At 35.9% G+C, this 144179-nt stretch overlaps 7 protein-coding genes and 1 long non-coding RNA gene across 18 annotated transcripts in view; 5 read left to right on the top strand and 3 right to left on the bottom strand.

Moving 5' to 3' along the window:
• The first annotated feature begins 11657 nt into the window (after positions 1 to 11657).
• LOC114279246 (putative E3 ubiquitin-protein ligase ZFP1) lies at positions 11658 to 37574 on the top strand. 7 transcript variants are annotated; one of them, XM_082884799.1, is made up of 9 exons: positions 11660 to 11813; positions 12016 to 12083; positions 12558 to 12599; positions 12929 to 12954; positions 23444 to 24329; positions 24774 to 25174; positions 25303 to 25401; positions 36417 to 36581; positions 37081 to 37574. In XM_082884799.1, exons 4-9 carry the CDS (start codon positions 12940 to 12942, stop codon positions 37210 to 37212), a joined length of 1698 nt encoding a protein of 565 aa, XP_082740925.1. In that variant the 5' UTR covers positions 11660 to 11813; positions 12016 to 12083; positions 12558 to 12599; positions 12929 to 12939; the 3' UTR covers positions 37213 to 37574. The 7 variants fall into 7 exon arrangements, with proteins under 7 accessions (XP_082740926.1, XP_082740925.1, XP_082740928.1 ...); XM_082884802.1 differs by having other exon boundaries at positions 12929 to 13143; XM_082884798.1 differs by lacking the exon at positions 12558 to 12599.
• A 30868-nt stretch (positions 37575 to 68442) lies between these two features.
• LOC114279247 (ras-related protein RABA1f-like) lies at positions 68443 to 76381 on the bottom strand. Its single transcript, XM_082884797.1, has 2 exons — positions 75889 to 76381; positions 68443 to 69406 (listed from the first exon to the last, which is right to left on the bottom strand). The coding sequence occupies exons 1-2, from the start codon at positions 76107 to 76109 to the stop codon at positions 68974 to 68976; spliced, it is 654 nt and encodes a 217-aa protein (XP_082740923.1). The 5' UTR covers positions 76110 to 76381; the 3' UTR covers positions 68443 to 68973.
• Positions 76382 to 85080: 8699 nt separating this feature from the next.
• LOC114284823 (beta-galactosidase) lies at positions 85081 to 87911 on the top strand. Its single transcript, XM_082885834.1, has 6 exons — positions 85081 to 85154; positions 85317 to 85422; positions 85506 to 85593; positions 85737 to 85977; positions 86078 to 86388; positions 87506 to 87911. Exons 1-4 carry the CDS (start codon positions 85081 to 85083, stop codon positions 85862 to 85864), a joined length of 396 nt encoding a protein of 131 aa, XP_082741960.1. The 3' UTR covers positions 85865 to 85977; positions 86078 to 86388; positions 87506 to 87911.
• On the top strand, positions 85883 to 87575 carry LOC114284812 (beta-galactosidase-like). Its single transcript, XM_082885833.1, has 5 exons — positions 85883 to 85895; positions 86078 to 86187; positions 86299 to 86388; positions 86644 to 86765; positions 87506 to 87575. The coding sequence occupies exons 1-5, from the start codon at positions 85883 to 85885 to the stop codon at positions 87573 to 87575; spliced, it is 405 nt and encodes a 134-aa protein (XP_082741959.1).
• A 20444-nt stretch (positions 87912 to 108355) lies between the features above and the next one.
• On the top strand, positions 108356 to 113462 carry LOC114279248 (basic leucine zipper 34-like). The gene is made up of 4 exons (XM_082884203.1): positions 108356 to 109083; positions 110912 to 111002; positions 111130 to 111256; positions 113156 to 113462. Exons 1-4 carry the CDS (start codon positions 108500 to 108502, stop codon positions 113320 to 113322), a joined length of 969 nt encoding a protein of 322 aa, XP_082740329.1. The 5' UTR covers positions 108356 to 108499; the 3' UTR covers positions 113323 to 113462.
• A 1328-nt stretch (positions 113463 to 114790) lies between these two features.
• LOC114279227 (glutamate receptor 2.2) lies at positions 114791 to 129008 on the bottom strand. 2 transcript variants are annotated; one of them, XM_082884201.1, is made up of 5 exons: positions 128639 to 129008; positions 126206 to 127443; positions 124152 to 124464; positions 123025 to 123422; positions 114791 to 115292 (listed from the first exon to the last, which is right to left on the bottom strand). In XM_082884201.1, exons 1-5 carry the CDS (start codon positions 128919 to 128921, stop codon positions 114891 to 114893), a joined length of 2634 nt encoding a protein of 877 aa, XP_082740327.1. In that variant the 5' UTR covers positions 128922 to 129008; the 3' UTR covers positions 114791 to 114890. The 2 variants fall into 2 exon arrangements, with proteins under 2 accessions (XP_082740327.1, XP_082740328.1); XM_082884202.1 differs by lacking the exon at positions 114791 to 115292 and adding an exon at positions 117717 to 118006 and having other exon boundaries at positions 128639 to 128953.
• Positions 129009 to 131978: 2970 nt separating this feature from the next.
• On the top strand, positions 131979 to 135729 carry LOC114306321 (inositol oxygenase 2). Of its 4 annotated transcripts, none has more exons than XM_082884200.1 (5): positions 131979 to 132244; positions 132408 to 132489; positions 133769 to 133844; positions 134011 to 134092; positions 135252 to 135729. In XM_082884200.1, the coding sequence occupies exons 1-4, from the start codon at positions 132069 to 132071 to the stop codon at positions 134064 to 134066; spliced, it is 390 nt and encodes a 129-aa protein (XP_082740326.1). In that variant the 5' UTR covers positions 131979 to 132068; the 3' UTR covers positions 134067 to 134092; positions 135252 to 135729. The 4 variants fall into 4 exon arrangements, 3 of the variants coding, with proteins under 3 accessions (XP_082740326.1, XP_082740325.1, XP_082740323.1); XM_082884199.1 differs by having other exon boundaries at positions 132087 to 132244; positions 132408 to 132459; positions 133709 to 133844; positions 135252 to 135619; XM_082884197.1 differs by having other exon boundaries at positions 132087 to 132244; positions 133709 to 133844; positions 135252 to 135618.
• A 5829-nt stretch (positions 135730 to 141558) lies between these two features.
• Positions 141559 to 144179, bottom strand: part of LOC114279250 (uncharacterized) — a 3711-nt gene continuing 1090 nt past the window's right edge. The window contains exon 2 of the long non-coding RNA XR_014337270.1: positions 141559 to 142076. This is a non-coding gene — a long non-coding RNA (uncharacterized LOC114279250). The remainder of the gene's footprint in view (positions 142077 to 144179) is intronic.

Genomic DNA, 144179 nt, shown 5'->3' with positions numbered 1-144179 from the left:
ATATTATATACAAAAATAAAAAATTATGCATATATTTTAGTTGTTGTGTACACACCATGTGTGCGCTATGAAATCTACCATCAAAGTAGTTGAAATATATTTTTTTAAAGGTAAATATTGATGACTTATTTTATAATTTACAAATAATATAATAAATTTTACCATTTTTACATGATGACATTGCCTTTTCTTTTAAAAAAGTAATATGAATGATAAATAATGTAGTTAGTATGAAAACACAAGAATAAACAAAATATACATTTCAGTATAAAATATAAGAAAATATCATTTCTTTTTTATCCATTTGACTAATGAATTATTGATAAAAATGAAATTAAGTGTTACATAATTTAAACATTAGGGGAGCTCAATATTTTCTTAAAATCTCAAGAAATGTCAATTCAATTTACTCAAAAAAATAGTTGAAACAATTATGTATGCCATAACTACCCTTGTGTAATTGCTCTGAGGCATTTTTATTAAAAAAATATTTTACAAAATTTCACCAATTTAATTGTAGGTTTTATATATGATATAAAAATAGTAGACACATATAGAATCTAGAAGAAGATGGGTGAAGGTGGTGTGTTAGTGGTGTGGGTAGGCTTAAAAATTGACCAAGAACAGCTCATTCTTTTTTTGAGTGTGAGAGAAAGAATCTGCTACTTAAACTATTCATGTAAGCAAGTTCCAAGCTGGACAAATAGGAGGATAACTTGGTCATTAGATTTGGTCCATTTTCTTGTATGGTGGGGCGGCTTATATGTACGCGTGACCATTCTTTATTATTATTATTTTGTTATTGTGCAATGCCTTTTGCATGAATTGTGTGTTCTTTTAATTAACCTCGTGGAGATTTTTTTGACTTAGGTACAAGTGACCCAAATGGGGGCCAAAAAAAAAAAAAAAGACAAAGTTAAAATGGTTAGGTGTCATATTCAACTAATTTATATCTACAACCGAGTTAGATCATATTTTTAGGTAGAACTAAATAATAATAATTATATTTTGACCATGAAATTGTGCTATGTTGTACGGAGAATAGCTCATGATTTTGATAAGTTTATACACTCCTTAGACTTGTGTAAAAATCAAAGGGCTTTATGATGGTTAGGTGAAAAAAATTTAGAAATTCTAATTAAACACTCCTAATACATTCATTAATGAAGTGGAATAGACTATACTTTCCACTCCTCACTATTCCTCTCTATATTTCTGTATTCTCTCCTTCTTTCACTTTATTGAAGGTCAAAATATGAGTGTTATATTAAGAGATGTAACAACATTCTTTTTAGTATTGGAAGATAAATCACATAGTATTACAAATTTAACAATAAAAATTAGGAGGTGAAATATTTATAAAGCATTTGTATCCATGTCTCTCTATTTATTCTCAATTTATAACTTTTTTATAAAAAGGGAAAGGGGAAATTACACTAACAGTCCCTATAGTTTGAGACTCGTGTCATTTTAATTCCTAACTTTTCAATTGTAACATATTTGATCTTGAATTTTGAATATTGTTTCAAATAAGGACAATTGAAGATAGCATTGTTTAATTTCAAGGGCAAAATCGTCAATTTAATAAAATATAAACTAATTTGACAAAAATAATAAATGTCAAAAAAATATTTTTAATTTTTTAAAAATTATTTTTATCCGCCAATGATAAAATTATGTAAAATTGATAAAAATTAATAAAAACTATATGATTAATTATTAAAATTAATTTTACATGATCATCATCTAAACATATAATAAAAATTAATTAGGTAAAAAAAATAAATGTCTAAAAGATTTATCAATTTTACATAATTTTATTTTTAGTGGATAGAAATAATTTTTAAAAATTCAAAAATATTTGTTTGGCATTTATTTTTGTCAAATTAGTTTATATTTTATCAAATTGACGATTTTACCCTTAGAAAATCTAATGATATCTTCAATTTTCCTTATTTAGAATAAGATTCAAAATTCAGGATCAAATGTGTCACAATTAAAAAATCATGGATCAAAGTGATACAAACCCTAAAGTATAGGGACTATTAATGTAATTCATCCAAGGGGAAATTACTCTTAAGTGGCAATTTATAAAAATTATTACACATTAATACCAAAATTGTAATTTTAATTAATAATATTTATAATGTTTATTATTTTTTTATAATTAATTTTTATGAACTTCACTGACAAATTATTTCTCCTTTATAAAATCCTTCACATCTCCCACAAATTCATTATTTACACAACCAAAAAAAAATCAACAAAGCCAAACAGTAGAATGCAATCGTTTCAATTTTTCAACTAATAAAGCCTCCATTTAGAAAGTGGATTGACTTTTTAATTTTTTTTATTATTTTAATTTGGGTTAAAAAGTTTGATTTGGAAAAGATTTTTTGGCTTTTTATTTTTATTTTTATAAGAGAAGAGTGTAATGATTATGGATTAGATGTGATGTTTTATTTGTTGTGGCTAAAATAACTTAATTTGTCTTTTATAATTATTTTAACCACAAACTAACTTGCCAAACAATGCTAATCGGAAGGTTTGATTGGATGTTAAATTTACCTCAATCTCAACGGAAGTAAATTGCTTATAGGGGTGGGCGCGGGTCGGTTGCGGCTACAGAACCTCCAATCCGCCATCCGTCTGCCAGATTGGCGGATTGGAGAAAATCAATCCGTATTCGTCCGCCAATCCGGTGGATGTAGATTGAGCGGATTGGCGGTTTGGCGGATGGATGCAAATCGGTTTGGCGGTTTAAAATTTTATAAATTTTCAACATAATTCAACTTGTGTACTTTTTCAAAAAAAGAAGAAAAAAGTATTACAGTTAATGACTTAAAAAAATATTACAATCACTGCATGCCTCATCCAAAATAAGAAGGTTTGAAACTTTAGAATATCACAATCACTACATGCCTCATCCACATACTACAATCACAGCATATCTTATTCACATAAAGTATTACAATCAGTGGTTTTTAAAATATAAAAACAATTCAAATCGCTAAAACTATGAATAGAGCAGTAGTAGAGATTGTATGTATTTGTATTGTTACATCTATATCTGTTTTTGAAAACAAAAACCAACCAGCATATATCATATTTTCTATTTATTATTTTTAAAGATAGATTTAAAAACCAAAAAATATAGATAAATAATACGTTTATTTTTTTCAATTCAAAAAAGATATTTAAGTTGAAAACTTTTTTTCAACAGAATATTTAAACTCTTTTTTAATTGAAAATACAAACAGAATATTTAAACAAATTGAAAACACAAAATCTTATAAATTACTAGGGGTGTCGCGGTTTGGCGGTTCGGTTGCGGCCAAAGAAATTTCAAATCCGCCATTCGTCCGCCAGATTGGCGGATTGGAGAAATCAATCCGCAACCGTCCGCTCGTCATCACGCATCCGTCCAAAATGCGGCGGATCGGTTCGGTTTGGTCGGTTTTAGCGGATCGGTATATCCGCTGCTCACCCCTAATTGGTTATACCACTAAATAGATTCATAGATTCACCGTATGATTTTTTTATTTTTTTTTTGGTATTTTTGGTCTCAATCAAGTCGTGAAAATTTCGAAAAACTACCATGCAGCTAAAAGTACATTAAATCCAAAATTCGAATATAAGTTTGAATCTCAAATCATTTGCTAATGAAAATTAAATGTTTAATAATTTTAACTATGCTCAATTTCTGTCTCATTTGGGCAGTTCAAATAAATATTTTTTTAAAGTCAATTTAACTCAAAATTTAAAATTCATTTGGCTTTTTTTATTTATATAAAAAAAAAAAAACTTAAGTCATCTAAAAAAATCATTAAAAATTAAAATAAAAAAAATGTCAAATAAATATATTTTTTAATCACTAATTTATATATAAAATTATGTTTAAGGTTCTTATGGGATTGGGGTGTGTGCCTTCCACATACTTTTATTAGGTATTATCAACTCTTTGAAATAATATTAACAAACTGTGTCCAATATTTACCTAATGCACACAAAGGGAGTGTTTTGCGTAAATTTCAAAATTATTCAAAATATATGTCAACTGACCCAGACACCTTAACCATTAAAAAAATAAATAAATAATAAATAAAAAAAAAGAAGAATAAGACGATGGAGGGATAAAATTTTGTTGGAGTCGTGGAGAGATGATACCCAGCATCAAGCTAATGAACCGAAGAATATGCTGGGTTGGTTCATGCGGAGGGGAAGAGGATAACCGTTGGCCATAAAATGCGCTTAGGGGAGTGGGACCCGCATTGTAAATTATATTGATACTCCCGGCTTATGTTTATTAGAGTTCTCTTCTTACTTTTTAAAATTTACATTTTCTTTTTTATGATTTAAAATTTTATTACAAATTACTCCTTCAGTTAGTTGACTGTTAAATTAATTAATAGATTTTACTGATATCAGTAATTTAATTTTTGTAAGTATCAATTTTGCACTCACTGGATAAATTACATTGACACCTCTCACGTTTTATAAATTACAATTCCTTCCCAAGGTTTAAAGTAACATTACCAATTGTTCCTTCAGTTCGTATTAGTTAAAAAAAAAAATCACTGAAAAAAAAAATTAATCGAAAAAAAAATTATTGAAAAAAAAAATTGTTAATCAAAATTTTAAATTTCTATTTAAAAACTAACGTAAATTCATTTTTTGAATTTACGTGTTTTTCCTCAAATTTACAAATTGAGACAGCCATTTATAAACCAAAAATTTTTATGATAGTTTTTAAATTTTTGTAAATATAAATTGAGAACTGAAAACGAAATAGTTACCAAACAGGCCTCAGATGGTAAAAATATCGTAAAATTAACAAATAATTAAATAAGCTACCAACGTAAGAAATGACTTATCAAAAGATTCTTAGGCTATGTATGCTTTGATTTTTAGAAATTGTTTTTAAAAATTAAAAATTAATTTGGTTAAGAAATAAAAAATAAAAAATAATTATCATTTTTATATAATTTTTATCTTTCAAGTGGCTATAAATAATTTTTTACAAATTAAATAAATTTCTTCATATTTATTTTTATTAAATTAGTTCTTTTTTTTAAATGTCAGAGGAGATCCGTGTTAAATTGAAACCTTAGGTAGTGTCAATGTAATTTGCACTTTAAAGAATATGTAAAGGGTAAGGGTAAATATGTCATCTTAATTTAAAAGTTAATACCGTCAAATAATTACACTGACAAGGGGGTCAGTGTAATTTTTCAAATGTGAGAAGGAACTGTAATAAACATAAATCTCAGAGGGTGTCAGTGTAATTTACCCTAGTAACTATTAGAACTCGTTTGGAAGTAATTTTTAAATTTTTTATTAAAATATAAGTTTAAAAAATTAATATATTTGGAATAATTTTTTAATTTTTTACAAAAAAAGATATGTAAAAATAGACAGAAAATAAAATTTTTAATTTTTTAATATAAGTTGCTAACTTTTAATTTTTTAATGACTTTTTAACTTTTAAACTAAAATATTTAATTGCTAAACAATGTTTTAGGCCTTGTTTGGAAACAGACTTTTTTAGTAACTTTTAAATTTTTTGACTAAAATATGATGTAAAAAAATTAGTAAATTTTGGATGACTTTTTAATTTTTTATAAAAAAATGTATAAAAAGTATAAAGAAAATAAAATTTTTAATTTTTTAATATAAATTATTGACTTTTTAAATTTTTTAATAATTTTTTAACTAAAAAATAATATTATCAAACAAGGTGTTGATGATAGTCAAAACTGTACATAATTATTTTCCTGGTTGAGTGTGTCACAACAGATCATGACACTAGTATTTTATAATTGGGCATGGCTTCTGTCCGGTCTTTAATTGGATTGGATCGTGTTGTTGAGTTTATGGGAGCTCACTACGGATCCCGTTTTGATAATCTGAACCGTTCAATATGTAAAACTCGCCAAATACTATATGCCTGTAAAAAATCACGTTAATCGGATATCGATAGCTATGTGATCAAATCAGTTTTGTATAAAAAAAATGGAAGGTGAATAAGTTAACGGGTTGACAAAAATCTGTTTTGATCACATAGCTATCGATATCCGATCAACATATTTTTATAAATACATAATACGCGACGAGTTCTACACATTGAACGGTTTAAATTATCAAAACGGGACCCGTGATGGACTTCTACGGACCCAACAGGATGGTCCAGTTCGATTAAGAACTGGATAGAAGCCATTCCCTTTATAATTTTTTGCCATTTCAACATTAAAAAGTCATAGTATTAAATGAGTCAAATCAATCCCGGACAAGTCAAATCGAGCCCGGAGCTCTAATTTAAATGGTCGTGTTACCAAACGGCACCTTAGATATCAAGATAAAGTGAGAAATCAAATTCAAGTATATGAAAAAAACTAATTTGTATTATAACCTAACTATTAACATAATAATGTTATATTATGGATTTTTTTTAGTAAAATCAAATAGTAATAATTTGAAAATTTAACCAATTTCAAAATTTTGTTCAAATTTAACTTGTTTAATTACCTTTTAAAATAAATTTTAGAAAAATTTTGTGAGAATCCAATTTAGAGAGTATCTAATACATTCAATTTAGTGGATATTTTGTTTTAGATCTAGTGAATATTTTTTGTTGGAGATAGATTCACACTTTGTGAAATAGTTTAATGAGAAATCATACGGGACATTTTGTTTCCAAATTTACTCATTGACTTTTTTTTTTTATTTGTTTTGACTTTTCATTGACTATTTGTCCAATTTGGTTTATTTGTTTAAATTTTTTGTCTATCTGTTCACTTTTTGTTAACTATCTATTCAATTTTTTCCCTTATCTGTCAAAAGTTTAATCTCTTTGTTATTTATTTATTGAAAATCTGTGTCAACTTTTTTGTTTATCTGTTGCAATCAATAACAACAACAACAATTGAAAATCTTTTATTTATCTGTTGCAATCATCAACATCAACAACAACAACAGCAACAACGATTGAAAATATGTGTCATATCTTTTTTGTTTATTTATTGCAATCATCAACATCAACAACAACAACAAACCACAACAAAAGTATGATCTTTTGAAATAAAATAACATAATCCAAACCAAAATGATCTAATTCCAAAATGATCTGTTGCAATCAACTATAAACATTAACAACATAACTGAACAGATAAATACACACAACCAGAAACATCAACTCCAAACTCGACTCAATTGAACCAAATACTTGTGTTAGGCATCTCCAACATACTCCAGATTTTACTTAAATTTGAGTAAAAATGTGAATAAAAAGCTTTATTTGATACAAACAATTTCAATGTACAAACTCAAATCTAAACAAAAATTTCAATAATTGTAGAGTGATTTATTTAAAAACTACAAAATATATATATATATTTTTTTCTAGGGTTCACTTTCAGATGGTGAACTAGAACGGGAGAAGGATGAGAGAGAGAGAGAGAGAAAGAAAGTAGAGAGAAAGAGAGTTTTTACCAACATTCGGGGTGTTTATCTTCGTTCCGATCTGTTATCACTGGTGCCTTACGTGCCAAGATCATATCAAACTCCGAGTGAGCGATGAATCTGGAGCTTACTGCCGACGACTTCATGGTTTAATGATGATGAGAGAAAGATAGAGAGAGATGACAAGGATGCAAGTGAACAGATTGTTGGCGGGAGATAAGGAGACAGTGGGAAGCGACAGCACTAGTGGGAAGGGTTTGGCCATTGAAGTCATTGCCTTGTCGCGGAGAAAGAGAACGCGAGATAAAGATGGAGATGGCGAAAACAACAACAAATCTGAAGAAGAGAGTGGAAGAGAGAGAGAGAGACAGAGACAGAGACAACAAGATGGTGCTAGCAGTGGCGACGTCTATTGTCGCAACCTGGACGTCTTCTAGTGATAGTCTCCGGCAACGGTGATAGCGTGGCGGAGCTCTATTCAATGGTTTAGAAAGAGAGAGATGATTTGTAAATTGTATTGAACCATGTAAATTATATATATAAGGGTATTTCGGACATTTAATCTAAACTGAGCCTTAAGAAAAGTCTAAAGCGTAGATTTTTGGCCATAAGAAAATCAAATTTGGATTTTTCTCTCGAGCGCCCAAAATTTTAATCAAGTCAAGCCAAGTGCAATTGCAATTATTTTGAATTTTGAATTTTGAATTTTGAATTTTTTTTTAGTGTTTGTAAACTTATCCAATTAAGTGGCAAGTTACTTAAATTTTGTTTGAAAATTTAACTAGTATTAAAAGTGTTAAATGTTTTTAGATTTTCATAACAAATTAATTTTGAATAACTTTTTAACCAGTCGAACGCAAATTGATGTCTAATAACTTAATATTGCTCTTTCCCCACTCTCTCATTTTTTATGTAGCTGAGAATTTTTTTACCCTAAAAATAAATAGCTAAATTAAAGTTTAGCATTTTTATATCACATTCAAAGGTTGCTACTTTCAAAATTGTACCACACATTAACCACAAATGGCTTTGTTTAATACCAAGGGAGAAATTGTGATGCACCAATGACTTTGTTTAATCATCCATGTGGTATCTCTTGGGAATAAAGTTTGTGGGGGGCGAATTACACTAATAGTCCATATAGTTTAGGTTTCGTGTCACTTTGGTCCATGAATTTTTAATTGTGACACATTTAACCTTAAATTTTGAATCTTGTTCCAAATCAGGACAATTAGAAATACTATTACTTAATTTCAAGGGCAAAATAGTCAATTTGATAAAATATAAATTAATTTGATAAAAATAAATGTCAAAAAAATATTTTTAAAATTTTAAAAATTATTTCAACCCACAACAGATAAAATTATGTAAAATTGATAAATCTTTTAAACATTTATTTTTTTATTTATTTTACCAAATTAATCTTTATTATGTGTTTGAATAATGATTATGCAATGGGTGGTTATTAGAATTTTAATGTGTAATCAATATATTTAATATATGAAATGTTTTTAATTTTAAATTTTTTGATTTAATGGATTGGTTTAATAATGATACCAAAGCTGTCACCGTATTTGACTTTTGGAAAAATGAAAACTAATTTAATAAAAATAAAAATAAACACCCATTACGTGATCATCATCCAAACACATAATAAAAATTATTTTGGTAAAATAAAAAAAATGTCAAAAATATATATTAATTTTACATAATTTTATCTTTAGTGTATAGATACAATTTTTAAAAATTAAAAAATATTTTTTTGACATTTGTTTTGTCAAATTAGTTTATATTTTATCAAATTGACAATTTTATCCTTGAAATTAAGCATTGGTATCTTCAATTGTCCTTATTTGGAATAAGATTCAAAATTCAGGATTAAATGTGTCACAATTGAAAAGTCAGGGACCAAAATGACACAAATCTCAAACTATAGGGACTGTTAATGTAATTTGTCCAAATTTGTATTTAGGATTAATTGAAGCAAAATCACAAACATTCTTATAAGAAAAAAAAAAAAGAAAAGGTTATACATAACCAAACCTCTTGTAATTGAACAGATAAAATGTATAAAACATAAACTTGATTAGCGACTGTAATTATTTAGAGGTGTTCTTTAGACATTCGCATGGCAATATGGATAACATAAGGGCTTCAATTTTGATTCGACGTTTGTAAAGAAAGAAAAAAAAATTCTTTTTATTTTAAGAAAAAATAGCTATTTGAAAATCCTTCACTTTTGTTTGTTTTTTATTTAAATGCTTATGACTATACAAGTAGTAAAATGAGATTTATATAAATATATTTGTTGGATAAAATTCTCTCAAATATTTAGTTCATAATATTTCTAGAGGTGCTCCAGGGAATCTGACTAAAAATTAACAATAGTTTTAGCAAATTTCACTAAAATTCATAAATTCTCATGGTCAAATACTTAAACTCAAAACGAATTTTAGTCTAATTAATAATATTTATTAGGATTTTTGATAGCTATTAGAGATAAAATTATCAATTAAAAAAGAAATTAATTATTTTAAATTGAATATTAATCCTACAATCACTTTAAAGTCACTGGATGAACTATTTTACTTATTGATTTTAGTTAACCTCCTAAAAGGACTTTGTCAAGCAAATTAAATTGATAACAAATTCAAAAGGTACCATGACTGTCAGTGTAAATTTTCGAATACAAATAAAAGAAAATACTATTTTTTGGTTCATAGAATTTGGTAAAATTTGATAATCTTATTAAAAAAAAATAAGTTGAATTTTGTTTTTATAGTTTTTATTTACATTGACATCTATTTTTGTACATTGTAGTTTGGGAGAATGAAATCTTGCTTGTGACAAAACTTGAAGATTTGCGACAATAATGATTTTGAGAATAGAGTTGTATTTTGAGTTTATGAGTTTTAGAATTATGAAGTGTGAAAAATTTGTTTGGTGAATGAGTTTTGAAAAAGATTTTGAAAAGAGTTTTAAATTGAACGGGGAATTTTGGATGTAACGTATGATATTTGATATAAAAACTTACAACTTATAACCAAACACAAGTGCCAATTACAAAAAATAAAAAAAAAAAATTTGCCATGTTCCAATTGATAGGCCAGACGACCGGTTAAGTCAATTTTTTTTTTTAAAAAATCTCGCCTGACACAGAGTTTGCTGCAAAATTTTCTTTTTACTGTGAAAATATAATTTAAAAAATATATCTAAACATGACATTAAATGTGAGGGTAAAATTATAGTTTAAAAATCTATTCAAACACCGCCTGCTTCTCTTGAACTTTATTTCAAATTTAAAACTGATTACAATAAAGTAAGAATTAAAATTTAATTATTATAATTAAAAAAATGAGGAATCAAATGAAATTTATAATAGAGGAAAGAATATTATAAAAATAAACGTGACTAAAATAATGAGAAGAGAGAGTTGGAGAAAGTTGTATCTGTACCAAATTCGCATACCGGGCCATCCATGCATCCATCTAACAAAGGCTATATGCGAAATTAGAAACAATTTGCTGGTCGTTAATTACAAACCCATACAACCACGTTGCACTTAGGCCACGTTTGTTTGGGTGGACATGAGGTTGGGATTGGACTAATAGTCCAATAAAATTATTAATCCGATGTTTGATTAAACAATTGAAATAGGCACTAATTATTTTAAACTTGACTTTTAGTTAAGATAGGATACATAATCCAACGGATTTGTAGTCCTAGGACTATTAATCATGGGAATGCTAATCCAGTCCGCTCAAACAAACATGGCCTTAAGGAATTGGGGTGGCTGCAGCAGCCACTGCTGTGGAGCCAATTGGGCTCTTTTCGGAGTTCATTTTAAGAATTCGAACCGTTCATATTTTAAAATACATAAAGTAGAATATACTTGTAAAAAATCAAGTTAATCGAATATTATTTACTTATTCATCCACATATATTTGTATTCAAATAAAAATTATAATTTAAAGTATTAAAATGAACACAAATATGTGTGGATGAATAAGCAAAAGATATTCGATTAATTTGATTTCTTACAGATATATTTTACTTGATATATTCTAAAATATGAATAATTTAAATTCTCAAAATAAGCTCCAAAAAAAGATTCAATTGGGTCCACAGCAACTGTAGACCCCACACAGCAGTCACCCCAATTCCTGCACTTAATCGCTTAAATATAAAATAAAAAAAATACATCACAATACATCACAATTACATACATACATACATACAAAGAACACCAGTTGATTTTCCCATTGAAAAACTCTCTCTCTCTCTCTCTCTCTCTGTTTTCTCAAAGATTTGCCAGATCTCTCGATCTCGCTCGCTCTGATCAAACTCACAATCTGGTTAGCCCTTCAATTACTTCCCCAATTTTTTCCCTAGCCGATTCTTTTTTCCTCAATTTCATTTTTTTTTATTCTTCCTTTTTGTAATTTATACATGCATTAGCTATTGGAAGAAAATTTGTTGTGCGTTTTACATGGATTGTGATTTCCGATGATCCCATTTAATTTTTTTTTTCAATTTTCAATTTTATTTTTTTAACAGGGTTGCACGACATACAGTTATATTTGTTGTCGGTAATAGCCAAAGCTGAGGACTTTGATGCTAAAAAGGTACGATTTTGTTGAGTTTTTGTTCATCGCATGTTGTAATAGTTTTTATTTTTTGTCACCATAAAAAAAATGTGTTTTTTCGTTAGGTATACGGGCGACCCATCTTGTAATTCTAGCAGAATCATGTTGAAATTTTATTTGCATGGGTTTCGTTTACTCTGTTTGGCTGGTGAGAAAATTGTTTAAGAGGAAAGAAATTTTTTTTTTTGAACAAGAATGTTCTCTCCAGTTTATTTAATTATTTTTTTTTTAAAATTTTTTGTTTAAAATAAAAATTTGACCCAACAACCTACATACCAAGTTCTATTATGAAAATTTATAGGGCCAGATTTTTTTTCCCCTTGATATGAACTTTTAGAATTGAAAGTTTCCCCTTTCTGTTGCTGCATTTTTTCTTAGAAAACAAACACAGCCTTTGTTGTTACTCATTGTTTTTCTGAGAGTTGCAAATTTAATGGTTGCTTTATGATATAGGGGATTTTTTATTCTTGATTTGGTTGGAGCTATTTCCATGAGGTAACAATTTTATAGGGCTGTTTATACCTCCTAGATTCTGCTTAAAGTTCGGCAATAACTGGATTTTTCAAATTATTATAGGGATTTTTCAACAATGTTTTTCTGGGGTTGTTTTCAATTATACTCTCTTGGGCTATGTAGGTCCAAAATTTTATGACACCAGAAATTTTTGTAAGACTCATAGAAATTTATAGTTGAAATTTCAGTAATTTAGTGGGAATTATCTTGATAACGAACTATAATTTTAATCCAGTTTTGCTTCTAGATGTTTTTAGGCCACGGAGTTTTTGAATGTTTCCTCATAAATATAATTCTACTTTCCTTGGCAGGTCTTCTTTTAATGTCCCTTTTCAGGGTGAAGATCCTGTGAACTTTGACCTCTTCTGTTCTTATTGGCATTTTTTAGCGGACTTTGAGCTCAAGTTTTTCAGCTTTTTTGGACTCTGTTTTATTTACCTGGGACAAAAGATTATACAATCTGTTGAAAAGTTTATTAAATGCAAATTAAAAACAAAGTTCCACTAGAGTTTCCAAGGGCTGAAAGGTTACAAAAGCTAAACTTTCCAAATCTTCAATTTGTTGAAGGGGTAGTTTAGAAAGACCACCTTATTTTAGCACTGTAATAGGATTGAGTTAGCTTGTTCTAAAACTAGAGCTACAAACAAGCCGAGCCGAGCTCGGTTGAGTTCAAGCTCGTTTATTGAGCTTGAGCTCGGCTCGATAAGTAACTGGGCCCGGGCCGGGTTCGAGTTCTGCTCATCTCAGCTCATTCATACCTTAGAAGTACGGACACTTCTAAGAAGGTGATGTATCCGTGTCGTGTCCGTGTCGGACACAGACACTCTTTGGAGACTTTTTCGACATGTGTTCGACACTCTTCAAAACGTGTCTTATTTTTTAATATTTTTGAAACACCCAGATACTCTTTGGACACTTCGAGAATACACGTGTGTATCTCTTAAACACACGTGTCTATCGATCAGACACATGTGCAACTAATTATAAGTTTGAACAAAACAATTTAAGATACAATAATAAAACAAAAAACATATAAATTTATAGGAATTAGTGTCATATTGCATTTTTTATTATCTTTGAATGATATATTCATATATATATAACATATAATAAATATATAAAATTATACATTTCATGCGTGTCCCCTACGTGTCGTGTTTTGCATTTTTTGAAAATTAACGTATCGGCGTATCCGTGTCGTATCCATGTCGTGTCGCGTGTCTGTACCTATGCTTTTTAGGTTAATACTAATGAAACTCGAATTCGAACTTGGCTCAGTTCGGCTCGATAAGATTTTTTTAATATTATTTAATATATAAATAATGTGTTTATAAATAAAACATAAATAATAAAACTTGCAATTGTTTACTGGAATGAAACAAACAGTTCTTCAAAATACATAACTTGAAAACGAACTTGAATAAAATTACAGAGATAGCTACTTTTTGAGGAAGGAATACTCTCAAATTGTTTTCTAACTCTGCTTATCAATTTACTAGGTTCACCAATTTATAAGTCAAAAAGTAACTATGCAGCTTGTGACTAGTGGCTGGAAGAGCATGATGGAGCACATGGATGCTGTCTGAATCTTTCGGCCAAATGACTAAAGTTGATTGAAGCTTTTGGCTTTGATGACTTTGTCTGATTGGTGAATAGAATGACTTTGGCTTTTACTATTCATAACTTTCGGTGGCATGTGATTGGAATCAATATATAGACAAAATAACAGCTTTTCTCAAAAGATGAGTAGAGAGTGAAGCTATAATGCATATATATCGAAACCAATGTTGACTGTTTGAGCAATTGGCTAGGCATATGGATCCTGAGCATCTTGAAATTCGGGTCCATATGGATTTTGAGTAGTTGATCCTTCAGAAGAGTTTGACCTGTCTGAACCATCTTCTGAACTGTTATTATGCGAGTCTGACTTGGCTTGGGCCATGAGGAGACGAGCCATTTGGAGGAGCTCCTCTTTAGATGACTTGGATTTGGGCTTAGCCTTGGATTTAGGCTTATCCTTTGACTTGGGCTGATCAGTATTGGGCTTTGCTGACTTGGATTTAATATTTGATTTAGATGACTTGAGCTTGGAAGAACTGGATGTTGGGCTTCCAAGATTGACTGGAGAAAGTTGGCTTCCCTGAGATAGTGAAGCAGTTGGGATCTGCTGAGCTTTAACCATTATAGGAGTTGGAGCATGTATGTTGATTAGGAATTCAGTTTGAACAATCTCAATAATGCGTGAAATTTTGAAATTATCCAACCATTTAACCATGTGTTGGCGGTAAATAACATCATCAGAAATATCATATTGCCATTTGAATATCCAAGGGATTTTGTATTTGGATGTAAAAATAAGCAGTGGAGGAAATTTCCTTTGCTGTGGAGTGAATGAGAAAATAGTGAAGAAATAGTTGACTTGTTCAATAATTACAGATGGGAAGATTTCTGAAATGGCGCCATACTGAGTCCACCACCGCAAAAACCAAGTAGGTAATTCAGATTTGAACTTTTGATCAAACTAGAGAAACCAAGAGTGGCTATTTGACTCATTTTGATACAAGAGAACTTTGAACCAAGCATCAATGTAATCATAGTAACTGTATTGAATTGAATGACCAGGCAAATCTTTTAGTTGGTAAGGAGGACCCCAGTCAACTAGAGAAACGAAGTTGTGAATATAGAGTGAATGATACACAATTTTACTTGTGTAAGTACGATCATAAATGGGTTTAATCACAATAGACTGATGGTTAAACAGGATATCTTTATAGAAGGTAATTGTCTTTTCTGGATGGAGAGGAATAAAATGCCATCCAGGAGGGAAATAAGATTTTGCCAGATCATGAACAGTATGACTCTTTGGGTGACTGGGTTTTTTGAAAAAGAGATTAGTAGTAGTAGATTTAACATAATCAGACCGAGCAGATTTAATAGGGTTAGGAGGATAAGGAGTAACTGCTTGACTGGATGAAGCAAAGGGATCAGTAGCCAAAGCAGATCTATAACTAGGCTTAGGAATGTTACCAAGAATTTGGTAACAATTAACCAATTCAGCAAGGTGATATTTGGTGACTAATTTCAAGGGAGGAGGAACAAAAGGTTGACTAGATGGGACCAATGCTTTAGAAGGGGGCCTGGGACGAGACATCTGTGAAATAGATAAATAAAATTAGCATCCATAGAGGATATCTAATTGATCAGTATGTGAATGTAAACAGTTAATATAAAATGAGAAAGTTGCTGGTGTTGAGCTTTAATCCGATGGAACTGAATATATTGAGCACGTTTAGTGGATAAATGGGTAGTTTTGAGAAAAGCAAGGCGAGCAGCAGTACGCTTAATCAGGGATTTGTAGTGTTTAATTCTATGTTTGTGGTATGAAAAAGAGGGAATAGGCATTATCCACCCTGTAAAAATTCTCTGGTAAGAAAATCAGAAATAGGATTTTGACAACCAGGAATATATTCAATATCAAAATAAAAAATACTTAATATAGATTGTCAACGGGCAAAAATTTGTTTACTAGTAAGATTTTGAACATCTTTTTCTAAAACACACTTAGCAGATTTACAATCAACACGAAGTAAAAATTTTTGATTTAAAATATCATCTTGAAGTTTACTAATACATAAAACAGTAGATAAAATTTCTTGTTTAATAGTACTCTAATTTTTTTGTGCTTTATTCCAGACACCAGAATGAAATCGAACAATTTGTTCAGATGACTGATGAGTGATTTTTTGGAGAAGGATGCCACCATAACCAATATCAGAGGCATCGGCTTGAATAATTTTAAAAGAATTGTCAGTGGGAATACCAAGACAAGGAAGAGACTGGACATATTGTTTGACTTGTTTAACAATAGTAGTATGAGTAGGAGACCAAGGGGGAGGATTGTCCTTTAATCGATCAAATAAGGGTTGATAAGTTTTCTTGAGATCTTTATAAAATTCAGCAATATAATTAAGTGATCCTAGAAAACGTTGTAACTGGGTTTTCTCTAGAATTTCATCAGGAAATTTAGAAGCAAATTCAATAGAGCGACTAATTGGTAGAATTGTATTCTAGTAAATATCATATCTTAAAAATCTGACTTTAGTTTGGAACAATTTAATCTTAGGAGCAGATATGACTAGACCATGACTTTTAATAGTATAAAAGAATGCGGTAAGATATTTCCAACGTTCACTAATTGATTTTGAAAAAATGAGAATATCTATATAAACTATGGAAAAATGACTAAATGGATTAAAAATATCATTCATTATATTTTGAAATTCACTAGGTGCATTTTTTAGTCCAAAAGACATGACATTCCATTCATAGTGACCAAAGGGTGTAGTAAAAGCAGTTTTATAACTATCTTTAGGATGAATTTGGATTTGTCAAAAATCACTTTTTATATCAGATTTACTAAAAATGATAGCTTGACTAAGTCTTTTGATTAAGTCTTTTTTATGAGGAATTGGATATCTAATCCATTCTAAAACTTCATTTAATGGTTTATAATTAATAATTAGGCGAGGGACACCTCGTTCTAATTCAGCATTTTTACTAACATAAAAGGCAAGGCAAGACCAAGGTGATTTACTATGACTAATAATCTTATTTTTTAATAATTCGTTGATTTCTTTTTTACACATTTATACTAATTCATAATTCATTTGAATAGGTCTAGATTTAGTAGGAATTTGTTGTTTATTAAAATTTTTAATATATGGAAGTGTAACTACATGTTTTTTCCTATGCCAAAAGGCCGTGGGTAGAGTTGAATAAACAGTTGTTTCTAATTTTAATTTAAATTCTTCAATTTGAGAGATAAGAATTGGGTCAGTTAATTGTTGTTCAATTCTTTTGTAATTAACTTCTTCTTTAAGAAATCTTAACTGACGAGTTAATCTATTAATAGTTTGGGAGATAGAGCAATCTTTTAATTGATGTAATTCAAGAGCTTCAGGAGGAGATAAAAATTTAAAAGTAACTGTTTGGCCAAGGGCTTGAGTAGTTATTCCTTGAGTGGAAGTTGTAAATGGATATAGCAAAAATATAAATGGTGTTCCTAAAATAACTTTATCAGTCATATTTCGGACTAAAACAAAAAATGTTTTAAAACAAACATTATTCTGGCAAATATGAACTTGTGGTAATTTATATTTAATATGCATTTGACTACCATTAGCAGAAGTTAATTTTTCACTAGTTTTTTCATAATATTTAGTAGGAATCAATCTTTCTTGAATACAATTAAGATTAGCACCAGTATCAATAAGAGCAATAACTTCTAATTCAAAATCATTAATTACTATTTAATTTTGGAGTACCATTTTTGAATATGTATTTTATGGAGAAAATTTAATCTTTTGTTTTCATGATCAGAAGAATGAGTGGATCGATTATCAAATAAAAGATTATTAGGATTAGTATGTTCAGATTCATTATCAAATTCTTCCGGGGAAATGGCGTTATTAGCTTGGAAATTATCTAAACTTTTATTAATTTTTAAAACAGTAATTTCATCTTTTAATAATTTATCTTTATTTTGTAAATCTTTGATTAAATGTTTGATTTGATTGATTTCTTGTTGTAAATCTTGAACAGTAATGTCTTTTGATTTATTTTTAAATCTTTCTAAAGTTTTAGATAAACTAATAATTGGTTTGTTAGGTTTCAATTTCTTATCAGTTAATAAAGATTTTAATTTAGCAGTATATTTCTGTTTTAATTCGGGATCCTCTAATCGACTAATTAATTCAATAAGGGCATTTTCTTCTTCATGTTGTTTGGTAAGAACAACGAGTTGTTTAATTGGTTTACAGCAAACATCATTACATCCTAATTCAATATTATTTTCAGAATCATTATTGGGTGAATGGTAATCAGAAGATGTATCCTGAGGATTACTAGAATTATTATCAGAATTACTAGTAGATTGGTTTAATTGGAAGATTTCAAATAATTGATTCTTTGATTCATCATTGATTTGGAGTTGATTAACTTTGTCTTTTAATTTTTGTTTGTGTTTACATTTATTAGAATAATAACCCTTTTTTCCACAATTATAACAAGTAATATCCTTAGTGGATTTAGATTTTGGATGTGATTTCCTATAATATGTCTTTTTAGGTTTAGTATAAAATTTATCAGTTGATTTGAAAGGTGAATTATTCTTTCTATATTTAGTAGAATATTTTGAAGAAGACTTATGTTTATTGTATTTATGTTTTTTACGGCGAGAAGGTACTAATGGAGGTAAACCATATTGTTCACAAAAATTACTTAATTCAGATTTAGCTTTATGTTTCTCTTTAGCAGCTTTTTGACTAAGTTTAAGATGAATACACATTTTTAAATCTTCTTTTTGAATAGTACTAATAATATCACCATAAGTTAAATTATCATATTCAATAACACCTGTAGGTTGGCTAAGTACATCCCTAATTTTGTGGGTAAAGAGACTAGGTAATCCATTAATAAATTTTTCTTTCCAAAATGATTTAGTACAATCTTCTCTTAACATGACTCTAGAGGTAAAGACATCTTTATACCATCTAAAATCACTTGATGTAGGACAAGTAAGATTACTAAGTTGATCATGTATACGAGAATAAATATTAGTGGGAGCACATATAAAATGTCGAACTATGGTGTAAATTAAAATATTAATACCATCAGGTTTATAGTAGCCAATATTTTCATCAAATATAGGTAAATCATTTTCATCTTTTTGACTTGCATGTAAAATCGATTCTCGTTGATCTTTAGTAAGATATTTTTCCCACCAAGATTTGAGCATGCCAGTAAAACCAGAGGTGATCAATGAGACAATTTCAGGTTGAATATAATCAGGGTAATTACCAAAATAACTATTTGTAACTATGGATAAGTGATTTAATTTTTGAAGGATTTCATCTTCACTAAGACCATCGATATTCCATTCGTATAACTTTTTAGTAGATACAGAAAATTGATTACTAAGATTAGTTTCTTCATATTGGAGATCAGGTGGTGTGGGACAAGAATACCAATTTTTGGTAAGAGTGGTTGTTGGAGTAGGTTTAGGATAATGAAGTTTATTAAGATTAGTCGATTGAAATTGTTGAGCTAAGATATTGATTTCCTTATCAGTTGTATCAGTTTCTGATTGAGTAGAAATAAGTTCCAGAGTAGGTTGTTGATTTAAAACAGTAAGACTTTTTTCAGTAGAAGGAGAAGCCTGTTCAGTAGCTAATTTAGAGAATAATTGATCTATAACTTTAATAGTAGAATTATCCTGAGTTATTAGACTATCTCGTTTAGACAGATTACTAGGTAAATTTAATATTGGTTGGTCTAAAGTTTGTTTACTAGAAGAGGTGTGGTTAGTCGAATATTCTTCCAAGTTAGTTTCTATCTTATCTAATTGTTTGCCAATAGTTTTTAGGCATTGATTGGTATAATTATTTTGTTCAGTAACATTTTTGATTTCAGGGTCAGTGCTAGTTAATTTAAAAGGCGAAGCCTGAATAGTAGATCCTTGATGTTCTATAATTATGGTAGATAAGGGAGGATGACTATAATTAACAGTAGTAGTAGGAGAAGTTTTCCATTTATGTTTTGTAATTGTTTGAACTTCTTTATAATGGTCTTCTAAATATTCAAAGAATGGAATTTCAATTTTATGTTCAATCATAAATTTGTACCATTTACGAGTAATTTTAGATTGTTGATCAGAATTATATTTAAGCCTATAAGTATGACGTTTGGTTTTATTAATTTTAGATTTAAATTCAATGCGTAATTTATCAAGATCAGGAGCAAAAAGTTTACTAATGGTCATTAATTGAGGATTGATTGGAGGTATAACTTCGAAATCAGTTTGGGTTGGGGAATCTTGAGATTCAGTGTCATCTTCAGGTAAATGTGTGTGTTGAATAAACAGGTTTATTGATTTGAGAAGTGGTGGAGTTATCTACGCCTTTCATTTTACTATGGAAAGTTTGACTAATATGAATTTGACTATTTTTTCTAAATAAAGGTGTATTAAATATTTCATCTTCAGTTTCAACATCAGTAGGTATGCTAGAAGTACTATGACGAGAAGATTAAGATCGATTAAATTTAATCCGAATAGATCCATCAATAAATTGTTGAATATTTTGAATATCTTGACAAGTAGATTGTCGTTGATTATATTTGTAATTTTCATTAACTGTAATCTATTGGTCGGGGAGAGTAATATTTTTCCATTCGATCATTCGAGGAATATTTATATTAGTATCATTATTACTACTTTGGATTAGTAAGGTTTTGTCTTTAGGACTTTTGTGTAAGGCTTGAACATTCAAATTGGTTTTAATACATTTGTAATGAATACGATAAATTAAAGCAATATTATGAACCTTTTCTTTCATATTTGTAAATGAGCCAAGTAATTGAATATTTAGGGTTAAAGCATCTAATATATGAGGATCTCGTAGACTAAGGGTGAAATCAGGAAAATAATTAAAATGGATGGGTCCTTTGTGAAGACCAATTTCCATCATACCCATTAAGCTATCATTATAATCAAGAAAACGAGCATCTCTTAAGCATAGTAAAACAGAAGTATTTTTACCTTGTTGTGTTAATGGTTTGATTCCAACTTGAATTAACCTTAAATGAATAAAATTATGACCAGTTTTCAAATGATGTTTAATAGTATTGGCATCAAATAATTGACATGTTTCTCTAGGTTTTTCTAAAGTATAGATTTGTTCTTAAGTTTTAACATGAAGATTAACATTAAATGTATTCTGTATAAAAGTAGTTTTATAAATTTCTTTAATTGGTAATCATGGTATATTCCAACTTAAATCAATTTTATCATTTTGTATTTCTACATCTTCTTCATTGATTACTAAACCTTGATTAGGTATAGAAGGCAAAGTTGTTGACCTAGAACTAACTGAAGAATTACTTCTAAATAATTGACTCATTTTATCCTGAAATAGTTTACAGGGAGCTCAATACATTGTCTAATTTTATCATGTCTTCACATACTATGTTTTTACACATACCCAGTTCGGAGAACCCCTAAAATCCAACACTGCCTAATCAAAGGACTTACCTAGGACTTGGGACGAAGGATGGGTGGTTAATAGCAAAGTGGAAAGACACGGATAAAATTTTGGACAGATTAAGACAAAAGACTGTAAACAATTTCAACACAGGAGAATGAGTAGACTTTGGAAATAATGATTCAGTTAGTAACAAAATACAACATAAACAAGTCAAGCTTGACGAGCCGAGTTTATTCGAGCTCAAACTCAGCTCGTTTACTACACGTGCCACGTCGAGCCAAGCTGGGGCCTTAACGAGTCGAACCGAACCGAGTTGAGCCTGTTCGTGAACAGTTTGGTTCATTTTCAGCCCTGTCTAAAACTGACCAATGGGTTCTATCCAAGTTGGCTAACCCATTGGTTACCATGACTCTCCTTGTGAGAAGTCATGGGAGTGGAATGTGTTGGGTGTGTTTCTAAACTCTTATAGCCAACTCATACGAGTAGCACTACAAAAAAGTAGATATAGTTATAGCCTTACAAAAAATTATAATTAAAAGAAAGGAAAAAAAGAGGAGGCTATGAGTATAACAAATGAATGTAATGAAAATTGACAAAGAACTCAGTAAAGGGAAATTTTTAATTCCTTGATGATCATTCAAGGGAAAAAAAAACACTAAAGCTCATTAGTTTTTCTTGACTTTCGAACTCAAGTTCTTTAACTCTTCTCAACTTCTCTTTTGTTTACCTAAGAATGACGACAATAATCTTTTACAAAATTTAGTAATAAAAAAGTAGAAAAGAGGCAACATTAGATTAATGAATACTACAAGTTGTAAGCTTAAGTTGAATAGAGATGGCTATTCTGTGGGAATCTTAACCAAAATGGCCTCTGGAGGACCCACACAGAGAATGTGAGGGAAGCCTATTCTTTGGCTTCTCATTCCTCAAGGTTGGGGTGACTAGTGCAGTTGAGTCTCTTTCCCTTCTGAGAGGTATTCGAGGCTAGCGCTTGCCATTTCTGAAATCTTATTTTCAAAGCAACTTATTGAAAGTTGAAACCATGAAGAAGTGAATGGTGAGAGGTGCTAGTGGTTTGGAGATCATTTGAAATAGTGACAGAGGTCTATGACCACCTTATGCACAATGTATATGTGAGTTTTTTCATGGATCTCAAAATTGGAAAGTAAAAGTAGTTATCTTGGTGAAAGGGTGAGTAGGGTGACCTTGACAATTGGATTTTATTGGGGACCACTCTGCCTCCTTAGTTGCTAGACTTGTGATGGTCACTGTGTGTGTTCATAATTTTTTTGTTTTGTGTTTTTGTACATTCTCTCATTCTTTTCATTTGTTTCCTTCTCTGTTAGAAAAATTTGTTGTAGACATGTTATGTTTGCCAGTAAGTTGCAGGATGAACATTGTGATTCTCTTTTGTGACATTTTATAGAGGATCAGGTTGAATGAGAGAAAGGTCTTTCATGAAAATTTTTGGATGCCTGTTGAGATGCTGAGATTTGAGAAGACATCAGATAGTGGATCTTGTCGTTAGTTGTTTGTGTTATATCTCCCATTTTTGGGCTTTAAGTGAAGTATATGTGCAAATATGCTCTTTGTTTTTGTAGCTTTTCTTTTATATTGATTCAATCTCTCGTAATCAATCACCTGAAAAATATATCGTAGCACAATCCATTTATTTGTCCCATGTTATACAGTTTATTGGTATTATGAGTTTAGTACATAATTTATCATTGCAGCTGATAAATCTGATTGGTTTTTACACTTCAACGATATTTCCACATGAATCAGGAATTATACAGAGTCACTGGATTCAACAAAATGGGGCAAAGGAATATGATGTGCACGAGTCAGATGATTGATTTAGATCCGGATCAACTAGCCCAGTCCCATCTCCGTCCTGAACCTCGTGTTCTTTATGGGAGCGTAGCAAATTTTCCGCAGTCTAATGTCCACACAATATTACCAGCTGCTGGGAACACGGATAATTTCGATATTCATCATCTACCGGACAATCATGAAAATGCTTTATTTTATGGGATGACGCATTACAACGGTTTCCAGCATAATCACCCTGCTAGATATCTTGACTTGGGTGTTGCTACTGCATCTAATTACTATAATCCGTACATGACTCCGTTGGGTTCTAGAGTCCCTCTCCCAATAAATCAAGGGTCTCATGATCAGTTTCCATCTTCCAGCAATGGTGGAATTGTTGGAGTTCCGACAGTTGACTATGGTATGAACAATCACTTCATGGATGGTGTTGGAGGTTCATTTAAGAGGAAAAATGCAGATGGGATTCCAGGAAATTTCCATTATTGTAATGCCTCAGCTGGTTCTAGTTCTGCAATTGCCCCTTTAAATACAAGGAACATCGAACCCGGGATGACTCCAATGGATGCTGCATCTTTTTCACTCCCCAAGTACAGAGGGAATGACATACCATCAATTGTGGAAGTAGGATCTCATAGAAGTGCGAGGAATAGACCAGGTGCTGTTGGACCAGACTCTGTGTTGGGTCATAACCCTAACCATTGGACTCCAGCCAACTATCCAGGTCAAGTCTTTCAGACAGCCGGTTCTCCCTGGTTGGGCCAGCAGTTCAGCAGTAATAGTGGTGATGGAGGAGGAACTTTGACTTGGAGTCAGGCACCCCCTATATCGTATTTGCATGGTAATTTTTTAGGGTTTTTTGTGTTATCTATTCTTTAGCATTTTCTTCTTCATCCTCAGTATATTTCCAACAAGTTTTTTTTTTAGGTTATGTTTGGATCATAGATTTGAGTAGGGATTTGTGGAGGGAAAGGAAAAGCTAAAGTGATAAAAATACTCAAAGCCAAGATCCAAATACAACATTAAAGTATCATCAGATTTATCTTATGTCAACTTGTTCTTATATCGTTGGGTGGGAGCTTCCCTACCACTCATGTCAAGTGAGAAGGACATTGACTACTATTATTTCTAAAGGGACCATTTTACTAATCGTGTTCCATGGAAAGAAAAAAAAGACAAGGAAACTTGCATCATTTGATCTTAGTGTATGGTGTCAGTGATATATTCTTAAACATGTAGGATTTCAACTAATTACAAACCTCTCTCATATGTCTTGTCATTTTAGGGAGCAATGTCAATCGTGAATGCACAGAGGCAGGAAACATGGGTGTGCCGGGATATCAAGAGACAACTAGCAATAGAAGTTCAACACCTTTCTTGCATCTTCCTCCCATCCACCAAGGGCACCCCAATCTTCATCATTTACCACAACCCATGCAAGGAATGAGAGCCCAAAACATCAATTTCCTTTCTCAAGTAGCAACACCTTCTCACAGACTTCCAACAAATAGCACTTCACACACTGGTATGAATCCTTTCCAAGATGGCGTGGAGGTGGGGCCTAGATATGTGGGGCCTGTCCCACCAACTGGCCTTAGGATATACCGGCCTCACCGAAGGGCAATCATTCATGACGCAACTGCGAGCCGCCACAACCTTCCTCACTTGAGAGTTCTTCCAACAGACGTAATATTTTTTCTATATTTCTGCAATGTCCCTTTTATCCGAATAATTGAGAAAAGTATACTCTGTTAGTGACCATGTTTACCTGTGTCTGTATAAATTGGCTAAACAAAGTTGGTTGATTCGTGTAGGAAATTGCCATACTAGAGATTCCAGGCTATTATGAAGTAGGGAATTCCATTGATCATCACAGAGAAATGCGCTTGGATGTAGATCATATGTCATATGAGGTAATTGGGGGATTTATTTTTTCTTACGAATGCTTAGGTAGAATTCATTCGGAGGATCTGTATCATTATCATTATATATTAGTACAACTTATTAATGCGATGGCAAACCAAAGACTTGTACATAGTAAATTGACCCACCACTCAACTTATGCATTTACTAAATACCTCACCATAAGCACTCACATTGGACTTGAGTTCTTATGTGCACATGAAAAACCTCACTGACTTCCATCTATCTTCGGTGGTTCTCTACCACATACCCTAAGGTTGTGTTGACTTGAACCTCCAAATTAATTGTGTCCAATTGAACTTGTAGATTAATTGAGTCCAAGCTGTTGTGTTTGAATGTGGTCTAAAGTGTGGCAACCAGATATGTCAAAGAGTCCATTTGGACATGAGGTTTTACAATCATAACAATTGATTGCTTGTTAATGAAACACTCGCATAACACTGTGCTGTCAACATTTTTGCTATACTTACTGCTGACATATTGAATAGAGAAGTAATACATAAAATTCAGCTGCTGCAGTTATACATAAAATTCAATTTAATAACAATTACCGATTGCATAATTTATTGGTATGAATGCAAAAGACATACACATTATGTGATTACCATTGATCATTTCCCTGACAAACTCTGCTTGTCAATAGGGATGAAATGAGAGAGAGGCCATTACTCAGGGGATGGAGATTGACAGTGTTGCTATGGTGAAACTACAAAATGAACCTATAGAAACAAAAGATTAGTGAAAGTAGCCAAATGGAAGTATAGGGATTTGAGTGAAAAAGTGCATAGCTGATTCCTGAAACAAGAAATACTCTGTTGAGATAATGCGGACCCATGGAATTTTCATTATCTTAAACAATTTGTTGAGCGGATTAGACGCAAATCTAACAACTAACAAATGATTTTCGTTGATAAAAAAAGAGAGAGAAGATACTAAGCAACTTTGTAGCAGTAGAATGAAGGCAAATGCAGGAGCCAGCGTGTTCGTAATATGGAAAGCACATAATTTACCTACTATAAAAGCAAGGAATTTGAATGGGCGGTTTTGGGGCAGGGGTCACCATCTTCAAGAATGAAAACTAAATATCTCCGTGAGTTCCTAGTAAAAATTTCAAGTCAAAATTCCACAGTTTGATCTTTGAAACCTTGTGGCCAAACTACCCCAGACGCTGGGCCTAAGTTACTAGGATGAAGTTGCCTACGTATTCCAAGGATGGGAATCAGGCCGTACGTAGTTCCGGTTGAGGTTCACTCGGGTATTAACACTCTTCTTTTACGCTCTAACTTTTGCCAAGGCCGCCCTTCCGAGTTTTCAACCTTGCGAGCTCTGTTTTTCTTTTCTTTTATTTTCATTTCTTTTCTTTTTTTCGTTTTCTTCATTTTTGTTCTTTTTCTCTGCTCTAACTTTTTCCTGGGTCGCCCTTCCGGATTTTTCGCCTAGCGAGCCTCTCAAGGATAAAAAAAAGTTTAACTTGTCCATTTTGATTGAGCCACTTAAGAGTTCCAATCACAATAAATACTCTCAAAGTTTTGGTCACACAATAAATACTCTGGTAGTTTTGGTATTTTTTGCCTATAGTCCCACATAATAAAGCATGTGGCATGCATTCTTTTATAAAAAGCCTCCTCATAGTTGCTACAGCGGCAACCTGGTAGTAGTGCTCATTGTGAGAATATAGAATATATTATTGTGTGTTGTGTACAAATTAGAATCCTATTAGAGATATGATTGTGTTAGAGTCCTGTTAGAGACATAATTATAATTGTATTTGTATTTTCCTTTTTGATTTAGGATTTAGGGCTATATAATCTAAGGTCTGGTTGTAATCTTTGATACATTGAATATATGAGATACAGAAAGCTATTCAAAAATCTGACATGGTATCAGAGCCGTTCTCTGATCCGAAACCCTAGAGCCGTCTCCATTACTCACTTGTTCGTGTTCGTGCTTGCTTCTCCCAGGCTCATTTTGGTTCGACTTTGGTGTGTGATTGTGCCTCATCTCAGTCAACTCATCTACTCAATCTAGTTCGTGACTCATCTGCTCGTGATTGTGCCTTGTCTCCGTCAACCCATCTGGATTTCTTCTCTGTTTGTGCTATTTGGTAGTCGCACCTATCCAACAGTTCGTCCCATCTAGTCATCGCCTCCTCACAGCTCGTCTTCTCTCTCTGGCTCTACTTCGTGGTCAACTCATCTTGGTTTTGCAAGACTTCGACCCATCTCTAGTTCAGTTTGTCGAAACCCCTAGTTCTCTCTCTGGTTTGAAGCTCTCTGGACAAATTTCGCGACCTAGCTGACTTCTTCTCGCTGCTCTCTGCCTCGCGATTGTCCCTGGTGTATGGTTCTCTGGTTGCTTCGTCGCATCTGTTGGTTGCATCGAAGAGAAGTTACCTCTCAGTTTCTCTCACTCCAAAGGGTTATGTTTGAGGCTAGTTCGACCCATTGGATTTTTGCATCTGAAATCCTCTAATATTGGATTATTGTCATATTATTTTCTGATATTACATTTAGACCTCATACTCTTTTGGATGTTGTACTGTGATGTTGGATATATTGGTTTTGTTGCTCCCATTAGCTTTCAGTTTATTATGATAATGACAGTTTCTGCTTCTGTAAAGCCCAAGAAAGGGCTCCTTGCTTCAGATGAGTGTGCCTACTGCCATCAAAGGGGTCATTGGAAGTACCATTGTCCCAAGAATGGATGTCTGGCTGTTCAGTCTCCTGCCGATTTTACTATATCTGCTCCGTCTCCTGATCCTGACTTAACTCCCTTGATTGCTCAGATTAGGCAGCTTCGGCATATATTGTCTAACTCCCAGCCATCCCCATCTACCTCAATTGTTTCCTCTCTTCATTCAGGTTTGCTTGGGTCTTGTTCAGGTATTTCTTCGTTTGTCTGGCTTTTTAACTCTGGTGCCTCTCATCATATGACTCCTCATCTCTCTTTACTTCAAAATTGCACTCCTCCTCCTTTTCCTATTACTGTCAATGCTGCTAATGGGTCTGGTATGTCTGTTATATCTGTTGGGTCTGTCTTACCGTCTGCTATGTCTGCTGTCTCTATTCCACCTGTTCTTTATGTTCCTCAATTATCTGCCAGTTTATTATCTATCAGTTAACTTGACGCCTCTGGTTTTGATGTTATCTTTTCCTCTTCTATCTGTTCTATGCAGGATCGGATGTCTAAGTAGTAGATTGGGACTGATCGTAGAGTTGGGGACCTCTATGTAGTAGAGAGCTTGCATCTGCCTTTGACAATCTTTCCGACTGCCTTTTCCTCTTTTCAGTTAGATTCTCTGTCCAGTCCTTTCTACTTATGACATTCTAGATTAGGCATTTGTCTGCTGACCGCTTGCGGTCTTTGGCTCAATCAGGTATCTTGGGAAAAGTTTCTCCTAGTGAACTTACTGAATGTCAAGGGTGTAAACTCGCCAAGAAGACAGCCTTACCTTTTCGTAAAAGCACTTCTATATCTGATAAACCATTTTCTTTAGTTCATACTGATGTTTGGGGCCCTTCTCCTGTTCTCACCAAAGGGGGTTCTGCATACTATGTGTCATTTGTTGATGACTGCACCCGTTACACTTGGGTTTGTCTTATGACTCATAAGTTCGATTTCTATCAGATATACCGTACCTTTCAGTCTATGATTACTACACAGTTTGAGTCTACTATTAAAGTGTTACGGTCTGACTTGGGTGGGAAATATTTTAAAACTGAGTTTTGTGCATATTTGGCCAATTTGGGTACCATTCACCAAACTTCCTGTACAGATACACTTGCCCAAAATGGTCGCGCTGAGCGTAAACACTGTCATCTCCTTGAGACAGCTAGGTTTCTTCTTCTCTCTGCCTCAGTTCCGGCTCCATTCTGGGGGGAGGCAGTTCTTACTGCTGCCTTTCTTCTCAATCGCATGCCTACTCCCATTCTTTTTGGTCGGTCTCCTTATGAGGCTTTGTTCTCCCAACTTCCTAACTACTCCCTCCTTCGTGTGTTTAGGTCTGCCTATTTTGTCCTTCTTCCCCGCAAAGATAGGACCAAACTTAGTGCCCGGTCTGTTCTCTGTGTCTTTTTGGGTTATAGTCCTACTCAGAAAGGTTATCGGTGTTACAACCCTGTTTCCCGTCGTCTTTATGTCTCCCGTTATGTTTCTTTTCTCGAACGTCTGCCTTACTTTCAGCTTCCTCCTGTCACTGCTTCGGTTTCCAAAGAGGATTTGGTTCACATTGACCCATTTCTTTCTGAGGTACCGTCTGATGAGTACATCTCCACAGTTCCTCCTGAGCTTGTTTCATCTCTCCTCTTGCTTCACCTTTGGCTGCTTCTCATCCTTCAGTTTGTTCTCCTTCTCCGTTGTTAGTTTATTCTCGTCGCAAGGCTCCTCTTCCACCAGTTGTCTCAACCTCTACTGCTGCCGACTTTGATCTTGCTGCACACCGATATCCTACTCGAGCGCGTCATCCTCCAAACAGGTTAGGTTGGTCTAATACATGTTTTTCTGCCTCCTATCGTACTTTTTTGTCTGCTATTCACTCTTTTTCAGAACCTCAGTCTTACAAGGAGGCATGTCAGGACCCTCATTGGGTTCACGCTATGGAAGATGAGTTGTCTGCTCTACAGAAAACTAATACTTGGGAGCTGGTTCCTTTGCCTGTTGGTAAGAACTTGGTTGGTTGTAAATGGGTCTACAAAGTCAAGACTCATTCTGATGGATCTCTTGAGCGCTACAAAGCTCGTCTGGTTGCCAAAGGTTTCTTTCAGGAATATGGTATTGATTATGAGAAAACATTTGCCCCTGTTGCTAAGATGACTACTGTCCGTACTTTGATTTCTGTCGCTGCTATTCGTTCTTGGCCTCTTTATTAGATGGATGTTAAGAATGTTTTTCTTAATGGTCATCTCATTGAGGAGGTTTACATGCGTCCTCCTCTTGGCCTTCACCATTTCTCTGGTTAGGTTTGTTGTCTTCGCGTGCTCTGTATGGTCTAAAGTAGTCTCCTCGTGCTTGGTATGATCGATTTCAGACTGTTGTTACCGAGCTCGGGTTTCATCCTTCAGCTTCCGACTCTGCTTTATTTCTGCAACATACATCGGCTGGTTTTGTTGCTCTCTTACTCTATGTGGATGATATGATCATCACTGGCTCTGACTCTTCTGCTATCTCTGAAGTCAAGCAGCATCTCTTACGCACCTTCGAAATGAAAGATCTGGGTCCATTACGGTATTTTTTTGGTATTGAGGTTGCTCCCAAAGGCTATTTTCTGTCTCAGGCCAAGTATGCTAATGAAGTCATTCATCGTGCTGGTCTTACTGATACTAAGGTTTCTGATACACCTATTGAGCTTAATGTGAAGCTTAACTCTATTGATGGTGTCCGTCTGGATGATCTCACTTTATATCGCGAGCTTGTGGGTTGTTTAGTTTATTTGACTGTTACTCGCCCTGATCTAGCTTATGCTGTTCATGTGGTTAGTCAGTTCGTTTCTGCTCCTTGCTCTACCCATTGGGCTGCTTTGGTTCGCGTTCTTCGCTATCTCAGGGGTACCAGCTTTCAGGGCTTATTGTTGTCCTCTACTTCCTCTTTGGACTTGGTGGCTTATGCTGACTCTGATTGGGCCGGTGATGTTACTGATCGTAAGTCTACGTCTGGTTTCTGTATGTTTCTTGGAGATTCCTTGATCTCTTGGAAAAGTAAGAAACAATCAGTCGTTGCTCGCTCTACTGCCGAAGCTGAGTATCGTGCTATGGCTCATGCCACTGCCGAGATTGTTTGGCTTCGTTGTCTTTTGTCTGATTTGGGTGTCTCTCAGTCCTCTCCGACACCTCTCTATTGTGACAACCACAGTGCTATTCAGATTGCCCACAATACTGTCTTTCATGAACGGACGAAACACATTGAGATTGATTGTCACTTTGTTCGCTAGCATTTGCAGTCTGCCTCTATCTCACTTCCTTTCATCCCTTCAGCTTTGCAACTTGCGGATTTCTTCACCAAAACTCACACTATTGCTCGGTTTTAGTTTCTTCTTAGCAAACTCTCAGTGTTTTCTGCTAAAACACCTTGAGTTTGAGCGGAGGTGTGAGAATATAGAATATATTATTGTGTGTTGTGTACAAATTAAAGTCCTATTAGAGACATGATTGTGTTAGAGTCCAGTTAGAGACATAATTATAATTGTATTTGTATTTTCCTTTTTGGTTTAGGATTTAGGGCTATATAATCTAAGGTTTGATTGTAATCTTTGATACATTGAATATATGAGATACAGAAAGCTATTCAGAAATCTTACACTCATCACGTACAAAATATTTTTATTGTTAAGCAATTGAACTGCGTGATTACTGTGAACCAGCTTCAGTTTGAACCATTAGCTAGTTCAACCGTAAGTTTGGACGGATTGCTTTTTATGAATGAGTAGTGGATAAAAAATGTTCAAACATTTTTTTACAAATTTTAAAATCGAATTCGAAGCAACAGAATTCGAACTTAAAACCAGCAAAGGGCATGGAGCCCAAGACATTGTAAACCCACCTTTCAACCACTCCACTACATTAGAGTGTCTTTTATGTTTTTATAATGCAAGCAATATTATTTATTGATTTTAAAAATTGTCAACCCTCACGCTTCCGCACTTCTATTCGATGTGGGATTGATTCAATTGAAAGCTCATATAGCAAAGTTGTGATAAGTCAACACAACACATAAAGAGTATGGTGATTAACTTCGAAAAAAAATACAATTATTTCAATATTGAGCTTTCAACCGTTTTGAAGTTTATACATAGAATGTAGTAGAAATTTTGTGTTTGGATTGATTTTGGGAGATAAATTTTCAAAAAAATTATTGGGGAAAGAGTTTAAAATTTTTTTTGATTTGTCTGGTTGTATATTTTGAAAATAGTTTTGGAGTATGGGAGTTTGGGATGATTTGATATTTTGTTGTAGTTGAGTAAATGTGTGTGAGAGAAAAAGTGATTGAGAAGGAGAGAGGAGAGAGAAAAAGTGATTGATTGATGTACATGAGAGTGATTTTGAAATTTTTTTGAAAAATTTCCAACCAAACAAAATTTTGAATTTTTTTTTTCAAAAATTGAGAGTTAAACCAAACAAGGCCAAACTTTGATGTTCCATGCTTGTGTTGGGAAGAGCTGGGAGTATTAAGGCTTCTTTGGTGTAAAGAAAGTGTTAAAATTTACCATCACCTACCACCAATTTACCATCACCTACCACCACCCACTCCTCACCTACTCCTCACCTACTACACTTCACCTACTCCCCTTCACCTACTACCTTCTTCTCTTCTATATATATGAATCAATATACACAACAATTTTGTAATACATCAATCATATACATCAATTTATTTTACATGGTATCAGAGCTAGGTTAAGAACCTAGTATTTTCGCTTCACCGGCGGGCGGCAGCCTCGCCTTGGCCGCCCGCCGGACCTCTCATCTTCCAACTATTTCTGCATGCCGGATTTTCATCCATCAAAACCAACACCACCTCGCTGCCGTCATCCACTTCTCCACCACCACACTGCTACAGACTGTCATCACACACACACGGCCTCACTTTTCCCAGTCTCTCTCACTTTACACCCACTCTCTCTCTCAAACATATCTTTCTCTCTCTCTCTCTAGAACTTTATTCGGTGAGGATTAGTGTGCCTAACGTGGGGGGGGAAGTCTCATCAACATGTGAAACCCTAAAAAGAAGTTCCCACTATATCACTCTCTAATTATTTTTCTTTCTTTGCTTTTTCGTGGGCCAGAGAGTACACCACTTTCTTTGCTTTTTGCTTTTTCATAGAATTCAACAAACCACACCACGTTCCCACCACACCATTTTACTTTTTTATTTTATTTTATTTTATCTTCCATTTTACTTAACCAAAAAAAAAAAAAAAAAAAAAAAAACAAACAGACGAAGAAGACGAACTGGACGAACTGCACACCAAATTCATTTTATTCCTGTCGGGACTCACCCCGATCCATTTTACACAAAAAAAAAAAAAAAAAAAAAAAAAAAAACCACAAAACAAAACAAAACAAAACAAACACCACCCATACCCAACAACCTCATCCACAGGCGGGATTTTTCTTCTCTATTCTGCAGCCGGTCTCTTCTTTTTGCCTCCGTCCTGGGCGGCCTTTGCCGGTGTTGCCTCCGTGTTTCCCACTCCACTGGGCACGATCACTACTCCCTGCTCCTCCACTGCAGCATATGGCGGCCCTCCAAATCGGAACATCACGGTGGCCTTCCGCTTCAGCTCCTTGTTTTCTGCCCTTAGCACGCTTATCTCTGCTCGCGCATCCTTATACATGCGTTGGAGTAGAGCCAGCTGGGAGTTTAATTGCTGCACCTCATTTGTCCTACTCTGCAGCCGGTGCGACAAGTTTGTGACCGCCGTCATGGACTCCACACATGCCTTCAAAGTATACTGATTCGCCTCCACATCCGTTTGCACTGCCATTTTTTGCTCCACCGATTGCATCGGAAAGTTCAACGGAGCAAACCCAGTGGTGTTTGGTTGAGGTTCACGGGACACCGCACCCGTTATCTCTCTTGTTGACTCGTTGAGGTCGGGAAAGAGAGTCAGCAGACCACGGGACGACGAAGCCATTTTCTCTCGCAACAGAGTGTTACAGACTCTCTCTCTCAGCACAACAGTGTTACAGCCTCTCTCTCTCAGCACAACGAAGAGTTTTACAGAGGATTTCGCAGGTTTCTTGCTTCTGCCTCGGCCTCAGGCTCTGTCTTGGTTAAATAGTCGAGGCAGCCACGCGCATCGCGCGCCTCTTGACGCCAGACAAACGGGCACGCCAGCCAAGGCACTCACGTGCCTCACCATCATATCTGGCACGCCTTTTGATGCATCGGGCACGCCTTTTGATGGCACGCCTTTTGACAGATTGGGCACACCTTTTGAGGGTGCGACTTTTTATGGGTCCGACAAGACTCTGTAAACTGTCCCGACATTTGATTCCGGTTAGCTCCTTTATGGGTCCGACAAGACTCTGTAAACTGTCCCGACATTGATTCCGGTTAGTTTTTACAAGGGTCCGACAAGACTCTATAAACTGTCCCGACATTGATTCCGATTAGCTCCTTTATGGGTCCGACAAGACTCTGTAAACTGTCCCGACATTGATTCCGGTTAGTTTCTACAAGGGTCCAGCAAGACTCCGTAAACTGTCACAACAACTGTCACAGCATTGTCTTCTACAACGGTCCGACATGACCCCATAAACTGTCTTCTACAACGGTCCGACATGACCCCATAAACTGTCTTCTACAACGGTCCGACATGACCCCATAAACTGTCTTCTACAACGGTCCGACATGACCCCATAAACTGTCTTCTACATCGGTTTGACACCACCATTCAGTGTCCTCTACAACGTTATGACACCACCATACAGTGTCTTCACCAATGGTCTGACACAACCATACAGTGTCTCCTATCCTTTTTTTATTTTTTATGTATTTTCTTGTTTTGTTACTCTCTCCAAACTCAAGTTGGTTAGTTTCTATCCTCCTTGAGTTTGCGGGGGGCTGTTAAAATTTACCATCACCTACCACCAATTTACCATCACCTACCACCACCCACTCCTCACCTACTCCTCACCTACTACACTTCACCTACTCCCCTTCACCTACTACCTTATTTTACAGAAAGAAAATTAATGCCATATACCTAACTTTTGAGTTTTAGCTCTATGATACCAATTATGTTGTTAGTGTATGATTTCATGTATTTACGATGTTTTATTTTAGAAATAATGAAAAATATTAGAAGAAATATCTAAGAAAATTTAGTTTTTAGGGAAATATTAATGCCATGACACTTTTGTTTGGAGTTGAGAACATTTCATATGTTGTTTCAAAATGCCCTGTTTTATATCACACTTTCTCTTTCTCTCCTTCACCCCTCTCTCTTCTTTAATGTTTTTTTTTTTTGTTCCTTCACACTGCCACTGCTTCCCCACAGACACCATCATTGCCACCTCCACTGTCAGCTCACTATCACAACTACAGCCATAGCTCGCTGCACCAACACCTTCTGTCTGCTAGCTCCAAATTTGACCAATCACCACAATAATACCACCACTGCAACTTCCACCACGAGCACCCATGCCAGCTGTCACCTCATCTGCATCCAACATCATTACCACCACTCTGATCGACACCTCTAGGACTCCCTCTGGCACCAAACCCAACTTCAAATCTCCCATCATGACCCAATCCAATCCGACTCTTGAGCCTGTTGTTTTATCACAAACAAGATAGGAAGCTTGATAACAATTAATTGAGTCACAATGAATTTATAAATTAATCACACTCAAGTTACATTCTACTCACAAATATGCAAGAAACACTTGCTATATGATCAATACACCATCTATTAATGGAAATTTGAAAATCAAGGGATTGAAAGTAAACCAAACCAAATTAAAAGAAACCCAAGTGTGAATTCCAGCAAATACCTAAGGGTGAAAATCAAAATCATAAATTCCGGCAACTACTAATTTATTTTTCAGCCTCTTAGTTTTCCATCAAAATCAAAATTTCCCCATACTAAACACAACTGGAAATCCTAAAAAAACACCTCACACTTGGTATCACACTCTTCTTTTCCTCATTTGGTTTCCAAGTCTTGTTACTTAGGTTCCCTCACTTGGTTTGTCCACAATGGGAGCTAGGCCGTCCCTATTTACAGTTGTAGTAAGGAATAGTGCAAATAAATCCTAGATTACTACCCTTACATTTGTGATGGATATTGTAGTGGAAATTGCTTTCTAGTGAAGGATATATTATGGATATGGAATTTTGTAGAGGGAGACAAATATCCAAAGGGAAGAAATATTTATAGAGTGAAGAGGAAATAAGTTTCTAGAAATGGAGAATTATTGTTGACTCTCTACAATCAATGTGTTGTTTTGAACTCCCACAAATTGACTAATTGAGCACACTCATGACAATGAATTTTCTATTCCAGGAGCTTCTTGCATTGGGAGAACGGATTGGCAATGTAGCCACAGGGTTGTCAGAGAAGACCATCTCAAGTCATCTGAAAACCCGAATGTACATTTCATCTCCTACTTTGAATCTGGAAGAAGCAGCTTCTTTGGACCAGGAAACTGATTTCTGCGTTATATGTCAGGTATTGTTATAACTCACTTTTATGTATCTTTAATGATTGAAAATTTTGAATGTACTTGAAATGAACAAGCGGTGAATAGGTGTAGATGCACCCATAGTTTATTACATGTAATTCAAATATGAAGTTTATGCTTAACATTCTGAGTTATTGGCTTAAGTTCTTGCTGAATCTTGTCAGTCAGTCTTTAATAATTTTCCAGTTTCTTATTTGTGAATTAGTTGTTGATGCCAAATTGTCTCCAAGTCACGTATATATATATCGATAAGTAAAGTTCATCTTCAAATACGGAAGTTATTGCTGTGATTAAGGCATATTAATTGCTCTAGAAGCAAGCATATTTTCCTTTTCCCTCCCATCGACTGGTTTTTAAAAAAATTTTTTGACAAGAAAACTATACTTTGCTGGTGTCATGCTCATTGTCACCATTTATATGACTTGAGATTAAATAAAGTTATCTTGTTGAAAGTTTTTGTGAATGGTCATTTGAGATTTTTTTCAGACTGATTATAAGAACAAAGAGAAGATTGGAACTCTTGATTGTGGACACGAGTACCATGTGGATTGCGTGAAAAGATGGCTGCTCATCAAGAACACCTGTCCCATCTGCAAATCTGCGGCGTTGACCACATAGAGAAATGAATTACGGAGAGGGGGTCGATGGTTGGAAGATCAATTCAAAAATGACTGCCCTTTATTATGTTCCTAAACTATAAAAGTCAAAACAGAGTTGGTATTATGCCATGTTATTCTATTTATATATATACATACAGAGACATGACCAACACAGGTCAACCCTGTTCAAGAACATTTTATTTGTTGGCCTCATGTCTGTTTTATCAAACTTGTACAGACTTTTCCAATTTGTTTTTGGATCATCATGCATCATGGGGGCTGTTAATATGACATTTATGTATTCATTATGTGTATATTTTTTGGAAATGTTGCACAGAAGTCTGTTCAATTTGAAATTTGATCTATTATTTTTGTTTACAATTGCTGCTTAAGTATGCTGGCATTAGAGAAAGTTTAGTTATCTGTGTAGCTTCATCCACTTTAAAAAGGAATTGGCATTTCAAGGTAAGGAAGCAATGGAACTCGAGTCTAACTCAAGTGATTGTACCTTTGGAATTTTAGAGGGAGGTTTAGAATTCGAGTTTATAGAGAAGCGATGTTGAACATGACAATTTCATTTCGTATGATATTCATGCAACATATTGTACTAATTCTTTTAGTCTTGATAATCGCTCGTGTTTTACAAGTCTAAGAGCTAGGGCATTTGCTTCTACTCCCTTTCTCATGAACCTCTCTTTTTTTTTCTTTTTTTTTTTTTGGGGAGAGCTAACCAAATTTTCTTTAACTACTCTATTTGATTGCCTAGAATAAAAAATAAAAAAAAAATAAAAAAAATTTGATGGCCTGGTTGAGTTCATGTTTTACTGGGGTAAGTGTAGTTGACCAAAATCTCTGCCCCTAAGAGATTAAGGTTGTGTTTGGTTTTAACAATTTGAAGGGCATCACTCATTCAAGGAGTATAACCTTTATTCAGAATAGCATTTTAGGTCTAAATTTAAAAAATGAATTTAAAAGTTTTAAATCAAAAGAAGATTGGAAAATTAAGTTAAATTCTACAAGAATGGTTACTTTTTCTATAAGATCTTTATAAAATGTCTCTCTTATCTCTATGCAATCCTTCACTTAAGAATAATTAATCTACTCTTCAATAGTTAGTTAATCTTTCTACAATTGTATAAAGTTCAATATCAAATTATTTCATTTCAAATTTTCTTAAGAAACCAAGTTGGAGAGTTTTAGGTTGTATTTGGTAAAACTTTCTAACTATGATTTGAGAGTAGGAGTTGTATTTTGAGTTTGTGAGTTTTGAAATTATGATTTGCGTGTGAAAAATTTGTTTGGTGAAAAAGTTTTGAATTGAGTGGGAAATTTTTGATGTACCATATGATATTTGATACAAAAACTTATAACTCATAACAAAACATATAACTCAAAATTCTATTAAAACACATAAAAAAAATTTAAAAATTCAGAAAATATTTTTTTCGAGTATATAAAAATTAATATATGTCAATTGCAAAAAAAAAAAAAATTGTATTGTTCCGGTCAGTGGATGATCGGTGGGACGTCCGGTGAGATGATCGGTTAGTCCAAATTTCTCGCTTTCGACCACGTTTTTAAAAATAAACGTGGAATTAAGTTTTGAAATTCGTAAACAAACATCGTGTTCAAATTAAGCTCTAAAACGTTGTACCAAACACAGCCTTAAGTTGATAGAAACAAGACCTCCATCCTTATTATGACATCAGCAATACTATATGCTCAAAAAAAAATATATATTTAAAAAATTATTATAAAAAAGAAATCAATGGCCGACATGTTGTACCTCTGTGTTAATCTATACAAATCACCTCACTTCGAGCAGTTAATCGGTCAGAAAAGACATATATTGTCTATCTCCTACAAATCCACATTTTGTCTTCTAGTCATTCTTGTTCACTGTTTGGATGATCCACAAAATAGGAGTTAGCTGAACCATAAAATAGGAGGAGAATTCTATGATATACATTACCTAAAAGATGCATACTACGTATGGCAGTTACAATATTTATAGCTGTGGAGATATTATTTTAAGTTGTCTACGTAATTTAGGTGGTTAGCTGAGGTGTTACGTGGGTAATTTTGATTGGCCGAGATGTGATTAGATCATATCTGAATCTGAGATATTTGAATAGGGAATATCAGACTATCTGTTTAAGTAAAGGTGGACAGAATTGATCTTAATCTGAATAGGAGAAGTCTTAGATGAGTAATATCCTTATAAATGATAAATTCTTATAAAGTAAGACTGTTAGGAGAAGTAAGGCATTGATCACTATACAAAGAGAGCATATCGTAGGTCTAAAGTATGATTTACTTGAGAGTTTTGTACTTTAGCTGATATCTTTGAGAGATAAGTTGACTGATTTAATCGTCGGAATGCCTTGAGTAGACGAGCCACCGGTCTTGTTGTCTTTCTGTGTGCAGATATTGGGCTTTTTTATTTTTACACGTACTCTACGACTTAGTTTCCAAGATATCGACAAAGAGGTCTAATTTGGTTGTTGAGAGGGTAATTTATAAGTAAATTGGGCCGAGCTGAGTAATGGGCCGTTCGATGGGCCACGGTAGAAAAGGGCTTGGCAAGTGGACTATAGTAGTAGCGCGGTCCAAGTGAAATAACAGTTACCACGGTCGGAGTGGAGTTGGTTCGGTCATAGTGTTTGAAGCCAAGGTATGATGGCTTCACATGGTGGACCTCGCTGTGGTTATCACGGTCGTAGCAGGCCGTAGATTAGCCCGGTTTCAACAGGCTACCGAGATACAACTAAATGAGAGCCAAGTTGGCTTGGCGTTGCGCATTGGAGCACTAAGCTTGGTTAGCTCGGTCTTAAGTTAACAGCCCGGTTGGAGTATGCATAACCAGGATACAGGCACTGAAGGGAAGATCTGAGCTGGGTTAGCTCGGTCGTACTGCCATCTATCCGGGGTAAAACCATCTCACTTGGTTTAAGTAGTGAGGGGGGTGTTAAGCACTATCTTTCAGGAGTGTGATTCCTAGAAGGACTCTGCAAGAAGGAATAAGAGTCCCACTAGAATTATGCCACGCGGAACCTATAAAAGCTCACAACATCACCTATAGAGAGGTAACACAACTTTGATTCTCGAATACACAGAGCTTTTGTCTATTTGTTTATTTTGCTGACTTAGGCATCGGAGAGGTATCCGACACACACCCGCTGGCTAGCTCACGTTTGTGTTTTCAGGGAGTAAAACGACGACGTTTGGAGGAGCGTAGACTTGATCAACAGGATCACACGAGAAGATTATTTCTTGCTCGTACAATTGGCGCTGTCTGTGAGAAGCACAGAAAGAACAAAACCTCTTGATCAAAGTTTTTCTCGCTAGATTCGACGTAATGGCGCATAATGAAGATTTGCCACAGTCCGCCATCGACGGATAAGCCCCAGAGGGGGGGGGGAGGTGCAAAGGTTTGCCTTTTATCCCTCCTATGGTGGATTTAGAGCCCCAGCGACAGAACCCCCGGAGGAATGCAAGGGGGAGGTGGACTAACAGCCCCCGTCGCTCTCAAAGTCCAGAAAGACAGAGGCGGAGGATCGATCCTCAAGTTCTGGAGGATCGCGTAAAAGAACAAGACGAGTTACTAAGGAAGATGGCGTCGGACATGGTGGCTATGAAACGCCAGATCAAAGGAAAAGGGGTGGCGACAGGAGAGGGGCACAAAAGCAACACGCCCCCTCGCCACTCAGAAGATCGTGGTATGCATACCACGCCATCGCAAGTAGAGAGTAGGAGCCTCAGAACAGGCGACACTCAATCAAGGACTTCCAGGACTAGTTACTCCAAGTCTAAGAGAACGAGAACATTGAGGTCTTACACTGAGGGAAGCACCTATCGGTCCTCACGTATGCACCAAACATCATCTGGGCAAACGGAGTTGCCTAGATCGTCCGACTTACGGACTGTGCTTGAAAAAAGGGCACGACGGAAGGAGGATGCTAGGGCGCGCGACCCGCGTAGAGTTTCAGCCCTTCAGCGGTTGGCTCCTCGGATGCATGGAAACGTCGAGGTAGGAATGCCAATACCGCACCTTGCCTACGAACCAACAGATAAAGCATTGGCAAGGCTACATAGCTCGCCTTTCGTTCCGACGATTGAGAACGCACCATTACCTTCAGGCTTCATCCAGCCTTAATTTACGACTTACGAGGGAAAGACAGACCCTTGCATGCACCTAAGCCACTTTCATCAGGTCATGGCAGTATACCGGCGGAACGAGGCTTTGATGTGCATCCTATTCCCATCCAGCCTTGGCGACCTAGGTTTAACCTGGTTCGAAAGGCTACCAGAAGACAGCATAGCCTCTTGGGCGCAATTAGCAGAGGTGTTCGTGACAGGGTTTAGAACGAACATCAAGACGCTAGTAGAGGTCAATCAGCTACTCTCCATTGACATGGGCGATAAGGAGACGTTGAGATCCTACAACAGTCGTTATTGGGAGACCTTCAGCTAGATAGGAGATTGCCCCACAAATCTCGTCATCGCGCAATACAAAAGAGGTCTTCCAGTCAGAAACAGGCTGAGGGACTCAATTACCATGACGCCCCCCTCACAAAGGAAGCCTTAATGAAGAGGGTACACCAGCACATTTGGGTGGAGGAGGATGGCGCCCGTGCTAAAACAAAGTCTGGTACAACCGCAATACTAGATAAAAAGACTTCGGCAAAAGTCAACGCGGTAGAACGTCCAAGCAGAAACGGGCGAGGCAGGTGGGACAACGGAGAGGACCACGATAAAAGGTGGTTGAGAGTCTACACTGCCATTACCATGGTGTTCAAAAAACCGATCTATCGGATTCTCAGTGAGATACGCGATGAACCTTTCGTCAGATGGCCAGCTAAATTGGGAGAGGCACAAAAAGACTATGACAAAAGATCCCGGTGCACCTTCCATAAGGAAAAAGGGCACCGCACTGGGAATTGCCCGCCATTGAGACAACAACTGGAAAGGTTAGTGGCATCTAGGCATCTGGACCAGTACATTGAGGGAGGGACGCAGCCAGCCTCCCAGAACCACGATCACCCAAACGGAATGCTGATCGATGCCCCACCTCAAGGTGTGATAAATGTAATACATGGGGTATTCGAACCTAAGCGAGTATGTGAGCTCAGGGGAATGATCAAGAAGGCTGAGCACTTAAGGGAGGTATTAAGTGCGCAACCTACCATTAAAAAGGGGAGAACAAAGGCCATGAACGTCATGTCTTTTTCAGACAGAGACTTGGCAAATATATATTGCCCTCACAATGATGCACTGGCCGTCACTCTCTGCGTCAAGGATTACGACGTCAAGCGAATTTTGATTGACCAAGGGAGCTCATGTGAGATAATGTATTACGAAACTTTCAAACAGTTAAAACTGGAGGACAAAGACTTGGCACCTACCGTATCTCCCCTGATCGGATTCAACTCAATGCCAGAGTGGCCAGTTGGCAAGATAATCCTCCCAGTCAGAGCAGGAAGCATAACGAAACAAGTGGAATTCTGGGTATTGAAAGTCCCTTCCACTTACAACATAATCTCGGGAAGGACATGGCTGCATGCCATACAATCGGTAGCGTCAATCTATCATCAGATAATGCGGTTCCCCAATGAAGCCGGAGTAATTGAAGAGGTTTTTGGAGACCAAATTATGTCCAAGCAGTGCTTCGTCACAGTAAATGGCAGTTGAGCTGCCAAAGGGTTTGTTTAGATGGTGGAAGAACCTGAGAGCAATGAATTGTTTACGGATGTTGGCAAAGCCGCTGAACAGAAGGCAGTGGAAGACTTGGTACAGGTAAAAACAGATGAAAAGGACCCTAAAAAGTTCTTTTTGCTTGGCTCATCTATGTCCAGCACTGAGAGAATAGAGATAATGGAATTCTTGACCTCTAACATCGAAGTGTTTGCCTGGACACCGTATGACATGCCTGGCATTGACCCAAACTTCATCTGTCACCAATTGAATGTCCACCCAACTGCAAGACCAATCATACAATGCACTCGCAGATCAGCACTCCACTACGCCGAGATAGTGGCGGAAGAAGTGAGAAACCTTCTAGAGGCAGGAGCTATCAGAGAAGTGCACTAACCCAAGTGGATATCCAATACGGTAGTGGTGCCAAAGAAGAATGAAAAATGGCGTGTCTGCGTGGACTACAAAACAGTCAACAAGGCATGCCCAAAAGATAGCTTTCTCCTACCACGGATAGACCAACTGGTAGACCTAACGACATGACACAATCGATTTAGCTTTCTTGATGCGTACAGAGGTTACCATCAGATCGCTATGTATGAACCAAACCAGGAGATCACATTTTTTATAACGCCAAGAGGACTGTATTGCTACAAGGTCATGCCCTTTGGCCTAAAGAATGCATGAGCAACATTCTAACGGATGGTCACCAAGATATTTGAGCTATTGTTAGGCAGAACAATGGAGGCTTACATAGATGACATGGTGGTCAAGAGCAAGGATAAAAAGGACCATCTCAAGGACCTAGGTGAAATGTTCCAGATCCTGAAGAAGAACAAGTTGCGCCTTAATGCTTCCAAGTGTGCGTTCGGCATAGGATCAGACAAGTTCCTAGGCTTCCTGGTGACCAACCGTGGTATAGAAGCAAACCCCTCTCAGATCAAAGCAATCCAGGATATAGAGAGGCCCAACACAGTAAAAGAAGTACAACATCTCACCGGTATGGCGGTCGCGCTCAACCGGTTCATAAGTCGGTCGTCAGACAAATGTCGATCATTTTTTCAAGCATTAAAAGCCAAGTTTGAGTGAGATGAAGAATACGACCGCACCCTAGCCCTAGAAAGTTTGAAAGAATATATGTCTTCTCCACCGTTGCTAGTGACCCCAATACCTGGCCGTTTCACAGCACGCAGTCAGCGCGGTGTTAGTTAGAGCAGAGGAAATCCAACATCTGTCCATCTTTTATGTCAGCAAGACATTGCTGGGCGCAGAAACCAGGTACTTACCATTGGAAAAACTAGCCTTAGCCTTGATGATGGCATCAAAGAAATTGTCCATTAGTTTCACGCCCACACCATAATCGTCTTCACAGCCTTCCCATTAAAAGCTTTGTTTGAGAGGGCAAACTTTTATGGGCGAATCTTGCAGTGGGCGGTGGAACTGGGACAGTACGATATCAAGTTTCAACCCAGAATCGCAATAAAAGTCCAAGCATTGGCAGACTTTGTGGCAGAATTCACCCCAGGAAGCTATCACATCTGCCCAGTTGACTTGACTGGTGCTACCAAAATGGGGATGAAAAACGCCACAGGAAGCGCGCAACCCCTGAATCGGGATGCCCAGCCACACCCCAAAACAGATCAGAGTAATGACGAGCTAGAAGAGGCAAACCATGCTACACCAGGCGAAGACTCATCAACAAACAAAAGCTTGGCACAATCAGATAGTGAGGGGCAAACAGTAAGCATGGACTTGGAAAAAAGTATCAGTACCAATCGTGACCCCAAGGCATCATCCGATCCCTCTACTTGCTAGAAGCTGTTCGTTGGAGAGATGTGAAAGCTCTTCGTGGATGAAGCGTCTAATAGGCACGGTGCAGGACTCGGCATAGCCCTCATCTCACCAGATGGCCTAGTAGTGGAACAGGCAGTCAACCTTGGCTTCCTAGCATCAAACAACGAAGCGAAGTATGAAGCGTTTCTGGCAGGACTGAAATCAGCACTCTACATGAAGGCTACCGAGCTAATGGTTTACAGTGACTCATAGCTGGTGGTAAACCAGATTTTAGGCAACTACGAAGCAAATGATGAAAGGATGGCTAAATACCAAGAGTTAGTCAGAAAAGAGATCATGAAGTTCGAAGTAGTGCGGATAGAGCAGATTGGCAGAGAAGAAAACAACAGAGTAGACGAACTAACAGGTTTTGCTTCGATGGCAGATACATTCATCCCACATCCGTTACGAATTGACTATCTACCAAAACCAAGTATTGAAGAACCCGAAGTAGAAGAGGTATGTTGCGCCGAATTAGGCCCTTCATGGATGGATCACATTGTAATGTTCTTAAAAGACGGCATCTTACCTGAAGAAAAGAAAGAAGCCAAGAAGATTAGAGCAAAGTCGCAACGATTTTGGCTCTCCCCATCAATGGCCTTGTACAAGAAATCCTTCACAGGACCTTACCTAAAGTGTGTTCATCCCAGCAAAGTTGAAGCATTCTTGTTCGAGATTCACGAAGGCGTATGTGGAAGCCACCAAGGGAGAAGATCATTGGCTTACAGGGCAATCTCGCAAGGATATTGGTGGCCTTACATACAAGCAGATTTAGAGAAGTATGTCAAGAAGTGCGAGAAATGTCAGAAGTTCGCACACCAAATACATCAACCGGCCAGAGAGCTTCTACCATTAACTAGCCCATGGCCCTTCGCAATGTGGGGCTTGGACATAGGAGGACCACTTCCAACAACACCTGGCAATAGAAAGTTCTTTCTTGCAGCAACAGACTACTTCACAAAGTGGGTGGAGGCAGAAACACTAGCATCAATAAAAGAAAAAGATGTAAAGAAGTTCGTCTAGCAGAATATCATCACTCGGTTCAGCATACCAAAAGCTTTAATATCTGACAACGACACTCAGTTCGATGGAAAAATTTTTAGAGGCTTTTGCGAAGAATACAAGATAGAATTCTACAATTCTACACCGGCATACCCCCAAGGGAATGGCCAAGCAGAAGCATCAAACAAGGTCATCTTAGATGGATTGAAGAAAAGGCTATAGAAAGCAAAAGGAAAGTGGGCGGATGAGCTTCTTCATGTTTTATGGGCTTACCGTACCACACCTTAGCGGTTCACTGGAGAAACGCCTTTTTCCTTGGCCTATGGCATGAAGGCAGTAATCCTACTGGAAGTTGGCCTCCCTACAATTAGAAGCGAAAATTTTGATCCAGACTTAAATGGAGAAGCCATAGCATTGGAGCTCGATCTTGTAGAAGAAAGAAGAGAAAAAATACTGGTTCACATCGCCTCATACCAATAGGAGTTATCCAGAAAATACAACAAGACAGTACATCCAAGGCAATTCAAAGTTGGAGATTGGGTACTGCGCAAAGTAATGGGAAACACCCTGGTACCTGGAGACGACAAGTTAGGGCCCAATTGGGAAGAACCTTACAAAGTGGTTGGGTTAGCAGGAAAAGGGGCATACCACTTGGAAGATGAGGACATCAAAGCCATTCCCAGGCCATGGAACACTGTCAATCTCAAGCTATTTTATTTTTAGCTTTCTCTTTAGACATACTTGTAGTTTTTCTTTTTCTCAATAAAACAAGTAGTTTTCTTTTCAGCATAATTGTTTTATTCTGTAAAAGTTGTTTTAGTGAGTTAGGGGCAACAAAAGCAGAGTTGGCCGGAATAACCAACTTTGCACTCTCTTCAGCTAGGATTAGGATCTGGGCTGAAGAGGTTGGTTGGAAAAACCAACAAACACTTCTCCTAAGCCCAGGATAAGGATTTAGGTTGCAGGACGTTTGGCCGGAAAAACCAAACACTTCACTCTAGGTTGGCAGGAACAACCAACTTAGAGGTTGGCTAGAAAAACCAACATTTCTCCTAAGCCCAGGATAAGGATCCAGGCTGCACGACGTTTGGTCGGAATAACCAAATACTTTACTCTAGGTTGGCAGGAATAACTAACTTAGAGGTTGGCTGGAAAAACCAACACTTTTCCTAAGCCCATGATAAGGATCCAGGCTGCATGACGTTTGGTCGGAATAACCAAAACACTTTACTCTAGGTTGGCAGGAATAACCAACTTAGAGATTGGCTGGAAAAACCAACACTTCTCCTAAGCCCAGGATAAGGATCCAAGTTGTAGGACGTTTGGTCGGAATAACCAAACACTTTACTCTAGGTTGGCAGGAATAACCAACCTCGAGCTCTCTTCAGCTAGGATTAGGATCTAGGCTGAAGAGGTTGGCTAGAAAAACCAATACTTAGTACTCCTCAGCCGAGATAAGGATCAAGGCTGACAAGTGGTTGGCTGGTAAAACCAACACTTAGTACTCTTTAGCCGAGGTAAAGACCCAGACTGAAGAGTGGTTGGCTAAAAAAATCAACACTTATTGTTCTTCAGCCGAGATAAGAATTTAGGCTGAAAAGGTTGGCAGGTATGGCCAATTAGATTGCAAAGTTAAGATCGGGATAAATATCTCGGCCAGAGAATGTTACACTACACTCAGATTACATTTAGAAGGTAAATACAAGCATGGAAAGAAACCGAACAAACAGTTGGAACAAAAGAAGATTTCATTGATAAGCGCAGATTAGAAGTACAAAAGGTAAAACCTTAGCCCTGTTACAAATTCTTTTGCTAGACAAAAAAGAAAAATCAAGAGAAAAGGTCATCTAGGTTGGCGTCCAAAACAACCCGGTCTTCCCCCAGAGGTAGCTCGGTTGTTGCAAGCACATCTTGGTTCAGCTCAGTTGGAGGCACCGCATCAGTCACTGCAGGCAAAGGTAGGATGGAGACCACTGGAGTTGGGGAGATAGACTGGTAACCGGGCTGGGTGTTGTCTTCTGGAGCAGCATCTTCGTCCTCCTCTTGCAGAAATTTTTGCTGAATGGCGGCAGTGTACTTCGCCATAGAGCTCGGTATGAAATACGGAGGAGGGTTGAAGACCTCTGTCTCTGGGCTATGACCGAGCTGCGCCACAGCCGCTGACCATCCACACTTGAAGAAAAGATCTTTTGCAACTTCACATTGCTTGATGTAAGTGGCCTCCCCCTCCTTGTAACCGCGGTCTTCTGCGTCCTCAACCTTTTTCTCTAGCTCAGTTATCTCAGCGTTCTTTTTTCCCTCGAGCTTGGCCAACTTGCGCAAGTATTTATCTTTCACCACGGCCGCAGCCTTCTTCTTATCGGCTTCAGCTGAATTGACTAGGCCAGTGAGCCGGGCTACTTCAGCTTGTAGCTCGGCCATTTTTTGCTAAGATTCTTTTAGTTCGGCCGTTTTTTCATTGGCTTCTGCCATGGCCTGCCTTGTAATTTTTCGAAGTTCCAGCGCGCGCTTGTGTGCAATGTGGTTCTTCTGTAAGGCCTGCGAGGGGAGGGAGGCAGTATTGAGTAGGAGCCGAGCTAACAGATGTTGAAATTTGGAGAATGAAAAAGAGAACTTACCAACACCATTGACTTTGAAGCCGAGCAAATGGCCTTCAGCTCGGTAAGGTGATCATGATGATTCATGTCAGCTGGAAGGCAGACGCTCTTGGCTAGATTGAAGGCCAGCAAATGATCTTTTTTTGCGACCACAGAATCGGAGTCAGTGATAGCGCGGTTCTTAAAGGTGACCTTTGGCACCCACTTAGAAGAGCTAGCTCAATCGGAGCACTCAGGTGGAGGACTTGGTGGAGAGGCTTGAGGAACCACGGTTTCATTCTCGTCGACAAGGCGTGGTTCGGTTGTGGAAGTCCGAGCATGCTTTCTTGCCGAGATGCTAATGGATTGGAAAGGCTACCACGGTCTCTTGAGTTTGGCTGGCTGGTGGTACCTCGGCCTGGTTTGTTTCGGTTAGGAGGGCCCTTACTGCTCTTTTCTTGGCCATCTCTTGCTCCGCTGTCAACAGGATCAAATTGATTTGAGGCAAGGTTGGGTCTGGCTCTAGTGAAGGCTCAATGAGGAAATCAGTCACCCTGGTCTTCCTACAGCTGCTATATCTATATGTCGGTTCAAAATTCAGTGGCTCGGCCCAGCTTCTGTTGGGATATCGCAGAGCGGCGCGAAGTGCATTCAAGTTGGGGTAGCCGTACTGGGACTTGAGAAAGTTCAAATCTGCATGAAGTAAAAAGACAAACAGTTAGCACGGTCCAAGATACGAAAACCGAGGTAAAAGAAGACAGAAAACTAAGCCGAGGTAAATATACCGACGACTCATTTATTTCAGTTTATCCGGTCGCCCGGGATCTGGGCTTTTTGGTCTTCGAAGTTCCTAGAAACCCAGAAAAAATTATCATCGTTTACATTCTTATTTGGGGTATTCTTTATTATCTTTTCACGCCGGCGCCTTATTCTTAAATAATAAACCCAGCCATCTTCATCCGATCCTATGGAATATTGGTGGAAGAGCTCGGCTAGATCGAGATTAAGGCCAGCCCGGCAGTTTAGCTCGGCGATGCCATTTATTATGCAGTACAAATTTGTGAAAAGTTGGGTAGGGCAGAGGTTAGTTTGTCTAAGGAACTCGCAAAGAAGGGGCTGTACAGGGAATCTTAGTCCGGTTTCTACAATGGAAAGAAGGGTAAAGGGAACAAAGCCAGGGTTTTTCCAGAGAGTGGTATCTAGTTCGGCTAAGGTAAAATGGACATCATCAGGGATATGGTAGTCCCTTCGGAACTCGGCCATAGCATCTAGTGTGTTCACTAAGAACCTATACTTCCCCATATGGGTTTAAATTATGTATAAATTAGCCTAAGTGTTAGCTCGGTGCTGAGAAGATGTTGGATGTCTCGGTCGGACGTTCAAAGGAGGGCCTGGGCAACCTAGTCAGAGTCTGCAAAGTGAAAAAGAAAGGTGTTAAGCACAGATCGTTGGACCGTGCTAAAAGAAACGAAGGCAAGATAAATGAAGTCCTAGCTCAGCTACGTGGGATACTGTCCATTTTTAGATCGGTTTGAGCAAGGGTATTTAGCCCAGTTTGAGCAATGGTATTTAGCCCAGTTTGAGAAAGGGTTTTTAGCCCGGTTGAGCATTTGGGGCAGCATTCTTAGATCGGTTTTGACTAAGGGAGCTGGATTAGCCCCAAGTTGTGGCTCGGTCAGTGGTTAGGGCTTTCTAGCACGGTATTGCGCAAACCTAGTACGGTTCTATAGCTCGGTTAGGTGTAACAGAGGGTACTTAGACCTATGGAGATTACAAGTATGGCATGAAGTTTTAGTTTGGTCATCTAGTTCGGCTGGGTGCGCACCTTAAGTACAAACAGGATCCTAGCTCGGTTAGGATTCTATTTAGGATCAAACACATCGTTCTACAGGTTATTCATGAATGCAATGGTTCTATTACAGTGTTTTTTCCCAGAAAAATGGAAACAAAAATGCTATATGTGTTGTGAAAAGCATACGAGTATTGTGTTATATATTTCAGAAACTAGACAAACAAAACGAAAATGGGACTGAGGTACTTACAATTTGAAGACGAGAGGATGAAGATCGTAGATCGCAAGGAGAAACTTCGCAGACACTATGTTTGGAAAAATGAATGCTCAAAAAGAGAGAAGAAGATGAATAGTGGTGCATATAGTTCAAAGAGTAGGGCTTTTTGTGAAAAGAACGAGTTTGGACGGGATTGTTCAAATGTTGCGAGGTACGAGGGCGGCTATGACAGTTGTATTCAGCCAGTGGGGGCTTGACACGTGTCTTTGGAAGAGTAAGCGATTCAGATGACAGCGTGTCTGAAGAGACGTTTTTCGACCGAACCCATTGGTAGCCAGACATCATTTTATCTCGGTTGAAAGACTAAAGTTTTTAGCTTGGCTGATAACAGTTAATCCCAATCATGCTGTGCAGATGGAATTAAGGGGCAATTGAGAGGGTAATTTATAAGTAAATTGGGCCGAGCTGAGTAATGGGCCGTTCGATGAGCCACGGTAAAAAAGGGCTTGGCTAGTGGACTGTAGTAGTAGCGCGGTCCAAGTGGAATAACAGTTACCACGGTCGGAGTGGAGTTAGTTCAGTCATAGTGTTTGAAGCCAAGGTATGATGGCTTTACACGGTGGACCTCGCTGTGGTTAGCATGGTTGTAGCAGGCTGTAGATTAGCCCGGTTTCAACAGGCTATCGAGATACAACTAAACGAGAGCCAAGCTAGCTTGGCATTGCGCATTGGAGCACCAAGCTTGGTTAGCTCGGTCTTAAGTTAACAGCCCGGTTGGAGTATGCATAACCAGGATACAGGCACTGAAGGGAAGATCTGAGCTGGGTTAGCTCGGCCGTACTGCCATCCATCCGGGGTAAAACCATCTCACTTGGTTTAAGCAGTGAGAGTGGTGTTGAAGAATAAGCACTATCTTTCAGGAGTATGATTCCTAGGAGGACTCTGCAAGGAGGAATAAGAGTCCTACTAGGATTATGCTACGCGGAACTTATAAAAGCTCACAACATCACCTATGGAGAGGTAACACAACTTTGATTCTCGAAAATATAGAGTTTTTGTCTATTTGTCTATTTTGCTGACTTAGGCATCAGAGAGGTATCCGGTACACACCTGCCGGCTAGCTCACGTTTGTGTTTTCAAGAAGTAAAGCGAAGACGTTTGGAGGAGCGCAGACTTGATCAACAAGATTATGCGAGAAGATTATTTCTTGCTCGTACAGTTGTGATATCAAAATTCAACATTCACAGTGATATTTGATTGTAATTTATTGTGGTATTAGTTTTGATTTAATTATGACTCTTGTGGTGTTAATTATGCTTTTATATATGATATTATTTATAATGTTATTTTAATTATGATTCAAAATATCTTTATTTGCATCTTATATTTAGTTATAATATTTTTTTTAAAAAAAAAAAATTATAAGAGAAGAGAATAGTTATAACATTGGTGATGTTATAACTTACATGGTTTCATCCGACATCACAGGTTAGGGTTAAAATAGTTACAAAAATAATAAAATAAATTAAAAATATCGATAAAATAAAATATCACATCTAAATTATAATTATTTTAATTTTTCTCTCACAAAATTAAAAAAATCAAAAAATTTATTCCAAATAAGTCTTTTTAGCCAGACCTCATTTAACAAGTGATGATTTTAGTCAAAAAGTCACAACAAAAAAATCAAAAAGATAACAACTTATATTAAAAAATCAAAGATTTCATTTTATCTCTACTTTTTGTATATCTTTTTGTAAAAAATAAAAAATCATCCAAAATATAATAACTTTTTTATCTCATATTTTAATCAAAAAATTAAAAAATTACTAAAACAATCTACTCCTAAATAAATAATTAAAAAATTAAAAAATCAAAAAATCAATTCACTTTTGAGACGAAGGCTGTAGTAGGACGAATTGTATTGTTACATCACCGAAAATAGAAAGGCAGAAGTGTTTTTGTTTTTTATGTTGATGTGCCAAGATTTAATTATTACTTCACCTGCTAAATGGACTTGGCTCACATCACATGAGAAGTTTTGTTGGGGTAATATTAATTTATTATTATTTTTTCCTACAAAATAAATTAAGGAAATATTTGAGATTTTTATAATTTTTTCATAATTAATTTATAATAATTTAATTTAATAAATATTAAATTTTAATTAATTAAACACTCAATAGTATAAGACTCACCCTTATCACATTATTTTTTTTATGTATTTATAAACGCAAAAGGTAAGTTTCTAACATTATTGAAGAAATTAATGGACCAACATTTATCAGATTGTTTGTACTGGTAGCTTATCCAACCAAATTGATTGACATAATGCACCTAATGTTACAGTATTTTTGGTGGGGGGCGTGGCCACATTTTACTGAACAACTACATATTACATAGATTATTTTAAGTAGTGGATTAAAAGTTAATTTTTAAATTTTTTTTGATTTTTTTTAAAAATATATAAAAAGTAGAGATGTGGCTCAAAAAACATGAGAAGAAAAAAATAATAATATATTTTAACCTCTTGCCAAAAGAGGACATGGAGAAGTGTTCCACAAAATAAAATTTTAGATGGTGTTTGAATTTTTGATTTATGTTAAAAAAAAAAAAAGTGAAAAAAATGATTTTTATTTAATTATTATTTATTATCTTTATAAATATAAGATACAGACGTCTTTAAAGACCTAAGTACATCTTCAATAATCTACCTTATTTCTTTCTTAAAATATATTTAAAAAATTGATTTTCTTTCTCAACAACACTCCATTCTTCTTTATTTTATTAAAACATGTCTTTTGTTTTCACACTTTCGAATTTGCACAGTTGATGAAATAAAATAAAATTTTTCTATATTTCCAGATCACAAAGGAGGAAAATTCAGCGTAGGTACACTCAGTACCAGCAAGACCTGAAAGAAAGTGAAGAGAGTTCTTCATTGATCCAGACCGAAGGAAAGAGGAATCCAAAGTCAGACCATACTCCAAAGCCAACTCTACAAAGCAAGGTGGGTTTTAGCAGAGAACAGTTGGCTAAGGTTCATTCTAAACTAAGAGTCAGAGAGAAGGCTAGCTTAGCAGGATTGGAGAAAGCTCTGATGGAGAGTGGTAGCGAGACAGAAGAAGAAATTGGCACGAGCCAAAAGAAAGAAATGGTGGAAGAAGAAATGCTCGAAGCCTTCATGGCCGAGCAAACATTTTTGGTTGAAAAACCAGTCGAGGAAAACCATTCGAAGGAACTTGTTAGCAATGAAGTGCTAGAATGCAGCATGCAGGATGCTTCTGAGGTAACTGACTAAGGTAGCCAAGAAGGGAAACAGGTACAGCCAGTCATCCAGTTTGGCTCGTTTCCTCCAGTATCAGTAACCATGGTACACATACTACCGCATGAATTCCAAGCTGGAGATGAGAATCAAGAGGGGTAAGAAACTGACCTAATTCCAATCTCTAGTGAAGACTCACAAGTGAGTATGGTACAAGATAATTTCGGAATGGTTACCCAAATGGAAACTGAGTATGAGAGTGAAGAAGTGGTAAGTATTAACCTCTTGTATCCTTTTGAATATCCCTTGAATTGTATGACACAGCATGTTAAGCCTTTGTATATTAAGGCTTTCTTCGATGGGATACAGTTAAACCGAGTCTTAGTGGATAATGGGGCAGCGGTGAACTTACTACCGAAATCTTCCTTGAAGAAATTAGGGAAGAAGAATCCCAGGTTGATCCCAACCAGTACAACCATTGCTGGTTTTGTTGGGGACAAACAGATGGCCCTGGGAATTCTACCCATCAACCTGAGTGTGGGAACCAGGGACTGCATGACGGTGTTTTTCGTCATCGATAGCAATGCGAAGTACAGTGCTTTACTTGGTAGAGATTGGATCCACACTAATAAATGTGTGCCTTCCTCTTTACATCAGAAAATGATAATGGCTCTAGGCAATGGGGAGACGGAGGAAATTGATGCAGATCCTCAACCTTTCATAGCCTGCGCAGACTTCGCAGAAGCCAAACTGTATATTGAGGGAGTGACACCGCTCAGTATACTGATGAAATCTGATGGCCCAGCCAAAGTAACGGCTGATAAGGAAGTGACACACCTGAAGCACTTAGTCCAGGAGAGTGCTGATGAAGAGGTGGTTGTTAAAGATGACGATGATGCCTGGTTATAGGCAGCAAGATGAAGCATCAGAAGCCAGGTCTTTGGCTTTAATTAAGTTTTCAATATTGGATGTGAAGTCAATAGTCCAAAAAGTGCGGGAGCAAGAGAAAGAAGTCATGATAATTGGCTACAAGCAGGAGCAGCAACAAGCCAGAGTTTTGACCCTTGATAAATACTGTGCATTGGACATAGAAACAAAAGTCCAAGAAATACAGGAAGAAGAAGCCTTGTGGACAGACTTTGTCTATGAGGAGGAGGGTAAAGAGGTTGAATCAAAGAACCTGGGAATAGAACGCAGCAAGGAGATTGCTTCGAAGCCAGAGGTAATCAAAGAAGGAGTCCCAGTAAGTACTTAAATACAAGACCCCTTAGAAGAAATAAATTTAGGGGAAGGTTCTGTACAACAACCTATTTATATAAGTGCTTGGTTGAGTACTCTTGACAGGAACCAGTTGTTAGTTATTCTGAAGAGATATAAAGATTGTTTCGCATGGTCTTATAATGAACTACCAGGTTTGGATAGGTCATTAGTGGAACATAGGCTTCCTATGAAGCCTAACTTCAAGCCATACAAACAAAAACCAAGAAGAATGGGTCCAGAAGTGATCCAGAAAGTTAAGGAAGAAATTCTTAGACTACTCAAGGCAGGCTTTATCAGGATAGCCAGGTATGTTGAATGGCTATCTAATGTTGTGCCTGTAGTTAAGAAGAATGGCAAAATGAGAGTATGTATCGATTTTAGAAACCTAAATCTAGCGACTCCAAAAGATGAATATCCCATGCCTATAATAGATTTGCTAGTGGACAGTTTAGTAGGGCATCAAATTTTATCAATGATGGATGGGCACTCTGGTTACAACCAAATCTGCATTGCGGAGGAGGATGTTCACAAGACAGCATTCAGATGTCCTGGGAATATTGGGACCTTCGAATGGATTAAAATGCCATTTGGCCTAAAGAATGCTAGGGCCACATATCAGAGGGCTATGAACACCATCTTTCATGACCTTATTGGAGGGTATTTAGAATGTTATATTGATGACATTGTAGTTAAATCCCAATCCATGGAGGAGCATCTGTTTCACCTAGAAGCAGCCTTTGAAAGAATGAGAAAGTTCAAATTAAAGCTTAATCCTCTCAAGTGTGTTTTTGGCGTATCATCTGAAAAATTTTTGGGCTATGTAGTACACAAGAAAGGAATACGGATTGACCAGAATAAAGCCAAAGCCATCATTGAAGCCAGACCTCCATCAGTAAGAAAGAATTACAAAAGTTCCTTGGACAGGTTAATTTTCTTCGAAGATTCATTTCTAACACTGCAGGGAAAACTAAAGTATTTTCTTCCTTATTAAGGCTGAAAGATGAAGCTGAATTTGTGTGGACAACGGAGCATCAAATTGCTTTCGAAGGTATCAAAGCCTACTTGGCCAACCCTCTAGTGCTGATACCCCCAAAGGGTGATAAGCCCTTGAAGTTGTACATAGCTGCAGCAGAAGGTTCATTGGGAGCCTTTTTGGCCCAAGACAATGAAGAAGGCAAGGAGCAAGCTGTTTATTACCTTAGTAGGTTTCTAAATTCTTATAAATGTAAATATTCAGCTGTTGAAAAGCTGTGTCCTGCTTTGTATTTTGCTGCAATGAAATTAAGATATTATCTTTTACCTATAACCGTCTTGGTAATTGCAACCACAGATTTGGTTAAGTACATGTTATCTAGACCCATGTTGAGGGAAAAAATTGGTAAGTGGATCTTAGCCTTATCAGAGTTTCATTTAGAATATGTTCCCCAAAAGGCAGTAAAAGGCCAAGTTTTAGCCAATTTTTTGGCAGACCATCCATTTCAAATAAAAAGCCAAGAAATAATGGAACTCGGAACAGCTAGTGTTGAGCCATGGCAAATGTGGTTCGATGGATCAAAAGACAATGGTTTAACTGGAATTGGTATTGTGATTAGGTCACTACAAGGGGTAGAAACCACACATGGTTTCAGAGTGGATGAAGCTACCTGTTCCAATAACCAAGTTGAGTATGAAGCCTTAATAGTGGGACTAGAAATTCTTATTGGATTACAAGTTCATGCAGTCGACATATTTGGAGACTCTCAATTGTGGTTAATCAAGTGAAAGGGATTTTCAAGTGTCAAAGCATAAGCATTTTGCTATACTATGTTGTTGCATTACATCTGCTTTCTCAATTTCAAATAGCAGATGTGACTCATGTCCCAAGGTTCTTGAATAATAGAGCTAATGATATGGCTCAGAAAGCTTCGAATTTCAAGAGAAGGGATAATGCCCAAAGGGACATAAGCCAAACAACATACCAGAAGTTAATACCACCTTTGCATAAAAGGAATGTGGTCTTAGAAGTCAATAATAATGACTTACAAGAACAAGATTGGAGGTATCCAATAATGCATTACTTGGCTGGTCCATCTTCGAAGGCCAACAGGAAAATTAAATTGCAGTCTATGCAATATATGATATATGGTAATGCCCTCTACAAGAGAGGGGGAGATGGCTTATTGCTGGAATGTTTAGGCCCAAAAGAAGCATTAACAGCTATGGCTGAGGTTCATGAAGGCATCTGTGGTACACATCAGCCTGGTGTGAAAATGAGATGGCTGCTTCAAAGACATTCCTACTATTGGCCAACTATCCTTAAAGACTGCATAGAATATGCAAAGGGTTGCCAGGCATGTCAAAAGCATGGCACAATAAGGCATGTGCCCATAACTGACCTGCATGCAGTAGTAACGCCTTGGCCATTTAGAGGATGAGCCATGGATATGATGGGGAAAATGCACCCACCCTCTTCGAAGCACCATTGTTTCATTCTAATGGCTACCGATTATTTCACTAAGTGGGTCGAAGCTAAGCCATACAAAGCTGTAGACCAGACAGAGGTTATTGGGTTCATTAAAGATTTGATCCATAGATTTGGCATCCCACAAACTATAACGGTTGATAATGGGACTGTTTTTGATGGAAAAATGGTGAAATCTTTTGTGGCCGAGTTTGGAATTAGCCTTGTTAATTCCACCCTATATTATGCACAAGCCAATGGTCAAGCTGAATCATCCAATAAGTCCTTGAAGAAAGGAATACAAAAGGTTGTGGAAGATAATCCTAGGGATTGGCATAACTTATTGTTGGATATATTGTGGGCTTACAGAACTTTCCCAAGGTCAAGCACATGAGTCACTCCTTATGCCTTAGTTTATGGGCATGATGCAGTATTACCTGTGGAGATCAATGTTAAGTCCCTGAGGGTAAGATGCCAAGACCAATTGGATCCTGAGCAGTACCATCGGAGTATGTGCTTGGAGTTAGAAAGCATAGATGAAGCTAGAATTCTGACATTAAATAGCATTCTCTTGCAAAAGAAGAAAGCAGCCAAAAATTATAATAAGAAAGTCAAATACATTGGCTTTGATGAAGGTGATTTGGTATGGAAGACAATACTTCCAATAGGAATTAAAAGCCATAAGTTTGACAAATGGTCACCTAACTGGGAAGGACCATATCAAATTCATAGAGTTCTGCCTTTTGGGGCATACCATTTAAGAAATTTGAATGGTTATGTGCATCCCAAAAAGATTAATGGTAGATATTTGAAGTCTTATTTTTCAACTATTTGGGAAACACAAGGAATAAAATAAACATAAAGTACAAGAACACAAGATTACTCAGATGATAAGCAAGAATTTGTTTTTTCATAAAGAGTCAAGTACATCGTGCCACAAATTGGCCCAAAAATCATTACAACGTTTTAATTGTTTTTGTACAATAGATTTCCTATTGGTAAATGATGAAAATAGTTGAATAGCTGCAGCTATGTCTCCCTTTTGATCGGCCAGTCCTTGGTTGGTGATTTGCAGTTTGATGTCAGTTCGGACTAAGGCCTGGTTCACTGCAGAAAGCTCCTCTTTGAGTTGAGCTTTCCTCTCCAGTAGCTGAATTCGAAAGTGAGAGGCAAAGGAGTGTTATTCCTTAAGCTTTGACACTTCAGTATGCACTTGGGAAACAAAACTCTGGTTTCTAACCAATTTCTCATCCGCAGCCTTGGCAGCATGACAAATGCTGATGTAGAAGTCGATAGTGGCTGCTGCTTGGGATAGGTGACTTGAGACATTCATGCCAGACTGCTTAACAATTTTGCAGCACTGAAGAAATCCATTTCTGATTATAGGCCTTTGTAGAGCCTCGAAGGGAGTCTTCGAAAAGGAATTTAACAGTTTCAGGCAGGTGTCTAAGTCTATCAAAGGTACAGAAGGCTTGCTGCTGGAGAAAGAAAAGCTCTCAAAGATTTCCAGCAATGAGTTAGCCAAAACTAATGGCTCAGCTTCCTCATCGAATGCTGGAGAAGTAGAGGGGATGTCGAAGAGACTAGCTAGTCTTGCTTCGAAGACATCAACCTCATCATTAGACATAAGGGGCGCAGAAAGAGTTGTGGTGGAAGACACAGAAGACTGCATAGGGATAGGAGAAATGGGTGAGGCGTCTTTAGTAGTCTCCATGGTCCTAACCAACAATGAATCAAGTGAAAAGGGGCTGGAGCTAGGTAAAGGTGATAAACCACGGGTTGGAGAACTATCAGCACCCTCAATAGGGGAATCAACTGCCATCAGAGATGGGGTAGCAGTTGGAATTTCCTTGGAAGGAGGAGGAGGAGCAAGGCTTGATAGAGAAGTAAATTGAAGAAAGTCGAGGGTCAAGTGGGAAAGATGTGGAGTCAAACCAAGAGAAAGAAGTGCAGGAATGCTTGGCCTCAAGGAAAGTGCAGGAAGGGTAGACCTTGGAAGTGAAAGTATGATCTGAATAGCCCTCACATCCTACATCTGATCAACCTCAAGTGAAACTGAGGGAGGCCTCATTGGAAAGATGAACTCTGTAGTTGCTGCTGTAAGAAGAAGAAATGTAAAACAATGCTAAACTTCAATATCAAAGGTTGACAAGGGAAAAACAGCAGAAGTATGAAAGAAATTACCCGCTGCAGAAGTGTCGGCAATGATGGGAGAACTACGAAGGGAGTAATGTCTGGCAGTTTGTTGCCTTCTTGCAGTTTCCCTTTGTAGTGCATCAGCAGCAGCAACTTCATCTCTCAGAAATTGTTGCTGCCATCTCTTCTTAGCTCTCTCGAAGACAATCATGGCCTTAGAATGTTCTTGTTCTACTGCTTTGACAGCTGCTTCATGGATGGTATCTTTAACCAAGTTGGTAGCATAAGCAGTCACTTTCTTTCTCTTTTCCATTGCTTTGGCAATTGTCTCGAAATCGGAGTCTTCGACCATATCAGAAGGAGAGACAGTCACCTTTCTTTTCTTTTTTCTCTGTATTGGCGTGGTCTGCTCCTTCTCAATTTTCTTCTTAACTTCTTCAATCTGAGATCTGGATTCCGAAGAAATGAGCTCCTCTTCTGTTTCTCTGGCAGTTGTCTCATTTCCAACCAAATCAGAGGAAGAGATGATTACTCTTTTCTTTCTTTTCAAGGGCGACTCTTGCTCTTGATCTGCTTCTTATTCTTCTGCTTGAATATCGGGTGTTTCCTTTTCAAGCTCAAGGAGTCTCATTTTCTTTTGTTGTTGGCCACCTCCACAAAAGAAGAACTAAAGATAAGGCTAAATGTATTATGAATACATTATGAAGAAAACAAAAGGAGAAGAGACAAGGGTATATACCTTTCTTCAAGGCAACCCGAGTAACTCTAGGAGGAGTTGAAGCAGCAGGAGCAGATTGGGTTGTAGCATGTACTGCAGCAGAAACAGTAAAAGAAGTGACAATTCCAGCTCCTTTGGGCTTGGCCACATCTAACACCATTAGTAGGTTTTGAGGTGAAATGGCCAAGTAGATTTCTATGTTGGTCACCCACCAGTGTTGGTATCTCTTCAATAGGGTACCTTGAGGAATGAAAGGGGTATACTCGAAATTGACCAAGTCATCTATGAACTTGAAAATTGCTTCTTCTAGCCTGGACTTCCGCACTTTCAGATCCCTTCTAGTAAAACTGAGATTTGTGTTGCTGCAGAGAGGTATTGGGACCCCTTGTGTGAAGCCAAATTGTTTAGCAAATTGAGTAGGACAGTAGGGCTCAGCGATGCATTTGTAGGCCTTGGGGTTCAAAGTCCCAATAAATTACTCTCTGGGGATCAGAATAGAGGCCCATATTTCTTTGTGAATAGGTGAAGCACAGGACCTGTCACTTAGGAAATTCTTCAACCAAGATGGACCAATGGTGGGTTCGAAGGGACGGAAACGGTAAGAAGGAAGGGAAGCTGGAAGTTGGTGGAAGAAAGAGAAGTAAAAAGCAAAGGTAGAGGGATAAATTGAAGCATTGGCCAGCCTTATGCCATGAGTAAGAGGGTTTGGCTTAGAAAATTTAAGGCATTTGAATTGTAACTCAGAGAAATAGGCAAAAAGCCAAAACTGAAGGATCCAGAACGGCCCCCCTTGATTAGCATCTAAGGGTTTCTTACAGAAAAGGGAGCAGACTCTATATACGTGACCTAGAACATGTGGGGCTAAGGCCACCTTTTTCTATAAAACAAAGGCTTTGGCAAGAGGGGCAAATTCAGGCATGATTCTCTGAGAAGAGGTGCAGAAAAGAAATTTACAAAGCCAATACAATAAGAAAGAAAAGAATTCTCTATCAGTCACAGGGCCCTTTCTTTTATTCTCAGCCTTAGCGAAATCACTATAGGATGAGTTAAGAGAGGAGAGAGAGAAAGAGACTGCTGAGTCAGGGTAATCTGGTCCAAATGGGGTACCAATGGGGGATAATCCTCTTAGATGGCAAATGTCAAGAACAGTAGGGGCCATCATCCCGCATCTAAATTGAAAGAAATTAAAGATAGGATTCCAAAAACACAAGGCAGCAGGAATAAGGAAAGGGTCCTCTGAGATAGTTACCCTGGATAGTCAGAGAGCATCGAGAAGGCAGAGTTCTTGAAGGTCCAGAGTTCTAGCAGGAACAACTCGGTCATACCATTCTTGCCACTCCGGTCTCACCGTGGGCCAACATCGGTGAGGGCGATTTATCCTCCAGTTCCTCCAGTCAAGACCACCTTCGTAAAGGAGATATTGGTTTTCCAGATGAGGATATAGGGCTGGGAGTTCAGTAAGGATCTCTTTGAATATAGGCCCAAGCACGTAGTCTTGCTGCACATGGTGACGAGGGACGAAGATGCGTCCATCGATAGCGCTTTTCTCCCCAGCTTTGTACTTCTCACATTCTGCATCAATGATCCTCTTCAGGGTTATAGATGGGCTCGCACGCTCTACGACTGGCACTGAAGAAGAAGCCATTGATAGTACGCTTTTCCAGAAAGTGAAGCTGAGAAAGGAAGTAGAGAGAAGCAGAAGATCGGTAGAGAGAAGGGTTTTGCGTTAAAAGAGCAAGTGATTTCAGAGCACGAAACAAAAGGGTTTTTAAAGCTTTTGTGTCTGGAAAATATATTGCGTAAGTTGTTAAGTACTAGAAGTACGAATACGAAGAGCTTCCTTCAATATTGATACTTTTGGAGGAAAAACACAGCCCAGATGCTGAGGCTAGCTTCGAAGTAAGATATTTGGCTTCGAAGCCAAGTTTTAACGCCAAAAGCCAAAAAACAATGGCTTCGAAACAGAGAAGCCGGCTTCGAAGCACATTTTCATTCATAAAAAGATAAGAATACTCGAGTGTTTGTTTTTCTCCAAAGAGTTTAAAGACCTGCTTTTAGGTTTCTTAACGAAGGTAATGTCCTTCGAGGCAAAACTTGAGATTCTTTAAGGATGGGATTTGGTTTTCGAAACATCAAAACCAATGGTTGGTTTATATAGAAAAAAAAAGAAAAAAAAAGGGGGCTGTCTGTTGAACTAAAACAGCATGAACTGTTGTTCGAAGCAAAAGGTGGTCAATTTAAAACTAATTGATCATAATAACCATGATCAGGTGTTGGTTATGGTTGAAACAAATTTTTTAAGTATAAGATTGCTAGATCCAAAGCATTGGTTCTAATTGAAAATCAGCCAAAATTGTCAACTTTATTCCATAAATTAGAAAAGTTCATAATTGGTTCTTTTAGTGTTTCATTTAAAACAATTGAGTCCAGGTTCGAAGGATGAGATTGTTCAGTTCGAAGCTCTGAATTGGCTTTAAAAGACAAATGGAAGCAGGGTCAAATAATGCCAAATGAAGAAGTATTTTGTTTATATTAAAGCCAAAGCAATTACATCGGATGACCCTATCTAGGTATAAACTCAAGCTCATAAAAATAAGGAATGGAATAAATAACAAGATCATGAAATTTAGTCCAACAATGATTAATGAATTTTTGTTCTTTCTTTATTCTATCTTCTATGTCTTCTAACATTGGCTGCATGAGTTGATGTGCTCTCACTTCGTAGTAGAGCTCTTCAGCCTTTATTTCGAAAGCCGTCTCTCTCAATCCTTGTTCCAATTCGTCTATGTCCAAGTCATCCCAATACGCAGAATCTTTATTCTTGAAATCACCGAATTCTTCAATGAAGTTCTCTGCTTCATTCTGGGCATGAACTCGAAGAGACGAAAGTTGGTTTAAAGATTGTGTAGTGGCCATAGAATTTCGATGCCAGTAGAGGAGCAATGGAAGTTGGTCCAGGACCATATGAAGTTCTGCTTGGGCAAGGGGATTAAGGACATGGCCCCTAGTCAGAATATCACAAGCCCATCGAAGGTTCTTGAGAGGGACTTCGTCCTCAAGAACATTGAAGGGCAAGTGGGAGAAAGCTGCAAGCAGAAGTTGAGCTTGTTTCCGCTCAGCTAAAGTAGGGGAAGGTAGAGGTTTGTAAGGTGGAAAGACGTTATCCATGGAAAGGGCAAGCTTCAGTCTCTCTGTCCAGCAAAGAGTTGGTAGAGGAGAAGGTATGAATGCTTCAATTTCAGGAGATGGAGAAGAAGGTGTGGATACTTCTATTATGGAAGATGGTGCGAGAGTAGAAGGAACAAAGGCATTAATATAATCGAGCCAGTCAGAAGAACAAATCTTCGCCTTCCGGGCTAAGAATGATGGGTTGTACCTTTGTGCTTCTTCTAGGCGTCGGGCAGCGTGCACTATCTTTGTAGGCATGGAGGATGTGTACCATGCTACAAGCAGATTCTTTTCCAGACTACGTCGATGGTCGATAGGCACGTAGGGGTAGACCACTGAACTTTGAGCATAAGAAGGAAACTCTAAAGGGTCAGTGAACTCAACAATATGATGGTTAATTCGCTCCCTCAAATCACAAGTCTCAGGTGTTGACCAGCTTGTCCAGTCAGAACCCCCAGAAGAGGAAGACATTGTAGCCTTATCCCATACAGAGGCTTGTGAAGAAGAGTTTCCCAAGTCCATATTTGCAACTTTCCGAATCAAAGGTTTGAGAGCAGTTTGTTCGAACTGTAAGGGTGAGTTAGAGGGAGAACTTCTTGTGTCTATATCTGCAACTTTCTGAATCGAAGGATTAAAGGCAATATGTTCGTAATCCAAAGGTTGGTAATTTGCAAAGGTTTCCATAACTTGAATGTAGAATGGTGGATAAAGGTGACTAATGAATGCGTGGAGGTTCTTTCGAGGGGAAGCAGCATTATTCAATGACTCTTCATGTGCCCGATCAATAGAGAAGAAAGTTGATTCGGCCATAGAAGAAGTATCAGCCTGTACGAGTGCTAAGGTATTGGGGCATTCAAAAGATTGAAAGAAAATTAATGCAAATGATCATCAATAAAGTGACGGTTGTGTTTCTAGAATCTAGACCCCATGCACGTTCTAAAAAGCGCGGGAGAAAGGCTTTGATCTACTAATATCACCAAGTATTAGGTATATTAATGCGGGGGGTAATGTTGGCTACATATTTTGTAAAAGACCAATTACAGTTCGACGTGTGGCAGAGTAAAGGTAATATAGGAAGACTGTTCAAGTCTTCGATCCTGATCGTACACGTGATAGTTGATATTGTCTATTGCGTGGTCCGAGTAACATTGGATCAGCAAAGAGATGCAAGGTGACGTGGCTTCAGCAGTTACTCACATTCAAATTCAAATATAGGAGGGAAGCTTAACTGCAAGTGATGGCGTAGTGGAACTACTTGTAAGGCAGCATGATCAGTGATCACGAAGGAGCAGTTTGACAGTTTGAAGTGCAGTTCGATGGTCATTTTTAAGGAGTATAAATAGCAGGGAAGACCCCAGAAAAAACCCCAGACTCAGATCCACGAAACCAGTCTTACTTTACATATTTCGTTCCAGCTTTTATATTTCCTATTCTTTACATTCCTGTACTTTAAATTCCTGCACTACACTTCATTCATAGGAGTAGTTTCAAGTAGATTGTCACTGCAAACCTCTACGAGGCTGAGTTTGGATCATTGTAAGTTTTTCATACTAATGAAATACTTCAATTGCTCTTTATTTAACTGTTCTTGTGCTTAAATTCTCTTAAATCAAGCCACCAATAAAAGTCCTCATCATTGAGGCTGTAAGAACTACAACACAATCGTCTGATAATTGGATGGTAATCAAAATTCTGTAAGGACTGATTGATCCTTGCTGGCACGCTCATAATTACAAAAATAACCTTCGAAAGTTAAAAAATTAACAACTATATTTTAAAATTTAAACCAAACAGAACCTAAATTTATTATTAATATTTAGTAAAGAAGCCAATGTAAAAGTGTCATATGTGTACTACTAATTTTCTTCTATCAACCAAGTTAAAAGAGATAGGCGGACGATTGAGATTGTGATAAAAGTAAAAGTTCAAAGTTTAAATTGATGCAATTGAAATTTTAAGGTTTAAATTGTAAAGCTCGCTAAAACTTAAGATTTTTTTTTTTTTAATTTGTCCAAATTAAATTTATGATCCAAAAATATTTTTTTTCTTTTTCTTTTTGTGTCGGCTGCTTTCTCAATAGAGAAAAAGGGTGTACGTCATCACTTCCCAAAAAGAAATAAAGAGAGAATATATGACTGCAAGAGTACAATTCTATTTTGTCTTTTTACTTAAATTTGTCTTTTGTGTAATGTTTGGAATTTAACGGGAGTAATTTGATTATAGGTAAATTACACTTTCTTCTTTTTATATTTAATTATTTTTTATTTTAAATTTTAAATTTTAAATTTTTTTAATTTATTTTGACCGTTTATGTTAAATTTTTTTTAAAAATTTATTATTAAGTTAACTTATTTTTAAAATTAAACAAAAAATATCACGTTAATTACAATATAACATAAAAAATATAATGTTATATTGAGGTTTGAATTTGTATAAGATGTGTGAGTCATACATAATAAAATATTTTTATACCATATAACTCTGTCTGTATCATTTTCTATTTAATTTTAAATATAAATTAGTTTTTAGAGAAAATTAAAAAAAAATTTAAACATAAAAAGCTAAAGTTAAAAAAAGAAAATTAAAAATTAAAGTAAAAAAATAATTAAATATAAAAAGGACAAAATATAATTTTTCCTAAATTATAATATATTGCTATTAATGACAAACAAATGGCCTAAGTTTATTCACACATTCGTCATAATTTTTTTTTTTTAATTAAAAAGTGAGCAAACCCCACTCAAAACTTGGCTATCCGTGCAAGAATTGGTGATGAAAAATCGTAACCACTTTTCAAGGTCTGATTCAGCCTCCGTTTGGAAAGTAGGTTGGCTTTTTAATTTTTTGGTTTTTTTAGTTATTTTAACTTGGGTTAAAAAGTTTAGTTTGGAAAAGACTTTTTAACTTTTTAGTTTTTTTGACTTTTTTTGTGAGAGAATAGTGTAATGATTATGAGTTGTATGTGATGTTTTATTTTTTGTGATTAAAATAATATATTTTGTCTTTTGTGACTAAAATAACTAAAAAAATCCACTTTAGTTCTTTCCAAACGGACCCAATATTATTGACAAGTAACAGTTTATTTTAAGTAAAAGTAAATAATTAATTTTTTAATTTATTTAAATTATTTTTACTTAATAAGGTATAACTAAAATCAGCGCAAAATATTTTGATACAGACTTTTAAAATTAAATAATTTATATCAACTTATTTAAATTATAAGAAACAGTCTATTGGTTCATATAATGAGGACAATAGACAGATGAAGACGTTCTATTTGTCATTAATGTTGATGTGGGACAATCTTATCAACCAACTATTCAATCTAGTTAAAATTCGAGCCAAATCCCAAGAATATATGCCCTCCAAACTCCAAACTCCAGTACATTCTAAGGCTGCAAAAGGTGGTGGTGTCAAAAGAAATCACTATGAAATCCCAAATGAAGAAGCAGAAGAAACACTACCCATCTTGGCAAGACCTAAACCCTTTCATACTCTCAAAAATATTTTCATTCCTCAATCTCCATGACCAACTCTTTGGCCCACCTTTTGTTTGCCATTCATGGCTCTCATCAACCCTCCACGCCCTCTTCCAAAACTCCAGCCTCGACCTCCGCTTGATCGACTGCCTTGATGAAGAAAACCAACGGCTGAGATTCACTCACCTCCTCAAACTAGCCATCAACCACTACAATGGTTGGCACTCCATCTATTTCCCAACCAAACACATGTTTGGATACTTTGCCACTCTCTACATAGCAGAGAGGACTCCCAATATTTCATGTGTTGTTTTGTCTTCAAAAGTTAATGTGAATGTAGTGCCAATCTTCGTCTCCATTCTCTACTGGAAAAATTTAAGGGTTTTCCGAGCACAGATTCACAAGAAGGATCTAGGGTTTCTTGTGGTGTCTCAGTTGGCTGATTACTGCAAGAGCATAACCGAGCTTGGACTTCGAGGCTGGACGATGATGGAGAGAGAAGTGACATGTATTGTAGAAGGGTTTCCTAGGTTGGAGAAACTTGATCTTGAGGAATCTACTTTGTGTGGCAATGCTTTGGAGATTTTGTTGGATGGGAGGTTGAAGTATGTGAAGGAGATAAACATTTTGCATTGCAAGTTCATGGGGGAGGATGGGAAGGATATTAAAGAAGACTTTTTGAAACTCAAGGCATTTAAGAATAAGGTGCTTGAGAAAGCTTGTAGTGTGAGAAGCTTGAAGAAGTTGAGGCATTGTTTGGTTCAAAGCTGTCCACATTGCAAGGATAGTTCTTTAGAGGTTAGCTAAGATATAACTCTAAGTTATCATCTTTTGGACATAATTGTAGTTTTCTTTGTGCTTTGCTGTAGTGTTTTATTATAATATGAGAATGCATTACTATTTTCATATGATAATGTGAATAAATATTTGTTTTTTGTTTTTTTCATTCAACAAATTGGTTTCGTCGAATTGTCTTCAATTACTTTTTGTTTTTTTTAGTGTATTCCTAATGCAATAATTTAAATTCAAAACTAACCAAATTCAATATTAAAAGTCTCTTAATAATTAAAAAATATTATATTAAATTCAAGTTATTATGATGTGGCAACATTAAAGGGATAAGACAAGAAAATGAGAAGATTCCAAGCCATATTAGGCAACTAAGAACAGGGCATTGGCATATAAGCCAAAACAAAAAATAAAAAATGCCGCCTAATCAAACCCTTGAGTGTATATAAAGTACAAGTAAGTGTGACAAGACCTCCTTGAGTGCTTGAATTCTAAATCGAGTGTATATATACTGTAGAGTTGTTACAACATTAGCCCTAGAGAGAGGTCTAAATAGTGATAGAGAAGCTTCTATAATCCTCATCCTCTTGACAATACCCGTCTCCACCTCCACCCTACCCCACCACTCTAAGACACAATCCAAGGTTTTGAAATGTCACAACAGGAAACGTCGGCAACATGCTTGTTTGGTATTGTTTGTTATTATTTTTGTGTTTTCTTTTTAAGGGCTACAAGAAAAGTCGGCAACATGCGTGTTTGATATTGCTTTTGCTTTTGCTTTTTGTTGTATGCTTTATTTTTGAAAGAACACATGATACTTGTTTGGTGAACTGTTTTCACAGAAGAAAAAAAAAACACCTAACAATTCACTACCTAGAAGTACCAAAAATTATTTTCAAATTTTGATAATATTTGTTTCTTATGAAGACAAATCATGACATAAAAAAAGGTAGTTAATTTAGAATGACCCAATTTGCAGTGGACTCAGAATTTAAACTATGGGTTCGTTGATGACACGATTCCATGACTACTAATACTGACACAATTATGTCATGAATATTTTTTACGATGAACAATTGCGAAACAGATTCATAATCCTAAATAGTCGTGCAAAATTCAAGAGACTAATTCATGCAAAACCAGATAAGGTATCAACAAATGGAACAATACAGATGGGGAAACAACATAAGTTATAAATAGTAACTGGCATTAGATGAAAGGAGAATCTGCACGCCACATTTCTTTACGGACTCCAAACTGAACCAGTCTCGGAGAAGCTCCAGTATCGATCCCAACCACTGAAAACTGTGGCAAGTGAGAGAAACAAAGAATCGATGAGCTGCAATAGAGTTCTTGACATTTTAGTGCAAGCAACGGTTTTTCTATTGCTTATAAATCCTTCCTCTGGTGGCTAAACAGAGCAGCAACCGACTTTTTTCACAGCCGAGACATCGTCCTTGGTTCCAACATTAATATTTTGCCCTTTGGGCAAGGCAGCGGGGTCGTCCCCAATGTCAAGTGCTTTCCTGCTGACAACGCGATATATTTGGGTAAGCACTTCTGTGAAGGCATTCTCAACATTCAAAGACTCGAGTGCAGATGTCTCCATAAAGAACGTGTTCTCTCTCTCAGCAAAGCCCTTTGCATCCTCAACCGAAACAGCACGCAAATGACGCAGGTCTGCCTTGTTCCCTACAAGCATTATCACAATGTTTGAGTCTGTGTGACCGCGCAGCTCATTTAACCATCTCTCAACATTCTCAAATGTGACGTGTCGGGTGACATCGTATACAAGCAATGCACCAACAGCTCCTCGGTAGTAGGCACTTGTTATTGCACGGTACCTTTGGCAACAAAAATGAAATGATTTATTATCAAGATTCAGATTAAGAGATTTAATGTTCACAACAAAGAAGAGCTGATCATAATAATTAAAGAAAACAACTACTCAATTTCTTGTACGCTTAAATAGCACCAGAGGTAAGCTGAAAGGTATGTTAAAACAGAAACCCCCATACTACAGAGGCATTTGGGGCATTTCGGACATTTGAGAGATGGGCATTCAAATTGCATTTAACATATTCATCAAAACATATTGTTTATAATTTTAAGGCAAACCATATTAATTACTTGTAATACTCAAAGAAAAAAGAAAAAAGAAAAAAGAAAAGGAAAAGGAAAAGAAAAATCAAAGGTGAGGAATGCCTAAAAACAAAGAAGGATGCTCAAAAAACCACATATACCGAACAGATTCCTCCCTCATTTATGTACTCCAATCTCCATCAGTAAAGTGCTGCCTTATTCTAAGATAAAGAGAGATATATATATTCATTTACTTAGAACTTAACTAACCATCAATACTTATATCTAACTACTAATACTTTCTCAGTAAACAGAATGCTCCCTACAACCTTTTTGAAGTTGCTGCAAACAGTAACGTTTGGTAGCGTTTACGTTTTTTGTTTATGTTCATAAAAATTTTATAAATTAGTTTTTTTTATTTTCAAAAAAACAGAAACTATAAACGCGTTTGGTTTGAACAAAATGTTTGAAATTTTTTTAAAATATAAACTAAAAAATATGTTTGTTCAGGCCTAAAATATTTATATTTATTTTTTATTATTTATGACAATGGGATCATACACATTATAATTGAAAAAAAAAAAAATAGAAAAAAAATTATTTGAAAAAAAAATAATTGGAAAAAAAAATATATTTGAAAAAAAAAGTTGTTAGTCAAAATTTTAAATTTCTGTTTAAAAATGACCTCAAATTTATATACTGAGACAACCATTTATAAACAAAAAAATTATCAAACAAGTTTTTATGACAGTTTTTAAAATTTTTGTAAATATAAATTGAAAACTGAAAACTGAAAACTAAAAACGAAATGGTTACATCACATGACACCAGAATGAGTAGATAACTGAAAAATACAAAACCCCAGTAAAATTTGTACTTCTTTCAACTATGAGGTTATTATTATTTAGGGTAGATAGAGCTCTAAAGATAGAGCTATACACTTCGGTAATGAAAAAAAACATAAAAAACAAGACCAAAACATCACATCAGCTGGGCCCCACCACCCTAGAGCTCCATTAGAGCTCTTAATTTAGCGCTCTGAAACATTTTTGTATTATTTATAAATAAAAAAATAGAAAACCAGAAATGCTCACCAAATAGACAATTTTTTTATAGCAAGCACCACATACTGATCATATTTCAAATGTTGTAACTAGACAATTAACTGGACACATGTCAACCAGTACCATTCTTACCCAGCAAGTTTGCCTAATTATTCAGAGTAATCACAACATCAAGTTGTTCAACATACTTAACTCTCACATGAAGTATCTTTAATGCCATACATATCTAGATAGGTATGAATAATGAAACAAATGCACTCTTTTTGGCCAGGAAAACACCTCAGAGAAAGAGGTCACATAAAAATAAAATAAAGAATCAGTCCACACCTGTTATCCCTAGTCCGTATGTAATCATGAACGTCATAGCTCCTTTGAAGCTCTCTCTACAATTCTTTTTTTTTTTTTTTGGGTACAACAGAAATAAGGCTCTCTCTACAATTCACCATTGCAAGCTATTTCATATTTGAAAGACAACTTAGAACACATACCCCACTAGACAGATAGCATGAATATCTTCTTCTTTGTTTGTTTGTTTTTGTTTTTGTTTTTTTGTTTGTTTGTGGAGATGGATATGATTTGGGAGGCTTTTAATCATCCACAGAAGATCCAATTCTCAGAGATTTTCGCAATTTCTAGGCCTGAGAGATAATGGTGGGTAATTTCATCAAGCTGTGTCATGGAGTTGTTATGCTCTCGCTGCCTTTGACATGCGAGAAGTGAGCCTCTTGGTATTTTATGATATAGTAAATTGGAGGTTCCAGCAATTATAACCGAAGGAGGACTTGAACAATACTTGGATCAAGGCCTTAACCATGCAAAAATCAGTTTTTAGGATTGATTTATGCAAAATCCAACAAGCAAGGCTTGAATTCCATGAGCTATGGGGCTCAAAACCAAGCCCTGAGAAGTGGCGAAGTACGATTACAGTAAAGTACTAAATTTGAAATTCCAATTCCTAAAAAACCTACCCCAAAGCAAAGATTATAGCCCATACGCAGCAAAGTTCATAGTGAAGTACCTAGGAATAGAAAACTACAAAATAATAAGGTAGCAAATAGTAAATATGCAGCCACTCAATACCAATTTAATGAGGCATGGCTTACATGAACCATTCAATGACAAGCAAGTGATACATGGCCTGTGTTTACATGTAGCCGCCTATTGACATGTGTCCTACATGCGTCTATTGACTTGTGTTCTACATGCAACTAATGTACTGAGAAGTACTCGGACAATATTTGAAGGTTTGATGATAAATAAATTGTTCACAACTAACTTAACAAGCACCCATCCCAAAGGAGGTTAGCCTTACAAATAAGTAAACTAACAAAAATACACGTAATGACATGAATTTTAAAATGCATAGAAACTTAAATCCAAAAATGTTAGTCAAAATAAAAAAACAAACAAACAAACAAACTAGCTTCTTAGATTCATTCCTTCAATTGGATTGTATCTCTTTCATTCTCTAGAGTTGGTCCTCAATTTTGATCGCATCATGGTATGTATCAAGGGGAACATAGAAAAAGAAGTGTGCTTGACAAGGTTTTTGTTTCTAAACTTCAATTTATTCTGTTAACCTCTTTGTTTTCCATATCAAGGAGTGTGAATATTTTTGGGGGAGCATAGCCTTCGATTTATTTCTTTATTTTTTAAACTGGACATATTTGCAAGAGAGGCCCTGTTTCTGTGGTTAAAACTCTACCTACTACCTTGAGGCTGTGGCTTCAAACCTGATGGCAGCCGCTTTGTACAAATTATGCTAAAGATTTGAGTCCATACTCAATCTAGCCCTCCCAAACCCCCATCCAACGGGGAAATTGGGCATACATCCATTTTTTTTACTGGACTTTTTCAAAAACTTAACTGATGGGAGTTATTCTCCCTTTCCCTTCTTTGAATTGTAGTATACATCATGTCTACTGTAAGCATGCTCCCTCATTTGCTAGACAGTTTTTAAATTCATTCCCCAAATCATGTTTCACAATATCAGATATTTTGTTCAGTACCATAAAAATTTGCGAAAGGTAACTTCTTATGTTGTAAGGAATCAATTTCCAAGACAACTTCAAAAAGCCAAGTGGTATTGCAATCATGCCAACATGACATATAGAAGACAATCAACTATGATAGCACCAATCTCAATCCGTATAGACTCTTAACATAATGAGTTTAACAATAGAAGTTTCTCACAATGTAATAATCCGACCCTCTCATATGCTTAAATCTCTCATTAGATGTATGATTATACGTGTGTTTATATGTTTGACATGAAATTCCATGTTTTAATGTGTGAATTATATGATTTTGAAAGTATATCTGTTGAAATTACGACCTTTAGACTGTAAATTGAACACCTTAGAGACGCGATAAACCAAAATTGACTTTACAGTTATAATTAGCATGATTTTTAGAATATAATATGAAGTTTTGTAAAAAATTGATTCATAATGCTTTAATTGACTTCATTTGACTAATTTCCTGATTTAGTCCCATTTTGACTCAAAGCTTAAAAGAGAGAGATATATCTACAAGAGGCTTAGGAGACTTAGGCAAAATACCATAAAATAGAGAAGAAAGAAGAGAACAACGAGAGAAGAAGAGGGGTTCAACATAGGAGTTGGGAGATTGAAGAAATTGAAAGAAGAATCAAAGAATTAGCTCAAGGTAAGTGGAAATCACCTAAATACCTCTCAATCTTCCTTCAATTGAGTAAAAGAAGGTCTAAAATGAAGCTTTGACACTCATGGAGATTAGGGTTATGAGTTATGAATTTGATTGAACAAATTTCACGGAAGTGAACATGTAATCTTTACATTTTGTTTGATTGTGAGTTGGTTCCTTCATTTTGAGTTTGATTTGAGTTGGATTCTAAGAAATTACTATCTCATCCTATTTCTTGCATGCTTTGGACTCATGTATATGTATGAATATATATGAAAAGACGAAAGATTGAAGGAATGAAAGTAAAATGGAAAGTAGGGTTTTATATATCATATAAAGGGAAGTTTGGATCTATGTAAGCTTGAGTTTCATATTTCTTGTGTTCATATGATTATGATTTTGAAGTGGTGTTGCTTGATTTGTGGCTTAGAAATGCCCTTAGTAAGCTTGTTTTTGTTGCATTTTCAGACTGCACAACAGAGCCCAAGACCGCACGTGCGGGATGCCTAGTCGCACGTGCGGAAAACAGGGGAGACAAATGTTGGCTTCTGAAATAAATGCACGTGCGGCACATCTCTCTGCACGTGTGGTGAGGGATCTCCGTACGTGCGGGAAGAGAGGAAAAATTGTGTTGCTTTCTGACACCCCTTTCAACCTTCTGAACTTGTTAATCTGTATACTTTAAACTCTCAAAATACGTAAAAATGAATAGAAAGTGAATGAAATGAAAGAAAAAAAAAGGGCAAGAAGCTTTATCAATTTATGTGTGAGATGTGTAGGTCATTCGTCGGAAGGGACTACTACACGACCGGATCACCGTGAGTAATAGTATTGTAAAAATATGTTTACTTGTATTTATCTTGATACGTTAATGTGTGATTCTGTGAAGTTATGTTTTATTTGAATGAATGACTACAAGAATTGGAATATGAAATGTGGATATGAGATGTGAATTATTTACGTTCTGTTAGTGTTTGGCCCGAGGCCATTCTATTAGTGTTAGGCCCAATGCCGTTCTGTTATTGTTGGGCCCGAGGCCATTATTGATAAAAAGGACATACATGAGTTACATACACACTTTACACTTTACAAGACGCACGCTTGTTTATATGTTTTAATACATTATTATTATTCACTGAGCTTGACTCATTTAGTATTCATGTATGTTTTGTAAGTGGTCAGCTTGGAGGTCAACCCTAGATCAGCTTCAGGCGCCTTTTTGTGAAAATTTTTGGTTAAGTCCAAGTGGAGTCTTTTTGTTTCTTATGGAGTTCAGTGCCACTTTTTTGTAATGTTTTTGGTGGTTTTGTTGAAAATTTTATAGTCATGTAACCTTTGGGTCATTCACTATTTGTACGTGTACTTGCTTTGGATTGTAATTATATCTGAACAGCGAATATGAACTTCTCCTGCTAAGGAAAGTTGTGTAATGATCCTAGCATATACACATGGCTCGATGAACGTTGTATTATTGAATTGCTTTTGCTTTAGGCCCCTTTGTGGAATTAAGGGTTAGTTTGGAATGTTCTAAAAAAGTACACTTTTTGACTTATTGGTTTATATGGGTTGGGTTTGGGTTGGATTTGATGTGATGTGTTAGAGAGGTGATGTGGTTTAAATAAAATGATGTGACTTAAATAGGATAGTGACTTTTTGACTTTTTGTATTATTTAATTTATGCCAAACCAATCTTAATTATGTTCTTTGATTTTTGATTTGAGGCCTAATTACAGACTAGTCATGACCTAAACTTTTAGGGGCAGGTTTGGGTTGTGAGAAACAAACTAAAACACAATGTGTTTGGAATGGCAATATTTGATGGGACAGGAAAGGATACCATTCAAAAAGTGAAATTTGTGTTTGTTCGTTAAAAAAAAATAAAAAAGAAATGGATTTTGATGGACTGAAATCCCATTTTGAGGTCTCTTCTAAAATTGAAGTCTTCTTAAATTTATTAGAAATTTTTTTAAAACGGAATTGGATTTTGATGGACATAGTTGGGATTAATTCAGTTTTAATTTAAGAAGATACTTTCATTTTGTCACCACTTATTTGAGCCAATTTCCTTCCATTAAAATTCCATTTACTACCAAAAAACAAAACTTTGATACCACATCTGTGTCCATTCCTTCCCTTAACATTTTACAAATCTCTTTTTCAATGGGATTGATCCCAAACTCACAAAATTTAGTCTATATCAAAGCATAAACATTCCCAAACAAACAAACAAACAAAAAATCAAAATTAAAATGGAAAAGAAAATGCACTTGTTGTTTATAATTCACATGTATGTACACATCAAATCAATAAGTTCCCAAAAAAAAAAGAAAGCTTCCCTGATCTGTAAGAGAACACAAAACATTATTTTTCGCTACGCCCAATCAGAAACCCTAGCATTAGTAAAATGACGACAAACAAACAAACGAAAACCAATCAAAACTAAACAGAAACTAGGCGCAATTCAGTAAATGAAAAAAAGCAGAGAGATGATTCAAAGTGAGAATTGGAAAAGAAACCTTTCTTGACCAGCGGTGTCCCAAATCTGGGCCTTGACGATCTTGTCATCGACGCGAATACTCCGTGTAGCGAATTCAACGCCGATTGTGGATTTGGATTCGAGGCTGAACTCGTTCTTGGTGAACCTCGAGAGGAGATTCGATTTGCCCACGCCAGAGTCCCCGATCAGAACCACCTTGAACAGGTAATCGTAGTCATCGTCGGCTCTGTACGCCGCCATCAATCTCTTTCAATTTTCAAATCCCTCTCTCTCTCTCTCTCTCTCTCTAGAAAATGTTGATTCGCACAGATCAAATTCGCAAATCTATGCCATATATCTATGTATACATGTATATGTGTTATTGAGGGAAATCATACAATACAATGGATCGATTCTTGAGAGAGAAACTATGTTAAGGGTAGAGAGAGAGAGAGAGAGAGAGAGAGGGGGGGGGGGAGAATGGGCGGGTTGAGAGTTCAATCAACCAGATCAGACAAAACACCGAAACAGATACAATTTGGTTTCAGTTTTTTAATTTATTTATTTGAAAATTGTGTTTTTTTATTTTTTATTTTTGTTTTTAATGGATATTTTTAAAATTTTAAGTATTTTTTTATTTTTTTAATATACCTTATTTAGATGTATTTAAAAAATAAAATATTGTGAATTTTTTTTAAAAACATTAATAAATATACAAAAATATATTAAATTTTTATATATTTTTGGTATTTAGTGAATTTTTTTAAAAAAATTTTTACGAAAATTATGCTTTTGAAGTATATTCATGTTAGTTGTGTCAAAAAATAAAAAAAATTACTTAAAATATTAAAAAATTTAATAAAAATAAAAAATAAAAAATAACAAAGTAGAATTTCTAAAAAATGTTTTCAACAAATTGAAAACAAAGATAGTGATTAGGCTTATATCTATTTATTTTATTGCAAAATAAAACTATTCATTATAAATGCTTTTTAAAAATTTAAAATAAAACTTTGTATTTCATTGTTTTAAATACATTTTCTGGGTGGAGAAATATTTGATGTGTTTGATTTTAGTTTTCTGAATTTAATTTTTTTTAAATTGAATTTTTATTTTTATTTTTAGTGAATATTTTTAAAATTTTAAGCAATTATTTTACTTTTTTAAATGCACTTTACTTAAATATAATTAAATAATAAAATATTTGTGAAAAAATAATAAATACATAAAAATACGAAAAATGTATTAAATTTTCATTTTTTTAAAAAATTTTTGGTATTTAGTGAATTTTTTTAAAAAAAAATTCACAAATATTATACTTTTTAAATGTACTTATGTTAGGTGTGTCTAAAAATTTAAAAAATTGCACAGAATGTTAAAAAAATTCAGTGAAAATAAAAAAATACTGAAAATGAAAAAGTAAAATATTTCGAAAAGTGAATTTTGAAAATTGAAACTAAATAGAGGGATTATTATTTCATTTTTTTGTCCTGAAATTACAAGTCTTTCGTTTATACTATTATTATTTGGAATAAATTAAAATTTGTATTTTGTTGACCCACCTCATAATTTGTATTCTTTTTTTTTTCTACAAAAAAAAAAGGTGGTTTAGGGCATTTTTAGTTATGTTATATATATAGATATTTTATTTTTTTGAAAAAATAATTTCATTTGATGAATTGTATTCGAAAACTATTTTTTCAAAATATTAGAAAACAACTTTCTTTTTAATAAACTTGAAAATTTGTTTTTGAAAATTGCTATCATACCCAAAATATATATATATATATATATATATATATATATATATATATTTATTTATTTCTTTCTGAAAAAAAAAGAAAAAAAAGAAAAAAAACGAATACACAAACAAACATATTCCATTGAAAGATCACTTTGGGTTTCAATAAATCCCGAACCCATCTCATAAAACTTGCATGGAGGTCACAATTGGGTTTCATAATTGGGCTAAAATATTGGGTTACATAAAAGGCCAATCCATTTAGAAGCGGGCTAAGGTATTGGGTTACATTATGCAAATACATTGAGAAGTGGGCTAAAATAGGCAGACGTGAATACGGGCCTAAAACAAAAATTTATAAAGGCCAATACTAACAACTGTCCTAAGGACATTGATTAATTTTAGAATTGACATAACACTGTCTTAAAAATAGGTGAAAAAGTTTTAAAAAAAAAATTATTCAGTGTGTTTGGTTTGAGTTTTTTGAATTAAGTTTTTTAAAAATTGAGTTTTTTTATTTTCGTATTTTTTTATTTTTAGTGAATATTTTTAAAATTTTAAATATTTTTTTTACTTGTTTAGATGCACCTTACTTAGATGTATCTAAAAAGTAAAAAATTTGTGAAAAAATATTTTTAAAAAATAATAAATACATAAAAATATAAAAAATGTACTGAATTCTCTTTTTTTTATATATATATATATTTTTGGTATTTAGTGAATTTTTAAAAGGTTTTTTTCAATTTTTTTTACTTTTTAGGTATATTTTTATTAGGTATGCCTAAAAATTAAAAAAATTGCTCAAAATATTAAAAAAATTCAGTAAAAACAAAAAAATACGGAAAATAAGAAAATAGAATTTTTTGAAAAGTATTTTTGAAAAATAATAACCAAGCAATTGATTTTTAAAAAAAGGTATTAAATTTACTGAAAAATGTTCCGTATTTTTTATTTTTGCTTGTATCCTTAAAACACTTATTAGTAAACTCCATTTACAAATAAGCTTGCATAGGAGTCAAAACATATATAAAATGTCATTCCAACCCGATCATGACAATTATTGTATATAATGGGATTCTAAAAAATATAAACATATACATTATGCTTTATAAATTTATTTATTTTTTAGTATGACAAAGGCTCCGTTTGGCAAGAGCTAAACGAGGCTTTTTTGGCTATTTTAGCCACAAAAGACAAAATATGCTATTTTAGCCACAAAAAACAAAATATCACATCCAACCCATAATCATTACATTCTTCTCTCACAAAAAAAGCCAAAAAGTCAAAAAGCCTTTCCCAAACCAAACTTTTTAGCCCAGGCTAAAATAGCCAAAAAGTCAAAAAGCCAACCCACTTCCCAAGGCTTTATTTTATTCCTGTGGTTTACCAATCATTTCTCCCATGACATTCAACAATAAACGTATAATAATCTATAATGCCTAGATTAAAATGTACTCATAGACCATATAAAAAGTGTAATAATAGATATTTTCATTTAAATTAATAACTCGCGTACTCAAATGGTGGTGGTAGTGATGGTGAGTGGAGGACGTGGTGTCACTACAAGAAAATGCATTTTTGCCGACCATTTTTGGCTACCAAAAACAACTTAGTCGCCAAAAGTCACGGAATTGGCTACCAAAAATAATATTAGTCGGCAAAAGTCAACTTTTTAGCTACTAATTTTTTTTAGTAGGGGAATGTTGATTATTGGCGACTAAAAAAAATTTAGTAGCTAAAAATATTACAATTGGCGACTAAAAAAATTTTTAGTAGCTAAACATATCACAATTGGCGACTAAAAGAAAATTTAGTAGCCGTAGAAGTACCTTTAGCTACTAAATTATTTGGTAGCCGAATGAAAATAAAAAAATTAATTTTTAATCTTTGCTGACCAAAATCTTGGTCGCCAAATGTTAACTTTCGGCGACAAAATTTCTTTTAGTCGCCAAAGACCTACCTTTAGCTACTACATTTTTTGGTAGCCGAATGAAAATAAAAAAATTAATTTTTAATCTTTTGCCGACCAAAATTTTGGTCGCCAAATGTTAACTTTCGGCGACAAAATTCCTTTTAGTCGCCAAAGACCTACCTTTAGCTACTAAATTATTTGGTAGCCAAATGAAAATAAAAAAATTAATTTTTAATCTTTGCCGACCAAAGTCTTGGTCGCCAAATGTTAACTTTCGGCGACAAAATTCCATTTAGTCGCCAAAGACCTACCTTTAGCTACTACATTTTTTGGTAGCCGAATGAAAATAAAAAAATTAATTTTTAATCTTTTGCCGACCAAAATTTTGGTCGCCAAATGTTAACTTTCGGCGACAAAATTTCTTGTAGTCGCCAAAGACCTACCTTTAGCTACTACATTTTTTGGTAGCCGAATGAAAATAAAAAAATTAACAAAATAGTTATTTTATTTTATTAATAACAATACCATTAGTCTCCACTTGAAAATTTGACTAAACAAAATAGTTATTTTTATTTTTATTTTTAGGTTGTGCACCCACCATCCAAAATTATTAATATCTTATTTTATTTTTTATTATCTCAGAATATTAATTTTAAAAAAAATTAATTATTAAAATAATATGAATTTCTTATTTTGTCCTTTTTTAAATCCATTAATAATATAAAAAGTACAATTATGACAATTGATATTTCTACAAAAATATACTATCAAAAGGTAATTTTGAAAAATTAATATTTTTAAAATGTAATAATTGTATTATAAAAAGAAATTAAATTATGAAAATAGGCTATTATTTTTAGATGGAAGAAGTTGTCGGCTTTCATTTGATGGGTTGAACACATCTTTTAATAATTGGGCCCTCACGCGAAAGGTATGCTAAAATGGGCAACTTGTTATTGGCTGTTTGTCGATAGTTTTACATTGCAAAAATTTAAAGGCATAGTTACAGGTCAGTCTGATGAATTTAATTTTTAATAATAAATTTATTATTTTTAAAAAGTACAATTAAACTATTTATACTTTTTACATCATCATTTTTCAATAACACTAATAAATTAAGAATAAATCAAAATTCACAAATAAAAGACAAAATATCCCAATTATTTAGCATTTTAATAAATTTTTGCGACGGAACTATTTGCGACGGCACACTTTGTCGCTCATTACTCTGTCTCTTTCTCTGTCTCTCTATCTCTTTTCTCTATTCGTCTCTCACTCATCTCTCTCTCTCACTACCCATCTTTTCTACCACATTTACCACTACTGCAAATGCCAAAGACCTACCACCACTCTTCTCTTTCTCTCTTTTACTCATCACTCTTCTTTCTCTGTCTGTTTGTCTATCTGTCTGTGTGTCTTTCGTTCATCTTTCTTCTCTCTATCTCTCTCATTTGTCTTCTTTCTATGCCTCTCTCGCTCATCTCTCTTCTCTCTATCTCGCTCATCTCTTTTCTCTCTCTGTCTCTCTCATTCATCTCTGTTCTCTCTATCTCTCTATTTTTCTATTCTCTCTCTCGTTCATCTCTTTTCGCTCTCTTTCTATATATCTCTCTCATCTCTTGTTTCTCTCTATTTTTCTATATGTCTCTCCCTATCTCTTTCTCTCTCTGTCTCTCTATCTCTCTCTATATCTCTTTATCTCTTTATCTCTCTCTCACTTATCACTCTTCTCTCTTTTTTTCTCTCTTTGTGTCTGTTTGTCTGTCTCTCACTCTTCTCTCTCTCTCTCTTTCTTTCTATGTGTCTATTTATCTGTTTATCTCTCTCCCCCATTGTGTTCACATTGCTCACTCTCTATATCTCTTTCTCTCTTTATCTCTCTCTCTCTCTCTCTCTCTCTCTCTCTCTCTGTGTCTCTCGTCCATCTTTCTTCTCTTTATCTCTCTCATCTCTCATCTCTCTTCTCTCTCTGTCTGTCTTCTCTTTATCACTCTCGCTCATCTCTCTTTGTCTCTCGCTCATCTCTCTCTGTCTCTCTATCGTTTATCTCTTTTCGCTCTCTCTCTCTCTCTCTCTTTGTCTATATCTTTTCATTCATTTTTTCATCTTTCTTTCTCTCTTCTCTGGAGTCTCTCTCACTCATCACCCTTCTCTTTCTGCCTGTTTGTCTATCTGTCTCTCTCTCTTACTCATCTATCTCTTCTCTCATCTCTTTTCTCTCTCTGTCTCTTTCGCTCATCTCTCTTCTCTTTATCTCTTCTCTCATAAAAAATTGTTTTTACCTTTGGCAACCAAAAAGTTTTGGTCGTCAAATAAAAAATCTCTCTTCTCTCTATCTCTCTCTCTATCTTTTTCCCTCTATCTTTCCCTCTCTCTCACTCGTCACTCTTCTCTCTGGCTCTCTCATATCTCTTCGCTCTTTATCTCTCTTGTTCATCTTTCTTCTCTCTCTCTCTCTCTATGTCTCTTTCTCTATCTCTTGTTCATTTCTTTTTGTTGTCTTTCTTTCTCTATCTCTCTTTCTCTGTGTCTATCTCTCGCTCATCTTGTTTCTCTCTCTTTTTTAATCATTCTCTCTCTGTCACTCATCACTTTTCTCTCCGGCTCTCTCTATCTCTCTTGCTTATCTTTATTCTCCCTCTCACTCTCTCTATATCTCTTGTTCATCTCTTTTTGCTGTCTTTCTATTTCTCTTTGTCTATCTCTCGCTCATCTTGTTTATCTTTCTCTTTTTTTCTTTCTCTCTGTCTGTCTGTCTCTCTCACTCATCTCTCTTCTCTCTCAATCGTTCATTTCTCTCAATCACACTCATCTCTTTCTCTGAGCCCATTGTTATTGAAAGAGGAAAAAGTCAAAAAATGAAATGGGTCTCTTTTTCTCTCTGTCTCTTACTCTCTCTCCCCGTTTGTTTTGGGCTATAGAGAGGGTATTAGGACTAGTAATACCAAGGTATTACCAAAGCCCCTGTTTGTTTGCAGAGAAAGGGTTGGGACTATTAGTCCCTTGGTATTGCTAATACCCTTGGAAGGGGGATTGGTAAGGGGGATTGGAAGGGTTGGGACTATTATTTGTTTTATTATTTTATATAAAAATAATTTAACAATTCCTCATTATTAATCCCCTCACTATCAATCCCCTCACTATTAATCCCCTCACTATCAATCCCTTCACTAACAATCCCCTCACTATTAATCCCCTCATTATCAATCCCCTCCATTCTATCTCCCAAAACAAACGGGCCCTCTGTGTCTCTCACTCATTTCTCTTCTCTCTCTTTCACTCATCTCTCTTACTCATTTCTTTTCTCTATCTCTCTCATCTATTTTCAAATATATTTTTTTTCAAATATTTTTTTTTCCAATTATAATGTGTATAATTCCATCATCATAAATAATACAAAAAATAAATATAAATATTTTAGGCCTAGACAAACATGCTTTTCCAATTATAATGTATATTTTTCATTAAAATACTACCCCTATTTCTACCAAAGTAAAAATATAAGAATAATTTTTTATTCATTAAAATAAAAATGAAACAAATAAATTTTCAACCTTCATAACTGAAAAAAATAAAGAATCAAAAAAAAAATAAATTCATTAACTATAAAAAATAATTTATTTTAACAAAAAATAATTTTCTTTTTAAAAAAAGAATCATTTTGTTGTTTTAATATTACCAAAAAAACAAAAAAAAATTCCCGCTCGATTTTCCACCCCCTTTTTTCCATTCCCGCTCGGCTTCCCCCCCCTCCCCATCTCTTGAACCAAAATACCCAATCTGAAAAACCAAAAATCCCCTTCAACCAAAAATCCCTAATTCTTACGGCTCCACCGAATTCGAGAAGATCCGACTAAGATGGTATCCAGGCTACAATCTGTGGAGATCGAAGCCATGGTCGTTTGCCATTCATTTTCCACGATTGTACTAACGGTTGTAGCCACGACTACTGCCGACGAGTGAGGAAAAGAAGAGATGAGAGGCGAGCGTTTAGAGATGGAGGTGCAAGAACAAAGTGAAGAAAAGGTGATCGAAGCCATGGCCGTTTTTGATCTGTTTGGTCATTGATATCTATTTGAATCTCTTTGAATCTATCTATATATATATATATATATATATATCTTGGTTTTTGCTCTGTTTGTTCATTAATGTGAACTAATACTAATGCTGAAAGGTGCGTACTATACACAGAATATAGAATATCTCCAGTTCTGTTCTGTTCTGGATTCTCTGCTTAAAGGGCTGGTTGTCTTCTCTGCCTGTTCTGTTTTCGTGATCTGTTTTGGTGCTTCGAAGTGCTGCTGTAGTGCCTCATCTGGTTTTTATTCATGGCAGTGCTGTAGTGCCTAATCTTTTAATGTTAAGTTTGCCACTTATCTTGTTTATCTAGGTTAGTGTATGGTAGATTATCTGGTGTTAAAATCATTATTATTTTTTTTAATTAGGTTGATCTGCCATGGCCGGTAACTTTTTATTTTTTTTTATTTCTTTTTTATTATGTTTTTTTTTTAATGCCCAATGGCTTGATTTTTGTAATATTCTTTGAGATGAGACATATGACACTAATGTTTTGTCTATGGATTTTTAAATAAAGTGAAACTAAAATCTTGATTGGTTTTAGGAATTCACTCCAGAGGCTGGAAGGTATGATGTTATATGGGTTCAATGGTGTATTGGGCATCTTGCAGATGATGATTTTGTATCATTCTTTAAGAGAGCAAAGGTAAGGTGTCCTACCTTAATTCTTGAGACTTAATTCTTACAACTGAATCATGTAATCATATTGAATTTGACTGAACTAATTTATTATTTTCCAAGTGGTTTCAAATTGACAAGTAATTTACCTTTCACTTAATATGTTTAGAATTTTCTAAGTATATATCAAGGCCCATGTTTGTTTGGTGGACATGACCTTGAGAGTGGATTAATAATCCAACAAAACGCATAATTTGATGTTTGGCTAAGAAAATTGGGATCCGGACTCTGGACATAGTATTTCCCATAATAGAAGATGTTTAGACTAAGAAAGTGTTCAGATTAATTAGTTAAATTGAAAATTTGATAGATTTTCTCTATCCCTCATAATCCTGAAACAATCTAAACATTGGAATGAGATACACAATCCAAAGGGATTTATAAAATAATAATATCATTTAAACTACCCAATCAAACATAACCTAATAGTTTTTATTAGATTATGAAACAATTTGTATTGTATTGTTAATGTTTTAGTACTGAACCATAATATTAGTAGAGATAAGAACATGCCTCACTTCTTTCATGTTGAAGTGAGTACTAACCAACATCAAATGGGATAGGTAATGTGATCACTAAACTGGAACCTCTTGTTGGCTTCCTTCTGCTAGCATGTATGACCAATAGTGGATTTTTTCTCTCCTGTTCACATAGCTGTATCTTAATCTTCTTAGCTTATATTTTATTAATGCCAATATCGCATCTGCATATCCAATATGCTTTTTGTTATTTTTGTTATTTTTGTTATTTTTGTTGTTTCTCTGTTTTTTGGTATTTGGTTTTTGGTGCCTCATAATTGTGAATGGTATTGATATGTTATTGTCATGACTGTTGTTTTTACAAGAACTAGAGTGCGAACTAGAAACATTACTTACTGTGCAAGTCCAGCTTCGATTTTGTGATTTTTGGCCACGAGTAATTTTAATTTTGGGAGTTTTCTTTGTTGTTGTAAATTTAAATTGTTTGATCACACAGATATTACAACACTCTTTCAATTTTATTCGATTCCTTTCTTATGTTGTTTCTTCGTATTCCTCTGTTTCCTCTGTTTTTTTCTCAGGTATACAGAATTTGGTGGTGTAGTTCCTTATAGACCTGTTGAAGACTCAGCATTTTCAGTTGCTAGGTTTATACAAAATAATGGTTCATTCATGAATTATTATATGGTAAGTCAATTGCAAATTATATTATTTATAGAAATAGTTCAGCCCATGTACAATGAATTTTTTTCTTTTCTTTTCTGTATCAGTACCATGGCGGAACAAATTTTGGGCGGACAGTTGCTGGTCTCTTCATTGCCATTAGCTACGACTATGATGCTCCGATTGATGAATATGGTATGATACCCAAAAACAAAAACAAAAACAAAAAATACAAAAAATACAAAGAAAAATGCGTGTAGACACACGCATATATTGTGAGATCATGAGTAAGATTATCGTGCATGTATATATGATACGAATAATTTGTTATCTTGAAGGATTACTAAGAGAACCAAAATGGGGGCATTTGACAAATTTGCATAAAGCTATCAAGCAATGTGAACCAGTTTTGGTTTCCTCGTATCCTGCAGTGACTTGGCCTGGCAATAATCTAGAGGTAGATTAAGCAAAAGCTATCAGGTAAATGACTTGGCCTGGCAATATATACTGTGGTTTTCAACATTTGTCGCTTTTTTGACAATTGAAACTCGCTCCTTTTCATCAGCGGTCAACTATCAGGTAAATGAACTTATTTAGTAATTTTAACAAAAAATTGAAAAGACTTTCATGAAATGAGCTTTGACCTGTATCTTGATTTACTAATGCATGTTTATGGCAGGAACCGTGTACGGGCTGCTAGAGAATCCAAAACTGACATATAGCAACACTGTGAAGTTGAGAGCCGGAATTAACAAGATTTCTTTACTAAGTGTTGCTGTTGGCCTTCCGGTTAGTCCATACCTTCTGATAAAAGTTTACATTCTTGGGATGTTAATGACAGTAATGGAATCTTTCTAAATTCTATTGGATCAATTTCATAATGTCGGTGTGCATTATGAGACATGGAACACGGGGGTTCTTGGCCCGGTCACATTGAAGGGCCTCAATGAGGGGACAAGAGACTTGACAAAGCAACAGTGGTCTTACAAGGTTTGTTTTTGTTTTCATGAGTTTTCTGCTTCCATTTTCTGTTTCCAAGTATACTCTCTACATTTCAAAATGGTAAAAGTCCAAGGCAATGATGAAACCAGTAAGTTTCCTTCAAAGTCGAGTGGTGAAAACAATAATAAAGGGATACCAGAATTTATCAGAAGATAATAATAATAAAGGGATACCGGGATGAAAATAATGCATGATATGGGAAAAGAAGTTCATATAGTTCATAAACAAGCAATAAAAATTAAGATTGATGTTTCTATGTTGGTTGGTCTAAAAGGCGAGAACTTAAAACTGCAAACACTTGATGGAAGTTCCTCTGTTGAGTGGGCTGAGGGATCACTATTGGCTACAAAACAACCCTTGACATGGTACAAGGTAATAATCATCCCAAAACCCCCGTTAACGCCTTTTTATTGATACTTACGAGTTCCATTACCCATAGATGCCAAACGCCACTTAACATAGTGCTTTAATTGTTTATTCATTTCGTACTATTCATCTATTTTTAGCAAATTACAGCGGCATATTGCAAAGTGGGTCTGCTATGTTCACACATAATGCTCTATCGGATTATATCCCAATTATCCTTTATCCTTTATCCTGATGTCTCAAATTATTTCAACTACATCATGAGTTTCTCTAAACATGATAAGACGAGAGAATTGGTGACTGGGGATTTGATCTATGTCTTATCATTATATGTGTTTCAAAACTATCGTTAAAAAAAAAGGCAGTTTATTTTGTCATTAAGATTTGTTAGAATGGACTACTCCATTTCGAGAGAAGTTATTTTGTATTCTGGAGACAATATCCTATACTTTTTACGAATAATATGATTACATAAGTACATTATGTGTCTAAATAAAATAATTTACACGATCATGTGAATTTTGAAGAAAAATTGTATGGCTTAGATTTAACACTTAAAAGTAAGCAAATCAAATTTAAACAAATTTCAAATTTTATTTTTTGGAGTTGGTGGTGGTGGTGGTTCCCAGTTCTTAAATTTTTAACTTGTGGGGAACATTAGAGTCCAGGAATGAAAATTTATGAGTTGCTGTTAATGATCAATTTGTGGTGTTTCTTATCCCTTTGGTATTCTTTACAGGCACGAAGCTGAGCTTGCTGCAGCGGCTAGCCAGCCCCTTCCTGATGATGATGACGATGCATTTGACTAATGCTCATGACTTTAGCTTTTTGCTATCATTTTTCGTGCTCCTTTAGTTAATATGAGTTCTAAAAAAAAAATTTCAACGCTATCGAAGGATTTGTGTATGAGAGGTGAATGTATCGCGGAGAAGAGACCATTTTAGTTATTCTTTAGCCATTGTTTGAAGTCTGGTTGTGGTTGTGCTTTGTGGTAGAATTCTTTAGGCTGCCATATGGATGTTTTGAGTCACTTCAAGTGTTTGCTTCAAGATTTTAAATTATGTATGGATTTAAATTATTGACGTTGGATTAGATTTGGACTGTATGGAATTTGTAATATATATAGAATTGGACGTTGAAGATTACTTTTTTGGATGCTTGGAACTGAAATGTGTGCACGTTGTTGAATGCTTTAATGGTTGATAACATATTTTGGTGTTGATAGATTATATTGTTTTATACAGGTACAGGTTGTAATATAAATGAATACAGGTTGTTTACAATTTTTTTTTTTTTTCAAAAAAAAAACAAAAAATTATTTGGCCACCAAATGTTTTGGTAGCCAAATAGGTAATCAAAAGTTTTGGCTACTAATAATTTAGTAGCAAAAACATAACCCAAAATATTTTTGCCACCAAATAATTAGTAGCTAAAAGATTTGAGAATGAGAGAAAGAAACTATTGGCCACCAAATGTTTTGGTAGCCAAATAGGTAATCAAAAGTTTTGGCTACTAATAATTTAGTAGCAAAAACATAACCCAAAACGTTTTTGCCACCAAATAATTAGTAGCTAAAAGATTTGAGAATGAGAGAAAGAAACAATTGGCGACTAATACTTTAGTGGCAGAAACATAACTTTTGCCGACTAAACTAAGATTAGTAGCCAAATGTGTACTTTCGGCGACTAATTATTTAGTAGCTAAAAGTGATATCTTCCCCGACCACAACAAGTTAGTAGCCAAAAAGCCTCATTCGGCGACTAATACTTTAGTGGCGGAAACATACCTTTTGGCGACTAAACTAAGATTAGTAGCCAAATGTGTACACTTTCGGCGACCAAACAAATTTTAGTCGCCAATACTATCGCCGACAGGGTAAAGGCGACGAGATTAGCGACAAAAAATTTTGGTCGCTAAACACCTTCGGCGACTAAATAAGTGACTTTTGGCGACCAATATTTTGGTAGCCAAAAGTGACATTTCTTGTAGTGTGTGGTATGATGATGGTGGTGGGTGATGTAGTAGAGGTGGTGGTGTAGGAGGTAGTAACTGGTTAAACAAGTTTAAATAAATACTCATGTCTAATTCGTTTAAACTTAATTTTAATTAGATTTACAAAATGCAAGTCATTTAAGTTTGTTTATGAATTGAAACGAATTAGAATAATTTTCAAATGGGTGATATTAGGCAACTTCATGAGTTTGAATTGAATTCATGTGCTCTGATTAAAACATATAATTAACCTATAAACAAGGATAATTTGATTGTATGGTAATGTTATGTGCACAAAAAAATTACAGAATTATGCACACACAAAAAAAAAAATAATAATAATAATAATAATAATATGTAACTAATATTCATTTGGTGTGTGTGATCTCATTACATCTAAAATAAATTTAGATTACATATTAACTGTTTCATATTTTGGGCATTTTAAAAAAAAAAAACTAACCAGCTAGTTTGGTTGAAAATAATTTTTAGAAAATTCTACTTTTTTATTTTTCGTATTTTAATGTTTTCAATGAATTTTTTTTAATATTTTACGTAATTGTTTTTTAATTTTTAGACACACCTAACATAAATACACTTAAAAAGTACAATATTTGTGAAAAAAATCTATAAAAAATACCCTAAATACCAAAAAATACAAAAAATAAAAATAAGAATTCAGTACATTTTTCATATTTTTGTATATTTATTAAAATTTTAAAATATTTTTTCACAAATATTTTACTATTTAGATATATCTAAGTAAAGTACATCTAAAAAAGTAAAAAAATTACTTAAGATTTAAAAAATATTCACTAAAAATAAAAAATAAGAAAAATAAAAAATTTAATTTTTAAAAAATTAAATTCAAACTATTAAAATCAAACACACTGAACATTAATGTTGATTGTAATGCATATCCATGTACCTAAGTTTGGGCCTTTTGCAATTATGTTATATATTTTTTTTTGATAACTGAGTGTCCGGGCCAGCTTTCGCGCACCTCGACTAATCTCAGGGCCCTGAAGTTAACGACCGGGCAAACCTCCAGTGGCCCCAAGGTGTGACTCGAACTCGAGACCTGTGGATTTTATCCTCAATTATGTTATATATGATGATGAAAAAAAGAGGGTAGGGTCTTCATATGTTCCTTCCACGTGCAATAATGCTTTCTTATATACACTAGGGCTGAGCAAGGCCAAGGCGCGGTAATGGGCCGTTCTGTGAGCCGTGGTAAAAAGGGTCCAGTGAAAGGATCTTGTAGTTAGCTCAGTCCAATTGTGGTTATGGTTAGGGGTGGGCGCGGGTCGGTTGCGACCACGGAACCTCCAATCCGCCATCCGTCCGCCAGATTGACGAATTGAAGAAAATCAATCCGCATCCGTCCGCCAATCCGGCGGATGTGGATTGAGCGGATTGGCGGTTTGGCGGATGGATGCGAATCGGTTTGGCGGATTAAAATTTTATAAATTTTCAACATAATTCAACTTGTGCACTTCCTCAAAAAAAAAAAAAAAAAGGAGAGTATTACAGTCAATGACTTAAAAAAGTATTACAATCACTGTATGTCTTATCCAAAGAAAGAAAGTTTGAAACTTTAGAATATCACGATCACTGCATCTCTCATCCACATATTACAATCACAGCATGATTCATCCCCATAAAGTATTACAATCTGTGATTCTTAAAATATAATAACAATTCAAACCACCAAAACCATGAACAGAGCAGTAGTAGAGATTGAATATCTCTGTATTGTTACATCTACATATGTTTTTGAAAACAAAAACCAACCAGCATATATCATATTTTCTATTTATTATTTTTAGAGTTAGATTTAAAAACTAAAAAATATAGATGAATAATACGTTTATTTTTTTCAATGCAAAAAATATATTCAAGTTGAAAACTTTTTTTCAATAGAATATTTAAATTCTTTTTTAATTGAAAACACAAACATAATATTTAAACAAATTGAAAATACAAAGTCTTATAAATTATTATGGGTGCTTGTGATTTGGCGGTTTGGCGGTTCGGTTGCGGCCAAAAAATCTCAAATCCGCCATCCGTCCGCCAAATTGGCGGATTGGAGAAAATCAATCCGCAACCGTCCGCTCGTCATCACGCATCCGTCCAAAATGCGGCGGATCGGTTCGGTTCGGTCGGTTTTGGCGGATCGGTATATCCGCTGCTCACCCCTAGTTATGGTTACCACGGTCGGTATGGTGATGTTTAGCCCGGTTATGGTATTCAAAATTGAGGTATTCGAGCTTCTTGTGGTGGACCTTACTCTCGTTAGCTCGGTCAAAGCTTACTGCGGTTAGCTCGGTCTCAACGGACCAAATCGAGGTACAAACAATGAAGGGAAGAATCGAGCTAGTTGGAGCTAGGTCGTTTCTGCCGCTTTAACATGGCCATGTTAGCTCTGTCGTTTTGTCGTACTACCGAGGTAAAACCATCTCACTTGGTTTAAGCAGTGAGGGGGTGTTGAAGGATAAACATTATCTTTCAGGAGTGTGATTCCTAGCAAGACTCTACATGGAGGAATAAGAGTCCTACTAGGATTGTGCCGCATGGAGCCTATAAAAGCTCATAACAGAACCTATGGAAGAGATAACACAACTTTGATTCTCGAATACACAGAGCTTTTTATCTATTTGTCTATTTTGCTGACTTAGGCATCGGAGAGGTATTCGGCACACACCAGCCGGCTAGCTCACGTTTGTGTTTTCAGGGAGTAAAGTGACGACGTTTGGAGGAGCGTAGACTTGATCAACAGGATTATACGAGAACATTATTTCTTGCTCGTACAATTGCCACCGTCTGTGGGAATTCCAGAAAGAGCAAAACCTCTTGATCAAGTTTTTCCTCTCTAGTCGGAAGCAATGGTGCACAATGAAGACTTGCCACAATCAGCTATCGACAGACAAACCCCAGAGGGGGGTGGGAGGCGCGAAGGTTTGCCTTCTATCCCTCTCATGGCGAATTTAGAACCCCAGCGACAGAACCCCCGGAGGGATGCAAGGGGAAGGCGGGCTAACAGCCCCCGTCGCTCCCAAAGTCCTGAAAGACAGAGGCGGAGGATCGACCCTCAAGTTCTGGAAGATCGCGTGAGGGAGCAGGATGAGTTTATACGAAGGATGGCGGCGGACATGGAGTCAATGAAGCGCCAGATAAAGGGAAAATGGGTGGCGACAGGAGAGGGGCGCAAAAGCAACACGCCCTCTCGCCACTCGGAAGATCGTGATAGGCATACCACATCATCACAAGCGGAGAGTAGGAGCCTGAGAACAGGCAACACTCAATCAAGGACTTCCAGGACTCGTCACTCCAGGTCTGAGAGAATGAGAACTGAGAGGTCGTATACTGAGGGAAGCACCTATCGGCCCTCACACACTCACCGGACGTCATCTAGGCACACGGAGTTGCCCAGATCATCTGACTTGCGAACTGTGCTTGAAAAAAGGGCACGATGGAAGGAGGATGTCAGGGCACACGACTCGCGCAAAGTTTAAGCCCTTCAGCGATTGGCCCCTCGAACGCATGGCAACGTCAAGGTAGGAATGCCAATGCCGCGCCTTGCTTATGAACCAACAGATAAAGCATTAGCCAGGTTGCAGAGCTCACCGTTCGTTCCAGCAATTGAGAACGCACCACTACCTATGGGCTTTCACCAGCCTAAATTCACCACTTATGAGGGGAAGACGGACCCCTAGATGTACTTGAGCCACTTTTGCCAGGTTATGGCAGTATACCGGCGAAACGAGGCTTTAATCTACATTCTATTTCCATCCAGCCTAGGCGACCTAGGTCTAACTTGGTTCGAAAGGCTACCGAAAGGCAGTATCGCCTTCTGGGCACAATTGGCAAAGGCGTTCATGACAAGGTTTAGAACGAACACCAAAACACCAGTGGAGATCGATCAGTTACTCTCCATTAACATGGGCGACAATGAGACGTTAAGATCCTACAATAGTCGTTACTGGAAAACATTTAACCAGATTGGGGATTGCCCTACAAACCTCGCAATTGCACAATACGAACGGGGCCTACTAGTCGACAACAAGTTGAGGGACTCAATTACTATAACGCCACCCCTCACGATGGAGGCCTTGATGGAAATAGTGCACCAGCATATTCGGGTGGAGGAAGATGGCGCCCGTGCTAAAGCGAAATCTGGCACAACAGCAACACCAGATAAAAAGACTTCAGTAAAAGTCAACATGGTAGAACAACCAAGCAGGAATGGGTGAGGCAGGCGGGCCAACAGAGAGGACCCAGACAAAAGGAAGTTGAGAGTTCACATTGCCATTACCACGGTGTTTAAAAACCAATCTACCAAATTCTCAGTGAGATACGCGACGAACCTTTCGTCCGATGGCCAGCCAAATTGGGAGAAGCCCAAAAAGACTACGACAAAAGGTCCCGATGCACCTTCCATAATGAAAAGGGACACCGCACTGAAAATTGTACACCATTAAGGTAGCATTTGGAGGAATTAGTGGCAGCTGGGCACCTAGACCAGTACGTAGAAGGAGGAACACAGCCAGCCCCTCAGAACCACAACTACCCAGACGGAATGCCAGTCGACGCCCCACCTCAAGGCGTAATTAATGTAATACATGAAGTATTCGAACTTGAGCGGGTATGTGAGCTTAGGGGAATGATCAAAAAGGCTGAGCACTTAAGGGAGGTATTAAGTGCACAACCTGCCATAAAAAATGGGAGAATAGAGGCCACTAATGTAATATCTTTTTCAGACAAAGATTTGGCAAGGATATATTGCCCTCACAATGATGCACTGGCTGTTACTCTACGCATCAAGGGTTTCGACGTTAAGCAGATTTTGATTGACCAAGGAAACTCATGTGAGATAATGTATTACAAAACCTTCAAACAACTGAAACTGGAGGACAAAGACTTGGCACCTGCAACATCTCCCCTAATCGGATTCAACTCGATGCCAGAATGGCCAGTGAGCAAGATAATCCTCCTAGTCAAAGCAGGAACCATGACAAAATGTGATAACCCTCGCCTCTGATTAGTGCTAATCTCTGATTGAGCATGATACGTAATTGAACAGACTGAAATTCTGAACTGAACGCATGAGTATGTTGTTTAATTGCATTTTTATCTGTTAGTCATTAAATGATCTGTTCATGTTTTAACTTTGAACTGCGAATTGAAAGTCTTATCAGCGACCAACTCAGAAATTGACTGGTATTTTATGCTAATTAGAATTTATGTGATTTTATGGTAGATTTAATTGAAATGTGATTTGGTATGATTAAATTAGATTAAATAATGTTAAATTACATTAGTTGGCTTTATTTTCTCTTCTGTCACTTAGTGGGCCACTTCCACAAAACATCTTGAGGCTTAATTCATATATGTTTGGCACCTTCTTCAGTCATTTTGAGACCAAAACCGTGAGAGTGAGAGAGTGAGATAGGAGAATTGGTTTCAATAAGAGATTAACTTGGAGAATTAGAAGGAATTGAAAGGATTTTGCAAAATTGAGCTTGTAGACCTTGAATTCAAGACCTAGGTAAGGAATTCATCTTCTTGAATGTGAATTTAAGTCATTTCTTGCATGATTCATGGAGGAATAGGAGCTTAAGGTCAAGAATTAAATTAAAGTGTTGAATTGAATAGAAATTCATGCATGCATGTGCACATTCTTGAGTTTTGCGGTCTTTTCCGTGGAATTTGCTACATGCATGTTCATATTTTGATTATAGTTCATGAATTCATCATGTTTTTGGAAGGATTGAGTTATTTGACCATGTATTTGAAGCTTTGAATTTAATTGAATACATGCATGTTGCGTTTGGGCTTCGTTCTTGAAGTTTATTTGAAATTGTGTTCAATTGGCTTACCTTTGGGCTTGATTTTACAAAATTGATCTTCAAAACATGTTATATTATGGGTTTAAAGTGTTTTTCAAGAAAATGGGCCCAAGAGGTTGAGTTTTGAGGTGTTAAATGCTTGGTTTGAGCTTGGGAGGCAAATCTAGAAATTCCAGAATTTGGCTTCCTCGCTCGAGCGAAGTATTCCACGCTCGAGCAACCATTGTTTGTTCAGAGCTCCGCTCGAGCGATGGAATGCTGGCTCGAGTGCAAATTGCAAGCTCTCAGGTTTTTGGTGCATGCAGACGCACGCTCGAGCGAGAGAACCTACGCTCGAGCGAGGATTGTGTCTCACGCTCGAGCGAGCGTCGAGCGGGGATTTTCAACATCCAGCACTTTTTGCATTTTTACAGACCGCTCGAGCGAGGAAGTCCACGCTCGAGCGACCCCACTGTTTTGACAAGCTCGCTCGAGCGAAGAAAGCCACGTTCGAGCGAAACCCCTGTTTTCTGAAAATTTTGAAAAGTGTTTTAAAGTACATCTTTGCATCCTCATTTCATCATAGGCATTCCTAGGCCTAGTTTAAGGCATCTTAATGAGGTTATTGATGTAGAACCACATCGAGTCAAGATAGGGACTAAGTTGTTGATTCCTAAGTGTGTAACTTAGTATGTGTTCATTCTGTAACTGTGTAGGGTTGGCATCCGAGGACGCTCATTAGCTGCCTATAGCCCAGTGCTCTGTGAGTAACAATGTTGTAAAGATATGTTCAATTATGAATATTTTCTGAATGATCAACTGTTCTGTTTACTGAAACGTTATTGTTTAATGAACGAATGTTTGTCCTATTTGTGAACTGTATTCGTGGCATCCTTAGCAACTTACTGTTACTGCTACTGTCACAGAGATCTCTGTCGGTTCCCAAGTTTGGAACTACTACTGTTACTGTTATGATGGCCATCAACTGACTGTTCGGTCTGTTAAGACCTACTGTACTGTTTTGCTATTTGATGTACCACATATAACTGCTATGGTTTCTAAATGACTGATATGACTGTTTTTTGACTGAAAGGACATTCATTCTTAACCTCTTTACACAGTTGTTATTCACTAGGCTTTAGCTTACTGTTTATATTTAAATGTAGGTGTTCAGGCACTGGATCGATGCTAGGAGCATCGGGGTAACTCCCTTTTTGTCAAGCCAACCATCGTGCCTCACTTCGAGGTTCCATGTCAGTCCAAGCCAGGGCTTTTTGGGGTGTCTCAGTTCACCCTTTTGCTTCTGTTCTGTAATACTGTTTTAGACTTGTACTGTACATTTTGAAAAAGGGACTTGGTCCCTAACCTGAATGTTTGTACATACGATGTATATATGTTTTGCTTATGAATGTGAATATGTTCAGAAAAAGTCGTTTTACATACAGACTGTCACAGCTCATTAGACATCTTTTATTACTATTTTGGCTTCCGCCAGCCCTTATACTCTGTATTACTGTCTTGACTGTTAAGTAGGCCTTCGGTAATCCCAAATTACTGGTCGGTTACGGTGCTAAACCCATAGGGGCGAGTTTGGGTCGTGACACAAAATAGGTGGAATTCTGGGTATTGAAAGTCCCTTCCACCTACAACATAATCTTGGGGAGGACATGGTTGCACGCCATGCGATCGGTAGCCTCAACCTACCATCAAGTATTGCGGTTCCCCAACGAAGCCGGAGTAATTGAAAAGGTCTTTGGAGACCAAATCATGTCAAAACAATGCTTCGTCACAGTAAATGGCAACCGCGCTGCAAAAAGATATGTACAGATGGTGGAAGAACCTGAGAGCAATGAACTGTTTGCGAATGTTGGCAAGGCAGCTGAACAGAAGGCGGTGAAAGACTTGGTACAGGTAAGGATAGATGAAAAAGACCCAGAAAAGTTCTGTTTGCTTGGTTCGTCTTTGTCCAGCACTGAGAGGATAGAGGTCATGGAATTCTTAACCTCTAACATCGAAGTGTTTGCCTAGACACTGTATGACATGCCTGGAATAGACCCAAACTTCATCTGTCACCAACTGAACGTCCACCCAACTGCCAGACCAATTATACAGCGCACTCACAGATCAGCACTCCACCATGCCGAGATAGTGGCGGAAGAAGTAGGAAACTTGCAGGAGGCAGGAGCTATCAGAGAAGTGCACTATCCCAGGTGGATCTCTAATACCGTAGTAGTGCCAAAGAAGAATGGCAAATGACGTGTCTGCGTGGACTACAAAACTGTCAATAAGGCATGCCCAAAGGACAACTTTCCCCTACCATGGATAGACCAACTGGTAGACCTAACGGCAGGACACAATCGACTTAGCTTCCTTGATGCGTACAGAGGTTACCATCAGATCGCTATGTATGAACCAGATCAGGAGGTCATATCCTTTACAACACCCAGAGGATTATCCTGTTACAAGGTCATGTCCTTTGGCCTAAAAAACGCAGGGGCAACATTCTAGCGGATGCTCACCAAGAGGTTTGAACCATTGTTAGGTAGAACAATGGAGGCTTACATAGACGACATGGTGGTCAAGAGCAAGGATGAGAAGGACCATCTCAGGGACCTAGATGAGATGTTCCAGATTATAAAGAATAACAAGTTGCACCTAAATGCATCCAAGTGTGCATTCGGCGTAGGATCGGGCAAATTCCTAGGCTTTCTGGTGATCAACCAAGGTATAGAAGCAGACCCCTCTCAGATCAAAGCAATCCAGGATCTGGAAAGGCCCAACACAGTTAAAGAGATGCAACATCTCACTGGCCTAGCAACCGCGTTCAACTGGTTCATAAGTCGGTTGTCAGACCGATGTCGACCATTCTTCCAAGCACTAAAGGCCAAGTTTGAGTGGGATGAAGAATGCGACCGCGCCCTAGAAAGCCTCAAAGAGTACATGTCTTCTCCACCGTTGCTAGTAACCCTAATACCTGGAGAATAACTCTTTTTGTACCTGGTAGTTTCACAGCACACAGTCAGCGTGGTGTTGGTCAGAGCGGAAGGAATCTAACACCTGCCCATCTTTTATGATAGCAAGACCTTGTTGGGCGTAGAAACCAGGTACTTACCATTGGAAAAACTAGCCTTAGCATTGATGATGGCCTCAAGGAAGCTGTCGCATTACTTCCACGCCCACACCATAATCGTCATAACTGCTTTTCCCTCAAAAGCCTTGTTTGAGAGGGTGAACTTTTCTGGGCAAATCTTGAAATGGGCGGTGGAATTGGGGCAGTACGATATCAAGTTTCAACATAGAACCGCAATAAAAGCCCAAGCTTTGGCAGACTTTGTGGCAGAGTTCAAAACCAGGAAGTCATTACATTTGCCCAGTGGATTTGACTGGCACAACAGAAAAGGGAATGGAGAGTGCCGCAGGAACTGCGTAACCCCCAAGACAAGATGCCCAGCCATATCCCAAGGCATACCGGATTGAAGAAAGGAAAGAAGAGGCAAACCATGCTACACCAAGCAAAGACTCATCAACAAGTAAAAACTTGGTACAATCAGATAGTAAAGGGCAAACAGTAGATGTGGAATTTAAAGAAGACATCAGCAATACTCACGACCCCAAGTCATCATCTGACCCCTCCACTTGCTGGAAACTATTCGTAGGAGAGATGTGGAAGCTCTTCGTGGATGGAGCATCCAACAGGCATGGTGCAGGACTTGGCATAGTCCTCATCTCTCCAGATGGCCTAATAGTGGAACAAGCAGTCAACCTTGGCTTCCCAGTATCAAACAACGAGGCGGAATATGAAGTACTTTTAGTAGGCCTGAAATCAGCACTCTATATGAAAGCAACCGAGCTAATGGTTTACAGTGACTCCAGCTAGTTGTAAACCAAATTTCAGGTGACTACGAGGCAAAGGATAAAAGGATGGCTAAGTACCAAGAGTTAGTCAGAAAGGAGATCATGAAGTTCGAAGTAGTGCGGATAGAGCAGATTGGCCGAGAAGAAAACAACAAAGCAGACGAACTAGCAGGCTTCGCTTCGATGGTAGATACATCCAATCCACATCCATTACTGATCGACTTTCTACCAAAACCAAGCATTGAAAAACCCGAAGTAGCAGAGGTATGTTGTGCCGAACTAGGCCCTTTATGCATAGATCCCATTATAGTGTTCTTAAAGGATGGCATTTTACTCGAAGAGAAGAAAGAGAGCAACAAAATAAGAGCAAAGTCACAGTGATTTTGGCTCTCTCCATCAATGGTCTTGTACAAGAAATCCTTCACAGGACCGTACCTGAAATGTGTCCATCCTAGCAAGGTCGAGGCATCGTTGTTCGAGATATACAAAGGCGTATGCGGAAGCCACCAAGGAGGAAGATCATTGGCCTACAGAGCAATTTCGCAAGGATATTGGTGTTCTTACATGCAAGCAGATTCAGAGAAGTATGTCAAGAAGTGCGAGAAATGTCGGAAGTTCGCACACCAAATACATCAACCAGCCAGAGAGCTTCTACCATTAACTAGCCCATAGCCCTTCGTAATGTGGGGCTTGGACATAGTAGGACCACTTCCAACGGCATCCGGCAACAGAAAGTTCTTTCTTGCAGCAACAGACTACTTCACAAAGTGGGTAGAGACAGAAGCACTCGCATCAATAAAGGAGAAAGATGTGAAGAAGTTCGTCTGACAGAATATCATCACTCGGTTCGGCATACCCAAGGCTCTAACATCTGACAACGGCACTCAGTTCGATGGCAAAATTTTTAGGGGCTTTTGTGAAGATTACAAGATAGAATTCTATAACTCTACACCGGCATACCCCCAAGCAAATGGCCAGGCAGAAGCATCAAACAAAGTTGTCTTGGATGGATTGAAAAAAAGATTAGAAAAAGCAAAAGGAAAGTGGGCTGAGGAGTTTCCTCATGTTTTATGGGCTTACTATACCACACCTCGACGATCAACTGGAGAAACACCTTTTTTCTTGGCTTATGGCATGGAAGCAGTAATCCCACTGGAAGTTGGCCTCCCCACAATTAGAAGTGAAAATTTTGATCCAGACTTAAATGAAGAAGCCATAGCATTAGAGCTTGACCTTGCGGAAGAAAGAAGAGAAAGAGCACTGGTTCACATTGCCTCATACCAGTAGGAGTTGTCCAGAAAATATAACAAGACAGTACATCCGAGGCAATTCAAGATTGGAGATTGGGTACTGCGTAAAGTAATCGGCAACACTTTGGTACCCGGGGATGGCAAGTTAGGGCCTAATTGGGAAGAACCTTACAAAGTGGTTGGATTAGCAGGAAAAGGGGTATACCACTTGAAAGATGGAGACAACAAGGCCATTCCCAGGCCATGGAACACTGCCAATCTCAAACTATTTTATTTTTAGCCTTTCTTTAAAGTACTTGTAATTTTTCTTTTTTTCAATAAAGCAAGTAGTTTCTTTTTCAGCATAATGGTTTTCTTCTGTAAAAGTTATTTTAGTGAGCTAGGGGCAATAAAAGCAGTGTTGGCCGGAATAACCAACACTTGACCTAAGTTGACAGGAATAACCAACTTTGAGATCTCTTCAGCTAAGATCAGGATCTAGGCTGAAGAGGTTGGCTGGAAAAACCAGCACTTACTTCTCCTAAGCCGAGATAAGGATCTGGGCTGCAGGAAGTTTGGCCAGAATAACCAAACACTTTGCTTTAAGTTGGAAAGAATAACCAACTTTAAGCTCTCTTCAGCCAAGATCAGGATCTAGGCTGAAGAGATTGGCTGGAAAAACCAACACTTACTTTTCTTAAGTCAAGATAAGGATCTGGGCTGCAGGAAGTTTGGCAGGAATAACCAAACACTTTGCTTTAAGTTGGCAGGAATAACCAACTTTGGGCTCTCTTCAGTCAAGATCAGAATCTAGGTTGAAGAGGTTAGCTGGAAAAACCAACACTTACTTCTCCTAAGCCGAGATAAGGATCTGGACTACGGGAAGTTTGGCAAGAATAACCAAACACTTTACTTTAAGTTTGTAGGAATAACCAATTTTGAGCTTTCTTCAGCCAAGATCAGGGTCTAGGCTGAAGAGGCTGGCTGGAAAAACCAACACTTACTTCTCTTAAGCCGAAGATAAGGATCTAGGCTGCAGGAAGTTGGCTGGAAAAATCAACATTTATTACTTTTCAGCCGAGATTAGGATCTAGGCTGAAAAGGTTGACTGGAATAACCAACTTTAAGTACTCTTCAGCCGAGATAATGATCTAGGCTGAAGAGTGGTTGGCTGGAATAAACAACTTGAAGTACTCCTCAGCCGAGATAAGGATCTAGGCTGAAGAGTGGTTGGCTGGAATAAACCAACTTTAAGTACTCCTCAGCCGAGATAAGGATCTAGGCTGAAGAGTGGTTTGCAGGTGTGGAATAAAACCGAGCAAAAAGGTGAAAGAATTGAAGATTTCATTCCAAAAGTGCATTACAATGAGGGGCCGTAGCCCGGTTACAAACTTCATTGATAGCAAAAGAAGAAAAATACAAAATCAGGCAAAGAGATCTTCCAGATCGGTGTCCAAATCAACCCGGGCTTCACCCAAAGGTAGCTCGGTTGTGGCAAGCACACCTTCGTTGAGCTCGGTCGAGGGCACCGCGTTTGTCACAGTAGGGGAAGGCGGGATGGAGACCACCGGAGTGGGAGAGATAGACTGGCGACCGAGCCGGACGTTGTCTTCAGGAGCAGGATTCTCGTCGTCCTCTCCTACTTGAAAAAATCTTTGTTGAATGGCGTTGGCATACTCCGCCATGTAGCTCGGTATGAAATGTGGAGGAGGGTTCAGGAAGACCTCGGTCTCTTGGCCATGACCGAGCTGCGCCACGGCTGCCTTCCACCCACATTTGAAGAAAATATCCTTAGCAGCTTCGCACTGAAGGATATAGGTGGCTTCACCTTCTTTGTCACCGCGGTTTTTCGTGTCTTCCACCTTCTTCTCCAGTTCGGTTATCTCGGTGTTCTTCTTCCTCTCGACTTTAGCCAACTCACGCAAATAGCGGTCCTTCAGTTCGGTCAAATTCTTTTGTTTGTCCGCCTCCGCTGAATCCATTAGCCCGGTGAGACGGGCGACTTCTGATTGAAGCTCAGCCATCTTCTTCTTAGCCTCGTTTAGCTCGACTGTTTTGTTATCAGCCTCAGTCACGGCCAGCCTTGTTGTCTTGCACAGTTCCAGCACACGCTTATGCGCAATGTGGTTTTTCTGCATGGCCTGCGAAAGGAGAGAAAGCAAATGAGTAAAAACCGAGCAAACAGATGGTGTAAAATGAAAGACGATTAGGAGTACTTACCAACACCATTGACTTCGTCCCCGACCGGATGGCCTTTAGCTCAGTCAAATGGTCATGATGTTCCATATCAGGGGACAAGCAGACACTCCTGGCCAGGTTAAAGGTAAGAGTATGATCTTTGTCTACTATAACCGAATCTGTGTTTTGTATACCTCGGTTCTTAAAAGTAAGTTTTGGGGCCCAATCAGAAGATTTAGCCCGGTCGGAACGTTCGGGCTCTAAGCTGGGCGAAGTGATTTGCGCAAGCACGATTTCATTCTCGTCAACAAGGCGTGGCTCGGTTGTGGAAGTCCGAGCTCACTTGCTGGGCCGAGATGATGAAGATTAGGCAGTTGGAAGCGCTACCACGGCCTCTTGAGTTTAGCCGACTTGTGGTACCTCGGGTTGGTTTGTTTCAGTGATAAGTGCTCTGACTGCCCTTTTCTTGGCCATTTCTTGCTCTTCTATTAATGGAATAAGGTTGATTTGTGGAAGGGTTGGATCAGGTTCTGGTGATGGCTCTAGAAGGAAGTCTGTTACCCTGATCTTCCGCCTGCTGCTGTATCTATATGTCGGCTTGAAGTTGAGTAGCTGGGCCTAACCTCGATTAGGATATCTTAGCACGATGCGGAGTGCATCAAGATTGGGGTAACTATACTGGGACTTTAGATGGTTCAAATCTGCATAAAGAGAAAAAAGACAACGGTTGGTGCGGTTCAAAGCTTACAAACGGAGTAAAGAATGCACAAAACTAAGCCGAGGTAATTATACCAGCTACTCCTTTATTCCAGTTGATGCGGTCTCCTGGTATTTGGGCTTCCTGGTCTTCAAAGTTACCAGAAATCCAGAAAAAATTGTCGTCATTTACATCTTTGTCTGGGTGTTCTTTATTATCTTTTCTCGATGGCGTCTTATTCTTAAATAATAAACCCAGCCATCTTCGTTCTGGCCTAGAGAATACTGGTGAAATAGCTCGGCTAAACCGAGGTTGAGGCCAAGCCGGCGATTTAGCTCAGTGATGCCATTTATTATTCGGTAAGAATTGGTGGAAAGCAAGGTAGGGCAAAGATTTGTTTGCCTAAGGAATTCACAAAGGAGTGGTTGGACGGGGAATCGAAGTTCGGCTTCTACTGTGGATATAACATTGAAAGGGACAAAACTCGGTTTTCCCAGGGAATGGTGTCTAGTTCGGCTAAACTAAGGTGGACATCATCGGGGATGTTGTAGTCCTTGCGGAATTCGGCGATAGCCCCTGGAGAGTTTACTAAAAATGTATACTTCTCCATGTGGACTAGAATTATGTATAATTTAGCCCGGTGTTGAGATGACCATCAGTATCTCGGTTGAAAGTGCAAAGGTGTGCCTGGTCAACCTAAGTCAGTCTGCAAAGTGAAAAGGAGAAGTGTTAAGTGCAGATCGATAGGCCGTGCTAAAAGTAACAAAGGTAAAATAAATGTTGTCCTGGCTCGGCTACGTAGGATACTTTCCATTCTTAGCTCGATTTGAGCTAGGAACTTTAGTCCGGCTAAGTAAATGAGAAGTTCGTAACCCGGTTAAAGCTTATGGTACAACATTCTTAGTTCGGTTTTGACTAAGTCAGAGAGCTGGTTTGGCCCCAAGTTATAGCTCGGTCGTTGGTTGAGGTTTTCTAGTGTGGTATTGCGCAAACCTAATATAGTTCGCTAGCTCGGCTAAGTGAAACAGAAGGTACTTAGACTTATTGAAACTACTGGTATAGCGTGAAGTTTTAGTCCGGTTGTTAGAAGAGTTATCCAGTCTGGCTAGGCTTGCATCTCATACAAACTAGATCCTAGTTCGGTTGGAGTATTATTTTGATCAAAAGCGTCGTTTCTCAGGTTGTTCGTGAATTTAGTGGTTCTATTACACGGTTTTTTCCCAGAAAAATGGAAGCTAAAAAAAGTATGCTTTGAGAAACATATGAATAATATGCTATGTATCACAAAACAGTACGAAATAAACGAAAATAAAACAGATTTGAGCCACATACCAGTCGAGAATGAAGGGACTGAAGATGGAAACAATATCAGCGAAAGCACGAGATTCGCAGGCACTGTGTTTACGAGAATGAAGGTTCAGAGGCAAGGAGAAAGAGAAGATGAATAGTAGAAATGGGTTGATTCAAAAAGTAGGGTCTTGTTTTGTGTAAAGGCATGAGTAAAGGCGGGACTATTCAAAATTTTCAGAGTACGAGGGCGGCGCAGCCAGTTGTACTTGACCAATGGTAGCTAGCTACGTGTTCATGTGGATAGGAAATGATTCAGTTACACAGACTAAAAAGACGTTTTGATCGGACAGATGAGTAGTCCGGTGTCAATTTAGCTCGGTTGAAAGGCTAAAAGTTAGCTCGGCTGGTAATAGGTAATCTCAATCATGCTACGCAGATGGAATTAAGGGGTAATTGAGAGGGGAGTTTTTATATGCACTAGGGCCGAGCTAGGCCAAGGCGCGGTAATGGGCCGTTCTGTGGGCCGCGGTAAAAAGGGCCCAGTGAAAGGACCTTGCAGTTAGCTCGGTCCAATTGTGGTTATGGTTACCACGGTCGGTATGGTGATGTTTAGCTCGGTCATGGTATTCAGAACTGAGGTATTCGAGCTTCTTGTGGTGGACCTTACTCTCGTTAGCTCGGTCAAAACTTACTGCGGTTAGCTCGGTCTCAACGGACCAAACCGAGGTACAAACAATGAAGGGAAGAACCGAGCTAGTTGGAGCTCGGTCGTTTTGTTGTACTAAAACCATCTCACTTGGTTTAAACAGTGAGGGGTATTGAAGGATAAACATTATCTTTCAGGAGTGTGATTTCTAGCAGGACTCTACATGAAGAAATAAGAGTCCTATTAGGTTTGTGCCACACAGAACCTATAAATGCTCATAACAGAACCTATGGAAGAAGTAACACAATTTTGATTCTCGAATACATAGACTTTTTTGTCTATTTGTCTATTTTGCTGACTTAGGCATTGGAGAGGTATCCGACATACACCCGTCGACTAACTCATATTTTTATTTTCAGAGAGTAAAGCAACAATATTTGAAGAAGCATAAACTTAATTAATAAAATTATAGGAGAATATTATTTCTTATTCGTACGCAATGCATATCCATGTACCTAAGTTTGGGCCTTTTGCAATTATGTTATATATGACGATGAAAAAAAGAGCGTAGGGTCTTCATATGTTCCTTCCACGTGCAATAATGCTTTCTTTTGTATCAAGCTGCGACAAGTCCTTCTCCACTCCCACTCGTACGGCAATTGAGAATTTTCTTGGGACCTCAAGGTGTTTTTTTGGATGCCAAGTTTAAATTAAAAATTAGGGGAAATTAAAAAAAATTATAAAAAAGGAATTTTTTTTATAAATATTTATAATTAAAATCATATATATGTATATATATATTTATTTTTACTCTTGTGTAATAATTTCCCAAAATTCCTTTTAAATAGTAATTTTCTCTAATTTTTTTTTTTAAAAAAAAAATGTGTTTTTGTTTTTTTTTTTTGAAAGGGAGTGATTTGGGATTTATCCTCAGTGCTATAAATAGGGTTGTAAACCAACAAAATCACCTAAATCACAGTTAAATCACAGTTTATATTTTTCTAGTTTGAAGTTGTTTGAAATTCGCTTGTTACGCAAGTTAGACTTAAATACATATTAAAATTTGTTAAGTTTATATGTTAAGTTTAAACAACTTATTATTTGATTGGATAAATTTATATTGCTCGAGTTCGACTCATTAAAAACTCGTGTGAGATTAACTCGTTACGTGAACAAGTTAAGATTAAACATATTGACAATTAGTTAAGTTTTCAAATTAAGTTTAAAATAATTTTATGTGTCAACTAATTCTTTTAAAAAATTTATTATAGGAATGCTAGTTATATATTATTTACTATTAGAATGATGTGATAATGATATTCTTATAATTAAATTTCATTTAAATGCACACTTTATTTCAAAATAGTAAATCCCAATACAATTAGATAGCAAGAAAAGTTCCAAAAACAACAGCAAGAAAAGTCTTTGATTATAATTAATTAGTGAAACATTATACATCAATAAAAATATTGGGGTTATATTTTTTTAAAATTATTTTTTATAATCGAGAATTGAGGATCGATCATAGATAGAATTTGAACAACTTAACATTCTAGTTAAACCTCACATTATATTGAGATGATTAAACCAAAAGCAATTATAGTTGTAATTTCTTAAACAACTTTGCTGGGACCCAGTAACCCTCCCAGTGTCACATGTCAACCTATCATTGGTTGAAAATAAAAAATAAAAAATAAAAAAATTATTTTTTAAGTCAATCACAGAGGACTCTCAACATCCCCACTGGAGCCTCAAGCTTTATTCATTTTTAAAAAGAACACTAGAAAAGCATAATATGATTAATCACCTTAATTTGGAACAATAGATTTTCTCTAACCGACCAATCAACAAACTGGCTGGTGCTGAATTGTCAACATCTTGGGAGGTGATTTTTTATATATAAAAAGGGAATCAAATTAATTTAGGAAAGCTTTTGAGTGAGAGAGGTACCTTAAACATGAGTTCCCAACTTTTTCACTAATCATTATTAGTGTCTCCCCCTAGTCCCTGCATTTAAAATACAACTTAAATGCCAACATGAAGTTACCTAGAAACTTTGTGTGAGAGAGAGAGAGACACAGAGAGAAGGGGTTAGAGAGAGAAATATATACTCTCTCTCCATGTGAGTCTGATTTGGGAAGAAAGGAAAGAGGTGGGGGCTTAACAAACAGGTCACATGGAGGGAGGAGGACATGATTTTAACAGGTTCCCCTCCTTTCCCTTTTCTTTCACAGCTCATCCTCTCCCCCTACAGGGCTATATCCTTCAAGTCCACACCATGCCACTATCCAATATACAATAGAAAAATTCTATTCATACCATAAATAAATAAATAAATAAATAAAAATTCTTCTTGTACCTTTAATTTCAAGTTGATTAATGAAATTTTTCTTTGCTGATCAAAAAAAATAAATAAATAAATAAATAAATACAAGAATGATATAAAAAAAAATAATGTCTAATTAGTATACATTAATGTATGTTTGGGAGGGGAATGATTGAATATACATCTAACTTTTGGCATAATACACAAAATGGTGGTCCCAAGACTTGAACCCATAACCTCAAGGTTATATTAAGATCAGTTTTAACCATTGAACCAATGATTATCCCTAAATACAAGAATGATATAACCGTGATAATTTATAATCATAATTATTTTTATTTTAAAATAAAAAAAATTTATATTCGATCGAATAATTCTATATAAAAAGTCGGTATAAGTTAATTTATTTATTTATTTATTTATATATCATTACACTATATATCATTACTATTAATATCTCCTCAAGTGGTCCTCTTCCATGTAACTCTCCTCTACATCCATAACGCTTGTACAAACTCGAACTTAGCATCCCCATCACCAAATGATCAGTGAAAATGATCACAATCCATTTGATTTTTAATTGATTAAAACTATCCCTTTGATTTAATTACAAAATCATAATATAAGTACCCACCTGAGTCTAGTTATACAATAATGTTGCACACCCAAACTAAAATGCTCAATAAATAAATTAACATTTTTTAAAAAAAAATATTTTACAGTGACCCACTCCACTCCACACAATTTGAACTTGTACCACAAAATTCATTATTTTAGTTAAAATTTTTGTTTGAGTTTATACTTTTTCCATAAATATATGTATATATGTTTGTATGCACTAATTAAACAAATGACATACAAATAGAGTAGTCATTTGGGAAGTTGGGTTGGGAGGGGTTGTGGTTAAAATAGTCACAAAAAGACAAAATAGACTTTTCAGCCCTAAGCTAAAAGTTATTAAAAGTTATAATCATTTTATTTTTTCTCTCATAAAAATTTAAAAATCAAAAAATCCATCTTCAACAAGACTTTTAAATATGTCATCTTAAACAAAACAACTCACAATTTTCATTCAAATATGTCTTTTAGAATGTTTATAAGTCCAACTGATGAGTCTTTTATTTTAAAATTGTTAGAGATTAATTTCATATTACTTTTCTAAATTAATCAATCTTAATTGGCCTTTCCATTTATAATCAATTAATTCTCTATTTCTCTCGTTTCTTTGAGTTATATCTTCTTCTTCTTTTTTAAGTCATAAATATTATTATTACATTATTTTATATATATATATATATATATATTTAACAATTTTTATTAATACTAATAAAATGAGAAGGTGGCCAAGGGAGGGTCACATCGGCACGTGGTGTATGATTCCGCAGAGTTACCTTATTAACTAATTGGTGGCTTTCCACCGAAACCGTTGGGAGACCCCCCCTCCTCTTCTCTCCAATCCCCTCTCACAGCTGTTGCTAGCTGTCCTAATCCTCTTCCCATGTGACCCACCACCACTCCTCTCCTCCTCCTCCTTATATAAAATTTTAGGAGAGAGAGACATAGAGAGAGAGAGTCAAAAACTTAAATCTCGACAATTGTTCTTGTGATATACAGTTTCTAGCTATATCCTCCACAACTGCATTTTACTAGATTATACATAAGATTTTAGTGTCTCTTCACATTTGTGTGTGCATGGCACAATTACCACCAAAAGCAGCAAACATGACCCAAAATTGGTCTTCACTCATGGATAGTGATTTTATTTCCACCGCCACCACTGTCGCTGCTACTGCCATACAACCACCATCATGGATGGATGAATTTCTCGATTTCTCGTCGGTTAGGCGGAACGCTCGCCGGAGGTCGGTTAGCGACTCAATTGCCTTCCTCCCATTGCTTGAAGAGTGTTCAGCTTCTCCGCCACCTAGGACCACCGTGCTTGGAAACTCCATCGGATTTGAACGGTTTGATGACGAGCAGCTCATGTCTATGTTCGCCGATGAAATGACGATGAGGGTGGTGGACCAGACGGTGTCGTCGTCAGACCCGTCGACACCGTCGGATCAAAATTGTTTCGATGAGGAGAAGGCACCACCACCACCACCACCACCACCACCATCACTACCACCTTCAGCTCCGCCACAAAATCATCAACAGAAGCAGCTGAAGGAAGAGCCGCGAGAGGTGGACAGTTCGTGTAAATCTGACCCACCACCCACCAAGGCTTCCAACAGCGGCAGCGGCGACACTGTCGTCGATCCTAAGAGGGTTAAGAGGTGATTATATCCACAACCCACGTACAAATTTCCATTTCTAAGTACTTAAAATCTGCATGGCTGTCCCACATAGAGAATGTCGATAAGATTTTAAAACTAAACCCATCAATAAATTCTATACAATTTTATCATTTTATGTGTATCATATGTTTAATTATTTATGTGTTTTAAAGTTTTTATTAGTTTTGGAGTACCGTTATATAACTAGAATTTTCTTACAAAATTCTGTTTATACATACTAATTAATTTCTTTAGTTTTCTTCTTCTGTTTTTTAATCAGCATTATCTTTAGTTTAAGGTGGTCACCATCTATAGAAGCTATATAAAATGATAAACCACATCATCAAAATGATAAATAAATAAAAAAAACCTTCATAAATGATCAAATAACATGTAAGTATAATAATTATTGAGAATTGACCGTTAATTTCAAAATTTTAAAATTAATCAAGATAGTATAAATTGATTATTAAAAAAATATTTCTTTAAAGCACCATCCAAAAAATATCACGTATTACCTTAGCACTAATTAAAAAATTTCCCATGTTAACAGTAGTAGATCTATAGTGTGAATTCGGAATGAAAGTGTAACTAATTGAGTTAACTAATAAATTATCATTTAAAAAAAAAAGCAATACAACAATAAGACTACTATCTATTTATAATTTTATTATTAGTAGATTGGATTTGGCTTTTCTTATATGGAGAATTCAATTTGAGAGAGTATTTGGGCTTAATGGGTCCATTGTGAGTCAAACCTCAATAATCAAAATCATTTATTTTTTAAAATTCATTGAGAAGAATGTTCATATAAAAAATAAGATCATTAGATTTCAGTAGTTATAAGTTTGAATCACATTTGTATTTAAAAAATAGACGGTTATTCTTAAAATTATGCTTAAAAAAAATTTAGTTGACTTTTTGGAGTTGAGACTTTTTTAGCTTGGTACTAAAAAGTTTGTTTGAGAAGAACTTTTGGTTTTTTTATTTTATTTTATTTTATTTTTATGAGAAAAAAATGAAATGATTAGAGTTTGGATGTGACATTTTGTCTATTGACTTATTTAGGAGTTATTTGGGAAGTACTAGATTACTTTTTGACTTTTTACGAAAAAAAAATTAAAATATGGGTTGTGTTAAAAGTGAAGCAGTAGAGAGGTGGTGTGATTTTATTAAGATGATTGTGACCTAAATAGGATAATGTGGTAAAATAGCATGTGCTATTTTAGCACATGCCAAACAACCACTTAGGCTTCGTTTGGGAACATGCTATTTTAGTAACTTTTTAATTTTTTAACTAAAATATGAGATAAAAAAACTAGTATGTATGGGATGACTTTTTAATTTTTTTACGAAAAGATGTGCAAAAAGTAGAGATAAAAGAGAATCTTGATTTTTTAGTATAGGTTGTTGGCTTTTTAATTTTTTTAGTAACTTTTTAATTTTTAAGCTAAAAAGTGATGCTGCCAAACGAAACCTTAGTCTATTTTGTCTTGTGTCCCAATTGAGATAGCTAAACGAAACCTATATTTGCCGTCTATTTTTTAAAGATAAATGTGATTTAAATATATAACTACCAAAATCTAATAATCTTCATTTTTATATAAATATTCTTTTCAAAGAATGCTAAAAAATAAATAACTTAGACGATCATAATTGGCTCTCTCAAGTTGGATTGTGAAGATAAGAAAAGCCAAATCCTAGTAGATAATCACGTTAAAATCCTAGTAGATAATCACGTTAACCATAGTAGATCTATAGAGTGAATTAAGAAAGGAATTGAAATTAATTGCAGTTAAGTAACTAATTGTTGTTTGGAACGAATCAGAATATTGGCGAACAGGCAATCAGCTCAGAGGTCAAGAGTGAGGAAACTTCAATACATTTCCGAGCTCGAACGGAGTGTTACATCTCTACAGGTTTTATTATTTATTTATTTATTTATTTATTTGCATATGTTATATCTCTACAGTGTCACATGGTCTTTGATTTGTTTATTATTAACCGATGATTGTTTTTATGCTTTTTATAATGCAAAAAATGAAGAATGAAGTATCGGCATTGTCACCAAGGGTAGCATTCTTTGATCATCAAAGGTTCATTCTTAATGTTGATAATAGCGCTCTTAAGCAGAGGATTGACGCTCTTCTTCGAGACAAGATTTTCAAAGATGGTAACGCTTTAATCATCAACTTAACTATTTATGATTTAAATCGAAATCTAAACTTGTTTGATATATTATTTTTGTGTTTAAAAGATTCAAAATTGATAAAATTTTAAAATTTTAGAAAATAAAAAAATAAAAATGTTTTCGAAACAACCGCCGCCCATCAGGCAATTTCTAGCCGCATTTTGATGACTCTCCCATGATTGCTGACCTTCAACCAGTGGCGGACGCACAGAGGGTTTACGGGTCACGTGCCGCTCTAAGTTTTGGAATAAATTTTTTTTTTTTTGTGTGGTAAATATAGAAAATATTTTAAATAAAAAAAATTATAAAATATTATTTAGACTAAAATGTCAATGATATTTTTAAAATTATGAGATTAATAATTGTTATTTTTGATTGAAAATAAAAATATTATGATAAGTCATATTATTATCTACAAAAATTTCAATACAATGATGATGTCTATTATTATTGATATGTAAATATAATTAATCTCAATGAATATATGAAATTTATTGAATTGTTAGTTATATTTGACATGCGAGCTTTGTCCTCTATGTATTTCTTTACTATTAATTAGTGATATCATATGTGAATGATGACGTGATATTATTATTATATTAAATTTTTATTGAAATTTTGTATAAAAAAATTATTTTATCATTATATAATTTATTTTAAAACTTATATCCATGACCTTTTTTTATTTTTTATTTTTTTATATTATCTATGATATGCTAGTTACAAATAATATATATATATATATATATATATATATATATATATATATATATATATATATATATATATATATATATTTATCTTTCTTGAAATTAATCGTAAAAATTTATGAGAAATATTTTTGCAAAATTTTTTAATGTTATAATTAATAAATACCCTATCTGATTTAATTTTTTAACTCCGCCACTGCCTTCAGCTATACTCTGACCACCAACTCTAGCCTTGGTCATCATCTCTAGCAACTCAATAAATATATATTTTTATTTTCAAAATATTTATATACACAAACCAAGTTTTTAAATCTTTTTTTTTTACAATAAAAACAAAATTATTATAATATTTTTTGGTAAATTGTTTTTAAACGTTTGTTTTGGAAAACCCCGCAAAACAACTCAATTTTTAAAAAATTAAAAATTAATTTTCATTTTTCAATAAATATTTTTGCATAAAAATGACTGTAGAACCAAACTCTGGAGAAAGGAACAGAGTTGAGATTCTCTCATTGGACTCTCTTCTTATCTTCCTATTTGTAATGGTGAAGATGCACTTTGAGTTAATTTAGGTGGTGTTTGGCAAGTGGGTTGGGGCTAAAATAGCCACAAAAGACAAAACAGGCTATTTTAGCCACAACAAACAAAACATCACATCTAACCCATAATCATTACACTCTTCTCTCACAAAAAAAAGTCAAAAAGCCAAAAAGCCCTTCCCAAACCAAACTTTTTAACCCAGGCTAAAATAGCCAAAAAAACCAAAAAGCTAAAAAGCCAACCCACTTCCCAAACGGAGGCTTAATTGTTCAGATTTAGCTATTTAAAAATAAAAAAAAATAATAAAACAAATTCAACTTTGCTTTTCCCTTCCAAATTTGGACTGTTGAATTAACTCAAGGTACATCTCCACCATTATAAATAGGAAGGGAAGAAAAGAGTTCAATGAGAGAATCTCATTGAAGGAACAACTCATATTGACTTTGTTTTTTTTTTTTTTAAATCTATTTTCTTTTTGTGATATATCATGGCCATTTCTTCAAAGGTTTATGTAACATTCACATGAAAATTTCTCATTTTAAAATTGTTTGAGATTTTGTTAATCTCTCCCTCCCTGTTTTTTTTTTTTTTTTTTGTTTGTTTTGTTTTGTTATATGGATATAATTGGCAGCTCATCAAGAAGCACTAAAAAAAGAAATAGAGAGATTGAGACAAGTGTACCATGAGCAGAACTCTATGAAGATGGCCACCACAGCCACCACTCCAGCACCACCGCCAACCTCTGACAACACTGGTTGTACGGACACTGATGATCAATTTCTCAACAGAGATAAATAGAGGAGGGGGGGGGGGGGGAAGGAAGAGAGAGAGAGAGAGTGAGAGGTTGTGGTGCATTCTGCTAACCTGCGCATTCACGTGATGTGTTCAAGTGGACCCCTTTGACAAGCTTTGCAACAATCCACTATTTATTTATTCACAACAAGGGTGTTTTAAAATTGAAGGTGCAGTTTCAAATTAGAACTATCAGGACATATTGATATCGATCAAGAGTATTGAGCGATAATTAAATTGATTCCAATTAATATCTAAGTAAATATAGTCTCTCATTTTGTATATATTGAATAATTATGGATAATTATAAAGGAGAAGGTAAAAAGGGTTGATTCCATTTGTGCTTTCTTGTATCCACCTTTTTAAGATTTGGAATTAATTTTAAAAAGCTGTGGGTTGGGAAGTGGTGTGGGCTCTGTGTTTCTCTGTACTGGGACGTATGAATGAAAGTTGAAGTTGTCGGAATAGGGAAGTTTTTGGTTCGCCTGATTGTTTTCAGGGGAAATCAAATGTCAGTAAAGAGGGGAAGGTACAAGATTTGTTTTTACACGATTAAAGTATAAATTATTTATAACTTTATTATTTTATAATTATTTTTTTACTTTTTATTTTTTTGAGTTTTTCCCTTGTTTTTAACTTGTCATGTATTCGTTTTTAAAAGGGCAAATTACATATACACCCCTCGAGGTTTGGCTAAATTACAGATGCCCCCTGAGGTTTGAGAAATTACGAATTCCCCCCTGAATGCTATATTTGCATAAGAAATTAGGGGGTAATTTGTTATGAAATATAAACCTCAGGGGGCAAATTGTTATGAAAATACAAACCTCAGGGGGCGGGATGTAATTTCTGAAACCTCAGGGGTATCTGTAATTTAACCAAACCTCGAGGGGTGTATATGTAATTTGCCCTTTTTAAAAAAAGTAAAAGTGCGTTTAGTTTGGTTTTGTGAGATAAATTTTTTTTAAAATTTGGAAATGAGTTAAATTTTTTTTTTTTGTTTGTTTAGTTGTATATTTTGAAAATAGTTTTGAAGTATGGGATGATTTGATATTTTATTGTAGTTGAGTAGATGTGTGTGAGATAAAAAGTGATTGAGAAGGAGAAAAGAGAGAGAAAAAGTGATTGATTAATGTGTAGGAGATAGAAAATGATTTTGAAGTTTTTTTTCTAAAATCACTAAACCAAACAAAATTTTAAAAAAATTCCTTCAAAATTTCTTTTTCAAAAACGAACCAAAAATACTGTACTTCTTATATAAGGCCAAGTTTGGCAACACCAAAATAATTCATCTTTTTATCTTTTTTTCATCACATCACCTCTCTACTTTTCTGCACATCTTTTCATAAAAAGACAAAAAATACACTTATTTAGATCATCCCAAACAACCCCTAAATCACAAGTTCCACAATAATTGCCACATATCTTTCGTCTCTGCTCTTAAATTTACATATCTACCTATCTCAGAACACTGACAAACTTGTAAATCATTAAAAATCTCAAAATATCAAAATCTAAAAACACGATCTAGTAAATATTTTGAGACAGAAAAATGAGATTTGAAAAACAAAGACCTAAAGTGGAGTCCACGAGTCCCCTGCGTGTGCAGAAGATCTGGGAGTTTCAGCATCGCTTACTCTTGTCGAAAATCGTTTCCTTCGAAGCAACCAACATTTGATGACAGCAAACATTAGAATCCAATTGGTTTTGTGTTCGCGCATGGAATCGTCGAGCTTCCTCTGCCGAACAACAACGTAGATCAGCAGAGCAAAAGTCGATGTCCCCCCTGTTAATATGAATAGTGCGAAGAAGCTGTTTGGGCAAAGACTCATCACAGTGTCGGAATTTGGATCCACGTCCACGCAACTCTCTGTTGAAGCCATGTTGTCCTCTAACTCTCGGAGCTTGCCGGTGTCGATCACATTTGCCAGTGCTTCGTTTATGCCCGGTAGTATTGGAGACCCCTTCGGAAACACCTGAGATTTGCGCAAACCCCCCATGATAAGCTCGATTTTACCATATTTTGTTCAAATTCATTGAGATTGTGGAAGAAAAGATTGGAAAATCTTATGGATTTTAGCATCGAAAATTTATTCCCAAGCTAAGGTCTATGACGCAAATTTAAAATTGATGGAATGTATGTTGTATTTAAAATAATTGTTTTTTTTTTTTTAAATATTGTTATTGTTGAAAAAGAAAACGTAAAAGTGATTTAAAAAAAGTCGTTTTAAGATTTGCGAGAGTAATTTTACACGAAATGAAAATGATAGGATTTTTTTATTTTATATTTATGTTTGTTTTTTGAAATCATGAAAAACTAAAATGAAGAAAACGGAACCAATCCCCTGAGACCCTATAATTTATGTCTCATTGGAGTCAGAGAAAGGGAAAAAGAGAAAAAAAATAAAGCAAGTTACATTTATTATTTGAGATTTAAAATATTCATATAATTAACTTTGGGTTTGTTTATTACGTGGGTTGATTTTTTTACTTTTCAATTATTTTAACTTGAGATTAAATAGTTTAGTTTTGAATGAATTTTTTGATTTTTTTAATTTTTATAAAAAAGAAAATAAAATGATTATAGTTTGAATGTGATATTTTATCTAATTGACTTTTTAACCTATTTATCTTTTTTGTAACTATTCTAGTCCCATAATTTGATGCCAAACAAGTGCTTTATAAATTTGATATAATCACGTTAACATCCATCTTAATAAGAAATTAAAAGAAACCGGTGTAGGTGGTGTGTAATGGATAATTGAATATAAAATATATATTTTAGTGTAAAAGATATGACTTTATAATTATGACTAGCAAATGACTCGTGAAAAGGAAGACTGGTGTAATGTAAATATTTTTTTTGGGTAATTTATCTAAAAAATGGTTAGTTAATTACACTTTAATCTTCTCAAATTTTTTAATATCATTTTATTAAAAAAAAAAATTTATGGCTGTACGGGGAGCAAATATTCCGCGGAGCCCGTACTCCTTTCGTCCAAGCTCCTTGTCTATCCGATCGACCTGCGAGCACAACGGCGGTAAGCTACCCGGCGGTGTGTGGCCGGAAAAACCCCTCCGACGGTCAAGTTAGGACACACCCTCAGGGAGAGAGAGAGGAAGAGAGAGATATATCACAATGAGTATTTCTCACCAAATGATGTTTCATCCATAGCATGGGGGGGCGCAGTCATGCTTGTATACTTTCTGCGTTAACCTTTGCACCCATTCGTCCATTGACACGTGGAGCTGCTCTCCTATCTGTCAGCGTAAATCCAGCTAAACAACACCTAATCAAACCGCCAGACAACATTAGCGGGAACGGATAGCCCGACAGCACCATCCCGGCCTCCTTCGACCGTGCTGCCTAACGAGCCCAACAATGCTCATCGCCGAGCACCATCACTACCGAGCTCAGCAGCACTCCGGTGCGACTGTTCTCCAGTCAAGTTAGGTCGGTCTGCGGCAGATCACGATCACCGAGCTAAAACGAGCGAACAAGAGAAGACAAGCCGGCAGAGGATTATCTCGGCCAACTCTGGTCTAGACTTCGGTCGAACAAGCTTCCTCTCAGCACGGCTTAGCCCAGCTCGGCCCAAATACGCTTGGACCACTTTCAGCCCGGCCAGAACCGCGACCCAAGCCGAGATTACGAAAATCTCCCTCTCAATTGCCCCTTAATTTCGTCTGCATTTGCGTGACCGGAATTACATTACAAGGCCGACCTCGACTTTTTGCTCGGTGGTTCCCTTTGCTTGGTTTAGAAACTTCAAAGTTGGCAAGCAAAGTCAGCTCGGCAACTTACTTCTTGGTGAATAAAATCAGCTCAGCAACTTGTTTCTTGGCGAGCAAGATCAGCTCAGCAAAGAACTCCAAGGTCGGCGAGCAAGGTCAATTCGGTGACTTTCTTCTTGGCGAGCAAGATCAGCTCGGTGACTTTCTTCTTGGCGAGCAAGATCAGCTCGGCAAGGAACTCCAAGGTAGGCGAGCAAGGTCCGCTCCGCGACTTGCTTCTTGGCGAGCTAGATCAGCTCGGCAAGGAACACCAAGGTCAGGAGCAAGGTCAGCTCTGCGACTTGCTTCTTGGCGAGCAAGATCAGCTCAGCAATGAACTCCAAGGTCGGCGAGCAAGGTCCGCTTCGCGACTTCCTTCTTGGCGAGCAAGATCAGTTCGGCAAGGAACTCCAAGGTCGGCGAGCAAGGTCAGCTCGGCGACTTTCTTCTTGGCGAGCAAGATCAGCTCGCAAGGAACTTTGTCATGACCCGAACCTGCCCTTGTGGGTTAAGGACATAACCGGCCAGTAATCATGAGATTACCTACGACCTCAAACCAAACCAGACATATTTTAACAGAGTTAACGGGGGCCAAACGGAAGAAATTTTTAAAACTTTGTCCATAGAGCTGTGCTTACATGGCACGCCAAAACAAACTATACATACATACATTAATAACTCACAACAAATATACAATACCATAAAGTTCTGCACAGACAGGATTATCCAAAACTAAGTCAACCCATGAAAACTGTATACCGACATAAACAAAGACTTCGCCAACATGACAATATAAAACAAAACGATAAAAAGACGAAGGCGAGTTTCATGCGTGAGACACATGTGCTGACTCTCCAAAACCCGGTTGTTCCATACAGACTTCACTAGGGCTGGGTCTGGACCTCTTTTAGCTCACCTACAAAGACATGAATGAGCGTGAGCGAAAGCCTAGTGAATGATATCAAATAAAGAAAATACATTGGAACATTATACATCAGACGGCCTTGGGCCCAATTCACTCATGTCAAACTGGCCTTTAGACCTTTCAAACTTTCATTTCAAACTTATCCTATAGTTGCTTTCAGAACGGCCATAGGACCAGTTTTAATCAGAACGGCTTTAAGCTCTTGAACAGAGTGGCATTGAGCCCTTAAACAGAGTGGCGTTAAGCCCCTATCAGACTGGCATTAAGCCCTTATCAGAATGGCATACAGCCCTTGTCAGAATGTATGAACTCAAGAGATGTCTCGCACGGATTCTAGAGGTGACTCACATTGTAGCACTTAGTTCCGTACAACACTTTGTTTCATACCAGAAAATACAGATTGGCCTCAGGCCTAACAGATCGTACAGAATGGCCATAGGCCTAGATTGGCTTTAAGCCCAGTTCATGTATGTATGGACTCAAGAGGTGTCTCGCACAGATTTTAGAGGTAACTCGCATTGTAGCACTTTGTTCCGTACAGCACTTTGTTCCGTACCAGAAATCATTAGGTCTTAGAGATCAAACAATTCATATCATGTCATAACATAGCATAATCGAAACAGATAGATAGAAATGGAATAATCTCAGTTTCCCAAGTATACCAATATATAATAGTGCGCATAAGTTTCTCATGGTTTATGTCAAACTGTTATTCGTGTCAGATCATTATTCGTATCAGACGAACTTTGGCCTAATACATAGCATAACAGATATTTTAAATTGGGGACAAATAACATACTTCAGATATCTTTATTAAGATATTACTCACAGTGATCGGCTGATTGATTTGCCCTGGAGCTTGACCCTACATGTCACATAACACATATGAGTCACAACCGAGTCAATCCGTTCTTAATTCACATATTCCTCTTTAGGCTTAATTCTTATTCTTTTAACTCATTTACAATGCTCAATGTATGCCTAAGAGTACTTAGAAGTGAAAGTGAACGAAAAACGGAACACAGAATGCATTTTCAAAATTTCAGGAAACAGGGTCCCCGCTCGAACGTGGACTTCCCCACTTGAGCGGACCCATGAGGCCTGCAAAAGTATTGGTTATGTCGAATTTATGCTCAATCGTACACTCTGGCGCTCGAGCGGAAGGTCTCTCTACATGGCGCCCCGCTCGAGCGTGAACTTCCCCGCTCGAGTAGACACCATGTCTGCAGAAAATACTGGGAGCTCGAAATTCACGCTCGAGCGGCGGTTCTCTCGCTCGAGCGGACATCAAATTTTCTAGGTTTTCCAGAATGTGTTCTTGAGCTACAACTTGATATTCAAAGGTTCAAAATGCATGTTTTTGGCTCAATCTTCACATAAACATATACTAACATGGTATAACTACCAAATTACATCATTATGAAGCTCAATTTCACAATTTAATCACGTGCATGGCCCAAATTAACCCAAACTCATCACCAACACATCAAATTCCAACATGCAAAGTTTACACCTCCATGATCTTCACTTGCATGTGAGAGATATTCATTATTCTCAACTAAATTGGTGAAGAAATGATCAAATACATGGATTTCAAACAAGATTCATCATGGATTACACACTTTGTGCTCAATTATGGAAATTCATAGTGATTTCCTACATGCATGCACACATAGACTTCAAATTCATCAAATACAACACAATTCCATTTCTTGATCACCAACCAACTTGAATTCACAAAATCACAATATTAAACTCATGAATTAAGGGTTGATTACTCACCTAGGAGCTCTAATCTTCCAAATTTATGCTTAATTTTTGAGTTACACTTCAAAATCTTCAAGCTTCTTGAGAAATCTTCATTTTCCTACACTCTCTCTCTCTCTAATTCGGTTCTCTCGCTCTCTAAGGAGCCCAAAATCAGTCAAATGAAATAAAAGAGAGATATTGAGTGTATAGTGCCCTTAAGGTAAGTCCTACTAATCAAAAATATCAATATTAAATAATTGGGCACACAGCTCGGCAATGAACTCCAAGAGCAGGAGCAAGGTCCGCTCCGCGACTTCCTTCTTGGCGAGCAAGATCAGCTCGGCAAGGAACTCCAAGGTCAGCAAACAAGGTCCACTCTGCGACTTCTTTCTTGGCGAGCAAGATTAGCTCGGTAATGAACTCTAAGGTCGGCGAGCAAGGTCAACTCGATGATTTTCTTCTTGGTGAGCAAGATCAGCTCGACAAGGAACTCCAAGGTTGGCGAGCAAGGTCTGCTCTGCGACTTGCTTCTTGGCGAGCAAGATCAGCTCGGCAAGGAACTCCAAGGTCAGCGAGCAAGGTCAGCTCGGCAACTTTCTTCTTGGAGAGCAAGATCAGCTCGGCAAGGAACTCGAAGAGCGGGAGCAAGGTTCGCTCTGCGACTTGCTTCTTGGCGAGCAAGATCAACTCGGCAATGAACTCCAAGGTCGGCGAGAAAGGTCAGCTCGGTGACTTTCTTCTTGGTGAGGAAGATCAGCTCGGCAAGGAAATCCAAGGTCGGCGAGCAAGGTTCGCTCCGCGACTTCCTTCTTGGCGAGTAAGATCAGCTCGGCAAGGAACTCCAAGAGCGGGAGCAAGGTCTGCTCCGCGACTTTCTTCTTGGCGAGCAAGATCAGCTCGGCAAGGAACTCCAAGGTCGGCGAGCAAGGTCAGCTCCGCAACTTGCTTCTTGGCAAACAAGATCAGCTCGGCAATGAACCCCAATAGTGGGAGCAAGGTCAGCTCAGCGACTTTCTTCTTGGCGAACAAGATCAGTTCGGCAATGAACCCCAAGAGCGGGAGCAAGGTCAGCTCGGTGACTTTCTTTTTAGCGAGCAAGATCAGCTTGGCAATGAACTCCAAAAGCGGGAGCAAGGTCCGCTCTGCGTCTATCTTCTTGGCGAGCAAGATCAGCTCGGCAAGGAACTCCAAGGCCGGCGAGCAAGGTTCGCTCTGCGACTTCCTTCTTGGCGAGCAAGATCAGCTCAGTAAGGAACTCCAATAGCGGGAGCAAGGTCCGTTCCGCGACTTTCTTCTTGGCGAGCAAGATCAGCTCGGCAAGGAACTCCAAGGTCGGCGAGCAAGATCAGCTCGGCTACTTTCTTCTTGGCGAGCAAGATCAGCTCGGAAAGGAACTCCAAGGTCAGCGAGCAAGGTCTGCTCTGCGACTTCCTTCTTGGCTAGCAAGATCAGCTCGGCAAGGAACTCCAAGGTCGGCAAACAAGGTCAGCTCGGCGACTTTCTTCTTGGCAAGCAAGATCAGCTCGGCAAGGAACTCTAAAGTTGATCAAAACCATTAACAAATCTCTCACTGAACAAAATTCGCCCGGTAAGGAATTGCAAAGTTGAACAAAACACCAACTTTAATCTTGTCGTGGAAAATCAGCCTGGCAAGGAATTATGATCTTTCCATCAAAATGATTGTCAATTGCCCATTTTCCTCGGCCTTCTGACTGACGTCTTCCAAAACCAAACTCCCTAGATCTCTTCAATGGTTGTTTGCACAGCCATCCTTTGCGCTTCCTGCCGGCGAGTGTGCTCCTGCCACACATCCCTTAGGTCTTTCAAACGGTTGGAGCGTGAATATCCCGACGCCGTCGTCGGACGTAAGGGGTAGTAACTGCTGTCCCGCGTACAAGATGTCATCGTCGGCGTGACATAGTCTTCAGCTTTGAAGCTTCTCGTGATGAAGAGTGAAAGGGTGCGGCGTCTATTCTGACTGTCAGAACGGCGGGAGTGGACGTGCTCACTATGGTTTCTCACTCTTGTGACGCCCTTTCCCTTCATCTGGCGTCTCATGGCCTCCACCCTCGTCGCCATTTTCTTAATGATTGTATCTTGGTCTCTCAACTTGCCTTCCAGGTGCCGAGTGTATGAATCTCGCTGTCGACGATGCTCTTCTGCACCGATAGAGTGCCTAGAACTCATTGCGTGCTCGTTTCGCGCATCGCTGGGAAGACCTTGTGCGGAGGTCTCCAAATCAGCCATTGTTGGAATGGCGGACGGGTCATCTTTGCGCCGAACGGACTCTGGCGTGATGCCATCAATGGCGAGTAACGGAATGTCGTCGTGGTTTGCCATAAAAGATGACCGGAGAAGCTTGGAGGACAAGGATTTGTCTGTCGACTTCCCACAGACGGCACCAATTGTACGGGGAGCAAATATTTCGCGGAGCCTGTACTCCTTTCGTCCAAGCTCCTTGTCTATTCGATCGACCTGCGAGCACAACGGCGGTGAGCTACCCGGCGGTGTGTGGCCGGAAAACCCCTCCGACGGTCAAGTTAGCACACACCCTCAGGGAGAGAGAGAGGAAGAGAGAGATATGTCACAATGAGTGTTTCTCACCAAATGATGTTCCATCCACAGCATGGGGGGCGCAGTCATGCTTGTATACTTTCTGCATTCACCTCTGCACCCATTCGTCTATTGACACATGGAGCTGCTCTCTCATCTGTTAGCTTAAATCCAGCTAAACACCATCTAATCAAACCGCCAGACAACATTAGCGGGAACGGACAGCCCGGTAGCACCATCTCGGCCTTCTTCGACCGTGCTGCCTAACGAGCCCAACAATGCTCCTCGTCGAGCACCATCACTACCGAGCTCAACAGCACTCCGGTGCGACTGTGCTGTAGCCAAGTTAGGCCGCTCTGCGGCAGATCACGATCACCGAGCTAAAACGAGCGAACAAGAAAAGATAAGCTGGCAGAGGATCATCTCGGCCAACTCTGGTCTGGACTTCGGTCGAACAAGCTTCCTCTCGGCACGGCTTAGCCCAACTCGACCCAAATACACTTGGACCGCTGAAACCACTTTCAGCCCGGCCAGAACTGCGACCCAAGCCGAGATTACGGAAATCTCCCTCTCAATGGCTTTAGCACTTGCAATTTTGATAATTAAAATGTTTAAATATATTATTTTAAAATTGAGAGAAATAAAATGATAATATTTAGCAGTAGTTCGGGAAGATAAGGTTTAAAAAAAACAAAAATTGAACTTACAAATCCATATCCTCCAATTTTGTAGGTGGGCCCAGCTCTAATAAAGCTCTTGCAGTATCTAGCAAGGAACAGTTTGGCAACAGGGGCATCAAGAAACGCAGCTGCAATTTCTTTGGTCCTGAGGGCCTGTGCGATCTCTTCTTGTCTGTTGTAGTGCTTCATGCAATTGTGGCTGAAATTCAAAACCTGACCCAAATAATTTGCAACGAAAGACTTATTGGTGCACCCAACCATCGCATTATTGTACTTGAGAGTCTCGATATCTGCGACAGTGGGCTCGAGCCGCGGCACTGTGAGCATGCTGGTGAGGTTAGCCGTGTAGCTCTGGGTGATGACCAGTGCCACGAATAGCCACACCACCGTTGCCATCCTTGACAACTTGCTGTGTAGCTTTTCCCCTAATTATAAATGAAGTTTTAAACAAATCAACCAATCATGATTTTCTCAACTATACATGTACTTCAAGGTTATTTTGCAAAAAAATTAGTAAGTTGGGTTATTTGAATTTATAATTTTAAATTAATGGGTGAAAGCTATTTCACACAATTTATGCAGATCAATCAGTTTATTTTTTTAATCAGGAAAAAAAAATTAATTATTATTTTTTTTTTGGGGGGGGAATCAATACCTTAATTATTTAAAAATACAAGTGTACCTTTTAGAAAATAGTAGATTTAAAATTAAATAAATAAAAAAAACAAAAAAAAAAAAACTATATTGTCTTCTATACCGTAGCAACAATTTTAGCAGTGTTAAGAAAGGTAATAATATATTACTATATTACCCTTAGTTAAAGAATTTCTCTCATTCTCCCAATATGAGTAGATACATGTGATGTTTAGACATAAGAATAAAAAATGGTAAAATAGGCAATTGTTATTTTGATGAAAGATATCATCATTTTTTATCAGTTTGACTAACGGTATTATACAAATTCTTATGAAGTTTACATTTTAAGAGGAAGGCAATAGAATTATATCAAAAATAAAACGCTAATTGTCAAGGTTATAATTTATCCTATATAATTCATTCAAAATATTTTAAAAGCTCAATTTTAAATTTTGCCAAGTGAAGATAAATTAATATTGTAAAGCAACATGTATAAGAAGTTTTAATTTCAGTCTCACCGTTTAAAGAGAACAATGTGGCAAAGGTTAACCAAAGCAAGGTTCCGATTTGATTCAGTGCGGAGCCTCTGAGATCGGAGCAACGATCACGCTCGATCATCCATATGACAAAGCCATTGTAGACGTTGATCGATGCTGTGAGGACCCACATTGATTTTGTGAAAGGCTTCAAGAACAGCCAAGCTTTGTTGCTCAACTGTGATTGGACAGGGACTATCATCACCAATGCTGCGTCGGTGTACGGTTGCGAGAAGTCTACATGGTGGTATCGCTTCGCTGTTATTGCTATTGCACCAAGTGCTGCATCAAATTTCTACTCTCCATGCCCAAAAAAAATATAAAATAAACTTTACTAAGAAATTATAAAAATATTAAAATGTATGATATAAATTTAAATTTGAGTTCACACTAAATTGAGTACGCTATTAATATTAGATTATTAATTCAGCACATTGATGTAGTATTTCTGAACAAATAAGAGTGCTGGTAATGACATGAGTAAAGCTAACTTAACTCATCATTTTAATCGGTTGAATTAGAGATAATTTCATCCATCTTCTTTTGTGTGATTTTATTGGTTAAGAGTACCACATGCATATATCACGATTGTATTCCGAGAATATTGAATATTTTTTCTGAAATTAAAAAATAAAAGTAAAAAACCTCACTCTCATTAGCTATAGTTCATTGACGTAAATGGAATCCTTTTTCTTATTTTTATCAATGAGAATTGAGTGTTCTGTTGACTCAAATATCCTCTGTGTAATCAAGGTTTCATTCCTTAACTCTCTGTCTTTTATTTCTTTTGAATGGAAAAAAAAAAAAAAAAAAAAAAATTAGACTAGTTTTGAAAAGTAGAAAAAAATTTAGTTTGTTAGTATATTTTAACTTTTTTTTTAAATAAAAAATAAAAAAAATAATGTAATACAAATAAGTCAATAAATTAATAAATTAATTTTTTTTATATTCCCAAAAAACTTTATTAATCAAACAAAATTATTTTAAAATATATTGTGACCTAGACTCACAATTAATTTGGCTACATATATATTACATCAACGGTGCGGGGACTCTAGGGTGACCCAACACCACCACCCCCACCTTCATGTGAGGATCTGTGATATCAAGACAAAAAAAAAAAAAAAAAAAAAAAAAAAAAAAAAAAATTCAGTCAATGAAAAAACAATAGGGGTGGTGGGGGCACCCCCATTAGGGCCTCAGCCATTTTCAATATTACATTTTCTAGCTTCCCATCATTGTCACTAGTCATTGTCATTAGAGATATAATACATTTTTATAAACACTTTACAAAAATAATAATTAATTACGCTTAAGTAAAATTATTCACACGTAAATTATTTATAAAATAGTTGACAAATAAGGCAGAAATGGATAGGGTCCACATCCGTGCAACCAATTTGTGAAAACTACCCTATTAGTCTTTAGCGTTGACTGCCTTGTTTGTCATGTATTAAAAAAAAATTAAAAAATTATTATTTTATTTAAATCATATCACCTCTCTATCACATAATTTCAAATTATTATTTTATTTAAATTATATCATTTTATTTAAATCACATCACCTCTCTATCACATAATTTCAAATCTAACGCAAACCCAACTCACATTTCATTAAAAATCAAAAAGTACACTTAATTAGAACATCTCAAACCACTCCTTACGTCATTTAATACAATTTACGTCGTTCAACACAAATAAAATAAAATAAAATAATAAAAAAATTTCTTACATGTGAATCATGATGTGAATTTATCACAACATTTATTATATTTATTCGGTAAATGACATACATATTTGTGTGTGGAGGGTCATAATATTAGAAAATTTATTAAATTCATCTTTTTTTTACGAGATATAGTCATTTATTTCTGGACAATGTTAAAAATCTTAAAAAAAATTACTAAAATTTCTATTTATGAAATATTTAGTAGAAATTTTGATAATTTTTTTAGTGTTTCTAACATTATTATTTAATTTTTCTGATCATTTATACAAACATGTTGAATTGAGTGTTGAAGATGTAGATCTCTCACCTTCAAATAAACTTGCTCCACCAAATCATCGAACAAGCCTTCATAGGGAAAGAGATCATAAGACAAATTATACGGCAAGCGTTCAATGATTGCATTGAACACATCTACTGAAAATCCACTGATACTATAATTCCCTGTGAATTCATCATACTCCACTCGCAAAAACAGATTGAACAATGTCCCCTTTGGCACTCCAATCCTCAATCTGTTTGTCCTTGTTGGCAGTGTCCACCCTTTCGGAGCAATCCTAGGTTCCCCGGGCCAAATCACCATCTTCAAGCTCTCCATACTATCATTGTACCTTTCTCCTCCATCAACGGTCCCCGAGAAACCAAACCCATCTGACCAAAATCCAATCTCTCTGTAACTCTTTCCGATCACATTAATGATCTGGAATGTTCTCACCGGAGCTACTTTCCTTTCGATGAATCGAGATTCACCGCTCAATCCATCAAACTCGGTTAACAGAATGTTATCTATCAAATTATCATTGTCATTATTAGTCATCGCTGTTGCCACTAATCTCGTGGCATCGTAGGCTTGGAGTGCGGAAATCCCTGGCTCGTGATTTTCTTCATCGGGATTCTCTAACCCGAATCTCCTCCTAAATCGTGTGTAGAAATGATGGTAGTGGGACCCAGTTTCGTTGAAATATGTTCTCACTCCCAACGCGCCTTGCATTGAAGCAATGGCGAAGGGATTGATAGCATGGACAAGGCTTGCTATGGGATCGGTGATGATCCACACGTAATTCCTTTCCATCATTCCCATCTTATTCGCCTTTTTAAAAAGGCGGATAGCTAATGGAAAGGACGTGTGGATCACGAAGAACCTGCACTGCCCCTTTTTAAGTTTCTCTAGCTCTGGAGAAAATGAGGTCGAGCTAGCGAAAAATGGGAGTCCTACGAGGTGGCTTATCTCTGCACCTACTTCTTGTAAGGAGTGGTGAAGATGAGGAATGACTCCGGTGGCTGCAGAATTAGTATCCTCGTAAATCACGTTGACTTGACGCCATCCCCATGACTGCACAATGGCTGCCACCGCCTTCATTTGCGCGGATGGGCTTGGCGAGGCTTGGAGGAGGAAGGGCCACCGCGTGGTAGCCCACGGTGGAGAATCAGCAAAGGAGAGAATTGGAGTGTGGGTTTGGCTACCAATCTCTGAAACTAATGATGCCTCGTCCCATGATCTTGGCCCCAAAATGGCTTGAACATGATGTGTATTGATTAGATTTGTAGCTGCATATCAATGTGAACATATAGATACATTAGCATATTTGTTTTACTGTTGTTGTGCTTGTTGTGATGTTACTGTTTTGTATTTTTGTGTTTCCGATTTTTTTATAAGTTTTAGACTCCCTCTATTATTGTGATGTTTTTGTCTTTTTGAATTTTCTTTCATTTTCCTCACTTGAAAATAGACTCCTTCTATTATTTAAAATATTCAATTGACATAACAACTTTTGACTTGACTTTTAACATCCTACCTCCACGTGAGAGGCTGTGGACTATAGCAAAAAAAACAAAAAAAAAAACAAAAATATATATTTCAACCAATCATACCCTACTGGCCCAGTGGGGTATGAGGCTTTTCTCTTTTCTCAATTCACAAGATATTCTCTGTTTCACATACTTATTCCCTACCTAAACTTACACAAAAGAGAGACAAAGGGGAGAGGCATCGTTTTTATTTTATGGGTAAATTACTAGCCGATTTGACTAAAATATAAATTTTTCTTTGAACTTTGAGAAATTATATTCTATTTTTAAAATTTATATTTGCATAATAAATAGTCCCATGAGGTTTACATTTGCATAACAAATGATTTGTTATGCAAATATAAATTTCAGGAGACAATTTGTAATTTTTCAAACCTTAGAAGGAATCTGTATTTTTGTCAAATCTCGAGGAGTGTTGGTAATTTACCCATATTTTATTTTTAATAATATATATTTTTAAAGTAGCAGAGTGTTGACCTTAGAATAGCTGCATAGTACACAATTTCAATGACTCAACAAACTTAATTATAATCATATTTTTTTTACAAGAAGCTTATTGTTTCATCATTATTTGTTAATGCTATTTAGGATAATGACATATAAAGAGAATGTTTGCACAAAGTTTTCATAATGATGAAAATACTGAATAAATTTTCATTTTAAAGAACATCATTATATTGAATTACAATTTCAAAAACGTGTCTTATCATTTTGAATAAAAAATTGTCTGAAAAATCTATTCACTGATCATTTTCTCAAAATTTAAGTACTATAAATTGTTTATTATCATTTCAAATATAATTATACTAGCTTTCTACAAAGTATCAAATGAAGTAATCAACTGAAAAGTTACTTATGGGTGCACAGAAAAATTAATGTACAACTCAAATTCATTAATTGTGCATTAATTTTTATGTTCACATTATATATATACCAGCATGAGCTGCTTGGATTGGATCCCCGCCGGAGTCACTAACTTCCAGAATCAAACTTATATTTGTGTTGAAGTAGAAATCATCGATCGCCAATTCCATAGCAACCTTCTCTTCTCTGCCAATCCGAGAACTGAAATCCACGATAGCGCCTACAATGCTCTTCTTGACATGGTTTGTCTCCTCCGCCATGTTCGTGCCTCCATAGGCCCTTTGAGGTAGCTGGGAAAGCAACAAGAAAACCAAGGTCAAGACAGAAAAGAGAAGATGTGAAACTATCTTCATTTTTTTTTTATGGAATGAGCTATAACAAGCAAGTAGCCGCCAATTTTATTCTTATAGATGTGTTAAGAAACAACAGTAGTAGTTGAGTTGCAAAGGATTTTCGTGGTAACAACGCTTATGAAGTTTCCGCAAATGTTGGGTCAGCCAATACGTACAAATAAAGGTGGCTTTTCGGATGGGAAAAGTCTTTTAAAAAGGGAATGCTTCCCTCCAGTGCAATCACAAACTGAAAAGTACTGTTGAATTTGTGAGAATCTATCAAAGGTCTCGTTTCAATAATCTAAACTATTTAATGTGTAGAATTTATCGAGTACTATATGTTTGTAAAAAATCATATTAATTGTATATCGATAGTTATATGATCAAATCAGTTTTGTATGAAAAAAATATATGGTGAAAAATAAATGGCTTACAAAAATCTGATTTAATCACATAGCTATCGATATCCGATTAATGTGATGTTTTACAGGCATATAGTACTTTACGATTTCTACATATTTAACGGTTCAAATTATCGAAACAGGACTCGTGGTGGGCTCTCACGGATCCAACAGTACTCTTCAATCCGATTATGGACTAGAGGGAACCCATTCCCTTTAAAAATACTTAAATTTGGGTATTACGAAATCAAAAATGTTAGAAATCCTAAGAATTCTATCAAAATTTTTACCAAATGTCTTATATGGGTGTGATATAAGATATTTGATAAAATTTTTGAGATATCTAGCAGTACTCTTACGAAATTGATCAGAAAATAAGTTGAGGGTTGAGATTTAAATTGTATATTGTGGATCCATATATAAATTAAATAAGAATATTATGAATCATAAAGATGTATTTTGAATTTTATTTTCAAAAATGTAAAGTGTAGATTTAAAATTAGTAAAATGTATCACAATAAATATAATTTAATGATTCACTTTTCTAAATATATATTTTGAATTTATAATATTATTGTAGATTAAATTTGAATCACGCATCATCATATCATCATACATTCATATCATATATATGCTATTAAAAGTATGTTTATCCTTAATTTTTTTTCCCTCTTATATGAGGTGCATCTCTCTTCTCTTCATTCTTTTTTATTTTTATTTTTAAATGCAACATTATATTTATTATTTCTAAAATTTAATATTTTAAAAACTTCTATTTAATCTGAATTACTAATAAACAAAACTTAATAGAACTATAAGTACTAAAAAATATTTTACAAAATTAATTTTATTTTGTTTTTCTCAATTTTATTAAAGTATTTTGAAATTTTTTAAAAATTCTTGAGATATTGATTCGTGATAATGTTTTAATTTTAAACAGTGAATATCAATCACAATAAAATAATCAACGACAAATTGCCACAACGATTTAACGTTGAAAAAATCACAATTGGAGCACCTCCAATTGTGATAAAAAATCACAGGATAAAACCACAAAATAATCCGCTAAGAAGACAAAAAGAATTCCACACGAGTATCTTCATTTACCTAGCGAATCTAAGTCCGAATTGAATTAAGCCCGATGTGCCTCTTCCACCACCATCTTTATTTTGAAACTGCTTTACCCAACGTTGAATTCACAACGCTGATGTCAAATCCACGATGATGATTCACTCCGGAATCCACTAAAACTTCAGGTCCAAGTTCTCCTGAATCCACCGATGAACACCTCTTTCTTTTTGTGAATAAATGAACAAAATTAACCCTTGATGTTTATCAATATGTAATTCATTGATCAATTGATCCTCTTTTATACATGAAGAAAACCCATATAAACCACCCTCCAATATAGAACACTTTGTATTCTGCACTTCTCTAAGAATCTGGACGAGTTAAACCTTAAAAATAGCAAACGATACACTTTATATTAAATAAAGTCATGAAGACCACTCGAGCACACACTTTACCGCTCAAACAGTGTGAGTAAAAGGTGCTACAAACATATAGGCCAACCACTCGGATGATTCACTTATTGTTTGAGCACACAAATGATCACTCGAGCGGTCAAATAACTTTGGCTTCAGCACAATAGCTCAATCCTCGTACATAGTCAGAGAAGTGGTAATCAAAGAATGCGGAATACTCAAGATACGGAATGTCAGCACAAACTCCTTTACACAGATACAATTCAGGTTGGATTTATATCTAAACACTCGTAGCCTCACTGAAAGAAGAAAATGAATAAAATTATTATTAAAAAGAATTTTATTAAATGAGATTACCAATTACTAAAACGTAACAATTAAATATTAAAGGCATTTTTTTCCGGCTTTATTTGTATCATATATATAATATATATTTAAATACACATTTATGGTTTGACAAAAAAAAATAAAAAATACCCAGCATATTTCGCAATATATTTTTAAAATAATTATATATATATAAAAATATCTATATAATAAGGCAAGAGGCTTTTTGAAAATGTCTTAAAATGTATGTGAGATACATTTTAATCCAATGGTCTAAATTGTCTCATCTCAACTTCAATGGTTGAGATGTCTTTACTTCCCTCTCTCTCCATCAATGGTTGATGAGGAAGAGATTTAAGCATCAACGACTTTATTTCCCTCTGATGGTCCGAAAATATCTCTCTCTCCCCCTCTCCATCACAGGTATTCATCTCCTCTCTCTCTCTCTCTCTCATTTCAATTTTTGAACTCTCTCTCTCTACGTTAATCGGAGCACATCCTGTGCGACGCCGACGACCACCAACACCACCGACCACCTCCTCTCCTCTCATCCTCCTCTTTCGTCTCTCTCCCCTTGCAAGGTAAACTAGAACTTCCAACTTGAATTCATGATATTTTTTGTGGGTTTGCTTGAATCTGAATCTGAATGTAAAGTTGTGTTGAATCTGGGTGTTGAATCTGGGATTTGGTTGTAAAGTTGAATCTGAATGTTTTGTGGGTTTGCTTGAATCTGAATGTTTTGTAAAGTTGAATATTTTTTTGCTTGAATCTGAATTTTTTGTGGGTTTGTATAGTTGAATCTGGATATTTTTGATATGTGGTTGTTTGGTTGGGTTGATTTTGAAATGAGTTTTGAATCTGGATATTTTCATTTTTAAAAAGTTTTGGGTCTGAAATGGGTTTCACTTGAGCAACCTGATATGGGTGTGTTTTTATTGTTTTTGTTTTTATAAAACATGTTTCTGTATACATTTTGGATACATACTTTGATGGTTGTCATGATCAGTATAGAAAATCAATTTCATACTTTGACAGGTTCACAAGGGAAGGATAAGAGGATTCTTTTTGATAATAATGACTTGGTTTTGCATGAAGGATTTCTAGAGATCAATTCATTTGGCCACTCATTTAGGTCAGTTTTATTTTGTTTTATTTCCCTTTTTTTACCCTTTTTTTTATATTTATAATCGGTATGAGCAAAAATGGAAGTTGCATCATGTAGCAATTAGGGCTATAAATCAATCAAGTTTGAGCCGAATTGACGAGATGAATTCTAACATGAAAAAACTTGACAGGGACTATGATGCAAAGAGTGAAAGACAACAAACTGTTGAGGAATTCTATTGGGTGAACCACATTAACCAAACATATGATTTTGTAAGTTCACTATTGTTTTCAAATTTTTTTTTTCATTATTGTTTTTGTTTTTATATGGGTTTTTGAAAACAATGACAAATTCATAAACACACATCTTTTCCATTTTGGTGTGAAAACATTCTTGAAAAATTAAAAAAAAAAAAAAGTTTAGAACTGTTTCTTAAGAACAATATTTTCAAAAATAGTTTGTCACACAAATTTTTTTCATTTTTCATAGATTTTGAATATATTTTCATAGACTTTGAATATATAAACCCAGTTTATGCACTCTATATTTTCATAGATTTTGAATCCAAATATTTTCATTTTTAAAAAGTTTTGGGTCTGAAATGGGTTTTACTTGATATATATACATGTATAGTCCAGTGTATAAAATTGATGAAGGGTTGGAGATGTTCTTAGTAAAATGTTGAAGGCCCTAAAATATTTTCTCTAAATTTACTACATAGCAGGGGTTGGGTCTTGGAGAAGTTCTTGGTCTTGGTTGATTCCAAAACAAATCAACTTCCAACTTGAATTCATGATATTTTTTGCTTGAATTCATGATATAATAAGTCGACCTACACTAAATTGTGTCCATTTCAACTCTGAACCAAATGACAATTATGTTGTAATCAGGCATAAATGACTAATATACACTAAACAGTATCAATTTCAACTCTTAACCAACCAAATAATGATACATTACATGCAATTATATGTAATTCTATGAGATAACAAATGTTCAAATCAGGACATAAATGCCAAATAACTATACTCCCTATGAGAATAATATAAACTGGACTATAACTATACTCCCTATGCCAAATAACAAAGGTTCAAATCATGACATAAATGCCAAATAACATAAATGCCAATTATATGCAATTCTATGAGAATGTTTTGTGGGTTTGCTTGAATATGAATGTTTTGTAAAGTTGAATATTTTTTTGCTTGAATCTGAATTTTTTGTGGGTTTGTAAAGTTAAATCTGGATATTTTTGATATGTGGGTGTTTGGTTGGGTTGATTTTGAAATGAGTTTTGAATCTGGATATTTTCATAGATTTTGAAACTGGATATTTTCATTTTTGAAAAGTTTTGGGTCTGAAATGGGTTTCACTTGAGGAACCTGATATGGGTATGTTTTTACTGTTTTTGTTTTTACAAAACATGTTTCTGTATACATTTTGGATACATACTTTTATTTTTATTTTTATTTTTTTTAATTTTATTGACAGGTTCACAAGGGGAGGATAAGAGGGTTCTTTTTGTTAACAATGACTTGGTTTTGCATGAAGGATTTCCAGTTCCAAAATCTGTGCAAGATACTGGGTTTGATGCCCCAGAGATCAATTCATTTGGCCACTCATTTAGGTCAGTTTTATTTTGTTTTTTTTCCCTTTTTTTCCCCCCCTTTTTTTTATATTTATAATCGGTATGAGCAAAAATGGAAGTTGCATCATGTAGCAATTAGGGCTATAAATCAATCAAGTTTTAGCCGAATTGATGAGATGAATTCTAACATGAAAAAACTTGACAGGGACTATGATGCAAAGAGTGAAAGACAACAAACTGTTGAGGAATTCTATCGAGTGAACCACATTAACTAAACATATGATTTTGTAAGTTCACTATTGTTCGATATGGATTTCAATTTTTTTTTTTCATTATTGTTTTTGTTTTTATATGGGTTTTTGAAAACAATGACAAATTCATAAACACACATCATTTCCATTTTGGTGTGAAAACATTCTTGAAAACTTAAAAAAAAAAAAAAAGTTTAGAAATGTTTCTTAAGAACAATATTTTCAAAAATAGTTTGTCACACAAATTTTTTTCATTTTTCATAGATTTTGAATATATTTTCATAGACTTTGAATATATAAACCCAGTTTATACACTATATTTTCATAGATTTTGAAATATATTTTGAATTTGGATATTTTCATTTTTAAAAAGTTTTGGGTCTGAAATGGGTTTCACGTGATATATATACATGTATAGTCCAGTGTATAAAATTGATGAAGGGTTGGAGATGTTTTTAGTAAAATGTTTAAGACCCTAAAATATTTTCTCTAAATTTACTACATAGCAGGGGTCGGGTCTTGGAGATGTTATTGGTCTTGATTGATTCCAAAACTAATCAACTTCCAACTTGAATTCATGATATTTTTTGCTTGAATTCATGATATAATAAGTCGACCTACACTAAATTGTGTCCATTTCAACTCAGAACCAAATGACAATTACGTTGTAATCAGGCATAAATGACAAATATACACTAAACAGTATCAATTTCAACTCTTAACCAACCAAATAATGATACATTACATGCAATTATATGCAATTCCATGAGATAACAAAGGTTCAAATCAGGACATAAATGCCAAATAACTATACTCCCTATGAGAATAATATAAACTGGACTATAACTATACTCCCTATGCCAAATAACAAAGGTTCAAATCAGGACATAAATGCCAAATAACATAAATGCCAATTATATGCAATTCTATGAGAATGTTTTGTGGGTTTGCTTGAATATGAATGTTTTGTAAAGTTGAATATGAATGTTTGTATAGAATAAGGCAAAGGGTGAGGTGAGAGATGGACACACATAGATGGACATGAATGATGACCCATCACTACTGATTGGCTTATATATAATGCAAAGGACTCCCAGATTGGGGACACACTAATAGACCTTCTTGAGGCTCCTTTAGCTTTACCATTCTATGTCAATAACTCAATTTTTTTTAACGTTTTTTAATTTCCCAACAGTGGCTTCAAGACCCATCGTTCAACACCAAAACAGAGGTATTTTACATTGTCTCTTGAATTTCCCTTTCTCTGCTCTTGATCGCTGTTGTTGATTAATTATGTTTTTTGAATTCTGAATCCTGACAGATTTGTTGTTTGGATTTGTTAGTTGATAATATTTTGTATTACTTCTAAGATTTCATGTACAGCACACAATGCTTCCCTTTCTATTTGACATGTAACTTTATAGAGATATGTCCAATTTTGGAGTTAATAATAATGTATTTTGGAGTTGAGCCCATCTCAATCTCAATTAAACAGTGGACGTTTTATTTTTAGGCTTTTAAGTCTGTAGAAAATTTGTCAAAAATTTACCAAATAGGTTTTTGTTTTCAAGCTTTTTTTTTTTTCCTTCCTTGAAAGTTCAAACATTGAGTTTGCATTTGCTTTGATTGTTGAAAAACTTTGTTCTTTACCTGCTCGCATAACTTTTTACTTTATTGTTGACTGTAAAAGAAATAACATAACAACAACTTAAAGATCGCATAAACACGTAATTAAACTAAAATAAAACTATTTGGGCGTTAATTGAATTTCATTTGAAAACTCGCCTATGTTCTTTTATAGATGTTTTTGATTGAAAACTCTCTTCATTTGATTGGAAACTCCCACAGCTTCTGTGAACTTAGATAGATGTTTTTGAGTTTGTTTTGTGGTGGGTCACCAAAGCTCAACAATGGTTGTTTGCCTATGCTATTTTCTTGGTATAGAAACAGGAATTTTCAGGTTGAAGGCATAATTTCATTTCTGTAATTGATAATTTATTTTTAAGACAAGAAGGGTTGGGATTACAATTATTATGAATTAATAATTGATAATTTATTAAATAGTATTGGGATTACAATTATATTCTAATCTCAACATTATTTACACCGTGCCTCAACATGATGCAACTTCTATTTTTGCTCATACCGATTATAAATATAAAAAAAAGGGTAAAAAAAGGGAAAAAAAACAAAATAAAACTGACCTAAATGAGTGGCCAAATGAATTGATCTCTAGAAATCCTTCATGCAAAACCAAGTCATTGTTATCAAAAAGAATCCTCTTATCCTTCCCTTGTGAACCTGTCAAAGTATGAAATTGATTTTCTATACTGATCATGACAACCATCAAAGTATGTATCCAAAATGTATACAGAAACATGTTTTATAAAAACAAAAACAATAAAAACACACCCATATCAGGCTGCTCAAGTGAAACCCATTTCAGACCCAAAACTTTTTAAAAATGAAAATATCCAGATTCAAAACTCATTTCAAAATCAACCCAACCAAACACCCACATATCAAAAATATCCAGATTCAACTATACAAACCCATAAAAAATTCAGATTCAAGCAAAAAAATATTCAATTTTACAAAACATTCAGATTCAAGCAAACCCACAAAACATTCAAATTCAACTTTACAACCAAATCCCAGATTCAACACCCAGATTCAACACAACTTTACATTTAGATTCAGATTCAAGCAAACCCACAAAAAATATCATGAATTCAAGTTGGAAGTTCTAGTTTACCTTGCAAGGGGAGAGAGACGAAAGAGGAGGATGAGAGGAGAGGAGGTGGTCGGTGGTGTTGGTGGTCGTCGGCGTCGCACAGGATGTGCTCCGATTAACGTAGAGAGAGAGAGTTCAAAAATTGAAATGAGAGAGAGAGAGAGAGAGGAGATGAATACCTGTGATGGAGAGGGGAGAGAGAGATATTTTCGGACCATCAGAGGGAAATAAAGCCGTTGATGCTTAAATCTCTTCCTCATCAAACATTGATGGAGAGAGAGGGAAATAAAGACATCTCAACCATTGAAGTTGAGATGAGACAATTTAGACCATTGGCTTAAAATGTATCTCACATACATTTTAAGACATTTTCAAAAAGCCTCTTGCCTTATTATATAGATATATATATATATATATTTTGTAATTATCGACTAAATATATTATTAACACACTACTGAATCTAAAAAATCTATCTACAAAATGAGTCTTACAACTATCACAACAACATCGGTATAGTTCCACGAAGATGTGGAATATCGACGTCGACAAGGACATGTTTGGTATATAGTTAATGCAGTTGGAATATGGGAGCGCGTTAATTTGGAATATTAAAACGCAAATAATATTGAAATACATGTTTTATTTATTTTTACAATTATAATAATAAATAAGAAAACATTATAATGTGTTTGGTTTCAGTTTCCTAAAAATTGATTTTTTTTGTTTTTCGTGTTTTTTTTTTTTGTGAATATTTTGAAATTTTTAAGCATTTTTAAAAATTTTTTTAGATGTACCTTACTTAGATGTATCTAAAAAATAATATATTTTTGAAAAAATATTTTAAAAAATTAATAAATACATAAAAATATACTGAATTTTCGTATTTTTTTTAATATTGTTGGTATTTAGTGAATTTTTTAAAGACTTTTTTCACAAAAATTATACTTTTTAAGTGTATTTACGTTAGGTGTGTCTAAAAATTAAAAAATTGCTTAAAATATTAAAAAAATCAATAAAAACAAAAAAATACGAAAAATAAGAAAGTATAATTTTTTGAAAAGTATTTTAAAAAACTGGAAACAAACATTAATACCTAAAAGGGTAAATTACACTGACACCCTTGAGATTTGATTCAAATACATTCCACTCCATGATATTCTGAAAATTACATTCTCATTCCTGTAGTTAATAGTCTCATTTCACAAACTTCTACTTATATAAAAGGCAACAATTTCTAATAGAAAAATAAAGGAAATTATATATATATATATATATTGTTTTAAAAGTATAGCAAAAGAAACGAAAAAAAACATAGTATAATGACAGGAGATTAGTGTAATTTTTCAAACGTTAGGGAGTGATATCTATTAAGTCCAAATCTCAGTGGGTGTAAACGTAATTTACCCTACATAAAAATTATAGTACAAAAAAATTAATAAGAATGATATGATAATACCATTATTATAAATCAACTGATCTTTAATGGTATTTTGTTTTGAAGTGAAATGTTCATAATGAGCCATATCTTTATGTATGAATTTTTTGTTCCGAACAAATTTTTATTTTTTGTTTTGGGGTTTTTAAAAAAAATAAAAGCGAGTTGTTTTTAAAAATATTTATTGAAAGTAGTTTTTGAAAACAAAAAAACAATGCACACGACGAAACAGACGTACCCAAGAAAAACAAAAAATATTACATATTTAGAAAAAAAAAAAATTCAAAAATTCAAAAATTCAATTCACGAATTTTAGTATGTGTATGGGTCACATTAAGAATATTCACAATTTGAGTTCTAATATTTTTTTGGGTATGGCTTCTGTCCGGTCCGATCCGGACTGGACCGTGCTGTTGGGCCCGTGGGGGTCCACCACGGGTCCCGTTTTAATAATCTGAATAATTCAATGTGTAGAACTCGTCGAGTACTATAAGCCTGTAAAAAATCACATTGATCGGATATTGATAGCTATGTGATCAAAACAGTTTTTTGTCAACTGTTAATTTGTTCACCGTCCAATTTTTTTAATACGAAACTGATTTGATCATATAGTTATCGATATCCGATCAACGTGATTTTTTACAAGCATATAGTACTCGACGATTTCTACATATTGACGGTTTAGATCATCAAAACAGGACCCGTGGTGGGCCCCACGGGCCCAACAGCACGGTCTAGTCCGACCCCGGACTGGACAGAAGCCATACCCTATTTTTTTTGGATGAGTATCCAAAATTCTTATTCTTTCTAATTAATGCATTTCCAGTTATACAATATAATGTGTGTGGGGACATAAATTTTGAATGACGACACGTGGCCGAGGTGTCACCGAAGTGCCAGCCGGGGTGCCACGTGTCATGGTCATGATACCGAGATGATCTCGGCTAGGCCGAGGTTGTCTGCGGAGAAACCAGAGTCTGGGATAAGCGAATAAGGGACAAGAGTCCGAGAATGGGAGATGACTTCAGTTTGGATAAAGATAAGACTCTTAGAGAGTTTATCTCAATCCTACTGGGAGTCCAAGATTAACAGTAATCATAAGTCATTGAAGCTAGGCTTCTATTGGGATTAGGTAAGTATTGGCTATAAAAGAAAGGTACCCCATGGGTCTAAGGTATGCTTTTTATTGAGATTAAGTAAGTGTTGGCTATAAAAGAGAGGCATCTCATGGAATAGTGAGTTAAGCACTTTTGCTATCTTTAAAAGATAACTGATTTGATCGTTGGAGTGCTCCCGGGTGGGCGAACTACCGTCGGAATTTCATCTTTCTGTTACAGGTCATTCAGGCGCCATCTATTCTGCCAGTACTCTCCAGTTGAATACTTGTCTGGCAGTGTGGTCAGAAATCGACACACACAATGTGAATTTTTGAAATATAAAAATTTCAATTTATGATCATATGGCTGAAAGTAAAATGTTAACATGATTTTTGGGTATAGAAGACTTTCATTTTGCAAATATACATGTTAATTAGTTAAATTGAGTAAATAATTACACCTGCATATGTATTCAACCTCGTCCTTGTAGCATTACTATGGAGTCATTGAGAACAGGGGAGAGAAGTGAAGGCAAATATTGGTTTAAAAAAAAATATTACAAAATGCTCTCTTCCATATAAGTACAAATAATTAAATAGTATTTAGGGTCCATTTGATTTGATTTTCAATAAAAATTTGGAATCTTACTCCTTAGTTGGAGACATGCCTTCAATATATAAATTATTTTTAAGATAATGGCATACAAATACAATCAAAAAAAAAATTCACAAAATTTTCATACAAAATAATACAATTTCTTTAATTTCAAATCAAAACATCACTCTCATCACTATAGCTAATAATTTTTCCAAGTTGAAACACACATTATTGTAATTCATAATTATAGTAATGTCATCACCAAATCATACTGAATATATTTTATGGAGTATAAAAAATTTTATTTTTCTTTCTCTTTTAACTCTAAAGCTAATAAATTAATCATAATTTGAGGTTGCAAGAGAGGTAAGAAAGTCTTGGAAAGGGATGCCTTACCAATTGGGTTAGGGCATGGCTTCCATTCAAAGTAGTTAAGTTGGAAGCTTTCTCTTCAACATTCAACGTATATTTTCAACATGAACTTCCTTGACCCGTCTAGAATCTCAATTTTCTGACTAAATTAATTAAGGGTAAATTACACTCACCTCTCATAAGGTTTTAATAAAATACAATTAATCTCAAGCATTTTGCCTAATGACACTGGCCTCCTTCAAGATTTAATTTATTTTTTCATCAATAACTCATTGGTCATATAAATAAATAAAAAATATATTTTTTTAAAAATCTTTTTCTACTAAAATTTATATTTACCTTTATTTATTTTAGTGTTTGATCAATATTCACATTAGTTTTAATCACTTTAACTTTATTAAAAAAAGTTTGTATAATTAGGTAGTATATATAAAACTTGGGGCTATATTTTTCTTATATCTAAAAGGAGGCTAGTGTAATTTTTCCATTTATACACTCTATATTGGAAAAGTATTCGAAAAAGAAAAGGTAGTGTTTGGTTTTGTTTTGGAATTGTGATTTGAATTAAAAAATTTCAATATTCATAATCAAATACACAACTCAAAACTCAATTTAAAAACTATTTTCAAAACTCATAATTAAACACACAACTCAAAACTTAATTCAAAAACTATTTTCAAAACTCATAATTAAACACACAATTCAAAACTCAATTCAAAAACTATTTTCAAAACTCATAATTAAACTCTTTTCAAAACTTTATTTTAAAAATTAAGAAAAAATTCAAAAAAATTATTTTTTCAAAAAAATTATTTTTATTTTTATTTTTGAATTTTATTTTTATTTTTATTTTTTTAAGTATTGGCCAATAATTTGTTATGATTTGGACATCTATGGGCGATCCAAAATTTTTTAAAATTAAAAAAAAAAGTTAAAAATTGTAAAACAATATTTAAAATATTAAAACAATCAAAATACTTGAAAAATAAAATAAAATATTTAAAATAAAAATTATATATTTAAAATAATAATAATAATTTTTTTTTAAAATTTTAAAATATTTTAAAAAAATACAGCGCACAAATGTAGTAAATATAGCGCATATTAAAAAAATAAATAACTATTTACAATAAAAAATATTTATCTTAAAAAAATAAATTCAAAAAATTTTAAAATACAACTTAAAATTCAAAACTCAAAACTTAAAATACAATTCAAAACTCTTTTTAAAACTCATTATCATCATCTCGTAGGCAATGGTATTATCTTTTTATTTTTTGATACATCGGAAATGAAGCAAAAACATGGGACTAAGCCTCTCCCTACCCATCCCCAACATGTCAGCCACTAATAGTTCTCTAATCTCAGCTTGGGGATCATTAACAACTAATATGTCACCAGGTTGTGCAGCTCCCAATTTTGCTAGAGCATCCGCACATAGGTTTTCTTCACGATAAACATGTTGACCAGTGCATTGGGTGCCATTGAATATGATCATCGCATCTTCCACCAGACCTCTATAAGGATGTTTCTCTCCAGGGCCTTCTACAAGCAGCTTCACTACTTCTTAAGTATCTGTTTCCATAATCACTTTGTTGAAGCCTTTTTAGATAATGATTGTTAGACCTTTATACACCGCCTATAGTTCAGCTTCAAGACTGGTGCAACTTTTCATCCTCCCATAATAGCTGCAAATCCAAGCTCCCTTCTCATTTTGAATGAGACCTCTAAACCTATTTGGTCCTCTTCTCTATTTGCTTTCATCCGTGTTCAGTTTCATGGTACCTACAGAAGGGAAAATCCATTTAATTAGTCTAAATGGAGGTCTAGGATTAATAATAAATATGCTGAAAGCAAGATCAATTTCAGTGGAATAATCAAGAATAAATTTCAAACTCTCAAATTGATTAGACAATTTATTTTTAAAAACTTTCAGGTTCCTGTTTTTCCAGATTTTCCATAATGTGACCAAGAAGATAGTACTCCATGAAGACTTGGCCCCAAATTTATCATTTGTTTTAGCATTAGAGATCAGCCAATGCATCTAGTTCTTATAAGTCATCTGTAGATACCAATGCTGGTTTCAGATAGCAGTTCAAACTCTCTTAGCTTTGAAGCATGCTCTAAAAAGATGGTTGAGATCTTCAGATTCACTACAAAAGGGGCAACATGAATTATCTGAAAGGCATCTTTTCATTCTCATTTTGTTAGTAAGAAATTTTCCATGTAAGATAGTCCACAGAAAACCTTTCAGCTTCTATGGAACTTTCTTTTTCCACAACCATTGCCAATCCCCCTCTTTTCCATCATACTCTGAACCCACCTCATAAGCACTAGAAGTGGAAAATGAAATATCAAGAGCCCTTTTTCCAAACCAATTGATCCAGGTTAGGATTATATTTAGGGGCTTTCTCTTTAAAAATAGAGGCAGCCACAATTTGTAGGAGAGTTTGATTAATAATGTTTACATCCCAATCACTATCCTTATCAATGATATCCCTAACCTTGGATATAGTAGTATTGGCCAGTGTAAGAGAATTGGAGGTCATGACTTCCTCAATAAGTTTCTCCCCACACCACCAATCTTTCCAGATGTTAACACTAGTACCATCACCAATGGACCATTTTGTACTTTTTCTTAGGATGCTTCTGGATTTCAATATACCTCTCTACACATGAGAGTCTCTACTATTCTTTTTTCAGTATAGGAAGTGGTTACCTTTCAAGCACTTGGCTTTCTACACCTTTATCCACATCCCTCCCTCATTGTTAATGAGTTTCCATCCCAATTTTGAAAGTAAGGCTAGATTATGATCTCTAGCCTTCTTAATGCCAAGGCTGCCATGTTTCTTCATTTTACAAACCTCATTCTAGTTAACAAAATGAATTTTATTTTTCTCTAGGGTATCACTCCAAAGAAAATTTCTATTAATCTTGTCAATATCATTGCACACTTTTATAGGTAACTCCATAGTTTGGATAGTGTAAGTAGGTAAAACAGCAGTAATAGATTGAACAAGGGTAGCTCTTCTTGCCATAGATAGGACACTCATTTTCCATCCTGCCAACTTGTTTTGTAATTTCTCAAGGATGTTGTTAAAATGTCCTTGACTCACTCTTTCATTCAAAAGTGGAACACCCAAGTATTTACCCAAGTCAGATGTTAAAGGAATGCCACATCTTGCACTGAGGTCTTTGGCCTTCCTAGGAACAAGGTTAGGGGACACAAAAAGTCTTGATTTTTGAAGGTTAATCTTGATCCCATATATGTAACTGAACTCATTCATAACTTCAGTAATAATAGTACAATTTTTAGTGTCTGCATTAACAAATAAAATTAAATTATCAGCAAAAAAGAGATGAGTGATACAAGGTCCTCTTCTAGCAATAGAGATACATTTCCACTTTTTATCCTCTGCCTTAAGGCTTATCATATTAGACAACCGTTCCATGTACAAAACAAAAAGGTATGGAGATAAGGAGTCACCCTGCCTTAGGACTTTCAAAGGCCTAAACTCGTCAAGTGCTTCTCCATTCCATAAAATAGATATCTGCACTAAGGTCACACTACACATAATTAACTCCACCCAATTCTCATTAAAGTTAAATTCAATAAGAGTTTCTTTCAAGAAATTCCAAGAGATATTGTCATAGACTTTTTCAAGATCAATTTTCAAAATCATATTACCCATCTTACCTTTACGTAATCTCATAGAATGGATGGCTTCTTGAGTAATAATGATGTTATCACTAATATTTTTACCAGGTACAAAATTGCTCTGGTTGGGTCGCACAAGTTTATCAAGAAGCGGTCTAATTCTATCCACCACAATTTTGGTAATGATTTTGTAAGTAACATTATAAAGGCTAATAGGTCTAAATTGTTTA

The sequence above is a fragment of the Camellia sinensis genome, chromosome 8 (assembly GCF_055761805.1).
Source record: "Camellia sinensis isolate YWXY chromosome 8, ASM5576180v1, whole genome shotgun sequence".
Taxonomy (NCBI): Eukaryota; Viridiplantae; Streptophyta; class Magnoliopsida; order Ericales; family Theaceae; genus Camellia; species Camellia sinensis.
This window is presented reverse-complemented; position numbering and strand designations above follow the sequence as displayed.

Coding starts and splice junctions, on each gene's coding strand:
- LOC114279246 (XM_082884798.1), top strand. Junction 24,330..24,773: donor CCCTATATCGTATTTGCATG/GTAATTTTTTAG, acceptor TTGTCATTTTAG/GGAGCAATGTCAATCGTGAA. Junction 25,175..25,302: donor TGAGAGTTCTTCCAACAGAC/GTAATATTTTTT, acceptor TGATTCGTGTAG/GAAATTGCCATACTAGAGAT.
- LOC114279247 (XM_082884797.1), bottom strand. CDS start 76,109: ATGGCGGCGTACAGAGCCGACGATGACTACGATTACCTGTTCAAGGTG. Junction 69,407..75,888: donor GACACCGCTGGTCAAGAAAG/GTTTCTTTTCCA, acceptor TTGTTGCCAAAG/GTACCGTGCAATAACAAGTG.
- LOC114284823 (XM_082885834.1), top strand. CDS start 85,081: ATGACTGTTGTTTTTACAAGAACTAGAGTGCGAACTAGAAACATTACT. Junction 85,155..85,316: donor GCAAGTCCAGCTTCGATTTT/GTGATTTTTGGC, acceptor TTTTTTTCTCAG/GTATACAGAATTTGGTGGTG. Junction 85,594..85,736: donor TGCTCCGATTGATGAATATG/GTATGATACCCA, acceptor GTTATCTTGAAG/GATTACTAAGAGAACCAAAA.
- LOC114284812 (XM_082885833.1), top strand. Junction 86,389..86,643: donor AGCAACAGTGGTCTTACAAG/GTTTGTTTTTGT, acceptor ATAAAAATTAAG/ATTGATGTTTCTATGTTGGT. Junction 86,766..87,505: donor ACAAAACAACCCTTGACATG/GTACAAGGTAAT, acceptor TATTCTTTACAG/GCACGAAGCTGAGCTTGCTG.
- LOC114279248 (XM_082884203.1), top strand. CDS start 108,500: ATGGCACAATTACCACCAAAAGCAGCAAACATGACCCAAAATTGGTCT. Junction 111,003..111,129: donor GGAGTGTTACATCTCTACAG/GTTTTATTATTT, acceptor CAAAAAATGAAG/AATGAAGTATCGGCATTGTC. Junction 111,257..113,155: donor AGACAAGATTTTCAAAGATG/GTAACGCTTTAA, acceptor TATAATTGGCAG/CTCATCAAGAAGCACTAAAA.
- LOC114279227 (XM_082884201.1), bottom strand. CDS start 128,921: ATGAAGATAGTTTCACATCTTCTCTTTTCTGTCTTGACCTTGGTTTTC. Junction 123,423..124,151: donor CACATTGTTCTCTTTAAACG/GTGAGACTGAAA, acceptor ATTTATAATTAG/GGGAAAAGCTACACAGCAAG. Junction 115,293..123,024: donor AAATTGGAGGATATGGATTT/GTAAGTTCAATT, acceptor CGCAAATCTCAG/GTGTTTCCGAAGGGGTCTCC.
- LOC114306321 (XM_082884197.1), top strand. CDS start 132,102: ATGGTTGTCATGATCAGTATAGAAAATCAATTTCATACTTTGACAGGT. Junction 132,245..132,407: donor TCATTTGGCCACTCATTTAG/GTCAGTTTTATT, acceptor AAAACTTGACAG/GGACTATGATGCAAAGAGTG. Junction 132,490..133,708: donor TTAACCAAACATATGATTTT/GTAAGTTCACTA, acceptor TTTTATTGACAG/GTTCACAAGGGGAGGATAAG.